Raw genomic sequence first — 140,525 nt, 5'->3', positions numbered from 1 at the left:
CACACTTGTTTAGAAGCATGGTGAAAGGTTGAGTGGAAAAGATGGATAACAAGTTTAAGAATACTACATAAAAGCTACCCATCAATTGTTCAATTCTTACTACCATGTGAGCATAAAAAATTGCCATTAGAGAATTCTTTTATATACACTCAGCTTACTACAGATAGATCAAAAGGCCAAAAAAATATACACAATAAAGCAGATTTGAACTGCCACAACACTGTTAAGTTTAGCATATCATTATAGGAAAAAAAATTATAATAATAAGTTCCAAACCCAAACACAAGCAGTTATTATACGAATATATATTTAATATTGTTACTTTGAGAATCAAACACTCACCTGCAGAAGCATCATCAAATACGAGATTAAGTGATTGGCAATCCAAGAAATACTGCTTGGCCAGTGACCTGAAATCAATGGTAGGTTCAACTGGTTTAAGTCTTGGAAAGCGCAATGGTGAAGAAATTGAGATGGAAGAAGGACCATTGAGCAAGGAATCAGGCTCGCATAAGTAACCTGGCTTCCCAATCAAATCAACAAGATATTCCCTGAAATATACAAGATATACCTCATGAGGTGTCTCTGCCAATAAGATGATACTGAACAGTGGTTTATATATGTGTGAAGGAGATGATAAAGACACACAACATATCTATACATATAAAGAATATTATCAATATTTTTATATAATAAGTATATGTACATACACACAAGATACAAATATTAAAATCAATGCAGGAATAGTGTCTGGACAATAGCACCTTTAAATAATTTCAAAACCCAGATCACAGATATCCTCAGCAGAAATTCAAACTTAATACTTCATGACTGAAAAAGCAAGTAATACTAAACTCAAAAAATGTTATAAAAAAGTATTCTTTAATAGAACTTATAAATTGATCAGATTTATCTTCCACCCGTATCATTTTTATTAGTGAAACACAAATGTTACACACAGGAACGACTTGCTTTGTACAAGGAAGAAATTCTTGATGACTTACTGTCCCCATGGAGTTGCATAACTTAGAATTTACACCCAGGGAACTCAGTTGAAAATTGCATTACTTCTTTAGCACAATGATAGATACCACGCTTACTGACAAAGCATACCTGTCAAGCCCAAACCGGACAAGACAAGAGGAAGCATCATCTCTTGTGCAGTATTTACAGCCCTTGGCTATTCGACATGGTAGATTGATTGTGTCAGCTAGCACCTACAGAAATCATATTTCATTCCTCAGTAATAATAAAAACACAAAAGATCCCAAAAGTCACTAGAGTTACACAGTTTCACCAGAAGGAAGAACAGAATATTTCAACTTGGGTTGAGTTTGTTTTGATATAAAATGATTTACGAGAGAAAATGTTTTTAGTCAAAAACATTTTCAGGAAATATTATTGATTTTCCATTGTTTGGTTGAGACCCAGAAAATAATATCGAAAACGTTTTTTTGTTGTTTTTCTACCCTGAAACGGTGTTTGGGGGGGGGGGGAGAGCAGTGCTACAACGCAGGGAGGACAGAGGCTATTGTAAGGGGCAATGGTCGTCATATGGGAGGAAGGTTGGGACGGGGTAGGGGGAATGATGACCAAAAGGAGGATGGGGGTAGTGCTAGGCGAGGAGCAATTGTGATCCTCTACAAGGGTGGGTGATGCTTTGGTTCGGGGAGAGGGTGGTAGGGAAGAGAGTGGGAAACAAGCTTCAGAAAATGATTATGCCTACCAATATTTTCCATCCACACCAAACACCAAAAAATGGGGAAAATGTTTTCTAGAAAAAGTTTTAACAACAAAACAATCGCAGCCTTAAATCAAAGATACATAGCTCCAACAATAAAAGCACTTAAAACTTTTTTAGTGAAGCAAATTGAATAAATCATTTAGATAGGAACCTTACTTTAAACAATATAGCACGATGTCTGCAGAGGCCAACAGATAGGCTACCTATTGGAATGACCACAGATCCTAAACAATCTTTTAGATCATCACTGCACTCTCTCCAGATGGGAACAAAGTCATCTTCTCCCGTGGAAGCTGAACCCCTTGTGATAGCAATAAAAATTTGGTTATAAAAGTATGTTAAGAACAGATTTCTTCTGGGAAATTGCAAATAGAAGGTATGGTGTAGACAACTCACCCCATTCGGTTGCAGACAAGCTTTGCAAGCTGATCAACAACCTCTTTTGTGGTTATGCAACTATTAGAAATGTTGAGGACCCTATTTTGGAATTCCTTTAAGCTTGGATCACTACGTCGGTCAATCAAAACCACTTCAATTGAAGATTCAGTGGTTGGATCAACAGACCTTAGCAATTCAATTGATGGAATACGACCATTTTCTTGAAGCTCAGTGCAAACAGACCATACATATGGATTCATCCCATGAATCAGATAAAACCCATCAGGAATTTTGTCAAAGTATGACAGGCAGCCATTCACCTGGACGCAGGTTAGAATAATAAAGAAGATATTCAAATGTCACATACATAGATGTCATATGTCCACAAAACATAACATGTAATTCACTAAAATAATATTGTCTCTATATTCTTACCTCCATTTGGTAGCAGATAAATCAAAGGAAAAGAAAATGAAACTAAACCAAATAGATTTATAAGGCTCATTTCACATATTCTGACAATACCTACACCATTATTAGTTTTTGCCAATGAGTTCTCGTTCAGATGGTACTTCCTCCCATTGTAAAACAAGATGGAAGGTGAGCGTCATGCATGTAAGACGACGTGGAAGGCGGGGCTGTGGATTCAGTACCTACTAGATGCATGTGTAACTTACCAATCAAAAAAAAATATTTATACCATTATATTAATACCAACTCCCCAACTACTGAAGGGGCATTTCTGAACCTGAGTCACACTTTAAACTTAAGTAACTCTTCCATTTCTCACTTGCTAACAATTGTCCAGCTATCAATGTGAGGTTTTATCTAAAGTATATAATCAGAGTAAGAAAATTTAACTCCTACATAAGTAGAAGGGTTCTAGTTCTAAACTGAGGAATTGAAAAGACACTCTAGCAACTAGGATAATTCACTTCGCTAAACCCTCCACCCCATCCCAGAATTTCTTTGTTTAATATAGTTATAAGCTCCTTTCTGTTATTTACGCTACAGAAAACCTACCAAGTCCTTAAGATAAACATATAACATCCATATTAATGTTTTCTGACTTCTCCAAACACAATGACCATCACATTCAGGCCTCAAAATTTATAAAACAAAGAAAAATAGCGTCATATGGTTGTTGATGTTGATTGCTACATATGAATTTACAATAGAATAACTCCTGTTCACTTACAAGTTAAGTGAAGAGCAGGTGTCATTTAAAACATGGCTCTTGTATTTCACTCCTACAACCACATTCCTATGATTTATGGTGCTCTATTTCAATTCCTTTTTGTATAAGTAATAATGAAATTTTGTCAGAAAAAATAAATGAGACCTTAAGTTTACAGGACATACACAAAACGCCCACCTAAAGGATACATTCAAAATTCAGCTGGTCTATAAGAAAACTGCAAGGAGCCAAAAGCAGTTGTCCACTCATACAATAATATCAAGACTAAGGATTTAAGCTGAAGCGTGGAAAGCTCAACACCATTAAAGGTCCTATCGTTCCTCTCCCTCTATTAAACTTGCTTTCTTTCTCGTAGGAAAGAAATTAGATCACCATTGCTTGGATTCAACTTTTATATTCAGTGCTATCCGAGCTCTCATTTCCAAACAAAATGTAAATTATCACAATCTTTACAACTGAAGTGTGGAAAGCTCAACACCATTAAAAGGTTCTAATGTTCCTTTCCCTCCATTAAGCTTGCTTTCTTTCCCAGAAGAAGCCCTAGATTGCCATTGCTAGGATTAAACTGAATACATCAGTGCTATCCAAGGTCTCATTGTCAATTAAAATGTAAATTATCACAATCTTTATAGCTTCATTAACCAATCATTCTTTTTTTTTATATAAGTAATAACCAGTCTTATTAAATTAAGATAAGATTTAATCAAATCATAACCTAATCATTGTGTGGCCTTTCTACTGTCACTACGACTACATTCCACTTATACTGTACAGTTTCCCTCTCACGAGCTGTCAAAAAAACACTTCTAATAATTCCTCCCATCTTGCTCTTGATTTCCATATTCCAACATTTTCCTTCCTATTCCAATTCTCTCACCAACAGACCTCGATAATGATTTCTCACAACATAACATCTTATATCCAACTAGGTCGAAATTAACAACACAAAGAACTAGTTTTGGTGAAAAAACCCTGGCCAGGATTTGGAGAAAGCATTTAAGATTTAGCTCATGATTACGGATATTCAACCATTGATGACAAACCATCAACAAAACCAATATGCCCACTCTCAAAATTAAGACATCAGACTAGCTATTCCACCAAAAATTGCATACTCCACAGCGTTTCCATAATCTTGCTAATAATTCAGTCCGGTAACTCTAGAAACCAAAACGAAAACAAACCAAAGCAGATTTTCTTTTACAGCTGAGAGAAACATAAATTATAGCTGAGGAAAACAGAATTCACAATAAACCGTACCCAGAAACGATGTGACAATGCCTCGGCCAAGCCTGACCGCGACCCCGATTCATCGGGGTTAGGATCCAAGAAATTCGGGTCATCAACACAGGCCGCCTCCGACGAAAGCCTCAGCGCCAGAGCCAGCTGCAACTGGTAGCTCTCCTCCGTCTGCTGCGCCCAGCTCTTCTCGGACGACGACCCTCCTGCGGTGGTTCCCACAGCCTTAGCCCTCAATTCACCGCCGCCGCCGACTCTGAACGACACATCATCGTGCATGTATCCCAGGCCGTCGATCTCGGTCGCCGCCGCCGTCAACGGCGTTGGCGCGTAGTAATCCCCGGAGAGCGAGCTTTCGCCGAAGCTGCTTCCGCTCGATTGCCTCTGCAGCCCGATCGACGACGAGTACGGGTTCCCGATCCGATTGCCCCTGTGATCACCGATCGCGTCCCAATCGAAACCTCTCTCCGCCTTCCCCTTATTATTGTTGCTCTTTCCCTCTCCCGACAACGACTCGTAGAACGACGTCGTCGGAGCTCCGGCGAACTGGTCGTCGGGTACTTGGCTCAGGAGTGAGTAGTTCGATCTTCTCGCCGGCATTTCCATCAAGATGTCGCGGATTCCGATGCTCACAATATCCTAGAAACCCTAGCATCCACCATTTTTGATGAGGAAGGAAAGGGGTTTGGGGTTTCTCTCTCTAGAATTTTGGTGTTTCTCTCTCTAAAATTCGATTGTCGGAGAGAGAAATGGAAGCGGTGTGCTTTTATTCAGTGGCGTAATGGTAATATACTAATATTCTTTTGCTTTTTTTTTACAAATAATACTAATTAAGTAATTATATTGACGCTTTTCGTTTTCGGTGCGTGCCGAAACCCCGGTATTTCGTTCACACACTGCTTTGGGCTTTTCTCGTTTGGGATTGCTTTCTGCATCTCAAATTTTCGGGACCATAATCACATCCGGTAAAACGTTTAGGTATTTTATTATGCATATTTTTTTATTTTTAATTAACCATTATTTATAAATTAAATAATTAAGATTTTTTTCATATTAATATTTATCATTTTATATATTCTTTCAATCTTTCGTATTTTAAAAATAATAAACATAAAACAAAATCTTAACTATTTAATTTAATTTTTTTTTTTAAAGATGATATAATACCATCAAAATTCAGCCCAAATTGTTAATTATGAGTGATATAATATTGGAACAGATTAACAAATACGTAGTCTTGAGCCAATTGAGCTACTCCTTGAAGACATTACTTCTTCTTTGTTTTCGTTTACTATAATCATTGTAATTTGTTCAAATTTATGGATGGATCAATACACCATAATAAAATGTGAAGAAGTTTTATCTTGTTTTTAATCAAGATACATATTTGGTACCTAATCTTTAATCAACATACATATTTAATCAACCATAATCTAATGGTATTTTTTTTTCGGCCACGATAAGGTGTGATAACTCATAAGCATAATTTATCATACAAATGGCCGCATTAATTTCTGTTCTCAGGAAATAGTTGAGTATTTATTTGACCTTCGGTGTACCATTGATTATACTATACTTAGAGCCTCACGCCTTTAGATTTTTTTAATTTTTTTTCATGGTGCAGATTATTTAAATGTATTTAAAGTTGATTCCATTAATTGTGTGACCAAAATAGCTTTGATTTAAAATATTCAATTTAGAGTTCTGCACTACAAAATTTATAACATATTTTTTACAAAATGAGGTGTCATATAGTATTTGTTAATGAAGAAATATTTGGCTGCTCTAAAAAAATTATAGTTTTTTAACTGTTCATATTTAATTTTACTTTTTTCACTTTTTTTTTTTAAAAAAAATTATAATTAAATTTGAAAAATTGAAAAGAAAAAAAAAACAAACAAACAAACTATAATATATAACAATATGTTATAGTTCTTTTACCACGGATCGAGCAGAGTATTCAAGTTTTTTTTTTTTTTTTTTGACACGTCTATACAAGATAAGGGAAATTAATGACAAAGATTCAAGCTAATAACATTCGCTTCATAAAGCGTAATCCCTAACCGATTAAGCTACCCTAAGAACATAACAGTTATACCGAAGAAAAGAGTGTTGTTAGGTTTCTTGATCTACAATTCACTTGTTGACATGTATTAAGAAATTATAAAATAGTTGTAGGTCTCACATTTTTAATAACAAACAAAAATAATAATTTTTTTAAAAAAAAACAAAGAAAGAAAAAAGAGAAAGAAACATGTAGTTATTATTATTATTATTTTTTTAAAAGAAGAAATCATCTCATATGGAGGGCAATCCTCCATCAAGAGCAACCAGCTCTAAAGTAATAACAGAAACAATACATGGAGGGCAATCCTCCATCAAGAGCAACCAGCTCTAAAGTAATAACAGAAACAATACATGGAGGGCAATCCTCCATCAAGAGCAACCAGATCTAAAGTAATAACAGAAACAGTACATGGAGGGCAATCCTCCATCCATACTTTCTCATGAGGCATCCAAAGTGCATTCTTTGCTAGAATATGGGCTGCCGAATTTATTTATCTTCTAACATGATTAACCATCCAGCTCCATCTCGTGAACAAAATGCCTCGAGCATCCTCAATCATTTGTCGGTAAAGGCTCCAATTTGGGCTCGTATTCTTGGACCACTAGAAAGGAATCCCCTTCCAGTATGACGTCCGGCAGTCCCAAATTCCGACTAAGTTCTGCTGCCACTACAGCTCCCATCGCCTCTGCATGTACCGGTTCCGGGAAGCCCGTCACTCTCCTCCCTTGAGCTGCAACCACAACACCACGATAATCTCTCACGATCACTCCGATGCCCATGAATTTATGCGTTGAATCTAAGCCACGTCCCAGTTCAGCTTATACCGCCCAAAAGGAGGAGGATGCCATTTTATTCGTAAATTTGCTTCTGTACGTACGTGTCTCCTCCGCGATCGACACGGTTCCCTCCCATTAGCCCCGAGAACTGCTGCAGCATCTCCCTTGCCTCTTTTACAAGCAGGTTTGGACACATGTAGTTATTTTAATGCGATGCATAACTCACAAGTTTTCCTTTTTGATTTATACATTGTTTTATTTTAGTGTTTCATATTAAGGCATTAGCTTATGGTTTTTGTATTAGCTTTGAGGTTGCCGATGCCGATGTGGCCGCGGAGGACGAGAATGGTCACGAAGCCGCAGAGGCTAGTCAGCTTCAGGTTGTTGAAGGTCCTCTTGATCTGCTTGCCACGCGACGCCGTCGTACGGCCCCTGGTTGTTGGCGTCGTCGTAATAGTGCTAGTAGGGAGGCCAGTGGCTGAGCCTCGTTTCAGGGCCGTGAATGCGTCGTGGCCCCATTTCTCTTTCTCTTGTCTAGATTGGGATTTAACTAATGGTTCGCTTGTTTAGATTGGGATTTAACTAATGATTTGATTGGAATGGGGAGAAGACGTGGGGGGATGTTTGAGTTTGTGCGAGAGGTATGGGTCCATCATCCCTGGGAGTAGGAGGAGGAGACACTGACAGGGGAGCACCGACGAGGTCCTGGTAAGAAAATCATTGTTTCCGTTTATTTTCTTATTAAGGAAAATACAGGCAGTAACGGTGGAGATTCTGACAAGTGGCGATTAAAAGGTGTAGACTTGATAAATTAAATATTGACAAATGGGTAGAGACGTATGCGTGTAAATTCCATGGGATTTTATAATTTATGTGGCAAGTGGCAATTGGCAAGTGGCAGCACATTTAAAGCCCCAATCCAATGGTGATTGGTACCATCAACTTTGTTTATTATTTATTTAGTCTTGCTTAATCAGAACAAGATCCTCTCCGGTCCATATTAAGATATCCAGTTTATGGTGAGGATTTCTCCTCATAAATCTTATGGCTAAAAATGGGACACATATCCCACTAAAAAAAATAATAATAAAATATTATTTTAAATTAAAAAAAATTAAAAAATGAATTAATAAAAAAAAGAAAAAAAAAGAAGGAGGTGGCTATGGTCGCCGGCCACCCCCAATGGCCGGCCAGGGGGTGGCCGAACCACCCCCATGGCCTATGGGGGTGGTTCGGCCACCCCCTTTTGCAAGATGGGGGTGGCTCGGCCACCCCCATGGGCCATGGGGGTGGTTCGGCCACCCCCTGGCCGGCCATTGGGGGTGGCTCAAGCCACCCCTACCCCAAAATGGGGGTGGCCAGCCACCCCCTTCTTTTTTCTTCTTTTTTTATTAATTTATTTTTAATTTAAAATAATTTTTTATTTTTTATTTTTTTTAGTGAGATATGTGTTTCATTTTTAGTCATAGAATTTATGAAGAGAAATCCTCACCATGAACTGGATATTCTCCGGTCCATAATGGACTGGAGAGGATCCTGTTCCTGCTTAATCATGACACCTTGGCTTTTGATTTTAATTAGGAGGTCTATATCGGTCATTTTTTGCTAATGCAATAATTAATACGAATATAATAACCAATTTCTTTGGGTTGGACTCTTGGAGAACGATTATGAACACAACCTCAGATACAGACGAAGGCCAAGAAGATGAAGTGAGTTGTATCATCTGCTAACGGTTACCAGATGGTCAGAAACTGTAGATACTAGAATGCTATTAGGGAAAGAAAGATAATATAACAATATTACAAAGTAAAACAAGATATTCTTCTGGCCAAAAGTTTTCCACGCGCGTCTTGTTGGACAAACGCTAGGAGGGGTTGTTAGCTAACTTGAAGCATCACCTAGGTCGACATATACGAGCTTCCCAAATTAAATTGATGAATTTCTATTAACAACCGGTTTAACCTATTAGAATTATAATTTTTTATATAAAATATAATTTTAGCACTAAAATTGTCTTCCATTCCATATTGAAATCGCAAGATATGACCATTTTTAAAAGGGGCCACTTTTCTCATGTTTGTTTGTATATATCTTTGTTTCAAGTTCTCAAGATAAATATATTAACAAACATTCATAAAATACAAACAATTTTCATTTTGATGTCACATTAAAATACCTTTTCAAACTAAAAATAACCCTCAAAACAAATCAACAGACCTGATTTTGCTGGAATCAGCATTGGCATGCCAAAATCACATTACATGACTCCCAGTTTGTGAAAAACTAGAACAATGGGTCACCCAAAGTTTCCATCCACTGGTCTACAAATTCCAAAGGGGCAGTTGTCTCATTCCTGATCCTCTTTGACACTTCGTCGCAACAGCCCCCTATGCTCAAACGGGTTGTCTGCAAAATTGAATGCCCTGGTTGGGAGGTAACCAAATTGAGGGCTCAAGTTGGGAGGTGATTCTGCAATTACTAACTTCTATCACCCACGTATACCTTCGGCTTTCTTTTATTTTTCTTCATTTGATTTCTTTCTTTTTTTTTAAAATAATAATAAATTTTAGGGTTAATTTGGACTATTTATGTCATAATTTCCTACGTGCAAGTCACCTGAGGTATTTTACATCCATTTTAATATCAAAAGAGGGTGTAATTTGTAATGAAAGGGTATTTTAAGGGAATTAAGTGCCACTTTTTAAAAGTTTGGTGACGTGCTTGTAAATCAATGTGAAATATTAATCTATTTGGAGGAAAGGGTTATAATAGGTTTTACGTACAGTAGTAGATGCAACAACTGTGCAAGATAACCAAAGACGACCCTATATATAATATATGAACTTAATTGAAGATGAAGTGCATGTAAACTGCTGCGCCCTTATCTGTTTTATTTTTATTGTAATATTATTTATGGGATCATGTGATGATGGTTTAAATTAGGGCATGTGACCTACAAATTTGACACTAATACGTAATTTTAAGGTTAGGGTTGAGGCTAAACGGGTTCGAATCATAAACAAATTGGATCGTGTCTAGCCTGTGGGGTTTGCGGGTTGACCCATATATATACTCTGTAAACCTAAGCAACTAAGCTCTATCACTAACACTAAAAACTATCACTTGCGCCGCTCACTCTCACCCTAAAAACTATCACGGATCCGGATTCCCTCCCTTTAGTACGAAATATGAGATTCTCATTTTCTTAATCTCAACCGTTAGATGAATCTAAGGGTCTAAGATATCAAAACCAAAACCAAAACCCAAAAAAAAAAAAAAAAAAAAAAAAACTACACTGAATTATATATAAAATTTGAATTAAAAAAAAATTTAATTAATTAATTTTTTTTTAAAAAAAAAACAGAGGGGCAAAGTCAGCTTCGCCCATCTGGGGGTGGCACATGGCCACACAGCCACTCCCAGCAAATATGGGGTGGCCGCGCGCCACCCCATCAATGGCTGGCCACCCCTAGGCCATGGGGTGACTGCGCAACCACTCCAAGCAAATATGGGAGTGGCTACGCGGCCACTTCGAGCAGATTTAGAGCAAATTTGGGATAGCCGCGTGCCACTCCCAAATGAGCGGAACAGCCCCTTTGTTTTTTTATTTTATTTTTTGTTATTTTATTTTGTTTTAAAAATAAATAATTTCTTAATTCAAATTTGATATATAATTCAGTGTGGTTGTGTTTATTTTTTGGTTTTGATATTGGGATTTCTTGGTCCGTTAGATTCATCTAACGGCTGCGATTAGGAAAATGAGAATATTTCTTACTAATGGAAGGGCATCCGGATCCCTCACTGCTCAGTTCAATCCCTCCGATCTGTCGCTCTCTCTCTCTCTTTCGGTCTCTCGACTCTCTCCCACTCTTGGTTCGAGTCGCTAACTTTACCTCCGTCTCTCTTGGTTCGCGGCACAGCGGCGCTACGGCTACCACTACCTCCAGCCTCCAGGTATCTTCTTTCCTTTGATTTGCTTGCTTTTTGTATGATCGCTATGTGATTTACCCGAATACTGGCTTTTTGTATGATCTCTATCTGAGGTCTTAATTTTGGGGGTGTTCTGTTCTGGGAAGTTTGTCTTTAATTGGAGAACATAAATTTTTTTTTTTTGACTATCTTAATCTTCAACTTGAAGTTTCGGTTTCTTGTCCTTTTTCACGTTTTTGCCCTCATCTGTCTTCTGCCAAATCTTCCATCGAGTTAGGAAATTTCGTCCTTGCAATTCTGTGTGTAAAGAATGTTATCGTTGTTGGGTGTTCTTTGTTTTGATAGAATTTTGCCTAGAATAACGTAATTTTAATCTGACATTTTTGCAAGATCTAGTTGACACTTTGGGTTTATTTGGATATTATGCTGATTAGGTGGTATTGGAAATTCAAGCAAGAGGGTGTTTTTGGCCTTTTGGAAATCAAAGTATTGTGACTAGAAGTGAATGCCTGTGTGACTTTGAATTTAAAGCTTTTGATTCAGCTTGCCATTTGATAGCCTTCTAATAGTGGGTCACATTTGTATGTATTGCAATTGTACAAATCAAAAAGCCATCTATATATGGACATAGTATTGATTGCTATGGTATCCTTGTGTGATCTATGTGAAATCTTACTTGACATATAATAAACAGTTAAAACATGTAAAAATCAAATCACATGGAATATGCTTTCATATTCTTTTCATGATGGTGTTAAATTATCTTCTCCTTCCGCATGGGTTTATCATTTCCAAGGCAAAACTTCAACGTGCCATGTTCATCTAATCATCTACAATGAAGTATCACAAAATATAACCATTTCAATGACAAGTGATATGAAAAAGATAAAAAGAAAATTTGAAAACACTCTCATCTTACTTTCACCTCTTATAGCCTAAACAAAAATAACTGTAAACACTCCCTTTAAAGTTATTGGTCATACTAACTGAACCTCTTGGGAATGATGCGACCACCTTTGAAGCCATTCGGAGTAGTCGCAACCACCTCGACAACCACAAAATTTCGGTGTTATGGTTGGGAATGACGTCGACCAATTGATGGGAGGCAAAGAGTGAAATAAGAGTAACATATGTTCATTAGTGATGTTATTCAATTTGTATTAGAAACACATATCCTTTATATATATATATATATATATATATATTTTTTTTTTTTGGCCCCCCAAATAAGCAAATACAAAAGGAAATTATTTTGCTTATCAAAGGGAAGTGAAAATCTAATACTTTGACAAAAAAGGGCAGGACATGTGTGTCGGTGGCCTGGAACTTTAGTTTTGTCGCGATCTCCTCCGTATGATTTGGCCACATGCTGAGACAACAAAGTGGTGGGGCTTGTTGTTTGTCTTGTGGAATCCATCAGTCAGTCACACGCCAAACATTCCCGTACCTCTTTTCACAAAGTGAAAAAGTAGAGCCTTCAAGCTTTCTAGTTTCTACCTTACCAAACACCCCCCAAGGAAAAAGAAAAAAGAAAAAAAAAAGTACTAGGGTTTTAGTAAATATGAAGTCATCGAGATCATGGAGCCCTTCATACAAACTAAATTGATTTTTTTTTTTATAGACTTGATTTGGGTCCGTATTAATTGAAGTTAAACCCGTTGAAATTGAAACATGCATCACTTATCTGAATTAACCTGTAGTGTGGTTGGTCGAAGCTCCAATAAATAAATACTCCCTTCTCAGGAACCGTAAGTGAAACTTTTGCATCATACAGCTCCGTCCCGAGCTTCCGTCGTTGGCCCTTGTCGTTGTTACCTCGGATCCAACTTTTAGTTCAAACAATCAATTTGTACTTTGTTTGAATGTTTGTTCGTTGATAAAAATTGAAACTTTTAAATTAAGATAATAAATTGTTTGGATTTTTATTGAGCTAATGGAAGATTATAGTGTGTTTATTTGATTGTAATGTTAAGTGAAATATTTTGTTTTATTAGGTACTCATAAAAGAAAAAAGATTTTGTTTATTTTGCTCTATATTTGATTTAGGGCATGTTCGAGATTGCGTTTGAGGGGCCTAAAAGTGCTTTTAACACTAAAAAAAGATTAGGTGCTCTGATACCAGTTGACGCCGAGCATAACTAAGATTGTTTTGATAGTGTATAATAGCAGCAGAAACTAAGAATTGAAGATAGAAAAAGGAATTCAGGAAGAGATAAAATAACAAATAGGAAAGAGAAAGTCCTTAAGTGCCCCAAATAAGCAAACAAAGAAATAACTCTGAAAGACTTAAATTTAATTGATAATATAAACTGAATTCTAAAAAATAACAATGACTAGATGCCTTTATATAGACTAGGCACCTCCTAAATTAACAAGGAAAAGGAAAAGTAAACCTAATTGGACAAGGAAAACAAATCCTAATAGGAAAAGAAAACTCCAATCCTTATTAAAAAAGGAAAATATAATCCTAATGGAAAAAGGAAAACCTAGTCCTTATTAAAGAGGAAAATTAAAACACACATGCATAATTAAAATAATAGTTTTGTCAATTTTCTCCTGCATCATAAACATTCCCTTCTTAAGAACCGTAAGTGAAACTTTCGCATCATACGGCTCCGTCCCGAGCTTCCGTCATTGGCCCTTGTCATTGTTACCTCGGATCCAACTTTTAGTACAAACATTCAATTTGTACTTTGTTTGAATGTTTGTTCGTTGATAAAAATTGAAACTTCTAAATTAAGATAATAAATTGTTTGGATTTTTAGTGGGCTAATGGAAGATTATAGTGTGTTTATTTGATTGTAACGTTGAGTGAAATATTTTGTTTTATTAGGTACTCATAAAAGATAAAAGATTTTGTTTGTTTTGCTTTATATTTGATTTAGGGTATGTTTGAGATTGCGTTTGAGGGGCCTAAAAGTGCTTTTAACACTCAAAAAGTCCGTTTAAAAAAAAATATATTCGTTTGGTAAAAAAATTAAAAGCTCTTTTAAGTGTCCAAAAAGTCTAAAAATGATATATACTCACTTTTGACAAAAGCTTAAAAATAAAGCTTTTGTCCAAAAGCTCTTTTTGACTTAAAAGCTCTATTTCTCAAACGCAATTCCAAACAGGTTCTTACTCTAAGGTTTCTATGTAATCGAAAATTTCGTTGCTTGGATTTATCTTTGTGTATCTGTATATAAATTTTTCACGATCGTGAATTGATTATTTTTTTGTTTGTTTCTCTAGAAATCTTATTTGTATTTGTGTATCTATTAATGTTTTGATAATTAGAATTAAAGCTTTCTTATTGCTATTTTTATTTCTTTTATACTTTTCATTTTAAACTACACCTAATAAATATCAACATTCTAATAAATATCGTTTTGCATCTATATTTCTAGGGTTTTGCTTCAAGTTTCTTCGCAATTTAGCTTCTTCTTTTTTTCCATTAAAAATCGATTACTCTAGGGTTGTATTATTTCGAATTTGGGTTTCAATTTTCGAACTTGTTACGACGATGGGGGTTGCGATTTTCTGTTAGCTTCTGAAATTGTATGTATGGTGGATCAGTAAAGTGTGAATATAGAATATGCAGTATATTTCTCCTCTACATGCGAAATTGGATTGAATAGCTTATTGTTAGAAAATCTATTTGTTGGTAGATGGAGAGAATTAGGACGTGTTTTGGAAAATTTATGTTGAGTAAACCATTTTTCTTGTTCATTTATATTTTTTTGGCAAGAAAACATATCTAAATCTTTAAGCCGTCCAAGCCAAGTATGGCTAAGCTGTACATCTCCACGGAGACTAGGAAACCAAATTTAAAGGACCAAAATAAAAATATCGTATATATAAATACATATATGTCCTTGTGTATCACACTTTTAATCGCATCTCTCCCTCGGTGACTTCTATCCCTCCGCCGAGGTAAAACACTCATCGTCGCCGATATATTTTTATCATTGTTGTTGGTTAATTCATTTGTTTTTGCGTTATAGATCGGTTACTTTTTTAGTATAGATTGGTTTTTGTATTCTGTTCTAGACGAGATTTGAGGTGCTTTGTCTTGTCTGGATCTAGGGTTTTACCTTGCATGAACTATTCGATAAAAGTTATAGTTTCGCATGTTATAATGCACAACTTGAGGTTTGATTTTTTGGAATTGTTTTCATTCCTCAAAAAACAACGATTTTGGTGCAAAGAATTTTCTTGTTAATGCTTTAATGTGATATTTTTTTTTGGAATCCTTCATTAAAAGGAAAAAAAAATTTGTTGTTGTCGTTGTTTTGTGACCCCACCCCCCACCCTCCCCCCCCCCCCACAAAAAAAAAAAAAGGCTGTACTTTTAACTGTCAATAGGATTTAGAACTCTTGGATGTTGTGCTCCTAGGTGGGAGACCTAAGATTTTTTTTTTTTTAAATGAAATTTAATTAAAGAGAAAAAGGAGGTAGCCTAGTATATTGGCATTATACAAGAGAAAAACACATAAGAAAAAAGGGAACAAGACGTCTGATTACTGAATTTTGACAATATAAAACATCCATGAAAGGTAAACAGCTAGGAGCCACCATCTGCTCATAAAGCAATCTTATAAACAGACTCTTCAACTTAGAAACTGAAATTTGATGCCGTTAAATGTCCAAGTGTTTCTTATTATGTTCTACTAGTGAATTGCCTGATAATTTTGGTATCATTCTTAAGGGATGAAATAGGTTTTTTGATGACTGCCCTTAAGTTCCCATGTTGAGACTGTTATTGTCTCTCAATAGAGAATAAAGAGGCTCATAGCCTAATAGATATAGAGGTTGGTTCTGTTTGCCAAAATAGCTTTAAACCACTTTGGCTACCTAATTTCTGCATACTAAAGGGGAACTATTTTTTCATTTGGTGAACTGCCCAAGGCGATTTTTATTTATGCCAAATTAAGTTGATGGATTATTTTCATTTTGCAGGACTTGGTTATTTTGAACCATCAATTATGTCTTCTTCATATCTCCCAGCAACAACTGATTCAATTGCTCAGGCTCTAGAAGCCAAAACCCCTGCTGAATCCATCTCTATTCTTTATCGTGTAATTGAAAGCCCGTCATCTTCTTCTGAAGCCCTTAGGATAAAGGAACAGGCCATCACAAATCTCTCGGATCTTCTAAGACAAGAGAATCGAGCTGAGGATCTCCGAAACCTTCTGACCCAATTGAGGCCCTTTTTCAACTTGATCCCCAAGGCAAAGACTGCAAAAATTGTTCGTGGGATAATTGATGCAGTAGCTAAAATACCAGGCACATCTGATCTCCAGATTTCCCTCTGCAAAGAAATGGTGCAGTGGACTCGTGCCGAAAAGCGAACTTTCCTACGGCAAAGGGTGGAGGCAAGGCTTGCAGCTCTTTTGATGGAAAGCAAAGAGTATTCAGAAGCTTTAACTCTCCTTTCGGGTTTGATAAAGGAAGTGAGAAGGCTAGATGACAAGCTTCTACTTGTGGACATAGACTTGTTGGAGAGTAAGCTCCATTTCTCTTTGAGGAATCTCCCTAAAGCTAAGGCTTCACTGACGGCTGCAAGAACTGCTGCCAATGCTATATATGTGCCCCCAGCTCAACAGGGTACTATAGATTTGCAGAGTGGAATCCTCCATGCAGAAGAAAAGGACTACAAAACTGCTTATAGCTATTTCTTCGAAGCTTTTGAAGCTTTCAATGCTCTTGAAGATCCTCGAGCAGTATTTAGCCTCAAGTATATGTTGTTATGCAAGATAATGGTAAACCAGGCTGATGATGTGGCGGGAATAATATCATCAAAAGCTGGATTGCAATATGTGGGACCCGAGCTGGATGCCATGAAAGCTGTGGCCGATGCCTATTCCAAGCGCTCTTTGAAGCTTTTTGAGACTGCCCTCAGGGATTTTAGGGCCCAGCTAGAGGAAGATCCTATTGTGCACAGGCACCTGTCTTCCCTGTATGACACTTTGTTGGAGCAGAATCTCTGCAGGTTGATTGAACCTTTCTCAAGGGTTGAGATTGCTCATATTGCTGAGCTGATTGAACTGCCTGTTGATCATGTGGAGAAGAAATTATCTCAGATGATTCTGGATAAGAAGTTTGCAGGAACTCTAGATCAGGGTGCTGGATGCCTCGTCATTTTTGATGATCCCAAGACAGATGCAATATTCCCGGCGACGTTGGAAACCATTTCTAATGTTGGCAAGGTCGTGGATAGCCTCTACGTGAGGTCTGCCAAGATAATGGCATGAGGTTCTAGAGTTAGGAGGCAGTTTTCCAACTGCCACTATGTTTTTCTTGGTTCCTCTACTTTGAAACAATTTCTGTACTATCTCATTTGATATGCATGGTAGATAGATTGCTTGGTTGCGTTTAGCCTGATTTCTTGTTGTGGGTTAATGTTGAATCCATGATGTTGTAGAACATTCTTCTTGGTTACAGAATTTGCAACATCCAACTGGGCTGATCAGTTCGTTGGATTTCATGATAGAGATCTATTTGTTCCTTCAGGAAATCTGTTTACGTTCCGTAGTCTGTTAGTGATTTTTGTTTTGGAGTAGAGTAATGCTGCAAGTCATTTTTTTTGTTCTTTCGAAATTAGTGCTAGACTTAATTTTCTGAGTTATACCTGGAGTATATATGATTCTAGATTTCTTGTGTCAGACTTGATGAATTTTTTGATGGAATATATGAATCAACTATGGAACAATTCTGCTCATGCCACACCTTTCGAGCTTGTCCCGTCTTAATGTTTTTTCGAATTTTTGAGCAAAAAACTCGAGAGGCTGTCGTCTCAGCTCTAGGCTTCTGCCTCAGTTAAGGGGGGGGGATTCTTTGCAGCGGCTGCCTTGGCTACAGAGGAAAGTCGATTGCTTGGTAATGGTAGGAAATCCTAAGATTAATGTCCCTATGCGGATAGTGTCTTGTCCTCGAGCATGTAACAGTACTTCCACTCTTTTTGGCAAGGATAAGGCTGTTTCTTCTGTGATAGAGGAGAAGCATATTATATTTAATATGTTCATATAATTGTTCTGCGCTACTTATATTTGTTCTAATCATAAGATTCAAAATTCCCACCAGAAGATCAACCAGCTCTTGCTCCACATTGCACAAATGAATGAAGTAGTATCAGCACGCCGCAGGGTTCCTGTGCTTGGAATTGGTTGATTGATCGTGCACAGTCAGCCAACCAGATGTTGATTTAGGATCTGTCTCTCTCCTGTCTTCTTGTGCATGAGAAAATGGAAAGAGATACATGCGTTTAGTTGCTTAGATGCTTCTATATCATATTGGTGACCGCACCAAATTCTTCATATTGTATTAGGCACGTTTTATTTATCTATCTAGATAGTTGTGTTATTGTGATCATACTAATGGCCTAAGCCAGCAATACCATGAATTTCTTCCCAGTTATCTTTGTCACTCTCTACTCCTACAGAGGGGTTTTTTTTTTTTTTTTTTTTTTTCCTGAAAATAGAGATAAGATAGAGCTCAAGTCTCATTAGAATGAATACAATTGTATTTCTTTTGTACTTTTAATTTTAAACTACACCTATGGGAACATAGATTTTAACATGTTTTATTTTGTATTCATAATTTTATTTTATTTTGAATGTTCATAAATATATGAGTTTTATTTGTATTGAAATATAATAGGTATCCCACCAACAATACGATAGATTATTACTAATTGTCTATTAATGATTTGATAATCAAAATCCAAGTTTTATTCTTACTATTTTTTTTTTTTTTTTATATATATATATATATATTATTTCTCTTTCTCTTTATACTTCTTTTCATTTTAAACTACTCCAAGGGGAACAAAGATTTTACCATCTTTAAGTTTATATAAATGAAACTAAATTCCATGGTCTTATGTTTTCATTTGTGTGTGATTGTGTCATTAAATACATGTTCAGTACACTTCGGAAAAAAAAAGTGCATGTTCAAGAATGTACTAGTGTCTAACATTTAGCATGTCTTTTCGTTAAAATAGTCATGATAGATTTTTTCACATGAAAAATAAGATGGAGATGCGTTTAAATTTTAAAATTAAATTATAATCAAGAATCCTGCACATATCGTGGGTTATGTGCTAGTTTCTAATAATGCATATAAAAATCACACTCTAAAAAATAGAGAAGTGCTAGGGAGTCAAACAAATGAACCCAAAAAAAATTTTAAACTGACATGGCAGACTATGAGTCGCAGACAAGAGAGAGAGAATTGCATTTTTTTTAATTTAAAAACCCTTGTCACGCCAGTTTATAAATTTTTATGGGTACATTTGGTTGACTCTCTAGCACTTTTCAAAAACATATGTGAATTTAATAGAATTGATGGACTCCTGTAGTACCTAAAAATCTCCTAAAAGCCCACGACATAAAAAATGGCTCAAACAGACCTACCTCCAGCTCATCAAAGGAGCCCAAGACTCAATGGACCTAGAGCCATTACCTCTCTAGGAGACTCCATAAGACTATAATGCTCTACATGTAAGGTATATAAGGCTAAAGTACCCAATCTTATTTGTTCTACACACTATCAATAATGCTTTATTGACTTTGGAGAAATCTCTCTCTCTCTCTCTCGCCCCATACTAATTTGGGCGTTGGAGTCCATACAGCCTTCCGAGGTCAACGGGCTTCTCACTTCTTCAACCTCTTTTGCAAGTGGATCTCCTATTTGAAAGGTAGTACACCAACCCAACCAAATGCCTTTGTTGTCTAGATAACTCATTATATATCAAATAATAGGTAGACAAATTCCATAAAACAGAGAATAGTACAAAAGAGAGCATATGACCCACTAAAAAATAAAATTATTTCACCGGAAATCATAAGCTCAAATCGGCTTAAAGCACAAAAGATTAAAAAAAAAACCAGATATTTGTAATGTCATACAAAATATTACGACTGAGAAAGCAAATATAAGTAGGTCGATGAGTGAGAAACAATAAAGAAACTCATTTCCCAGTATTTTGTTAAAGCGACTGCCCTCAAATGCAAACAATTACTGTAGCAAAATATTGGATTTACATAACTTCAACGCAATATGTTAAGTAACATTTTGGCCGATATTATCTAAATTTAGACAACCAGTAGGTTTTAGCTAACCAGGGTTAAAATAATCACATTTGGTCTGATCTGTGCTTTTCAATGGTCTTCCAAGGTCATGATCTCCCAACAGATTCATGGTATAAAATCATACGCTTTTGCTACTTGCAGCATTAAAAATAGTAAGTAGCGTCCTTTATCAAATGCCCTCCTCTCTGTGCCTCACTGGCTTGCCTCGGATGAAAGGATAGAAAGTTTCCACATGTGGGAACTGTTTTGCAGCTTAACTATTCATTAACTAAAGCATAGTGTTTGTTTTCAAATCCATTGAATTTGATTGGATTTGATGCAATTAAACTCATTATTAAGGAGGTCCATTCAATTAAAAAGAATTGCTAGCTTGGTTCATCACATGCACTCACAGTAGGAGTATTAAAGTTTCTTAGACACATTATGTGACGCTTTGCGACTCACAATTGGAGTTTTTAGAATCGTTTCATTTAATTTTTTATTTTTTTTTTATAACACCTAAGTCAAATATGGACTATACTTATGTACCGTAAAACAAGCATAACATAAATGTTATAGTTTTTTCAAAGGTCGAGAGAAAAAAAGAGAGAATAAAATTAAATATAAAAAACTACAACATAAACAAATCCACGAAATCGTCTTTTAGGAAATTAGGTTTTATCTTTTAGTCTTTTGAGAAGTTATTTTTAGTTTGCTTTATCCATAGATCTGTAAAAAATTATATAAATTTAAAAATAGATACAAAACTACTCAGAGCTCTGTGGGCCGCGGCCATAGGTCGGCAAAACCCACCCACCAAATCCATCCAAAGCCCAAAGGCCGCCACGTATCGGTTGTCATTTCGAAAATGAAGCTGCACATAAACGGAACGATAAAATTGGGAGGGAAAAGAAAGATGAAAGAGGCGCTAAGGCGGCAAAATCGGAAAATTCCAAAAAGCTTATCAATTTCAGTTCTCTCTAGACTCTCACACTCACAGCCCCTCTTTCTCTCTCTCTGTGTGAAGTTCTCTTCCATCGGATGTGGGTTTCATACGTGACTGAACAAACAGTTCTCTCTCCATCTCACGTTCTAGCGCGCAGCGAGTAAAGACTTGAAAGGTACCGCCTATTTATCTAAAATCACACCCTAATTATTATTGATTGAGCTATGAGTAACATCGAGAGAATTTTGAATTAAAAATGATAAGCTTAAGCCTATGCCTATGTATTTGAATTAGTTGTGTTGTATTAACTCCTCAGAAACATGCGTGTAAACGATCAATTAGATTCGATTCCTTCATTTCATGCATATTTCCGTTATATAGAATCTTGTAACCTGGTTCGTGGATTTGTTTGTTCCGATTATTTCTACTGGCCATTGATCTTGCTTGTTCGTGGTTGGTTGTGTCTACTTGAATCGTGGATTTATGTTAAGGCTGATTTATTGGTTGGTGGTTTTTTAGATCTGATTTTTTTGATTGATGTTAGTTTTGAATCTTATTAAGCAGCATTTCCCTTTTCCCGAGGGAAATTGAAGGTTCGGACACTTGTGTAGTATTATTGAGGAGATTCTTGTGAATAAGATGATGAATCGTGGTAGTGTTCAGTTTAGGTGTTTTGGTTGCAAGGATTTTCGTTTAGTATTGTTAAGGAGTTTCTTCCGGTTTTGTTCATGAGTCAAAATATAGCCTAAAGAGACGATAGTTTTCCGTTATCGGCATCGATAATTCTTTTGCATCTTTCATTGGCTAATTTGTGCGGTGAAGTTATGAACGAAGGGTTTGAAGCATGTCTTGGTTGAACTGTGTTTTTTCCGTCGGAGTAGAAATTTATTATCTTAGCACTGGGTTTACGTTATTCTGGAGTGGTGACTAAACTCTTGACAGCATACATTATTTGCTTGATAGTTAACTCAATCTTAGCCCTTACTGGTGTGACGTGCATCAATTTTACCGCGTTTGGTTTTTGCTTTCAGTGCTCCTTTCCGCTTGACCTAGTGTCTTAGAATAAATAATTTGGTAATGTCAAAACTGATGAGGCATTTGCATTGAAACTACTTGGAAAACATGTGAATTGAACGAATTGCTGGTTGCTGAAAGTTCAACGCCCAGATAGAGAAAATTATTAAAGTTCTTAGCTTGATTATTTAAACTCGAGCACATTTGGAAAATCAACAGTTCAAGGTTGAGCATAAATTTGGGTTTGAACAGAACTTTACTTGTTTATGACCTAAGTATTAGGTTTAAGATTATGATTAGAAGTTTGAGACAGACACACTTTCGCCTCACGTGAGACACCAATTTTAGAGCCATGTGTCAATCAAATCCAAAAAGCAATTGTCAAATCTCCCTGTTCCCTTGATTTGAGTTTGTTTTCTATTATTTGTGTGATATTTGCAAAATCAAATATACATCTTACAAAAATTTGCTACGGCATTTTCTTCTTAAAGACTTCAAAGTTCTCTAGTATTCTTTTCTCCGGTCAACAATTGGCATCTTCTGCTTCAAGAGTTCCAGTAAATTTGTTCCTTTCAACTTTTAAACTTCAAGCATACAAGCTTTCAATGGGTCCATTCAACTTTTTCTTATAAAAATTGAGGTATGTATTTAAATTTACATTGTTCTTTTAAATTAATTGTTTTAATATTTATATTGCTATTCTTGATAATTGTTTTTGTATTTAATTATTTATGAATATATATAATTTTTGTTGCATATTTTAATAGTATAAAATATATAATTGTAGCTATCTGAGATTATGGAGAAAAATAACGATTCTATTGAGCTCCAATTAAATTTTTATATTTTTTTTAATACTCTTAATTATTTTTTGTTCAACTTTATTTTTATATTCATCAAAAAAATTTTACCCCTGAATGGACATCTGCGCTCCGCCACTGCTTCGGAGAGCTGTCAACCACAACCAATTTTGATGGTAGTTTGGTCATCTTTATTTTACTTTTATAAGGAATAACCAATCTTATAAAAAATTTGGTCATCTTTATTCTATTAGACTGATCTTATCCATACAGTATAGCCATATTTGCAATATCGCTTTAAAATGACTAATTAATTTGAAACTTTCCTAGAATCACTTATAAAGCTTAGTTTCACCTAGTCAGTAAGCAATGTAGAACTTAACATCCATGAGTCTCTCTATAAACCATTAACTCTGTGGATTGCTCATCTTCCTAATATAGGACCAGTGTGTTACAAACTCCTCCATTTAAACCCTTGATGTCCTCGTTAAGGCCACATCATCATGAGGTGCTGACAGTATCACATGGCGTTATAACTCGACTTTGATATTATTTATAAAGACTCACGAAAAATGGCTAGTACTCCAAAATGACTAGTCAATTTAGAGTTTTCCTATAATCATTTATAAAACCTAAATTCACCTAATGAGAGTAAACAATGTGAAACTTAGCACCTATGAGTCTATAATCATTTATAAAACCTAAATTCACCTAATGAGTAAACAATATAAAACTTAGCACCTATGAGTTGCTTTATAAATCACTTTTTATGTGGGCTACTCATCTTTCTAATATGTTATCGGGTGTAATATGTTATCTGGTGTTACATATAGACACGTTCATTCCCTTGAATTGTTATATACACAAATGTATTTCTGTGTGTATATGTGGATGTTCGGATATGCTCTGGGCCTTGAAGTATTTTGAAATAGCTGCTCTACTCTTGTGCTTCTCTCCTGTGCCCTTCCACCCTCTTGCAATACGCTCAAATTACCTTGCTCGCATTCTTTGAGTGTTTTGCACAAGTACCTATCTAGTACAATTACATGTTTCTATCATGTTTGCTGATTCTAGAAGAGTGGCTCCATAATGAGCAAGACGTTAGGTAATTACATGCTTGTTAATCACAGATTGGTCCATGTCCACCCCCTCATGGGATCATACAATTTTGATGGATGTTCACTTTTTCTCCATGGACCAAGCAAGAGTTCTTGGATGCAGTGCCACGAAATGCTCGTCTGTGTTGCTGTTTAGACATGGTTGGACATTCTGGATTTGATGTCAGTCATGTTGAGCTTCTAACCATCTATTTATCATCTGCCTTTTCTTTTGTCCTGGTCAACTTGCTAGCTGGGAAGTGCAGTCTGGCCTTTAGAGGTCGGGGTGCCCGTGTTTTCTGGTCAAATCCCCTCACACAAACATATCCTGCAAATATTTTCGGCAACTTTTGAGCAAACGGTGTCATGAGCCTTGGTGGTAAGATAAATTATCATATCTTACCTAATGTGACCGAAGTTATCTCTTAAGAGATGTTAGCTTTAATAGGGCCTAAGTTTAGTGAGTTTTCATCAAATTTGCTTTTGTGATATGAAACATTATTTGCCAACATAGACTAAGATTGTAGTGTGTGTAGTGGTGCCTTTTACCGAGCTTGCACTTTGCTCATTAGAAGAGCATATTGCTACTCAGATGTCTAGCATTTTCTAAAGCAGGGAAGGTGAAAATGGCTATATTCCTACATGCGCTCTGTTTAATAGCATGACCGAAGAGATTTTTCTTTTGTCTGCAGCCGAAGTCTTGGGTGCTTAGGGCTTGTCTTTTACCTTTTATATTTATTGGGGTGGGGATGTCTAGTAAACCTATGCCTTAGATGCGTTTTCATGCAGGCTGTTTGATACATTGATATCATCTGCATATAAGTTTGCTGTCATTTTCATCATTGACTATTTGTACAATTTGGTGTGAGTGATAGCCAATGATTGCAGCTCAATTGGTGGTAGTCATATAGATAGGGGTTATGCAAATGTTCTTAATGTCCTTAGAAATGAAGTAGGCCTTAGCTGAATCTCAAAAGGTTCTGATATATTTACATGCAATTAGAGCAACAAATAGATATGATCAAATTATGGCAATTGAATGACATTAAAATCAGGTTGAATTAGCTTACTTACCCCTCCAAAAGCAGTGTTGAATACCTTCTGTCGACAAACCTAGTAGACGAGAAGAATATTTTGTGTGAAATTTGTTGACCAATATTACTTTTTGAAACTATTATAATCTTTACCTTTAAATATTGTTGGTATGGAAGTTCCAAAGTACACAGTTCGCCTTGGCAGGTTCCATATCCAATCTCTAGGAATATCAATCGGGTCAAGACTTGAATCGTGGTCAGCAAACACCTGCATAAAAAGAATACTCATAATAGTACCACCTGAAATGGATACATACGCCTTAACAATGCAGAAAGGAACTAAATGATCTGAGTATCGGGGGGGGTGTTTGACCTCGTTAACTTGAAAGTAGGTGCCATTGAGTGGAAAGCTCCCCTTCATTGCTGTTCGACATGGTATCTGTCCATGATTTGTTTTAAATATCAGTTGGCTTATGATTTTCTTTGTTTCTATATATATGGTAGTATTAGTTTGTTTTTGCTGCTATTATTATTTTTATTATTGTAATTAATTTATTAATGGATATACTTGGTTTTCATAATTGGTTTGATGGTAATGTCCTCACCAAAAGTGTCCCTCGGACCATCTGGGAACTCGTTTCCCTTATGCTGTTGCATGAGAAACAATCCTTCTCGTCACATAATTTGCCATTTTCTTGTGAGCTACACCTTTTTTCAGGTGGTTGGATGGAATTTGCTGTCTCACCTGAGGTAAACATTAATGCATTTAGTGGAAATGCTTATCACTGAAGCAAGCATGGTCTTATGTTATTGCCTATTGGCTATGTTTTCTAACTATATACAATAGATGTAGAACATGGGTCTAAAGAATGTGCAAAGAGTTTGTTATAGCAGGTCTAAATGTTGTGTGCTTACCTGGTGTCCATATTGCTAGGAGGTATGAGCAAGGATCATCAGGTTCTCGTTTATCTAACTGTAAATGAAGCTAAAGTCGTTAATCAGAGATTGAATTTAGATTTACAAGGGAAATAATATTCCTCAAGTGGATGCTGGAATAACTTACCCCTTTCAGAAGAGGGTGTGAATCTGGAAGTTCATAGCTGCACCAGGGTGAAAAACCAATCAGAATACATGGCGGCAAGTATTTGGCCCATACGATAGTCATTCTATATTGTTTAGAATGAAGATGGCAAAACTTGTATTGTACAGCATATTTTGGCACCGGTCCAGTTATGTTCGTGGATTATTAGTATAAATGTTGTTATAAACTTATAATCACTTTGGAAGGGTCAGAGATTATCTTTCCCCTCTCTTACTTGAGTCATTTGCAATCCATTCTGATATTTATTATTATTATTTTTTTAAAATCTTGCATGAATGAGTTTGAAAGATTCTTAATTAGTTGAAGATAGATGAGGGAGTGCCAACTTACACTTGGTGCTCTGTTCGTAGTCGACTCACATTCTTAAGCTTGGGCATCGGAATTGATGCTGCTTCTGGAGTTAGAGCAACTAAGGCTTTTGACATGTCAAATTCTTGAAGTTCCATGTTATTTTGCATATAAGTATGTAAATTCTGAGTGAATTCTTCAATGTTGAGTTTGATTACAGGAATTTCGTCAGGGTCCTCATAGAAAGTGTCCTCAATGTCATTTTCTACTTCTTTGCATTCTGGCTCTGGTGTTGCCGGCTCTTCAATAATAGGCTCACAGTTGGTGACTCCAGATTTTGCTTCTGATTGCTGCTTTCCTTCTGATTGTGACTGAAGGAAAGGCAGGGAAAGTCGATTGATGATCACATTGGGATTTTTGTCTGGTTTGTTATCAGTTGCAGTCACTATACTTTTCTCCTCTGGCCCTGGCAGGGCAAGCCTTGCACTGCATCCAACATGTTCAATGACTTAAAATTGATCAAAACTTGATGTGCGTGCATATAATGTGATGGGGATGTTTAGGTAGGTTTGCAGAATGGGATTTTTGGTGTTCCCTAGCACATACAATTTTCACAAGACCACATATGATGGGAGACATTATTTATTGTAATCCCTGATCCATGAATCTGTTCTTTTCCTAACCAACTTCCCTTTCTCTTTAGATATTGATGCTATCTACAATTGTTTGTAGCTATTGAATGATTTTTTGGTTATCTATTATTTATTGTTATCTCAAGAAATTTATTAGGCTTGATACGTGGAGGGGTTCTAGACAGTGGCAGATGCACAAAAGTGATCCATTCTTAAGTATTGCAGTATAGATGCAAAATATAATTTACTTGTAAAAAAAAATGCAAAATATTGGAACCAATTATATGCAAACCTTGCAAATGCACTTGCGAAGTGTCTACACTCTCCTCTCATTGGGCATGAATTGCAATTTGGTTTGCTTTTTGTACAGAAGACCTGCATAGGTTTCAAAGAATATTGTCCATTTCTTTCTTAGCTCTTGATAGGTCGTCAATGAGAACCAATTTACTTCACATATAAATATATACAACTGACCTTTCCAAATGTAATCATCTGGTAATGAAGTTCATACCTGTTAGCAGATATTGTAATGAATCAGTCAATCAGGGTAAATAAATGAAGTTGCTTTACCATCCATGCTAAACATATGAAAGACATGCATTTTTTGAAATGTCTAGAAGTAAAGTGGAAGAAATCTTTACAATGTTCTTTGGTCGAGCTTGCACAATCGAGGCCAGAGATATTTTTGAATGGATTCTAACACTGGGTACCTATATATGGACATAAAATTAGCATTTTCTAAGTGCATATGTAGAATTTCTAATATGTAGGGTGCACAATACTAACAGTTCTAGGAGATGCAACTGAAGTGACTCAGGCAGCGGCTGAAGGGGCACCCATCCCAGTCTTACAGCGATACGTCCCACATTTGTGTCCACCTGTAAGTCATAAAAAAATGTTTAAGAATTGTTCTGTCTATTATGTAGATCTTCTCTCCTTTTTTTTTTTCTCCTCTCCTTTGTTACTTGGAAATCTATACTGGGCAATTATGCTTTCATTTTGAACTTACTGGGAAAGCAAGTTGGTGAAGCGTCAAAAGCCGTACGCACTCCACACTTTTCAAACCCAGTCCCCTTACGCTTAGCAGATATTCTCTGCATATATGAATAAATCTTGAATCTATATCTCAATAATCTGTGTATATTTCATTTTTTGTATATAAAAGCTGGAGTAGTGAATTATTTATGACAGTAGTTAGTACACTGCACCAGCACGAGGATAACATACTAATAATAGTGTTTGGAAGCATACAAGTTTCTCCTCTAAGGAATTGAAATGGATTACTTTTGTGGGCTTACTTTGCTTGGTCAGGCGGAACATCTCTCAACCATTCAAGATCAATGCTCCCGTGATCTCTAACCAGTCGGTTAAGGAAATCCTGCACATATTTTCAGTGAAAAGTTTTTTTGATTTGAATATTTTTAGTGAGTACATTGACAATTGAGAACATTGTTTAATAAAAGTTATACCTTGATACGCTCTGCAAGCTTGTTGTTCATCCCCCGTTCTCTGATGCTGTCAGCAATCTCATTAACATCTGCAGATCTTACAGCTTCCCAGTCCAGTGAGTCCATAGTGTTTGCTGCTCTTTCTCTTTTCTTTCCATTGGTTTCCACCTGTTTTCTAAGATTATCCCAACTAATCTCGTCTTTTTTCTCTTTTCGAACTCTTTTACTCTTTGCTTTTACAGTTGCAGCATTCATCTCACTGATCTCCATGCTAAATAAATGACCATGAGCATTCAAATCCGACTCAGCTGTAGTCTGTGTAGTATCTAGGGTTTCTCCAGAAAGGTTTTGCAAGTTTTGCTGCATTTCAATGTTTTGCCCCTGAGCTACTGGTCCAACAGTTTCAGGGTCCCCAAGTGCCCGACTTTGAGGTGAATTAATCACATTTTCATCTCCTCGAATGTTGTTGCATGATTCACTTGAAAGTGATTTCTCAACATTTATTGTCAGCTTATTTTGAACAGCAGCTTGACTTGAAGATTCTATTGTTAGTTCACTTTGTTTGCTTATAGTATTTTCATCTTTGCTCTTGGAACTGTCAGGATATTGGATTTCCTCTCTGAACATCTCAGAGTGCTCAACTTCTAGTACTCTGGAGGTGGGGGCCAGATGCAAATGATAATCACTGGAAGGGCTCATGGATGCTGCTAAGGAGCTTTGTGGATCTTTTAAGCTGTCTGGATATTGTATTTGGTTGTCATGATTCATCCCTTTGGATCTAATACATGCACCCTTTGAGTTCTCATCAGATGGTGCCTTGCTACTTCCATGACTGTAGACTGCATTTAGCATTGTCGATCCAGCCATCTGTTGAAGCTCCACAATGGAAGCGAAGCCAATGGAACTGTCGGGCTTAGATCCATCTAATAGATATTCTGCTTCTAAATTCCTCTGTAGGCATGATCCTATTTTTTCAGCAGTTTGAATGAATGAAAAGTTTCGAGATAAAAAGGCAGAATTTTGAGATGAAACTGGATCTTTTGTTGCTATCCTATCTTCGTCTGTATAACATCCTGTTTCTGACCCTCTACTGCCTCCAGGGGATTCATTGCTGCTGACAACTTCTTTTTCTTCATTATGCTCAAGGTCCTGGAGCGTCACGGAACTCTGGTCACAATCTGGTTTCCATTGTATGCTATCTTCTGGATCAGGTATGCACACTTCCGGTTCATTGACAATGAAGCTCGTCCCATCTTCATAGCATTCTTTGTTGTTTCTGCTCGACTTGAGTGGGAAGCGAGCAGCAAGCGACATAAATGCAGAACTGCAAGAGATTGAAGAAATAGAATAAAGAGGTTTGTCATTTGGACTTTCTCTAGTTACCACCAACTTTATTAATATTGCCAATTATGGTACACCTGGAAAGATGGTCTGATACATTCTGAGTGAGAAAAACTCCAACCACCGAGTCCACGACTGATCCTTTCCATTGTGAGAAGCGTCTATCTCCTGTGGAAATAACAATTGCCGTAATGACATAAAGTTGAGACTATATTCAATGAGTAAAAAGAGGGGAAGGCTCTTGATTATGGGAAACTTAGGCACTTCCCACTTGCAATTATCATTGTTTAGTAGGTTACATTATTATTAATATTATTTTAATTATAACGATAAGTATATGAAGGGAGGGAAATTCCTTTTCCTTGAGGCTCTTATGCACTGCAGGCAAGATCTAGGTTTGTTAGGCAGATTGGTTTGAACTTTATCGCCTTTTTTTTCCCCTGTTGGAATTACTACATTATTTTCAATGAACATATTTTGAAGTTAATTTATCAAGAGACTAGAGATGTTCCTCAACTTCTTTTTCCATTAAACTTTTACCTGTTGGCTAATCTTTAACACTGGTTTTAGGAGGATTAAATGTATGGTTAAGTACGTGGTAATTCAAAGGTAAAAGGGTTTTCATTTAAGGGTACTCTTGCCATTCTTAGAACTAGACATTGGTCTGTTAGTTTTTGTAGTTGGCACTAAAAGAAATCTTTTTGAAGAATTGGCTGGTAAGGAAAAAAGGCTGGTTGTGGTGTTGCCAACTAGTGCATTAGGCGAGGATGGAGGAACACGTCACAATATGAAGATTTTGATATAGAACTAATATCGTGTGTAACATATACATTCTTAAATAGAAATTTATGAAATAACCCCCTTGAAAGAATTTGTGAATAACATTGAATACTAGTACCTTGTACAAGATGCATGCGTGCAATAAAAGAGTCTGCACGTCCACGGAACACTCTCCGTTCTTCTTCCCACCATTTTACCTTGTCTTCATCTGTTCCATCAATACCTTCACTATTTATATTCTCCAACAAAAGCTTCCACACTCTATTAGTCTCTTCATCAAGGTTAACTTTTGGCCGTGGACGCCGTTTCTTGGTGGGATCAAACAAACCTTTATAGGGTACAACTGCACCATCTTTTCTATAAATGACGAGTGCATTTTGCTCTTGTTTTTGCATACTGTAGGGGACAACTGCATTATGCTGTTCTCGTGCTAATTTTCTGCTTTCCCTGTTGAAGTCCAGATGCTTAAATTCCTCAACCAACGCATCCATAGAAGCACCTGCAGTGGTTTATGTAATTAGAAAGAACTGATTTTGTGGATTCTTCAAGAATGTACAAATTAGTGTGTAGCCCAACGTGAGATGAGTTTATAGTGGTACCTAATGGATTGGAAGAGGATAGGCGGTGTTTGTACAAGACAAGCTCCTGGTCCAGTTGCATTTCATTTGTCTTGGAAGATGCTGAGGTGACAAACGAGTTTCTCTTCTTGGTTCGCTTCTTTTTTGCCAGAGTTGCACTCGTCATTGCAGCCAGGTCACCTATGCATGTGTGAGGTTTGTGTGGATTCTCAACTGTTTGCCCATCATCAACCACTAGAGGTGGTTTGGTTGGGTGAGTTATGCACTCTAAAATTCTGGTCAGGGAAGTCAAGTCACGAACCCGAGTAGGGCCTCGGGATCTTTTTCTTGTTGACCTGTCTTTCTGAATTAAAGCCAGGATATGCTCAAAACTTTGGTGATTTTTCTGAAGACCTCTTTCTTCATCTTGAACTGCTAGGGAAATCATACCTGCATCAAACTGAGGAGGACCAGAAATCTGGTGGCGGGCTTTTGACGAACAAGGAATTGTTTCAGCATCATGTTGGAGAAATGTTGCTGTTCTCTCAACATTTTTTGTGGCAGTAATACAAGATGATGAGCTGGATGCGGTTGAGTTCTGCCCCTTTTCAGTTCTCTTTTTCTTGTTAATATTTGGAAAATGGATCCAATTCGTCGCCTGGTATGCTTCTAGAGTACTAAAGCAAGCTCCAACTAGATTTGGTATGCTGGCATCAGCTTGTTCAGCAGCATGAGAATATCGTCTCTTGGATTGCGTAGCTTTGTCTCCCTCAGTTAAAATTGCACCGGTGCTGCAGTTGGAATAATTTGGACTTAGTGATATTTGATTGTTGGTTTTTGCAATGTTGTCCTGTCCATTATGAGCAATCAGTTGACCTTCCCCTTCTTTAGTGCTATCCTTTTGAGAATCAGCATTCAATTCTGCCTGTGGGGGATTAGTCTTTGTAAGAAGTGGCTTGCTTGGGACTTGCCTTCCTGGCAATGATATGTATTCTTTCAAGGAACAAGCAATGTCATAGGCTATGCCAGCTTCAGTGTGTTCTACCAATACTTCGACCCCTTCAGCAAGCTGTACAGTTGATCTTGATTGAACTCCTTTTATGCAAAAGTCTTGGGCCTGTAATTCTGAATCTAAATTAAAAGAAGATTTGCATGTAGAGCTTTCATCTTGTGGTTGTTCTATGTCAAAATTTAAAGCCCTTCTGCATGACTTTCTGGCAGGCTCAAATGTTTTCAGATCAGTAGATTCTCCAGTTAATTCTGCTGGAGGAGTTGCTGCAGGTTTGTTGATTCCTTTCCTCCGTACATACTTCCTTTTAACTTTTTCTTTGGAACTAGTAGAGATTTCATCTTGCGGTTGTCCTAATTCAAATTTCGAAGCCCTTCTGCATGACTTTTTGGCAGGTTCAAGTGTTTCCGGATAAGTAGATTCTCCAGTTAATTCTGGTGGAGGAGTTGCAGTCAGATCAGTAGATTCTCCAGTTAATTCTGCTGGAGGAGTTGGAGAGGATATGTTGATTCTTTTCCTCTGCACATTCTTCCTCTCGACCGTCGGATTTTCTGTGGAACCAGTAGGCTTTGGGGTCACCTGTTTTGGAGTTCTTTTAGGTTTGCCTTCTGTAACCACCTTGGGCCGGTGCTTTTTGCGTTTTGGTTTTTGCTGCGGTGTTTCATTCAGGTCAGTACCATGGCTGCCTCCCTTGTCAGGGTTGTGATTCTCCTTGAATGGAGTGGAAACATCACCAAATGATGAATCTGTAACAGGCTTCGAGAGTTCTTTATTGCATTGGACCTCATTGGTATCAACTCTCACTGCAGTAATTTCGTTCCCTAGCTTCTCTCTTTCCTCATCTATCCTTTCGTTTGCATATAAATTTTGTACTTCAGAAACCGGTTTGTTTTGTACTCTCGTTTCCTTCTCTGGTGTTATGGGCACCAACTGGGAAATGGTCATGCTAGAATTCACATCAGGCACGGTCCCCGGTGGCAAATTTAGATCATAAGACTGCTGATGAGGGGTTCGGACATCTGTAGCACAGCATTGGTTTACTTCAGATAAGGTGACAAAACAGTAAAAGCAAATTGTAACTTGCATTGTTAAGGCCTACACTATAGTAAATGAAGCACTTGTTCCCCAAGAATGAAATTGTTTTTGACAAATATGTTCTCTTTCAATTTGTCTTCGAAGCAATCAAAACTTGGTCTTCCCTGAAGTCTGCAGGGAATTACACATTCGGGGCATGCACATAATGTGCAATGCCGGGAAGAATTATTGGTGTGTATTAATGTCTCATTTCACTTGCTGTTGTCAGTCGTCAGTCTCATATCCATATTATTCTGAATTAGGATTCTATTTGCATATTACAGTGTACATGGTGCCACGTCATTTAAAAATTTAAATGATGCGGCAATATATTGTACACGTGGCAACATATACTGCATTATATTTTTAAATGATGCGGCAATATGTTGTACATGTGGCAGCATATACTACATTAGATTTGCGAATTTAGCGAATTTAAACACGGACTCGCTATTTCATTGAGGTGGAGAGGAATCTGAACAATTCGGGCGTCTTAGTATTTTTTTTTTAGCTGCTGTGGTAACTATGATTTGATATTTCTTTCTGGTGTGGTGTGAATGGGTAGCAAAAGGTGCGAAAGAAACAGAGCTAATACTAAAGCAAATTTAATTACACTTACTGTGAGGTTGTTCCGGGATGGAGTTCCCATTTACGCCCACTTGTGAGTCGAGTGACAGATCACGATTCCAGAACGGGCTTGCAGAGCGGTAGTCTCCCCCGTTATTTTCCTTCTGACAAGTGTCAGGCATGAAAGAGCTGGTTGCCACACTGTCGTTGCCCTGCGCTGCCCCAATACCAGATGCCGCCGAGGCAGCGTCTGCGAGGGCCAAGAGTTCGCCGAAACGAAGGTTATTCCATCTGGCCATCGGCTCTTCGCATGCTTCCACATTGTCACCGTCCCTGTTTGCCTCGCTAGAATTGGGGGACTTGCAACATGCAACTATCTCAGTAGCTTGAGAGCCTTGTGGAAAACTAGAAGAATATGTCTCTGATCCCAACCATGTTGCTTGGTCAAGCTGGTTTCCTTGTCCGTCTGTGTAGATCGGTTGGGGTCTTGGCAGAATGGGCTTAATTGGGGTCGTTGGAATCCAAGAAGCCTGAACTTGTAACCCATCTTCGCCTGGTTTGCTGACATCCATTCCTTGGCTTCAAAAAAAGGTTGAAACTCTTAACTCCTGCTCCTGTAAAAAGAAATTTGAGATTAATTTCAGAAAATTGAGAGGCTCCAAAGGAAAAACAGCAGGCAGAGAAATAACAGATGCAAGCACTGTTCGAGCTGAAACAGAAAATTAAATGAAACCCACTTTCCAAAATCTCAAGAAATCACAACCAAGCACCTCCTAGATCTCTCATAAAGACCCCAGGCTGTGTCTCAGTGATTGGAAACTTGGGTTCACAGGCGAAAACCAAAACGAAAAACAGTAACAGATTCTAATCCTTTAAGATTTTCTCAGTAATCAATCTCCACAAAAATGCAAAGTCAATGATACAAAAAAACAACTGAGAAAAATAAGGCATCGGCGTTACCGAAGACCTGAGTCAATGCCGGAGATCTCTCTTGATCACTTGAGGCTTAGAGAGCAAATTCATTGAAACTGAGAAATGAGAGTAGACACAAAAGCCAGAGCTTTTTATATTTTTAGAGCTCTATGAACGGATAACTCCTTTTCCCAGAGTTGCAATTACTCCTCCTTTTGCCACGAGAGGGCAAGAACCGATGTCCATTGCGTATCATTTGGCGGGCACCTCTTCTGTTAGACATCGCAATGGAGTTCCTCTTTAATAGCAAGGTGAAGTTGATTTTAATGCAATCTTTTCTGTTATGGTTTTCAAGTTTTCTTATTGTTGTTATTATTGTAGACATGCATTATTTTAAAGAAGTCTAACAGTAGACTGCTTAAAAAATTATTTTTTAACTATCTCTTTTTGACACTCGTATTAAATTAAATATTAAAAAATAATATCTTTTTTATTTTAAATAAAATAGATAAAAATTATTTTATAACTAAAATCTTAATTTTACTTTAGTTAGTTTATGATATCACTCATTAAAATTTTTTAATAATTTATTTATTAAAAAAAATTTAGTACTATCTTGACTGTTAACTTTTAATCCCACCCTCTTTTCTTTGTATTTAACTTATTTTATTAATGAAATTTTATCTTATCTATAAAAAGAAAAACATCAGAGTTATGTATACGCAAGTGGTAGGGGAAAATGGTAATATTACTAGGCACGGCGTGTGAAGCGTCGAGGCAGGGCCCAACCACGTGAGTGAACTGAAGATCAAAGAGGTTGACGTGGCATCGCAACCATGACGCTTGGCACGTGGGGGCTCGTTGAAAGTCGAAAATGGGGCTCGTTTGGACGGTGTCTGTGCACCCGCTAGGATTGGCGACGTGATCGAGGGGGCTGGGTCTATTACTCTATTTTCTTTTTCACACCTAAGCACGTCAGTGACGCCGTCTGTGGTCCCCTTTTACTAAGGGCTGGGTCTATTATTTGTGTGGACTTCCGACTCTTTCCCCATCGCATTGAAGCACGTTAGTGACGCCGTTTGTGGTCCCCTTTTAATGAGGCACGCTTATCTAACCGGAGGTTGGTGGTGTTAATTGGATTTAGTGCGTATGGTTTCAGGAAGTTATGATTCTTATCAGATGGCTCTCAGACTTTTATGTGTGCTAATAGTGACGCTTTACCCCGCTAATTATTGGTGATCAGCCTATTGATGAGAGCGTATATTAAAATATGTCATATTTATTTATTTTCTTTTTGCTTCGTTCAAAATTCTGCATGGCGCATGCAACTTTCTTTTCTTATTGTCATACGTAAAACAACTTTTTAAAGCTTACTACAAAAAGTTCAAAACTTTAGCCATCTTTGTAAAAAGTCAGGCTGGCCTGCCGTGGCCTTCTATTCACACTTATTATTATTATTATTATTATTATTATTTACAGAGTTAAAAAAAATTTATAAGTTATTCAATTAATGTATTTAAGGGGAGGGAAAGCGATAGAAGTTTGAATTAGTAACTTTTGTTTCATAAATCATGATCTCCAGCAGATTAAACTACTAATTTGAGACAATTAATATATTTATTCATTGTATAAAGTAAAGAGTAATGCTATGACCTTTTTTTTTTCTTTTCGACATATTCGCATAAGGGGGGAGGAGGATTCGAATTAGTGACCTCTATTTTATTAGGTATGGTCCCAACCTATTGAACTACTTTTTGGGGACACTATGAACTAAATTTTTATCTTATAATTATTCCACAATATTAATGAACGAGTCTCAACTTTTAAAAGAAATATATTTAAAAATTAGTTGAAACTATTATTTTTATTTCACTTTACTAATATAACACTGTCAATTAGTTCTCCTTAAAAAAAATAAAATTCAATAACTAATTGACAATATTAAACCAACAAAGTATGATAAATAACATTAATCATATTTTATATATATAATCTAAAACATATTGTAAACTGAAAATGACCATGATTAAAGTTTGGTTTTAAAGCACAAGCGGTCATTAAACACTTGAAACTCATCTCCCGCATGATCGAAACTAAAGGCGGAAATTACGATGAGATGGTCAACTACAATCAAGCGGTGGTAAATAAGAGCTTATAAGCAGCAGCTACACATGAGGTAGCGGATCTGATTTCAAGAAGGTCGCGTAACCGTTCAATATTTGCTTGTCGATCCGTAACGCCTTGGTTTTCTCTTTTTCTCTTTATTCGTTGGGTGACATCACTGATCTGTCGGTCACAACTACCTCTCGTGACTCTCGAGCCCAAAGCGAATCTTTCCTCTCTTTTTTTTTTTTTTTTCTTTTTTTGTTTTTTTGGTAACAATCTTTCCTCCTCTTTTGGTTTTTCTTGACTGTTCTGTTTCGAGAGGGGATGGTACAGTATGCAACCAAGGAACGTGTTGTTCGTGACATGGGGTTCAAATTCCGACGCGTGTAAGGTGAGAAGACAGCTCGGTCCTTCTGTTGCGCTTGTTCCATTGGCTAGTTTGTTCACGAACTCTGACGTGCCAGTTTTGTCGCTTCAACTTTTCACTTTCTGTGTTTGAGTCTGCATGAAGCAGGGGCCACTTTTTTTTTTTTTTTAAAGCATTTCTCGTGTCTCCAACTACTTTAACAACCAACAACCTCGGACTGAGATTTCCTACAATTAAATTTTCTTTTTTCAGTTTTGTCTTATCTTTAAAAGTTATAATTTAAAAGTATTTTTGTCTTCTCACTTTTTAAGTAAATAAAAATATTTTTTTAATATAACTAACTGAATATTATCTAATTTATTTTTATTAGAAATGATCATATTTTATTAATTTCAAATAAGAACTTATGCGACTACTTATAAAAAATGTTAGTCACATATATACTTTTACATTAAAAAACTAATTAAATTATAATTAAAACTTCTTGAAATTATTTATAAAATTAAATCTCACGTGATAAAAACTTTATAACTTAATACTTATAAACTCTTTTATAATCTGTTCACTTTATTTATATATATTAATTTGGGACTAGAATGTTATGATACGGATTTCATAACCTCAAGTTAGGTAGGTGGAACTTTGATTCCAATTATACATAATAAATAAATAAGGTATTTTAAAATTTTGCAGTTCAATGGATGGCATGGCAGAATGTGCCATGTGTTGTGTGGCAAAAAATTACAAATTTGGCAATTATAAAAGTCTGCAGTTCCACGCTTGGATTTTGTGATACCATAAAGGGCAAAGCAACTGAAGTCTGAAGTTGCCATGCATTGGTTCCGAACAGAAAAAGGTCTCATAAAGTTTTTTTTATTTTTTTATTTTTTTAAAAAGTGATCACATGCATACAGGGTAAAACTGTATTTTTATGGGTGTTTTATATTTTAAATTATTTGTTAATATTTTTTACTTGATAACAAAAAATAAAAGATAGTAAGTGAAGTCCTTAAGAAAAACCATAAGGGGTGGTTTAGTAGCCTCATTACAATTCTTACGTAGTTAGGTAAATAATATAGTATGAATTCGATTCTCACAATAAGAATCCTTATATTTGAATAACGTAAACTATCTTAAATCTCATTGAGGTCATGCGCTAAATTTTTTTAATAGAAAAAAAAAAAAAAAAGTCATTACCAAACATATGACCTACTTCGTTGACATATTTCCTACTAGTAATAGACTTTTACTTTAGAGTTTTCTCTTTTTACTTTTTGGTAATAGAGTCAATCCAGTTTTTTACCGTTATAACTGCTATAATAATTGTTGTGACAAATTAATATTTGGGATTGCGAATAAGTAGAACATAATAGAATAAAGAGAGCCTCTACTATGCGGTTAGACCTTAAAAATGGTGTTTTGCAACATCCAATCTCCTTGTGACACATCATCCAATTAAGAAAAATGCAAAAAATGAAAATGAGAACACCCACATCAAATCAAAATGAGAAAGATAAAAATAAAATAAAAAAATCGTAGCCGGCAATGCCAGACCCTTGAGACCCAGGCCAGCGAGAACCACGACGAGGTTTGGTGAGACCCACGACGCCGTGGGTCTCGCCTCAAACCTTTCTTCATCGCCGGCCAAACCCAACCGGAAAACGCAAACCCAACCATCTCTGGCCAATTTTTCTGTAAAACCTAGCCTCAAAATCGGATTATAATGCCTCAAAACTTATTTTTGGATTCAATACTAAATCATATATAGAGGGGGAAGGTTAACCTTTTAAGCATTTTATCACCCTAAAGGCCGGAGAAGAAGACTCTCGGCACCGGAGACGGTGACTCTCGACACCGAAGAGGGTGACCCAGACAACCCCAGCGCTGTTTCAGAAGATCCAACGCCATTTCTTCTTCTCTGCCAGACCCACGGCCATTTCTTCTTTCTCTACCAGACCCACACCATTTATTCTCTCTTTTATTCTTTCTCCTTCTTTCTCTCTTTTCTTTCTTTCTCTTTTTTTCATTCGGTGTATTTGGTTGTTAGTTAAGTTTGTGCACTTAGCTTAGGTGGCAGTAGTTGATTGGGGGCTGCAAAAGTGAGGTTTTGCAACCTGACTGCATAGTAGGTTTTTCCTAGAATAAAATAAGCGAATAACATATAATAGTAAAATTATGTAGCTTATATTTATGAGCGAAGACCAAAAAAAAAAAAAAAAAAAAAAAAAAAAAAAAAACTATCAAAGATGAAATATAAATACTAGTGAAGAGAAAACTACTTAAACCTCAAAATCCCAGACATCCAAAGCCTCTCACTCAAACAAAAGGAAGCTACAAAAAGAAAACCTTTTCCAACCCTATAGTGGAATAACTTTATTACAAGGAAAAAAGGTTAAATTAGTCCCTATAGTTTAAGATTTTGAAAAATAGCTTATTGGGGTTTAAAAAAAATACCTAAATACTCTTTAGGGTGAGAACCAAAAAAAAAATCTTTTCCGTTAGAAAAGTTGACAAAAATTCATTAATGTCAACATCAACGCCAATCAAATTTTGACATATGTCACTTATATAAAAAAATAAAATAAAAAAATGAAGTGATAATAATAAAAAATAGATTTTTGCCCTTATAAAAGTTTGACAAGATTTTCTTCAAATGCTATACAGCCTATACTTAACCTTTTTTTGTTCGTTCTTCTTTGTTTATGAAATGAAATGGCTCATCTTGAGCCGCTGGTTACCATTTGTTACCCCAACCAATTCCTAAGAATTGAAGGGGATTTCAATTCCCACATCTACGAATTCAAATTCTTTATAATTATATATTTGAATTGCATGTAATATAAGTGAGATAATTGTGAGAAAGCTATTTATTTAGACAAGTGTTTGAATGGTTTAAAATTTATTTGAACACTTTAAAATTTATTTAGAGACGTGAATTCTATAAAATTTTCTTATAGTTATTTGTCAGGAGAATTGCTATTAATTATTGAAAATCATAATGTTATAGTTTTACTGTTACTGAAAATCCTGTTCCGACAGGTACCTGGTCACTTCTTTCTAGGAGATTGAAAAAGGTAAATATTAATTTCGAAAAGCCAGTCATCCCATTCTACGAAATACCAATGATATGATGTGACGTTATATTTCAACCATTTGTTTGTTACATTTTTTTTTTTATCTTTTATTTTTATTTATAAAATAAAAATAATAACAACAAATAAAATATAAAAATCATACAGTTTTTTAGCATGGACCATCACCTCCAAAAGGCTAAAAAATATATACCTCGTTTAGCAATTCATTTTTTTCTCTCAACTCTTACACCATTTCTCTAAAAAAATTTAATATAAAAAAAAAATTATATCACATTATTTATTTTGTCTTATTATTTAAATACAAAAATTGATACAAAATAAAAATTTTTAATTAAAAGAATTTAAAATTTTATATCACTTCAATCATTTTCGGCAACGCTAATGGGGCAATAATATTTTGTCAAACAGGATCATTGACAAAATCACCATGAAATGTATGTGCTTTAAACATGTCAATGATTTGACTGCTATATTATATAGAGGGACAAAACAGGGCCAAAAAGACCATCTTTGAAACTTGTGCTCATTTATATGTTATACAGGATTATTAATCATTTGAATGAATCAACTAAAGAGTTATGGATCGGTCTTCGAGCCCATCTTTCAGTTTTTTAATATGATAAACTTTTAAGATAAGTAGTAATTTAATATGGTATTATAGTTAATTTTGAGATTAAATTTTGACTCTATCAATTTACCTTATATTTAAATTAAATATTTTACATATTGAGTCTCATCTATTAAATGAAGTTTAAACTCACACGTAAGAAGAATGTTAAAGTATTGATTAAATGATTAAATTTACCTTTTTCTATCAGCTTAAATTTTTGGAATAAATGATGATTTAACATGCTATCAAAGTCAGAAGTCCTGAGTTCAAACTCTGACTCCGTCAATTCACTCCCATTTAAATTAAATATTCTACTTATTATAGTAAGAGAGTTTGAGCCAACACGAGCAGTGGGGTGTCAAATTAATGGTATTTAAATTAAATATTAAATATTCTACGTGTGGGGCCTCATCTATTAAAAGTGAGTTTGAGCCCACACGTGAGAAAAGTGTTAAGGTAAGGATTAAATAATTAAATTTACCTCTTCTTATTAGCTTAAGATTTTGGAATAAGTACTTTTAGTACCTAAAAAGTTATGCCAAACAAAAACTGTCATGTTTGGTAAAAAATTTCAAAATTATTTTTTTGACTTTTTAACTCTAAAAATGATCAAAACACATTTTTGACAAAAGATTAAAAATAAAACTTTTATAAAAAAAGTACTTTTTAACTTAAAAACTATATTTTTTAAATACAATCAAAAACATACATGCGCTTAATAAAGTTCTCTTATATATATATATATATATATATATAGCATTTAGATATTCATGTTCATTCCTCTATTATCCAATATCAATTATGAAAGTGGACCATCTAAAGTCAAGATGTTATTGTAGCCTCACCAAATTAGCTATTTTGGTGAGACAAATTGCCGAAAACGACAAAAAAAGTCTCCCAACTTCTTTTGGTGAGTGAATCCAAACAATAAAATATCAATACATTCTCTGCCCTCCCTTTTTTTTTCCTATATTTTTTTTCTTTGTTATTCTCCAGTCTTCTCTCTCTGTTTATAAAGGTTTTGGGTTTTCTTTGGTGTCTTTAGCTGATTCGGCTGAATGTTGGTATAGTCACTTGATATCATATTTTGGCAAATTCCCAATATCATATTTTGGCAAATCTTTGGCAAATGCCCAGTATCCTATTTTGCAGAAACAGTGTCTTTATGTTTCTATCTACCTTGTGTTGTTGAGGTGATTTTAAACGAGATAGAACATTGAAAATTGGGGGAATTTCAATACCTTGTCTTCATCCATTGTGATTCTTAGCAGGGAGATATGTTCTACACAAATATTTTACAGGGAAATTCTATCCTGGACAATACATTTTTGGGGGAATCTCAACTAGTATTAATTTTTTTTATCACTCTAAAAAATGTGTCGTTTAGAAAAAGACAAATATTCAAAAATATCATTGTTAGAAAAATATGTTTTCTTTTCTAATCTGATGTCCATGACGGTCTACACTTATTCCATAAGGCGCTCCCTCCGTAATTCAAACTCAAGATGTGGTGCTTGGTTGTGATGCCAAATAATACAAATTTATGGTATAACTCATTATTTAAAACTGACTTGCAATAGGATGGTGACCAGAAGTTTATATACACATTATTAAGATTATACTTAAGTCATGTAGAACTTTTATGATTGTAATATATCATTTCGTATCAGAGACAAGTTCCACGTTGAGTATGTGATCGAGCGTAGTTTGTCAAATATTGAATCGAATGTGTTACAGCTTTGCGGTCAAGTCACGAAAGGATTTTACAATCATAAGTGTCCTACACGAGTTAAGTACAATCTTAATCATATGAATATAAATTATTTGGCACCATTCCGTTGCAAGCCAATTTTCAAATGTGAATATTATTTGTTATCAGAGCCAAATTATGTTATGATCTTTAAGTGTTCCACGTAGATTAAATACAATCTTAACTATGTGTATATAAATTATTAAGGACTACGACTCATGAAACTATGTTATGTGGAACACTTAAGATTTTACATAGTTAAAAACTTATAACATTAATTTTAAAAGCCACATTAATTTTAGAGAGTACAAAAGAGGACTTATAAGATTACTCATAAAAGATAGTTATCGTGACATGACAAAACACTAATTTTCTGCGGTGCGCCTTTCTTTGTTTCGAGATGACTAATGGGCCGACCCACCTAACTTACATAGACTTGTGGTTTTGGGCTCAGTTGTTGACGGTTCTCTCTGAGGCGGGTGTATCAGGTTGAAAAAGTTTCCATTTGAGAGGAAAGGTGGTTGTATTACTAACAAGTGCCAACTTATCAGAAAAAATAAAATAAAATAATTTATTTGGTAGCTGTAGAAAGCATCATATTGCTTTTTTTTATTTGTTTTTTGGAAGAAGCATCTGAGATCAGTGATTGACACGAGGCTTAATGGGGATTACATGAATGTTTGGTGGGTTTGCTTCTATATATATATACATAATTCCACTTTTGAATTTGATATATATATATTCTGAGCTGATTAAATATTTTATTAAAAATTGAAGAAGAAAGCAAGAATATAACATGTCAAGGAAGGAATCATTTTTGCTTTTTACATCATGGGAATAATAAAAAGTTACCATTATGAAAAGTTTGACAATTAAGTGCACCTAGCGACCTGTGCTGCCGGGCATAATCACACTGCTCACCTTCCTCTCTCTCTTCAGTTTGATTACATGTAGAGAAAAGAGAAGAGAAATGATAGATATGGATAGTGGATATGATGCACTCCATACAATGAGATAATTGTTTTGTACTAAGATTTAAGAGAGAGAGAGAGAGAGATGCTTGAGGCTCTTCTTTCTAAAACTGAGTACACGAGACCACAATAAGACCTTTGACCATTTTCAGCAGAGTAAGTAAAATGATTATATTAACTAAATTTAGCTAAGATTTATCCTTTTTCATCTCTAAAACGAGTAGTTAGAGGCTAGTTAAATTATATTTGGTGTTATAGTGAATACCAATCTTATGCTATTTAATGTAACATACTAGATACTTTCTTTAATATTTTCTCCCTTCTCTCTTCCTCTAAGAGGTCACATTGGCAAGAATATAATAACAAATAATATTTTTTTTAAAACAGAAAAGATAATAAATAACTTGTTAGAGCTTGTATTAAAAAGGAGTAGATAAAATAGAAAATGGTGTTTTTTTATTATGTATTTTACATCTTATTGCTTCTAACTCTGTCCTACTTTCTTATTTGTTAGGATTGGAGATAGACTTTTGAGTGTCTCTAAGTATATCTTTTCCCAATATAGGGTCATACTTTTTTTTCCTAATTATTATTCTAGTTGTACTTACACCCTTAAACTTTAACTTAGTGTAACCTGTCTTTATATTTTATAAGCAAGATCGGAACTAGTATTTTTAGTTTGAGGAAAAAAATTAAAAAATAAATAAATTTGGAGGGGCATATTCTAATTTTAAAAAAAATTCTGAAGGCATTTTTTTAAAATGGAAACATAGAGTTTGGGGGGCACGGGGGCATGTAGTTTCGTCCCAGTTCATAAGCTATTATTTTGTTTCGAGTGAGTCCTTGGGTCGGTTTGGACCGTCAACTTTGGATGGAATCCTTCAACACGTGCACGTCATGTGACATCAAGCCATATGACATGACAAAAATGTCCCCAAGGCTAGGGTAAAAGGGTTAACATATAATTTTTTTTTTTCAAGTCCTTTTGAAACTATAAATCTCATTCTAGCTAACGAAGCTCCACGCACTATCAAGCCCACCACCAATTTTGGTTGATTAGTACCGACGGAGGCGCCATCTCGGATCTCTAACCTTTGAAGACTCCAACTCATTATTTTGATGTGTAATATTTTCGTCTTATATTGAGAAGATAAGAAGTAACTCAAATAGATTTTGTGACTTATAAAAATTCTAACGAGTGCTAAGTTTTACATTATCTAATTATTAAGTAAAACTAAATTTATAAAAATCGCCATATTGAGATGATAATTAGCATTTTTTTCCTACATCACGACCCACGGCTTTAGTCCTATCGATACCTCACCGTCTGCCATGCTTTTTTTGAAATGATGTAAAGGAGGGTGTACACTTTGACACTTTCTTTGGTTCATATAAGACAATTTGCCGACCAAGAAAAAAAAAAAACAGAAAACAGAAATTTCACAACAAAACAACCTACTTGGAACTCGAACCCACTAGCAATGTAACAAGAAGACACAAAAGCCCCTTCTTCACAAAAATTGTTGGTATAATAGTTGAACAGTCATATGGCACTCAGTTTCATGTAACGCTGAGAAAAAGCCCCTTCTTCACGAGATAGTCATAGCCGCTTCTACAGCATCTATTTGGCCGGAGGAATGTGTGCATGTTTGAATCTCTTGAAGTTCTTTCAAGTATCAAACACACATAATATAAAATCAATTATATTATGTGGGTTTTTTTTTTTTTTTTTGTTAGCAATTAATCAAAAGGAAAGAGTTATATATATATATATATATATATATATATATATATATATAGGAGATTCTTCACACTATTACTATTGATCCTAAACAGAGAAATGACGAGAAAGAAGTTGAGAATGCTTCCAAATACGAGAATAATTGATATACCAAAATTTAAACAAAAAATGTGCCTGATCTAAATCCTATGGGACCAAGATTTCATGCAATTGAGAATCTTACTATTAGTCTTGCTTTCTGATACGGATATATGAGAGAGAACTTTCCTATTCAATTAAGGAGCCCATCTGAGTCATCTGACCAATCATCCTGCACGGCCAAAGCTCCCTTATTTGGACAAAAAGTCTCTCTCACAACTCTCCTGCAATTTTACTTGTTCCTTCCTCTTCCTCTTAGAGATTATTATAGGAGGTGTCCCTCGAATTGAGCCCACAACTATCCCATCTTATCTTATCATATGTATTATTGGAGGGACCACTCAATTGTACATCCATCAAGGCCTGCAATTTTTTTTGTCCTCCTCTTCTAAATCCGGATTTCTGGCATTCAAGATTTTTTTATTTTTTTTTTTAGAAAAAGAAAATCAAATAGGAAAAAGGGAATAATTGATAAAAAAAAAAAAAACCGAAAAAGAGTGGGGTGGGCTCTCCTACAGGTTACAACAAACCTCAACACGAAAATTAATAGTGCAAGTAAACAGAACAACGTAGAAAATGAGCTAAATAAATAGTCTAGTCCTCTCAAAAGGGCCGCATAAAATGGTTTTGAAGTCAAAAGGAGTACATGAAAAATCACAAACCTCTCAAAAAGTTCATAAACTCTAATTACAGTGTAAGAACCTCAAGATGTTTAAATTGCTAGCAAATATCCAATTACCGATCACTTGTTCTAAGTAACCCCTCATCTATCCGGGACAAATAAGTCCTACAACCCTAATACCCTATCTCTATAAAAATGGTTCAATTGCTAACTATTCCAACACCTTAAGTGCAGAAATCTGCATTCTTTCTCTCTCCACTCGTTGATACAGTGCTTGCTTCTTTTACTGCACAATGCAGGACAAGAAGCCATAGATAAAAGTTTGAAGAGACAAAGATGACAAAAGCTGCCACTCTCACCACCTCCTTTACTCATTTTGTCTATGCATTTGACAAATGCGCAAAACAAAGCAAATGAAATTATGAAAAAAAGCTTCCTCAACTACCAAGCTAAAAAAACAAAAAAAGGCGCAAGTGCGGTCAAGCATGCATGAACGGACCCTTGGATGCATTGAATGCGAAGTCAAGCACGGACTCCTTTGCCGTCAATCAGTCATCAAGAGTAAGGTGAGTATCAGTCAAAACGGTCCAGTTTTAGCACTTATTGGTTATTAACCGATAATTTTCAGTTAAATGATTTCTTAACCGATAAGAATTTTAACCGAAATTATCGGTTATAACGGTACATGGTTAAACGGTTCGGTTAAACCGGTTAACCGATTATAAATCTCACATTCTTCAGTGTTCTTTACTTCTCTAACCCCCAAGCATCAAAAGGCAAAAACTCTTACTTGAATTGAATCTTTGATGCTAAAAGAGACGTATGTGAGAACAGATGGGGGTGGATGTTGCGAGAACTAGAAAGAGAAAAAAAAAAATAGGGAAGAAACCCATTCTCCTTCAATGGTGAGAAGGAAAAGAAAGAAAAACAATGAGAAAGAAAGAGTCTGCTGCGTGGGAGGAGGAGGAGGAAAAAAATAAAGAAAGAAAAGAAAAGAAATATGTGGTGTGGGAATTGGGAAGAGAAGGAAAATAAAGAAAAACAATGAGGAAGAAAGAAAAGAAAGAAAGAAAGAAATAAAAAAAGAAATATGTGGCTTGGGAATTGGGAAAAGAAATGGTGAGAAGGAAAAGAAAGAAAAACAGAAGAAGAAGAAAGAGTCTATAGGGACGACCATGAGAATTTGAGCCTTGTGCTCTAGTTCCCTACCAACTGAACTAGACTAGTTTTGTTACTAGCCTTCCCCCATACCGGTTCTTATCGGTTAAAACAGTTAACCGATAACAAATGATTAACCGGACCGAACCGAATCGATAAGAATTTCGGTACAAAATTTTTAACCGATAAGAATATCGGTTAAACGGTTATGGTTAATATCAGTTCAGTCGAAGCCGGTAGACAGCTGGTTAAACAGTAACGGTTAATCTGTCCACCCCTAATCAAGAGATAAAGCACAATGCAATGGGCCCTGATAGGATCTTATGGAGCCCAATCAGTTTCACTCAAATCAAGGTGATTACAAGTAGCTCTTTGGGCCAACTCTACTTGGACAAAGTCGCGTTCTCATTTTTTTGGGTCATAACAGTCATTACACATGCTAGAGAATGACGTTTTTGTCCCTAAATGTGGCAGAGTACCAAAGTATACTACTTTTTTCAGGGCAAAAACGTCATTAGAATTGTCAAGAAGAGTAATGATACGCTTTTACAATTTGCTGGCACACGTCAACATGTGATTCACCTCCAATGACACGCTAACACATACCTGTAAATAACTGTTGAAGCAACATTTTCCGTCTTAAATGATGGTTTTGGTCCCAAGGATTGCAAGAAGTTAGGCATAACAGTCATTACATATTTACATGTAGTTCAGAATGAGAAATTTACCCCCAAATGTAGACGGAAGTATGCTCATTTTTCAAGGGGCAAAAGCATCATTGCACAAAAAAGTAATGCTATATAAAACTCTAATATTTCACAAATATTTATATAAAACACTAATATTTCACAAATATTTTACTATGATGTAGCAGAGTTTAGTAAACATTGATATTTTTTTTAAGAAAGGTTGATCCAAGAACTACTGCACCCTACCAAGTCGGGGTATTTGTGAAATATTGTTGTAGTGTATATCATTTATCTGCTCATAATCTAGAATGACAGTCTTGCCCCCAAGAGATTGCAGGAAGTACTTTCAGGGCATAACAGTCATTATTCATATTGTAAAATGACGTTTTTGTCCCATACCCAATTTTGGGCCAAAACCATCCTTATGCATAGTGCAGAATGCCATTTTTGTGCCCAAAAAAATAGAGGGAAAATATACTCAATTTTTGGGGTTGGGCATAACAATCATTACATAATTGCAGAATGATGTTTCTCGCGCCCAAACGTCGACCATTAACCCAAGAAGAATTCAACCAAAGATAAGAGTACAAAAAAGAATGCCAGAGGTCTTAACTCAAGAAATAGCTCAATTACATTAGGAATTACACCTCGTGAAACAGAGATCACCAGTTTCAATCTTCGTCAAAGCCTAGTTTCTAATAGAAGTAAGGTAATATTCTCCATGGAACAAGTTTACAGTATTCTGCCCAGACTTCTTTGTATTTAAGGGCACAGCGAGCTTCATCCCTCCTTTCTCTCCAAATTAGCAGAATAAGAAGATAAATGGGGTAAAAGTATGGAATTGGGGAACTGCAAAATGAAAGAAATCTCAGAATGGAATTCTTTACTGAATAAACACCACAAAGGAATCAGGAAGTACCTTATCCCACAAGGTAAACTGAAGGATAGAGCCAGTAACAAGTCCCCAAGGTAATTACAGTGCCTTGCAACTCCCCTGTAAAAAAAATAATAATTGCAATGTTAAGGACTTTTAAGAGATGATGCATCATCGAAATGTCCATGACGCTATTTAACAAATGAAAAATGCTAGATTTACGACTCTTTTACAATTTATTGACTTATGTCATGGAGGGTGTTAAAAAAATAAAAAAAATTAGTTGTTGATGTGATTGCAATGCCGACACGTATCAGCAAGTTGTAAAAAACTTGTAGGTGTAACATTAGTCTTAAAACATTATACAATAGTGTAGTATTTGGTGTTATGTGATGCGCAGTAATTTTCTTTGTACCTCCCTCCACTCCTGTACTCTAAGGGGCGGAACAAAGGAGGACTGAGCTACAGAGATAATTCGCTACCTTCTAGCTAAAAGTGATACCACGCATAGGAGACAATGGTGATGCTACTTAACGATTCCTGAACTAGCTACAAATAGACTACAGTTTTTTACTTGATTTATGGTTATGGTTAATCAAAATAAACAAAACCCTTCACCCCATCTCCCAACCCTACTACATATCATAAACAAGGGGGAAATATTAGCTTGGAAGGTTGCAATTATTTGCTGTGAAATTGATGCACAGGTCAGGGTCGCAATCAGAAGCTATGAATCATTATATGGAGCAATAGGCACACAACATACAATCTGCAACAATCCAATAGCAGCTCAGGGTTGTAGCTGAGAAACGCTGCCTTACTGTATAGAGAAACATATCGCCTATAAAATCATCCACTTCAATATCATAATATGCATATAACAACGTTCAGTCATCAGGAGATATCCAGGCACATTCCTTCAGATGCTCCTCCTACCCAAACATTTTCGGGAACAGATGATTTCTAGTCACATTCACCTTAGGTTTTCAAAATCGGTTGACAGACTGGTTATGGATTGTGTTTATTGAGAGGTCAGTTATTACAACTTCATCATGCCGCATCTGTATCCATATTGTCCCCATTTCAAAATTCTGGTTAGACCCTTTTTTTTAGTAAGTGGTTAGACCTTATCAATCTAAAAATTACAAATGCATCAAATCATTCAAAGAACTTGTCATTTATTTTCAATAATTTTTATTTCTATTAATTGGAATGAATGATAATAAAAATGACGATGATAATCATGGTGGGAAGAAAAGTACATGATGATGACAAGAGATTTGATCAGACAGCAGTCTTACCAAAAACCGGAAGCAAGCAACTTCCCCCCAATGACCTTTGGAGGCATACCCCATATGAGCGCCTTGGGATTCTTTTTGAATATGTGTTTTTGCTTGTTAGCTCCTCTAAATACCAGATACCTGCACGATTATAAGGAGTGCAATTTTAGTAATTGTTCTTTAAAAAAATCAGGTTATAGTTCCCCAAGCCTCTAGCATAGATCAAAAGGAAGTTACCCCATCAAAAAAACAAAGCAATTGGCTATTACAGCAGCAGTCGTAAGCTCTGCCTTGTTACTCAAAAGCCACCAACCCTATAACAAAAGCAAAGATGGTTGGTACATACAAACTAGTAGTATTTAAATGATCTTCGTGATTACAGGTGCATCTAATGAAAATGTGAATGTGGGCAAACGTTGTTGTGTGCTTAAAACTTGAATAGAAATAAAAAAAAAGTTGGGAAAAGTTAACATATTCTCCTCAAATTACCACCTCAAACTGTGAATGGATGCTGGACCACTTATTGCTAGACAAATCATGCTTACAAGAGTTGTGATAAAAAAATGGAAATAAACCATTCTCATGCAGAATTTGGACCAAGTCTGTCTAATACTTGGTAGTTTTAACAATGGTCAGTCATGAGTTCAAAAGCAATCACTGGTTTAACCAAATGTAGCAAATGTCTGTGTATATATAAACACAACAAAAATCTTCCATATTAACTTAGCTTCAGTTCATGTTCACATGCCTGAATGCTAAAAGTGAAAGGAATCCACACTAGATCTCCAAAGACCAACATGAAGCCCAACCTTTCAGCAATTATGTCCCATCTATAAAAGACAATCACATGTGCAAAGGTTAAATATGTTAAGTAAATGATATATGAATACCAAATTAATATTTTTAAAATAATTCATTAAAAATACGACGGAAATGCAGGCAGATAACTGAATAATATCATTGAGAATAGAAATATTAGGTTTTAATAGAAATAAAAGAATAACGAAGGTGCATGAGAAAAAATGACAACCAATATCTTGTCAGAGATAATAAAAGCATGGAGAAGTTAACTATAGGGGTAAATATAGCCAGACCATGAAAATTCCATATCCTGATAAAATCTCAAATGAACCACAAAGGACGCATACAAGGTGGGCTGAAGTAAGCATTTATAGGTTCAATCTTGGCTTTAGACATTATGTTTGCACTCGAATTAGGTAATTTTCAAAGGTAAATCCTAGGTGGTTTAACTTATGAACAAAACATCAAATAGATTTTTCTGGACATGCCAGCAAGAGGAATGGAAGCACCCATACAAGGAGGCACTATAATAGGTTAGGGTATGATCACCACTGCAGTGTATGGGAACTTTTCCCACCTGAAGACCTCCCATTACCTCCTCATATTGGCACCATATTCAACTCATGCACATTTATTGACAAATTTTCAGCAGCTAAAAGTTAACCACTTGGAAAACTCTTAGTTATAATCTACATTGAGTTATCGAGAGGATCTGGTCCAGCAGATATTCTAGATCTCCCCATCACTACAACTAGGGTTTCGCCTTAATGATAATGTTATGTTATCTGCGAGAACAACAAGAGCATTTGGAACCACGGTCAAGGATGGCAATTCCTACTTTTGATTTATGATCAGATTTATTTGGGGCATATTACTGTCAGAAAAGGACGAGCAATTGAAGACAAATTATGCTGAACAGGAGATACTTCTAGATAAATATAAGGCCAAAATTTGACACAGGAGAAAACTACATTGTGGAATGAACTTGCTGCAGAGACATGGTACTAAACTTACGTGGAGGTCATGTATTCCTCATAAACAAAGTAGTCTAGGATATATAACTGCAACAAAGATGTAAACAGAATATTCAGCAATTACATATAATGTCCAAATAAAAGGAACTGAAAAAAATATTAACAAAGTATAACATAGCAGTGATAGCATCACAAGATTACCACACAGAAAAGCTGGTACAGGATCATCGATCGGCTCACAGTGGCATCTTGAATGCTTCTTGCTAGAACTGATAGGTTGATAAGTAGCCAGCCCATCATTCCAGCTCTGACAAAGAAAAATCTACAGGAGAATTCAACATGTTAAAAGAAATATGTAGACTATAACAATGCCAGATTATATTACTTCATCAAATCAATCAGTAACCTAAAATGTTAGGTTGACAAGCAATGATAATGCCAAATAAATTAAGTCATCCTACTCATGATGTTGACAAGGAGATTAAATTGAAATATTATCATGAACTGATCAGGAATTATGAAGTGACATGCTTGCAAGAAAAGAGAAGAGGCCCAATCCTTGAGTGCGCAGGAAAGACAGAGAACCATTGTATGTGGAGAATAGAAGTCACAACAAAAGTGAAAGTCGTAGGTATAAACTAAGATTCTTATTCACAAACATAGAAGAATATGTCCAGAAAAAATGAGAACCGGATCACATACTTGAGGTCGATGCCCAAAAACTGGGGATTCAGCTGAATTCCAAACCACCTATTAAATGACATAAAGGATAGCACTGTCAAGATAATTGCTCAAAATGTGTTCTCCAAGGGATGAAGCAAACAACCTTGAGAGTTGACCAATTGTCATTAAAGAACAACAGAAATATATAACCAAGTGTAAAGTTCTCAATCACTGATTTGGTTTTTGGGGGGTCATGTGTCTCAATCGTTGGGGGGGGGGGGGGGGGTATGTTGCAATTAAAACAAAACTCAATGGGCAGTTCCTCATCAAGCAATACCAAAGGGTTAGAACCGAGCCACTCGTGTTTTCATTATTTAAATATCTAAAAAATATACAAAATAACTAGTCTATGGAAAAATGGTAAACTGGCATTACCCATTGATCTCACACGTGTGGTATTTAACTTTCTCTCTTTTTTTGGGGTTAAGTAATTTAACTTTTAGTTGCTATTGCAAAAAAGGGACTCAACAGTTCTGAATTGGATCAAAGCCTTTCAGGAGGAGCATTATTCTGCATGGGCTGAAACGACCAGGTAGTCATTTTGATTGAATAACCATGTAGAGGATACTATAGCTTGGGATTAGGATAAGAGTGTGGGTTTTGTAGGTTTAGCACGCCTCCATGAAAATTAATACATTCAATTTTTAGTAACATATGGTCTTTGTTAACAGGGGAAAATGTACATACATTCTTTGATTGCAGGTAAGAGAAAGCTAAAATGATGGGCAGGAAATTTTTCATGTACATTAGTAGCCCAGATTCTATTTCCTACATAAGTAGAACTCGAGCCTATTTTAATATTCCACCTAAAATGGATATAATTTGGCACACGATAGAAGTGGTTGCACAAGTACCAGTCCTGTATTAGATTCCCTGTGAAATGAGGTTTCAGGGAAGAACCCTGATTGCTTGACTTGCAGCCAGCAGCATAGAGTACCAAGGTCACCTAACATTGAAAATATAAGAAAGGTTAGCAAATACATGAACTGATCAGAAAGAAAGAAAAATGTAGCTTATAGCCAAATAGTAAACTTGTATGAACTACAGCTGGCAGTCAGAAACTAGTCTTGAAAGGACATCACATATAAATAGGACTATGAAACATTCATCAGTTTAGAAACAAAATATGCAGCAAAATCCTGAATGCTGAAACATGAAGCAAGATTATCTACCATTCTTTTGCACTATATAGCTTCAAGTGCCAAAGGGATTTCCCGCATTCGAATAATTTGGTATCAAATCTGTCTTTGGGGTTAATAGTGTGTGTTGTTGTAATGGTCCCATATATCTAAAGATCTTCCACAAGAGACGAACCAACATAGTCAAAGATTTAAGAAGTAAAGTTCAACAACTTTAGAAAAGCTTATCAGATGGAGTCTCTGAGCTTCAATGAGGCAAGTTTCATTTTGGAGAATAATGTTAAGACATAAGAGTTGGCATGCACTTCAATTTAGATGCATGGTTTTGTGATAAGTTGAAAATGACAAAGTTATATCTCAATAACCACTGAGTAGAAAAAATCTCAATTGTAGCTTACAAGAAAACTGAACACAAAAGTTGCTGATAGCAGCTCAAGTCCTCTGTCTGATATTGCCTGCAAACATTATTAGAATGTTAACATCCACATTTGCAACATGTCGAAACTTCCATTACTTTAATCTCCATATTTGTATAACTGGCATCAGGGAAGATGAAAAAACAAAACAAAACCCTGCGAAAGCATTCAAAACTACACACTACAACGTATCAATAGTGGTTTCCTCACATCGAATTTATCTGAGTACATCCAGGCAACCAGCGTATCACTAGAAGATTATGGTGGGGGTTGGGGGGGAGAAGACTGCTTGACAACCTCATTGTTATTTGGAAGTAGGATGCGCCCAGGATACATTTCATTTTCCAGCATGGATTTTGGGCGTTTCTTCTTTCTTTTTTCCCCGCAATATTTTAATTTGATATAGAGTTCAGCAAAAGTTTCTCATATGACACTACATATTCAGAATTTCTGCCCATTCTGGGAAGCTAGGTAATTCAAATGCATGTTCCAGAGCCTATTCAAATACATACAGTCCTAAAAGAGATGTGAACAAATCGGAAGCTAGCCTTAAATGAAAAAGAAAATGGAAAACTGTTGACATAAAGTGAACACATACAGTGGGTGATATGTAATCCATCTTTGCACCAATCCCAAGAAGCCCAACCAGCACAAGAAGTGACAGCAAACCTTCATTAGGGAAAGAAAGCAAAAAAAAAAAAAAAAAAACATAAAGAACCATGTTGAGCCTCAAATTCTCAGACCTACAAAAAAGAAAAGAAAAGTGATACACTGAACTAAAGGCATATAAATATAAGCACAGACCGTTGCAGCGATAGTGAAGACGGCTACCGTCTTGTAAGATCACACCGGGAACAACTTTCCCAGGTAGTATAGATCCGACAATGGCCAAGTACGCGAAGAATGTGGCTAGGATAGCAACCTGATTGCCCAAATTATGAGAAAATCATTAGATAACTAATGGGTCGATTGGGGATTTTAGGAACTTGTGGTGATTGATACGAAGTAAAGGTACTCACCGAGTTCCATGACGGAATGAGGGCGTGGAGAAGAAAACCCAGATCCATGTTTCCTGTGTTTGATGAATTTCCTCTGAGGGAATAGCAGTGCTACACACTACTGGGTCTACTCACTGCTGTGTGCTATATGGGGCTGACTTTGAGCTGCTGCATATGACTCCGAACGGTACCCCTCGGGCGTTTCTAAACTTCAAATGGCTGTTGCGTTTGATAAGAACCGCTATGATCTGATGCGTAGTCACTAGTCATCCTTTTTTGGCACCTCGTCATTGGGTTGTTCATAAAACTTTCCTACACGTCCGGTGTAGATTTGACGACACATTTTATAATGGGATTATATTAAAAGACAAATGGCTATGTTTGCCATTGGATTTAAAAAAGAAAGAAAGAAAGTATATTTGTGAGAAAATAATAATAATAATGTTTTATATGAAAAAAAAAAAAAAAAAATTAAAAAAAAGGTTGTTGTGATTTTTTTATTTAAATAGCAATAAAAAATGATTGATGTGATGTAAAAAATAAGAATGTTAAGAGTTAATTTTGAGATAAATAATATAACTAGATAAAAATTGTTTTTGGGCCGTTGGCAAACAAGCCCAATATTTCTAATAAAACTTGCCTTTGTGGAAAATATAAGTGATTTTGAATCTCGCATATATAACTCATATCAGTTTAATATATTAAGTTAAAAAAAAAAAAAAAAACCTCTGAATTTAAAGGATATTTGTTCTTATGTAACCTGAAGATGCAGAGATAATATAACATACAAGATTTCTAAATCATAACAGGAAAAAGAGGGAAATGAATATTCAATTTAAAGTAATTAAATGAAATTTGTCAATCTGAATATTTTATCATAAATTATATAAACAAAATTCGTGTATGTAAAGACTTTTAACTTTCAAAATCTATCATATATCACAACCTCAAGAGTCAAAAGAGCAAAGTAAATTATACTAACCATCGACTCTTAGTAGCTGAGAGGATGCAGGTGGAGTACTGAATATGATGCAACGTTGGTAGATTGGCCACACTAGACAAGAAGCAAATTATGCTGCACATATAATTTAACTAAATAAGCAATAGCCAATTAGACAAAGTCATAGATGTAGTTTGAATTTAAGAGATTTCTAATTGTATTCTTGACATTGTATTGTTACAATAACAAGCATGATTATGAATGAAGTTTAAAATTTCTCTAAACAAAAATTATATTATTTTATTTTTTTTATTTTTTAAAAAAATTACTCATTTACACTCACATTCAGAGGTATATATAGCACACGACTCACCGGTGTATATGCCTAATTCTACAATGCCGGACAAGTAGCCTTAGATAAAAGTTTAAAGAGACAAGGATGACAAAAGCTGCCACCCTCACTACCTCATTTACTCATTTAGGGGAGTGTTAGGAAGCCAAATAAATGAAGTCAATTTTTTTTTAAAATTGACGTGGCAAACCGTGAATGGCAGATAAGAAAGAGAGAATTGCATTTTTTTAATTTAAAAACCTTTGCGACGTTAGTTTAAAATTTTTTCTAAGTTCATTTGTTTAGCCCCATAACATTTTCCTTTCCCTTTGTTTCTGTGCATTTGTCAAAACAAAGCAAATGAAATTATGAAAAAAGCTTCCTCAACTATCAAGCAAACCGTAAAGGGTGGTGGTTCAATGACCTAAGAAAATTTTCAAAATGGTTAGGCATATATTAAGGTGTAGGTTCGAATCTCCGCAATTAAGAATCTCCACACATACCTGATTAGTATTAGTTATTTTGGTTTCCATTGATGCCTTGGTGGGGTCAGGCTATGTATCAGGCTATGACTCAGTCGAACTTAAGGAAGCGCATGCGGTTCTCACTGTCTATGCCCTCCTGTGCGGCTCCCAGCGAATAAGTGCTACTATAGTTACGCTTAAATAAAATAACTACAATTAATCTCTCCGGCATACTTTTTTTTTAATTAAAAAAAAATAATAATAATAATACAAGTGCGGTCAAGCCGGTCATGAAGGAACGAAGGACGATGTATTGAATGGGTAGTCAATCACTGACTCCTTTGCCGTCAATCAGTCATCAAGAGATAAAGCACAATGCAATGGGCCATGATAGGATCCTATGGAGCCCAATCAGTTTCGCTGCAAATCGGGGTGATTGCTAGTAGCTCTTTGGGCCAACTCTACCTATACAAAGTCGCGTTCTCAAAAGAGCAAAGTAAATTATATTATAAATTATATTAACCATTTACTATATATATATATATATATTTTGAAGTAACCATTTACTCTTATCAATTGTGGAGACTGGAGAGGATACGCTTGGGGAATTGAATATGATGCAACGTTGGCAGATAAGCCACATTAGACGAGAAGTAAGTTATGTTGCACATAGTTTAATCAAACAAGTCATAGATATATTTTAGATTGAAGAGATTTTTAATTGTATTCTTGACATTGTGCAGTTAGAGTAACAAGCTATAGTTTTCATGACTATGAATGAAGTTTAAAATTTATCTAAAAAAATAATATATATTATATTATATACATTAATACATAAAATTTTTTACTCATTTACACTCACATTCGAAGATATATGATGTATAGCACACGACTCACGAGTCTATACGCCTAATTCTAGAAGGATGAAAATGTTTGTAATTAATAAATTTTACTATTTTAGAGCTAATTTGAAGGGAGATTTTTTTTTTAATCAAATCATCTCTTATTTCATTCAAACGAAATTCTAGAGCATAAAACTATAAACAAAAATAGCAAATTGTTCTAGGGGTAAATGTCAAAAACACTACTAGGGATTTCTTCCATCCATATTTGATCCGTGGGCTCCTTAGTAGCAACCTTTGCCGGTCCATGTGCTGCTGAGTTGGCCCTCCTAGCCTTTTGATGTGCCCAATCTCCCATCTCGGAAAACCATGTAATACCCCTTTGATATCATCCACAATTTGCCTGTAACGGCTCCATTGTGCCTTTAACCCATTAATGGTCTATACTACTATTTTGGAATCCTCCTTCGAAAATTGTATCTTGCACACCCAGGTCACGACAAAATTTCACTGCCCTTAAGGCCACCATTGCCTCTGCTATCATTGGTTTCGGACAAGCCTCAACTGTTTGACTAAGAGCAACATTGATCACCCCCAAGTGATCTCTAACTATCACTTCAACCCCATGCGTTTGTTCTTTAGATTGAGGGCCACATCCCAGTTAGATTTAAAACAACCATGTGGGGGGTTGATCCATTTGATCACAATCTTAGCAACGCCATTGTGTTCGCAATCCCCTTGCTTGTACCTGTGCTTGTTTAAATTGCAACAATACCCTCTCAGCATCACGCACAACTTGATCAGGGTGAGTGAATACACCCCCATGGAAGACTGAGTTTCAACGTGTCCATATACCCCAAGCATAGTCTCCAATCCATGAGTACCTCACATAGAATACGTAAAGAGTTTAAAATCTAATGTACGAAATAATTGTTGTGATATAACTATACTTTATTAAAATGATTACATTTATTATTTTTCTATCGATTTTAAGTGTTTAGAATAATAGTTGATTTAGCCTTGTATGATTTCTTGAATTCTGTTGGTGAAGATGAACTGGGATGCGGCGGTGAATGTGAAGGAAAAGAGAGTTGGGCTGGGTCTCATTGCAAGGGACTCGACGGGAAAATTTTTGGCTGCACGCAGTATAACCCATGAAGCTATAACAGATCCCATTACAGCAGAATCCATGGCTGCTTTGCATGCCGTCCTCTTTAGTAAAGAAATGAGTTTTGGTAACGTTCTCTTCGAAGGTGATGCCATGCAAGTTATCAAGACGATTGACTCAAAAGGGCCGTGTTTTAGTAGCTATGGACAGTTCATAGAAGGTATAAAATTAGAGCTACGTGGTGTAGAGAATGCTAGATTTTTACATGTTTTGAGGGACGCCAATAATGCTGCGCATGTGCTTGCAAAATTGGCTACCACCCATGTCATTTTCTCTACTTGGTTGGGGAATACCCCATCAAGTATTGGTGACATTGTAAGAAGGGAACAATCTCTTCTTCATGTGTGATCTTCTTTGGATCTTTTTGAATCAATGAATATCTATATATTCCTTCAAAAAAAAAAAAAAAGCCAACCAAGAAGGACCTTCACCAACGAAACAAACTATCAAAGATAGTTCATAGTTGCCTGGCGTAAGTAAGCGGCTGAGTGAGCTGGCCATAAGAAAATCGATTGTAGGGGGTCGTATTTGAGTGAGAACGTATTCGGATCAGAGACCGTTGGGTCATTGGGTCATTTGGGCCCTGGCTGTCTGAGACTCGTGAGCATTTGGCTGGACTTTTTCCGAAGGACTGGCCATTTTTGATCCAATGATATCCGGGCCGTCCGGATTGAAAAATGATTTTACAATTTATTTACGTGGCGGTCTCCAAGCCTGCTCGTCATACCGTAGTGCGCGTAACACAAAATCAGCGCTCTTGGCCACGCGTCCTCCTCATATATAAGCACCCTGCGCCAACATGGAAGCCCAAAACAATTCCATTGGCTTTCTCTACAGCGGCACAGCCTATTGGAAAACCACCATTCCTCTCTGCACTGCAGACTCTCGCTTTCAAGATTCAACTGTCGCAAATGGAGTTTTGGGGTACTCTCTCTCTCTCTCTCTTTTTCCGTCCGTTCATATCGCCTTGTTGTTAGGATTTTGTAATCTCATACGTCGGAATTTCCATCTTGTTTCATGTAATGCAATGTTGTGCCTTCTGATTTTCGGGACTTCTTTGGCCGTTTGATTTCCGAGAAACTACGGGAAAATGGTGCGGAAACACACGGTTTTGGTGCTAATGAGTTTATCACTAGTTTGATGCTTGAGAAAGAAAATCCGTTTACTGGACCGATCCATAGCCTGTTGCTAGCGTTTGGCTCGGACGATTTTTGTTTTTCTTTCGTTTTACTGGACTTCTCGGAAACCATACAGACAGTTAGGGTTTATATGGTCTGATTTTCCGTTTGTTTATGGCTTTGATTTCTTAGAAACTGTAGGTTCTGTATGTCCCTTGTTGACTATTTTGGTCCTGTAAAGTTAGTTTCCCTTGTTTGCTTGGCTAGAAAGTAAGTGAAAAATAAACTCTGAATGTGTATATGTAGAGTTTTGTTTCGTTTGGTTGTGTTAGATATTTGCGATAGGTGAGATAATAGTATCCTATACATGAATTATAGTGTTTTATACTCGTAGAGGAAAATGTGCTGTGGTTTATGATCTGCTTTTAATTTTATTAAACTCTGCGTAAAAGCAGGGTTTTTTTTTTTTTTTTTTTTTTTTTTTTTTTTTAAATTTTAAATAAACTTGTTTTCTGCATTTCAATTGCCTTTACATCTACTGCGTAGGCTTTGCGTTAGCGTTTATATTACTTTGATTGATTTTTTAATCTTTTCTTTGTAGTAGCTAATTATTTTCAAATAGATTAGGAATAGAATGATCGAAAGCAGTCCTTTATTTTTGTTTAATGTATACTTGGGAATTGTAATTTAAAGGTTTTGTGTTTGTTTGTCTATTGTGCTCTGGCGTGGATGATGTGTACATGCACCATACTGTTCTGATTTCATCCTACAAATTGATACAAGTGTGGCTTTGGCATTCTTTGTTCTGCATAAGCCATTATTTATAATTTTGCTATGTTATCCAATGTCCAGGTGTTGAGGTCAAAAGTGGAGAGCCCCTTGAGGTGGATCCTGGTGATGGTTCGGTATTGCGTCTTACACAGGTTACAATCGATAATCTTTAATATTTGATTGTTCAATTAAATTTTTGTGTGTATTAGCAGGTTTGTGATATAAGCATTTAAAGTATATCATTACACTGCAGGCCTGTCTTGGAGAGGTTAAGGACAAAGGAAATGAAAGCATCTGCCTGTTTGTAAAAGTTGATGAGCAGAAGCTTGTTCTTGGAACACTTTCTTATGAGAAATTCCCCCAGATATCTTTTGATCTGATGTTTGAAAAGAAATTTGAGTTATCCCATAACTGGAAAAGTGGAAGTGTCTACTGCGCTGGATTTAGAGCTTATTATGCACCTAAAGAATATCCTGTTACGTCCTCTTCTCTTTGAATGTTTCCTTCAATCTATTTATTCCCAAAATATCTAGCTGCTTTAATCACTTTGTTATCTTGTAATTATATGCATCTCCTTGACTGCTGTTGGTATTATCATCACAGATGAATCTTCTGGTGAGTCACTGCTCTAGTATTTCACTGTTATTTCATTTCATTCTCTATGCTTACACATGTTTGTTACTTTCAAAATCTGATGGTTACTTTGATACAGACTTTGATTCAGAGGAGGATTTGCCTGTCATCCCCCATCATAGTGGTAGGCAACACCCACTTCATTTTTCAAATTTTTAAGAGTCTTGTGCATCTGATTTGTTTTGTTCCTTCTGATGTAGAAAAATCTGAGTTACAAGCTGTACAAGCTTCAAAGCCTGGTGGTACTTCAGCTAAACAGGTGAAGATTGTGGAACCAAATAAAGCTGAAGATGCGGATGAAGATGTGGATAAGGATACAACTTCGGATGAGGATTCATCTAATGAAGATGATGTAAGTGAAGCTTAGGTATTCTGATCTATTTGATAGGAATATGTATTCCTCCTTGTTAAATCTCCTATCCCTTGCGTGTTGGCAACTGATGCAAATTAATAAACTTACTTTCTGGTAACTTTATTTGGTATCGTTGAAAGTAGTTCTGGGGTTATCAGCTGAAGATTGTTATGCTGCATTGACTTGGTAGACGTAGCATACTTACAACTTGACATATACATGAAATTTTCTTTATGGATAGTTCAGTCCTTTCTAAGTTTCTATAACTGTTAAAAAGTGGAGATCTTTTGGCTTGTATAATGGCATAGGTATTGCCACTACAATTTCGTGATAATTATTTTTTCCATTGTTGAGAAGAACTTACGGGAATCTCCTTTGGGAAGTAACCAGGATTTATATGGTATCAACGATTGATTTTTACTATTTTAACTATGTATTGGAGTAATGCTAAAAACCACATTTTTATCTGACAATTATCTAACAAAGATAACGTGGTAGTCCAGACTAACTTTTAGATCAGTCATTATTAAAACAATAAAAATAGTCCCAAGGTTGCTTGTGATTGCCACGTCGGTTTTGTGGGATAAAAATTTGGTATTTAACATTACTTTTAGGTAATATCGTCTAGATTCAACTCTACCAATCAATAGTTTTATTTAAGCACGGGTTAATATCGATTAGTTAGACATGATTTATTTCTTTTGAAACTCATTATTATTAAGTGTTTCTTCTTCTTCTTCTTCTTCTTCTTTTTTTTTTTTTTCCTTCTTCTAATGAAAATTTGTTGTTCCCCTGGTCAGTGTTGAATATGTTTTCATCTATGTAATCTCTTGATATACCTGGAAATTTTTGGGGTTAAATTATTTGTATTTTGCATGAAGTCCATGATCTGCAGAACAACAGAACAGACCACAAAACTATTAAATGTGTATGAAAGTTAACGAACTTCTGGTTGTACGTTCACTTAGCATCTGTTGTGCTTTATTACATGTCTGACCTTGCACACAAGTAATGTCTTTCTTCTTGATATCTGAAACTGTGTTGCTCATCTATTCTGTTCATTGACGGGAAAGTGATAAATGATATATTCATACTACATTGATGTTTCTTTCTTATACATATTTTTGCATGTAGTCATGAGTTTTCTTTTGGCATGTGCAAGATTATGCATGACGTTTCCCAAACATAACTAGTGATATAGGCTTAGGCTTCGTTTGTTTCGACGGAAAATATTTTCTATTTTCAACAAAATTGATTTCCTAAATTTTTTTTTTCTGTGTTTGGCTCGTACGGAAAATGAGTGATGGCAGAAAACGGTCAGCGTCTTATGGCAACTTCTGGCGTTGGTTCTAGCAAATTGAGAAGGAAAAACTCAAACTTGAAAAATGGTTTATGAAATTTAAAAATGAAAATCATTTTCTGAAACTAAAGCTTTTATAGTCAAACCAAAAACATTTTCAGTTTGACTATTATTTTTGGTCGCACCAAAAACTAGAAAATATGGACGCCGTAACAAACGGATCCTTAATTGTATATGCAGTTTATCTTTTACAACTTGTAGATCTCAATCGCATCAAAGTCATGATTAGTGAAGATTCCATGCCAGCTAAATGGTGTTACTAAATTTACTTGTTTAAATATTATATTACAAACTTTTCCTGGTGGTTGTTGAAAGTTATGGGAATACTGGTTGGTGGTTTTGTTGCTCAGCCTATGGTGAATGGTGTGCAGGAAACTGGTGAAAGTGATGACAGTAGTGAAGATGAGGGCAGCAGCGAAGACGAGGATGAAGAGATCCCATCAAAGGTAAAAACACGCCATTGAACTTTTCATTTTCTCTTGGTTCATTGTCACTGCTAAATATGTACATATGTTTTGTTAAATTGAAGGCTGAAGCAAGCAAGAAGAGACCTGTTGAAGCTCCCAAAAAAACACCTGTTCCCGATAAGAAAGCAAAATTTATTACTCCTGAGAAGACTGGTGAGTTTCTTTTTTTCATGAGCAATTAGTAATGAAGCAGCACATAGGATCTGTTTGTAGGTTCAATGGTTTTAATGAAAGTGTATTATTTATCATAATTTAGGTAAGATTCTAGATGTATATAATTTTCATATCTGCACAAGATTTAGTCTGGAATTATTGTCTGATGTTGCCGATGGTTGTGGTATATATTCTGCTTCATTGCTGCAGATGGCAACAAAGCTGTTGGCCATGTGGCAACTCCTCACCCTTCAAAGCAGGCTGGGACAAAACAGACTCCAAAACCAGGTGGAGCATTCCCTTGTAAATCATGTAACAGGTAATTTTCTGTCTTCTGACTTTTGACATTGCTCTTACTTGATAGGATAGCACCCATATAAATTGCTCTAGCAGGTCATTCAGCTCGGAAACCGGCTTGCAGTCGCATACAAAGGCAAAACACGGTGCTGGGAAATGAATGGCACCATAGTACTATTTGGTGAGCATGTTCCTTTTGGGATGAATTAGAAAGACCAAGTTAGGTTTAGTAAAATGTGAGTGGAAGGAGTAGTTTAGTATGTTGTTTTAATACTTTGGCCAACTTTGTTGGAGTTCATTGATAGTAACTTTGACCGTGTTCTGTTGCAATCTCATTCAGGATTGAGTGTCATAATTGTCTCAGTTTCTTGATGAATGGTTGTTCAACCCATTAGTTGTGCAGTAATCTTTTTGTATGTTAGTTTAATGAGAAATGTTATACAGCACACTACTATCCCACCTTGTTGATGTGGCACTGGTAAACTTGAATCAATCTTTGTTTGAAAAAAAATAATAATAATAATTCGAGAATGGTTGATTAGCAATGCCACATCAGCAATGTCAGATAAAAGTAGGACAAAAGTATGATGAATAACATTATCTAGTTTTATATACTGTCCAAAAGATGCTCTTCAGGTTTACGATCATGATTCCATGGTTGTTGAGTGTCAGGTTCCGGCTTTAGACACATGGGGCATCAACCATTGTCGGATGTTAATACTAGCAATGTTTGCTTCATGCTTGATAAGAACATAGACAGAAATGCTCTTTATATGTAGTACTTAGATTTTACAGTTCTCAGTTGATGGTTCTCCAATTAAAGTAGTCTCGCAGTATAGGATGTCTGATTGCTAGCTTTGAAGCTTATGAGATGAAATACTACTTATATATTGTATGTGTTAATAGCTTGATCGCGAGAACGAGCTCGGAATCCACTTACTAAGCCAACTAGCCAAGCTCATTAGACTGACTTCGGCGTGGGTTTCTTCAGCCATCCTTGATGAGGACGGCTGTGTCTGTGTCTTGTACAAGTTCCCCCCGAAGGTTGATTTTTCAAAGAGGAATGATAGGGACCCAACTTTTTTGCCCAACAAAAGTCCAATTTTTGTCTTATTTATTTTTAAAAAATAAAATAAAATAAAAAATGAAAAAAATGTTTAAAGCAACCCTATCTATTTTTTGTCTTTCTTTTATTTGGTATTTTTTAAAAAATGAAAAATGGTATTTTTTTCATAATAATGTCATTTTTTTAAAGAAAATGTCATTATTATGAAGAAAAATACTATTTTTCATTTTTAAAAAAATACTAAATAAAAGAAAGGCCAAAAATAGATAGGGTTGCTTCAGACATTTTTTCCATTTTTCATTTTGCTTTTTTTAGAAAAAAAATAAAAGTTAAAAGTTTGACTTTTGTTGGACAAAAAAGTTGGGCCTTTAGCATTTCTCTTTTTCAAAATAAATGAACACATAGGTGCTATAAATTCCATATTGGAAGACTTTCCATAACCTGAACTAATTTTGCAAGGAAGCCGTCCAGAAACTTGCTGAATAGGCTGCTGGAGAGTTGGCAGGTGGGCAATTTATGTTAGACGCCTTCGGCGTTCTGGCGGTGGTTTGGGTGTGTTGAATCGAGACCTGTGGCAATAATCCAGCCAAGAAAGACTACAGAAAAATGTTACTAAAAACCACGCTTTTATCTTTACCATTATCCCACTTGATAATGTGCCAATAAGCACATCTTTGGGTCTCTTTTTTTTTTTTTTTTTTTGGTAAGAACTAACTATATCTGACACATATAAGATGGTGATGATATAAAAGTAAATATTACTCATGTAATATCAACTTCAGTCTTTGAGTCTGTCACTTGTTAAAAACTACATTTTTATTCCACTATCCCACAACGCCAACATGACAATTTACTTGAGTATTGTGAAACAAATGTGGAGTGGAATAAAAACGTAGTTTCCAACAGTACTCTAGAAACAACATAACCATTGCTGGCTTTCTTCGGTTGCAACTCTGCTATCCAACCACCATCTCATTCTCTAAAGCCTTCCAAATACTGGACTTAGACAAAATTTAACAGAAAACTCAAATTGGCAAACTAATACTTATGGTTAACAACATAGTGTCAAGTAGAAGAGTTCAACAATATATTCGAACAACCAAACCATTATGCCAGATGGATATTCCAAACTTGAAATTAAAATCCCTGCTGCTTCTAAAGTCCTATATTAACTAAATCTGTTCTCCCTTGAGAAGCTCCAGGGGATTCGGCCAAGCTTTCACAACATACACATCAGATCCTACACACATGCTCCGCAGACAATGACAGCCAACCTGTATACAAATATCAAAGTAAGCTGCCTGAAAATCGAGGCGCGATCCTGGGAAGCAGGAACACCTGAACCTGCAAAACTTATAAAGTAGGTAAGATCACAACTTTCACAGCAAAATTGGGTGGACGAAGATTCAATACCTCAATCCCCGTTTGGTTTTTGGTTGGCATGTGGAACCTAGGTGGGTTAAAAAGCATCTCATCTCAACATTGATAACATACTTAATTTTGAGCCATAAAGTAGAAAAATCTGAACATCGTGTTATTTGAACTGCTGAAATTTTCTCTTTAAAGAGTTAAATATGTTCCAACAAAAGAAGAAAAAAAAAATTCCTTAAGCGGGTGGGTGAAAGAAAGTGCTTCAAAAGTGCCTTCCACTTTGCTCCAGAAACTATTTCGATTTATATAAGCTCTCCCTCATTTTGACAATAAAACACTTGCCAACAAAAGTTTTTCCTTTGCATAAATAAATACTGATATAGCAAATGATTTTTCAAGTGGGAAAAAATGATTTGAAACCTGAGGGGAAATCACTTTGCAATTACATAAATATGCATAAACTGCTATTTAACTTGAGAACAATGAAAAGAGAACATGACTAGAAAGAAAATGAATGCAATTACCTGATTAAGATTGGAAGTGAAATTTAAAGCGTATACATGCATTGCAGCACCAAATTGTAGTTCTATAGTTTTTTTTTGTTTTTTTGTCTTTTTTACCCATTCAGTTCTTTTTGCTTTTCATCCTAGAAGGGGGGAGAATAAATTTTAAAAATAGAATTTTAATTTCAATAACACATGACAGAGAACCTGTACTCCACCTGCACAGTGGAAATGGGTAGTAAGCTATATTTTCTAAATGGGCTGTCTTAGTGAGAAAAGCAATGCACTTTTCTATGTCCAAGAAAACAAAAATGCTTATCAATCTGAAAAAAGAGCACTGGAACAAACCAGAAAAGTCCGATTGCTCTAGTTACTGTATCGACCATGCTGTTGCTGCTGCTGCTGCTCAGGGTCCTCATACTCATCACTGTTCACTGCAAAGCCATTCCCATCATCATCAAAGTTTCCCTCATTATTCTTGAGACCAGAGTCCCCCTGTTCCTTTTCCCTATTCCATTGCTCAATCTTAGCCCTTCTTTCGGCACTACTTTCCCTGACCGGACTCCTATTCCTCCTTCCCCCAGGGCTTCTACTTCGCTCTGCTCTACGTCCAGGACTGCGGCTTCTAGGCCTCCTACCCCTATCATGGTAGCGGAAATCTCTGTCATCATCCCTTCTACCATAACCACGACCACCACCTCTACCAAAACCACGACCACCACCACCACCACCACGTGAATGATCCTCATAACCACGAAACCTAACAGGACTGCGACTCCTGCTTCGACTGCGGCTACGCCTTCGTCGGTTTCTCCCAAACAATTTCCTCCTCAACTCCCTAAAATTTAAAGAACAAATGCATAAGCCAGAAAATCAATAAGAGACATAGCCAAGATACTTAGAAGTTAAAAAATCATTACACCAAAAAGATAACTCACTTGCTTATCTTTTTCAGATGCATGAAGTTGCAGTAGCCACCTCGATTGCATACGTTTTCCTCATACTGTCTACATGTAGCTTCACGAAAATCTGTGACTGGAGAGAAGTCAACAATGATGGGACGCCCTGGTACATATTGACATATAAAATTGTCAAAATGATATCTTCATGCCAATAAGAGTAACAATATTATTTCTACTTACAGTACTACTAATGGACCAGAAACAGCAAAAGCAAGTAGGGGAGCTGGATGTAATTAATGATAACAGCAGTGCCAACAGGAGACAACTCAATTTACATGCCATTGCGGGATGTGATCTAGAATGTTTATTTCTGTTGGTGAGAAAGTGCACAAACAATTTGTCCCTATAGGATCTATTAAAATGTAAAGATGTGAGGCTGCAGCTTGTAATTGCATAAGTGAAAATCTTGAAAGATCCTATAGGGAATTGAGGAATTTCAGATACTAACAAATTTAAAAAAATTGGCCAAAAAAAAAAAATTGACACAACAAATCACTATGGAATACCACTTCCAAACCAACCATTATAGTCCATGAAAATTCGATCAATCATAAAAACCAATAGAAAACAAAACCTGGTGAGAAACCTTAAAGATTGAAGTATTGAACCAAGGAAAGTCTATAAATTTCAAGATCTTTCCGGAATCTACAAACTCACAGAATACAACTCAATCATGGAAGCAACTTAATAGTGCTTATAGCTGAGAAGTCCCAATGCCCTCGTCCCACAAGCCATTGATTATCGACCAAAAGCCACTGATTAATTGTTAGATCTCTTTCGCCGATTACGGCTTACTGGCACAATTAATGATCTTGAAGAAAATTGATGCATAAAAAACTTCCAAATCCAGTCAAAGTCGAAGACTTGAGCAATCCAATTTGTGCACAAATTAAGCTGATACATTCGCTACTTTATACAGAGCAATCTGATTCTATACACACAAATACCAAAAGGGGGGAAAAAAGAGCCTCACCTGAGTAAAACCTTCCGGTCAGATTCCGAAGCGCATTCGCAGCGTCTTCTTCCTCTCTGAACTGCACGTACACATTACCCACCTGCAAGTGCAGAGACACAAAAGATCCTTTTTCAAGAATTCAAAAAGAGAGAGAGAGAGAGAGAGAGAGAGAGAGAGAGAGAGAGAGAGAGAGAGAGAGAGAGAGAGACCATGTGGTCGGCGAGGTTGTCGCAGATGTTGAGGCTCTCGATGTGGCCGTACTTGGAGAGCTCGTCGAAGAGGTCCTGGTAGAAGTCTTCGAAGTGCTCCTGGATGTGGGTCGGGTCGAGGTTGGGGTTGGGCTGAGCCTGGGGAGTGAGCATGTCCGGCCGCTGGTACATGTTGGAGAGGCACAGCGTGGGGCTGATCGTCGGCTTCGTGTGCAGCCGCGAGCACCTGTCCCCGTGCCTGCACGCCCCGATCTTGAAGTAGAACGGGCAGTTCACCCTGTCCTTCTCCGTCCCAAATATCGACGCCAGGTGCTCCGCCATTTTTTCGCTTCTTGGACTTTCTTCTGATCAACAATGAACAGATCAACTCTGACTCTCATCCATCTAGGGTTTTTTATATCTCTGTAGCAGGCGTGTTCTCCCTGTTTATTTTGTTAAATATATCTTTAAGTATTATAGTTACAATACGTTAACAACTAGTGCAGGTTTGCCCGAGAGGTTAAGGGGGCAGACTTAAGATCTGCTGCACATAAGTGCGCGTGGGTTCGAACCCCACAGCCTGCAAGCGTTCGGTTTTCGTTTAATTATTTGTTCTTTTGAGTTTTGCCTTTTTTTTTCTTGTCTCAGGATTTAAGGCCTAAATTTTATATTATTGGATTTAATAGTGTACATAGTGATATTTCATTTAACAAATTTAAATAACGTGTCATGCACGAAATTAAAATTAAGGATTTTGAAGAAGTAGAAAGTTTTACAAAACCAATTGGTCCAATTCAACAAGGAAAAAGTGGTGCTCGGCCCCACTGAATTGACTTGAGAAATCAAGTAACACCACAACATGTTAAAATATACATCATTAAATCTATAAAAATATGATTTGAATCATAAAATGGATTTCTTGCGTTTTGTTAGAAGGGAGATGATCTAATCTTGCTTGATTGCACTTATTGTCATTGCACTGTGATAACTTGAGCTTTTCTTCTTTCTTTTGGGAGCAGTGGGTTTCTTTGCTTAAATTGTGCAACGTTATCCACTTACCAACCAACATAGAAAAAGTGACAATATTTGGATAAACTTTTAGGGTATGTTTAGCATGCGGAATGTCTATTCCATTAGAAAAATGAATAGCTTTAATTGGGAATAGAAGAAGTTGAATTAAAAAAATTTGATACAGTTTTCCTATAAATTGGTGTGGATAAAATATGTCGTTAGAGCATGTGATTCTTAAATGCATTTTTAATAAAGTATGTAATTATCATATGCATTTTTAATGTTGTAAGGAAAAATATCAGTTTAATAAATTGTGTTAAAAGAATTTCTTCCGACCCAATTTTAGAAGAAATTTTTGCCCTAAGGTTTTTAAAAGAAACAAATTTAGTAGAGAATTAGCATATTTAAAAGTTACTGATGGTTCTGTGGCTATCATGCTAGCGGGTTTGGGCCTGATTAGAGGAACCTTAGTAATCAAAAAACTAAAATGGAAGCCCTTAAAAGAAGCTTGAAAGGGATATTGCATTTCAAGACTTGGTTATCCATCTCATAACTTCATAAAGAAATAAAAAGTCATATGACAGTAAACCGAAGTGTCTAGTGAAAAGAAAACGCAAATAGCTTCGTTTGATATTATGTACTTAAAGAATCTTCAGTAAGGGATCGACAATATTCCGTAGAGTAAGTCTCGTTGATGATCCAAAACAAAACAAAGCCAAACAAAGAACCGTGCATTCTAATGATAGCAAGCCATGCGCTGCATTGTGTAATAAACTTACAATGCCTGGGTTTTAGAATATGTTTGACCCTTTGCTGAACAAAATGTTCTTTTAAACAAAATTGCAGAAAGAGTGAGTTTTTTAAAGAAAAAAAAAAAAATTGAAACCACGAAAAAAACTCTAGGATATGTTCTCAAAAACAAAATTTTACCAAACCCCTAAGGTTGATATGAAGAGATATAAATGGAGGGTTAGCAAAAGATTGTGCGTTATTGAGTAAAAGCCGGTCAAGTTGGTAAGGGCTAGACGCTGTTCTCAGACACGCTGAAGAGCTTGAGGGTCTTACTACAAGGGTTTGGCAATATTCCAACAGCTTCAATATGAAAGCTGAAGATCTATTAAGGCCAAAACGCAAAAGTTTAAGAACATGTTTAAAATTGTGCTTAAAAAATAGAATTTTTAAATTAAAAAACGCTTTTTATAACAAAAGCTTCATTTTTAAACTTTTACCAAAAATGCGTTTTGATCATTTTTGGACCATTAAAAATGCTTTCAATTCTTTTTACCAAATGGATACTTTTTTTTTTCAAAAGTGCTACACACTTTTAAGGCCCTCAAATGCATACCCATATAGGCCCTTATCGTAGCTGCCAAAGAAGTAGATTTGCTAGAATAGAATCAACATAAAAATGAAACAAGAAGCCGACATCAAAAGGCAAACTCAAAGCCAACTATAATTAAACATGCTTAAACTTCGAAAATTCCTCAGTACATCACTGTTTAGGCTCTCGGAAGAAAACAGCCGTGAAGATTATTGGGAAAAGGTCGTAAGTTTCATATGACTAAAATCCATTCCATACATAAACTTATTTGCTCAGAGCTCAAGTAAACAACAGTTTCTCATCCAACACTTCCAAGTTCTAATAGGGTTCAACGGGCGTCCGGAAATTTGCTCCAGCATAGACTGCCGCAGAGCCAAGCTCCTCTTCAATACGCAACAGCTACACGTACAAGAAAATAGAAATTTAAATACAATCCTTGGCCAAAACATTTTAAGTTCTACAAAAAATATGGAATATTATTGACATATGAGCAAAAGCCAATGGTTAATGCAAACACAGAATGCCAACCTGGTTATATTTTGCAAGCCGCTCTGATCGACATGGAGCTCCTGTCTTAATTTGACCCTGATCAAGAGGCAAAATATCATGAGAAAAAACGTCACATTGAATCAAAGAAGCAGGATATAAGCACTCAAGAGCTCGTAATTACCGTGGCCAAACCCACAGAGAGATCAGCAATGAAAGTGTCCTCAGTCTCTCCACTGAAACAAAATCGAGTAAACTATTAGTGATTGGAACTTTATTGGATTTGGAGAGTGCAATTAACGGAATTCAAGGTCAAGTTCAAACCTGCGGTGGCTAGCCATCACACCCCACCCAGCTCGCTTGGACATTCTTACAGCTTCAATACTTTCAGTTACAGATCCAATTTGATTGACCTGTTCCCAAACCATGTTAAAGAATTATGTCATAAAAACCCAAGTGGTGGTCCATTCAGGGGAAAAAAAACAAAAGAAGTAGAAAAAGGACAGATTCGAATGGTACCTTGAGAAGAAGGGCATTACATGCTTTCTCTTTGATTGCCTTCTCGACCCTCTGAATACATTAATGGGTTTTTTATTTTAAAGTTGCACCAGTTAGTAAAAGTACTCAAGTGGGCGCACTTTATCCACATTTTTAAACAAATTTAAAAGAAAAAGAAAAAAATGGTTTAAGAGTATCAGTAGATCATGCTAACCTTGGGATTGGTGACCAAGAGATCATCTCCCACAATTTGTACTTTATCCCCAATTTCAGCAGTTATCTTCGAGTAGTGTTCCCAGTCATCTTGGTCAAAGGGATCTTCAATTGATACAATAGGGTATTCAGCCACAAATGACTTGTACAAATCTTTCAGAGCATCACCTGGGATCTTTTGTGAACCATCATTCTTCTGCACAGACAATCAATAGAAATAAGCGAATTAATATATAAATCATTTATCAACAAAATTTGATTTAAGCTGAGAAAAGCCAGACCCAACCCCGTTCAACCAATTAGTAAATATGGGTTTAACCTATAGGAAAATCTATCACTAAGTCAAGTGTGCGCAGACAGGGTAATTGTGATATAATACGGAGTACATTATGAAAAGACCATGACATAGTAAACACTATAGTATGCAGGAATTTCTGGTTTAACAAACCTACAAACTATCAGATTCAGTTCTCAAAACTTGTTAGCTTAAATATGTTTTCTCATGTCATTGTTACAGTCGTACGTATTTTAAGTTTTAAAATGTCTCTTACAAAGCTTCATTTGCTTTATGAAATTTGACTGTCTTGAATAGACTTCTTGCTTTTATCATTTATGGCTGACTTTCATACTCCTTTTAGTGAGAACAAGAAATGGTCTAATGTACTAACTATAAATAGCCTATATGTTGCTACAATTTGCTTAAATATGAATGCTCCTTTTCTTTGAAGTGGACTCTTTAGCTTGTGATAATCTAACTAAGTTTAGTGGCTATATGCTCATTTCATGAGGCTACAACCGGAGTCGTCAGTCATAAAACCCTTTCAACTGTCAGACCATCATCAGGCAAGGAACCAACCTGCTGCAGGTCTGGCTCTGATTTGATACACTGACAAGCAGGTTTGGTCCAAATGTCAATCATTGCATTCAACTAGAGAGTAAAGACAAACTCACCTCTTCCTTGAAGTTCAGGTCATATCTTTTGTCTTCGCCATAAAATTCAGATGCAGCAACATCCATTCCAATGACAACCTAATATATCAATAGATGTCTCAGTCACTCTAATCTCTTGATATATTGAAAACTCAAAAGAACTATAAGCAAGAGAGAAAAACTAACCTTGCCAGTGTAACCGGCTTTAGCAATGGCAGTTTTGAGCAATTCAAGACCCTCCTTGTTTTCCTGTTCGCACAAAAAAAGGATGTGAAAAAGCTAGTACTATAAAAAAAAAGAACAAAAAGAAAAAAGTAGTAAGCAACCTAATTCAATGCCAAGATGTTCAATCAAACAATGGTTGACCTGAATATTAGGAGCAAAGCCACCTTCATCACCAACATTTGTTGCATCCTGACCATATTTCTTCTTAATCACGGCCTGGAAATATGAAAGCCACCATAGTCAGCAATTATTAGCCTACCAATGACTAGAAGTAAACTTTGTAACTATGCAATAGCACCAACAGGAGAGATGTTACGAATGTGCTAGCTAAAAACTTTCTAGGCAATGTAAAATAATCATTCAATGACAAACCATAGAAAGGACAGGACAGACAAGGTCCTCTAGCAGGACCAACTACTTTTGCCATGGATAATAAAAGAACTCTTGAGTAGCTTGGGCCAGGATGGATACCTAGAATTCCAAGGGTACGGTCCACTTCACTAGGAGTAACTACATTCAACCATTTAATATATGATGGTCAAAACAAGATAAATGGAGAAGTGTGTATGGATCAAATTACTTGTGATCATTTTTTTCATAAGTAATTGGCTCCATTAGAAGGGGGAGATTACTTGATATCATTCAGACAGAACACTTTTTGTGTCATAGGTGGTGGATCCCAAAAGTCCAAAGTTGAACAGAAAGAAACACATTGCCTGATTCTGACCTAAAAGTCCTCTAGCAGGACCAACTACTTTTGCCATGGATAATAAAAGAACTCTGAGTAGCTTGGGCCAGGATGGATACCTAGAATTCCCAGGGTACGGTCCACTTCACTAGGAGTAACTACATTCAACCATTTAATATATGATGGTCAAAACAAGATAAATGGAGAAGTGTGTATGGATCAAATTACTTGCGATCATTTTTTTCATTAGCAATTGGCTCCAATAGAAGGGGCAGATTACTTGACATCATTCAGACACAACACTTTTTGTGTCATAGGTGGTGGATCCCAAAAGTCCAAAGTTGAACAAAAAGAAACACATTGCCTGATTCTGACCTAAAAGTCCTCTAGCAGGACCAACTACTTTTGCCATGGATAATAAAAGAATTCTGAGTAGCATGGGCCAGGATGGATACCTAGAATTCCCAGGGTACGGTCCACTTCACTAGGAGTAACTACATTCAACCATTTAATATATGATGGTCAAAACAAGATAAATGGAGAAGTGTGTATGGATCAAATTACTTGTGATCATTTTTTTTCAAAAGTAATTGGCTCCAATAGAAGGGGGAGATTACTTGACATCATTCAGACAGAACACTTTTTGTGTCATAGGTGGTGGATCCCAAAAGTCCAAAGTTCAACAAAAAGAAACACATTTCCTGATTCTGACCTAAAATCTAGAAGCCCCATGTAATTAACCAAACACGCACCAATCCCAAGCCCCGTCCCAAAAAAAATGAAGAAGAGAGACCCAGAAAAACAGGTTATAATCAACCTTTAAATGGTGATATACTTCCACACCCATCTTCATGGCCTCCTTGAAAGAGGAAGCTCCTACAGGAAGGATCATGAACTCCTGCAGACACAAGTTAATCAGAAACTCATAACCAAGGAACATACTACAAAATAAATCTAAGTAAAATTCAAGAAGCATGCCTGCATTGCGAGCTTGTTTCCTGCATGTGATCCGCCATTAATGACATTGAAAGCAGGAACAGGCAACACCAATTTCGGGTTGCCAGCAAGGTTTGCAATATGCTGCATCCACATGACATAGTAATACATTGATCAGATCATCTTCAAGCTAAATCCAGAAATTTTGCATAGATTATTATCTGGTTTATTAGGGTCCATATCTGTCACTGAACATTACAGAAGTGCCTGATTTGGTATTTTTGGGGTGGAACACATCATTTCAATATACCTAGAACCCATGGTTTAAGAGGATAAATAACGCATTCAGCCATTGCCATAAAATCCAGCATGCTACACAAATAGGTCATGGAAGTTTGGGTAACAATACCGCAACAAAATTATGTTGGAAATATAAGCCAAGGTGGTACACCAAAAATAATTCTGTAACAGAGAATCCACAGGTACAAGCACAGTACACAGCTAAAAAACTAATATATGACATACCTTGTAAAGAGGTATTTTTTTTACACTAGCCCCAGCTTTGCAGACCGCAAGAGACACTGCCAGTATGGCATTTGCTCCGAGCTGAAAACACCACAAGGAGCATGAGAATCATATAGAATAATATGATTCACATGAACTATGAAGTCGTTACGAAAAGCAGTCAGGAATAATACCTTTTGCTTGCACCAACCCCACTCATTAACAGTTCCATCGAGTTCTTGAACAATGAAATTATCAATAGCAACCTGCTCAGTTGGGTCCTGTTCAACACAATAAACAACACAGCAGTTAATATCAAGGCAACCATATTGAAAAAAACAACAAAAGGAAAGCGATTCATGAGGAACTAGATTCAACCAACCTTGCCAATCAAGGCCGGGCCGATGATCTTGTTGACATTCTCAACGGCCTACACATCCAGAGAAACAGTATGTGATAACTATATATAGATAGACCAGCACAAAATAGCATCTGGGAAGCACGGTGAATCATAACTCACCTTCGATACACCTTTTCCAAGGTAGTCTGACCCTCCATCTCTTAGTTCAAGGGCCTCATAAACTCCTGAAAAGGGGGAAAAAAGAAAGATGCAATTAACAGTAAATCAATTATTTGTTTTCCCATAATTTTTTGATAGCCGACTTCCCTAACATCTCTCGATTTCTCAATTATTATAATTTTCGCCAAACGGAACTCAATCAACATGATTCGTATCATCCAAATAATATAACTAAAGACAAACACTAACACGAATACCAAGAATTGATTCAAAAGCCTTGCGTTGTAGACCAAAAAAAAAACATACCAGTGGATGCACCACTTGGAACAGCGGCTCTAGAAACAATACCATCATCCGTTGTCACCTCCGCCTAAAACAGAACACAATTGAAAACTCATTCAAAGCCCTTGTATACCTCAAAAATCACGAATTGCTTGTTATCACCAGCGTCAAATACATCAATCATAGGAAATGAAAAACCGAATATCACATAAACGATTACAAAACAAAGATTAGGAGATCTCTGAGTATTATTATCACCAAACAAAACGTTTCGTTTCCATAAAAGTTCACAGAGATTTCGTCCAGAAATGATTGAATCGAATTAATAAATGATTACGACACACAGATTATTTAATTACTAACAAAAACAATCTTTGAGATCTCTGAGTCTTATTATCAACAAAACGAAACGTTTCTGATCCATTCACAGAGATTTCGAAACGAAACCTAGAAATGATCGAAACTGAATTAGGTCAATATAAGAGAGACGATCTGTTCAGAATCGAACCTCGACCGTCGGATTGCCACGGCTGTCGAAGATCTGGCGTGCCTTGACGTGCGTGATCTTGGCCATAGCTGAGATTAGATCCCTGTGACTGTGAGAGAGAGTGTGCACGCTGAGAGAGACGAGTGAGTTGCGATTAGTTGCGGGGTTAGGTGAATAGCCGGTGCGCCACGTATTTGTAGAAGAGTCAGATTAACTGGAGCCGTACGATTAAGTATTAGGTTTGCCAAACCCACTTGATTCCTGAGCAAGAAATTTTATAAAGCTCGTAGGCAAAATTATTTTTTTTAAGGAAAAAAAAATCAAATCTAGTCTTTTAAGTTTTTATGCGATTTTAGTTTCTAATTTTAACAATTTAATTTTTCGGTTATTTTATTTTTTATTTTAAATAGCTTTTTTGTTGACTTATCGCCCAATTAATTAAGAAAATGTCACTTAAAACAATCAATTAATATCACTTAACTCTTGTCCGACTAATTGGAATCTTACTCTCATTTTCTCTTCTTTTATGCAAATATGTCATAAAAAAAACAAAATATATATCACATGACAAAATTACTTTAAATTAGAAATATAATATAAATAAATAAGTTTTTAACTTTTAAAAATGTTTTTCTTTTAACATATTTATAATTTAAGGTAATTGTAATTTGTGTAAAGTTGATAGTCATGTGGTATAAACCGATTGATATGACAAGGCATATTATTAATTAATTAATTAGAATGTAAATTAACGAAATAATTTATTTAAAATAAAAAATAAATAAATAAATTTAACGATCTACTTGTTAAAATTTTGAACTTAACAATTAAATTGTAATCACAAAAAAAAAAAAAAAAAAAAAAAATCTATAAATTAAATTTGATTTTTTTTCCTTCTATACATTTCAAGCGAAAAAGAAAAAGAAAAAAAAGTTAAACAGGTTGACTTGCGTTTAAAGTGCTTGAGCAAAAAAAATGTAAATATAAAGGAATGAAATGATTAAAAAAGAAGAATCTCAAGGTTCGCACCAAAAAGTAATATCTAGCAAGTTCATGAGATTTCACTTTTTATTATATCCTATCCAAAGATTTAAAAGTTATCAAATAAAACTTTGCGATTTTTTTCATGATTTTAAAATTTGCGATTTTTAAATCATAATTTTAAACACTTTACATATTAAGTTTTTGTTTAAAAATGCATATCATCTTAACAAAATTGCAATTTCAAATACACCCTAAAAAATAAACCGTAAAAATGAACATCGTTTTGGAGATAATGTTAATGGTTTGCTTTATTTTATTATTTTATTTTTTTAATTGAAATGGGGAAAAGATTACAAGGGGGATCTTTATCACTCTTGATCCGAATGGACGAGAGAATGAATGATCCTATGGGAATGCTTTCAAACACTAAGTGGAAAACAGCTCATTTAGCCAAATAATGTGCTCTAAAGTTAGTACTCCTATAAACTTTCTCAGCCTTCCAACTAAAAAAAGAATGCAAATACAAGGAAATATCCAAAACAACATTAGAAAAATTCCAACCCTCAAAATAGCTAGGATTGTTGGATAGCAAAGACTACATTGAGGACATCCCTTTCAAGGATGAGAGAGTAAGCACCACATGAAGCTGCAGTATGAACCGCCAAAAGGGCCGCATGAGCTTCACCGATGGTGACATCCTTAGTAAGAATTTTCTTAGTTGCAGCTCCAATTATGTTACCATTTGAATCATTTACCACTATGGCAACCACTGCAAAATCTGAAGACAAAGCCACATCAAAATTTGCCTTGGTGGTACCTGGCAGAGGAGGAGACCAAATGAAGGACAAAGTTGAATCAATCCAAGCTTTACAATGATCCGTTGTTGTAGAAGCAATCAGAATGAGAGACTGCATAGGGGAAGGATTAAGAGCTTGATGGACAAACCGGTTCCTGGAAAACCATATATGGTCCATGGTGATAGCAGCATGAAGTTGGAACTTGCAGACTTCCTGAATGGGAATTGCAAGCTTCTTATGAGGCCTCAAAATAGCCATAGTCCAATCTGCAAAAGGCTGCTCACCTAGTTCACAAAATAGCCAGTCGTGGGTCTCCTTGTGATTTTTATTTATTTTTATATAATATTTTTTAATATATATATATATATATATATATATATATATATATAATTTGAAATTAAGGGTAAATTTAAAATTTTATAAAAAAATTAGGGGTATAAACGTTATTGTATAACTTTTAACGTTTAAAATTTGACGTATGGGTTCAAATTGATTGCAATTTAAAAGTTTAGGGGTCCAAATTGAGAGATTTCAAAGTTCGAGAATATGTCAAATCGCGTAGTAGTTTAAGAGTTTAAAGTCAAATTTTTCCTAATTTTAATTTAATTTAATTGATTTTTTTTTTTAAAAAAAAAAATAGCATTACTCTAAAATACAAGGTGAATACAAGGTGGCCTGTTACCAAACGGGGGGGGGTTGTTGAACTTTTGCTGGAACGAGTTTTACCTGACTTTCCTTGCGGAGGGAGATGGATGGAAGGTATAACCGACTTTCATTGTGTGAGGGAAAAGGATTGGCAATTGCCCGAGTCCTAGCAGCTGAGGGCTTCTGCCCCAAAGTTTTGTTACAAATTAAACAAAAAGAAAAGAAAAAAAGAAAAGAAAAACGTCTGGTCACTGGTGGTGGAATAAGGAGGGAGGAAGAAGAGTCAATATGTCTTACATGGATCCCATTACATAATGGATGATAATTAATTATCTTAATCCCTTTAAAATATCCCCAAGTCTTCTTCAATTAAAATTGAACCAAAAATCTCTATTATAATTTCGAAATGTTTTAACAATTGAATCAACTAATAATGAGTTTGTTTATAATATTAATAGACTAAAAAAAGATGTAAGTTTGAGGGGTTTTTTTGTTGTTTTTATTTCAAGCTTTATAGTATTTAAACTTTAAACTATATATATATATATATATATATATATATATATATATAGACTTTCATGTGCTCTCTCGCTCTCACTCTTGCATAATATTTTCCTTTTGGCATAAGCTTGATTCTTATATATGAAAATATATAGTTAAATTTGTAAATTATTTCAGGTCATTTTTTTCAACTTTTTTTTTTTTTTTTTTAATTGATGAAGGAAGATGATGCATGTTCAGCGCCTCTTGAAGCATGTTGACAGTTGACTCTCACGACTGACACATTTTGCAGTCTCAATTGTTTATCTTAATTACGTCAGATTTGGGGGTATATACTATATGCTAATATGCCCGAGTCATTTTGGACCGCAGAGCTTCTCATTACTTCACAAAAATATAATAAATAATTAATGAACATATGTCATTAAGTGTAGATTTCTAAATTTATATTGGCACCGATCTTTTAATAAAACACTAATTTTAAATGAATAATACAAATTTCATTTAAAATGAAAAAAAATATGCAGTTTTGATGAGAGTGTTTTATTTTTTACAAAGTTTTTCTTCAAATCGACATTGATTGTTAGAGCATGTGTAGGACGGAACCACGTGTATTTTTAATAAAATATATATAATTTTTACACATATTTTAAAAAATATGTATAAAATTATATACTCTTAATACAAATGTCATTTTATTATAACATTACATTTGCATTATGCTTTTCATTTGATAAATAAACAAATAGATAGCGGTGTGCGTGACGTTTGGATCCTGCGCATGGGGTTGCAGCAGTTTGAACATAAACATCAAAATAATATTGTACACTAAGAAGTCAATTGCATAATTCACCTAAAATAATCTATATTTAAGTAGCCATGGTGTTGCTTGCACTTTATAATAATTAATCACAAAAAAAATATTATAAAATAATAGCTTTTTTTGTGCGGACTTCTGAGACAAAAACTAGCACCAATTGTACGGGATTCCTATCCCTAAGATTCAAAATACAAGGGATTTCATTTACTACACATTATGCCAAATCAAATTAATGTATATTATTGAACTTTAAAAAAATATTTAGGGTAATATAGTTTTTACTACAACTCCTTATAGATTGACATGACAATTTACATGCATGGCACCACTAGTAAAAAAATATTTAGGGTAATACCTTTTAATCCTTATAAAAAAATTTAATAGTGAAGTATCGTGATAAGTACTTATCACGATACTCACGATTAAATTTAATAGTAAAAATTATAATACTTCTGACAAAACTATTCTACTTTATTCATTCATAAGATATTGATTTGCAAATAAGAATGTAGTCGCACCTAATTAATAACAAACTAATAGTCATGTACTTTGCAGCTAAATTATTAGAAAAGCTTAAATTGATCCACATGGAAGCAAGAGATTATTGTTTTAATCTGTCTAAAACATTACCAGAAGAAAGATGATAATTGGATTATTTTTATTTTTATGAATAGTAAGTATTGTAGAGTCATCTTCCAATATCTATTAATTAGGACTATAGGCAAATTAAATTGTTCATAAATAGTGAGTGATAAAAATGTAGCCAGAGCCGTGGTCCACGGCCTTAAAATGCGTTGATTGGTAACATAAATGATTTTTTATAAGAAATATATATACATTTTTATCCTAAAATTAATTATTAAAAGGCTAAACTCCGATATACAAGACATTATTTGTACAAGACATGTAAGTTGTAACACAGATATAAAAATGAGAGTTTAACCCTAATCAAGATATGTTGAAATAAATACTACTAATGCAGTTAACTATGACAAGATATGTGTATAAATTTCTCTAACCATCCTTGAGGAGATTACTTTATGTCCCGGATATGAGCTTGAGAACATGGTGGGTGCATTGAAGGGTCAAGGTTGTAGGATCTTGCTTCTTGTGGTTGCTCACAAGTGAAAGAAAAAGAAGGTTGTAGGGTAGTTATAGGTACCCTAAACCTCCTAACAATGCACAAGAGTTGAGATAATTATTAACTTTTGATCAATTTTATTCATCAAACCCAATATGATTATATATATAGGCTTACAAAGCAATTTGATAAGAAAGGAGCTACACTCATAGAGATGTAACCCGCTAGGGCCACTACTGACACTTAACCATTATTAAGGAAAATAAGAAGATACTGATGAGGGTAATCCTCTTATTCTGATAACAACTCTGCTTGGAAGTTCCTTGTTGCACGATGCTTGTGGTTTATGAGTTGAACGTTTTTTTTTTGCTTCATATACCCAATCACTTACTGCCTCTTTCCCTCCCTTCTATGCGTGCACGTCGCTTGTTGTCCATGATCAGTTCAAAGATATGTAGTTTTCGCAAACAATCTTTTTGGGGAGACCCAAATCTCGGATGAACAGCCAATTTACATTGAGTACATTCTAGGGCCACTCCGTCGAATGGGAGGCTACAAACATCACATGGAGAGGAGTACTCTGACTTTGGAACAAAAGTGAATGGGTGTTTATGATGTTTATCTTTATAAGTTTTTCCAAACTTAATGTATGCATACTTCCCAATAGCACATTCAGAATGGGCAGGAAAGTCACATTTTGCACAGAAATAGAACAAATGGTTTGGATTTCTTGTTTTTTCACAAATTAGACAAAAATATTCTCCGAATTTGTCTTCAGCAGTGTAGGTGAGTTTGAGGGAATGATCATCATATTTATGGCTGACTACGGGTGGAAGAGTTGCACATGTAAAACCCAAAGCAAAATTGCAAATAGAGCATACTAAAACGCCACGTTCATTACAAAATTTGCATTTTTGTTTGGAAGTTGTAGCGAAGAAAAGGGGGTGTTGGTGACACTCATGCTGAAGGGATTTCTGAATTGCAAAACATTGAATGTCGAAGATTGTCGCACCACTTCCAAATTTGTAGGCGAATCCATGACGATATTGTTTACAAGAAACACAATTAAACACACCACCAGAGAAAGGTGCCTGTGACAAGAGGGTGAAAGATGTTGATGGGAAAGACAAATGTCTACCATTTGTGGGTAGTTTAGAACATACATTATGAAGAAAAAAGTCGCATTGGGCACAATTGTAGAATGGAGGCGAGATGAATTGCATACACCCATCACAAAGTTTATTATCCACGAGTTCCTCATAGTTGAGAATTAAGTCATGTTCATGACTAAAATGTTGGATCTCTCGAGGCCGGCCTTTTTCGTTCTGTACTCGATTGACATCCTTGATTAAGCCAGTTACATGGCCAATATATCCAATGGGCGTCGACTCTCTGTCCTCCCCAAAGTCACGCCATCTTGTGCATCTCAAGTGGGCAACATAACTACATTTATGACAATAGTAAGTAGTACGCTTTGTATTTACCTCTTTAGAGCAGAGTTTACATAATATGTTGGCATGCTCCTTAACTTGACGATGAACAGAATAGGTGAGTGTGAGGTGGTGATCATGATCCACAATTTTGATGGTGCGTGGAAGCGAAGCACATTTGGTGTGTACCAAGAGTTGACATATGCTACAAAGGCATCCGATGTCACTGCCTTTCTCGCCACAGGCTTCGCAAATGAACATAATTTGTTTCAAGAAGGGAATGTATGCGTGCTGGTGACAATCATCCTTATTTACTTGCCAGCGAGAAGCACATTTAGTGTCAAGGCTGAAATCACATTGCTTGCGATCGCACCAATAAATGAAGCACCCTCTGCAACATTTACCGCAAGCATCACAATAACGAAGACGCCCAGCTGGTGGTCGGATAAAAAGGGTGTGGTTGGGGTGCAAGGGATGTTGTATCTGATCGCGTAGGTCGAAGCATGATTTATGGATGAGAAAGTCGCACTCAGAGCATTTGTACCCGGGACCTGATGGTGTTTCTTCGCATACCCGACAAACAACTTTCTTCTCTCCTTCAACTTTCAGATCTTCTATAAAGATCAATGGATGTTCATGTAATTTGTGGATGGAACAATTGCTCCCCATGATCTCCTTAGTGATGTTTCTCAGATGGATCATCATGCTCTCCATGGGTGTAAATTATTTCCTTTCTCTCTCGGTGTATAATTGTTTTTTTTTTTTTTTTGCTCTATGAGAGGCTGTTTTTGTTTGTTTCTCTGTTTTCATACTTGTTCTCTATTTGTACCTCGCAATCATTTGTCACTTTGTGGATTCTTTTCTTCTTCCTCATTCCTCTCTCTTTCTTTATTCTTCCATCGGAAATCATGCATTGTGATGCTCGCTTTTTTTTTTTTTTTCTTGTCTTTTTTATCATTTGGTCCCTTTGTTCAAGGCTTCAATCACCAAGTCACTATTAAAGTATTGATTAAGTGATTAAATTTATCTATTCCTTTTAACTTAAGTTTTTAGGATAATTGGTGATTTAACATGGTATCGGAGTCTTTTAACTTAAGTTTTTTGGATAATTGGTTATTTAACATGGTATCAGAGCCAAAGGTCTTGGGATCGAATATTGACACTGTCAAATTACCCCAATTTAAATTAAATATTCCATATGTTAGGCTTCACCTATTAAAAGGGAGTTTGAGCCCACATGTGGGGGGGAGTATTAAAGTATTGATTAAGTGATTAAATTTATTGAGAGCCCCTACATGGTAATTGCAACCTCCAATTACCATGTGACACATTATCAATTTAAGAAAAATGCAAAAAATAAGAGTGCGAACAACTATACCAAATCAAAATGAGAAAAAGAAAAAAGAAAAAACCCTAGCCGGCGAGACCTAGGCCAAACCCACGCTGTGGGTCTGGCGACACCCACGACCCAGCCTTGGGTCACCCTCTCCGGCTACTTTTCTTCCAAATTCAGCCTCAAAATCCGTTTCTAATTCCTCAAAACTCGTTTCTAATGTCTCAAAACTCATTTCTAATATCTCAAAACTCGTTTTTGAGTTCTAAACTAAATCGTAGAGAGGAAGGTTAACCCTTTAGGGATTCTATCACCCTAAAGGGATCCGCCAAAGAGAACTGTCGCCTGCCGTGGATGTTGCTACTGCGACTACAATGGATGTGGTGAGTGAATGGTGGGAGAGAAAGAGAAGAAGAGGAAATAAATTTTTCGGTGAAGATAAACCAAAGAAGAAGAAAAAGTGGGAGAGAAAGAAAAAATCCAATCTTTTTGTTTTCCTATTCTATTAGGTGTAACTAGCTGATGTGTACACCTTCTATTGGATGTTGCAAAGCATCACTTTTGCAGATGGACCTGATAGAAGGTTTATCCAAATTTACCTTATCCTTTTAGCATAAGTTTTTGGGACAATTGGTGATTTAACAGTCACAACCCTTTGTGGATTCTTTTCTTTCTTTTTCCCTCACCCTCTCACTCACTTTTCCTCTGGTTGTTTATTCTTTTCCTCTCTTCAAAGCTTCAACCACCAAGCCTTGCACCCTTCGTGGAATTTTTTTTTTTTCTTTCCTTTTCCCTTTCTATCTCTGTGTTCATTTATTCTTTTCTTCTCTTCAATCTTCAAGCACCAAACCAGAAGCCATTGTATATTCTTTTCTTCTCTCTCTTCCTCTGTTTATTTGTTATTTTCCTCTCTTTGAGGCTTCAAGCACCAAGCCTTGCACCCATTATGGATTCTTTTATTCTCTCTATTCCCCTTTATACATTTATTCTTATCCTCTTTTTAAGGCTTCAAGCATCAAGCAACGAACACCGGTGTACAACGCAATCAGTCATTGGATCGCTTGGAAAAAAGGAAGCAAATAAGGATCTATGCTTTGATTGCTTTCCAATTAGAACTATTCATCAACTTTTGTGTCTAATTTTTAACCAAAACTCTACTTTTACATGTCAACCAATAACAAGAAATCGCATGTAATTATTATTACACTAAAGCTTTTATGTTATTTTATTTTATTTATAAAAAAATTAATTTATGTTTAAAAATAATTTTTTAAAAAAAAATAAAAAATCGCACAAGTGGTGGATGCAGAGGGATCCATCCCTACAAATGACTGAATCTTATATCTTTATTTTGTGAAAATTATTTTGGGCTTGAGTAATACTATATACAACATTTTATTTTTTATTTCATTTTTATTTTAACTTGTTGATGTGGCATTACCAAACTTTTTTTTTTGCACGGATAATAAAAGTGGAGTATATAGCATTTCTTTTTGAGTATTAAACAATTCCCTAAAATATGTGTGAGTGGAGATAACGGTGGGTTTTTTTTTTTTTGTGAGTACATAAGAATGAAACAACAAATTACAAAAACGGGTTAGGCAACCTAAACAAAAAGCCCCTAAACCACCATATCGAATTGGATAAAGAGAAAAAAAGAGGCAACACATCAAATGAATGACGTTGGCCTATGATTTATTGGCTTGAAGACCAAGAAAACTGACCACCAATTAAGGCGGTAATATGTGGTGTGTTAGAAAAGGCACAACAAAAAGGTTTAGGAATGAGCACGAAACTGGAAAGGACTCTTAAATACAAATAAAATAAAAGCAGAGAGGGGAGGAAGAACAAGAAGACTAAAAACCCATTACAAACGACAATCAAGCAACATAAAGTTGAAAAAAATAATACAAAACAACAATGTTGTTGGTTGATAAGACAGAGGAAGGCCACATGGTGGCTGTTGGTGATCGGCGCATGAAGACCATGCGCCGGCAATGGATGCCAGGAAGCATCAGCTGGATCTAGGAGGCCGGCAAAGATGGTGGGAGGTGATGGAGCGGAGGAGATCTGTCTTCACACGTTGGCGCCTGTTGGTAGGGTTGTTAACTAGCTATACAATTCCCGGCATATATTGGATTTAGGTGCTATTTGTTGTTATAATGCTTTGGGTCCTAAGCCCTATTCATGATTGGAGTCGAAAGTCCACTTTATGATTTATGATTCCTTGGAAGTCTTGTTGGAGTTATTAATTAGTTTTCCATGATCTAGCAGACATGACATGAGTTGGATGGTTTTTAATGGAACTCTTTACCTTTATTCGGTTCATGTTATATTTCCAGTATGAAGTGAATGTGATAAAATGAGTGTAAAGTATAGAGTGTAAAGTGTTGATATGATCCGCGTGAAAGATGTTATCTGACTTAAGCTGGCTAAAATATTACCACAACCAATAAAAAAAAAAAAGGATTATCAGATTTTCATATATGAATCATGTTTATTGAATGAAAATATCTCTTGAATGCTTTCAAACTGTTTTATTAAAATTGTTTTATAGAATTATATAAGAGTGAATATAAGAAAGAAAAGAGAATGCTTGAATTACTCATTTCTATGCAAATTAGTTATTTCTAAATATATCTTGATATATTTACCTCTTTCAAGTTTTCAACCCAATCTATTAAGCTGACATATACTTTTAAAGATGTATTTTTAATAAAATATATAATTTCCACATGCATTTTTAAAATTACATATAAGAATCACGTGCTAGTTAGTTTAATAGACCAAATAAGAGAGAAAATTTATCTAATTCAATTTAGAAGAAAACTTTGTCTCCAACAAAATTACAATTCTTATTGGTGGGAAGCATGCTAACATAATTCTTCTGTTCGGACGGGCTAATATATATTCTGTAGTTTTTTCAACGGTACAAATTTAATTTAATTTTCTCTTTCTTTTTCAAGAAAAAGATCAAAATTAAATATAAGCAATTAAAAAAATCACAACACACATGGTGTAGTGTTTTTTACGGCACCTAGGCTAAATCCTTTCCATTCTTACCTTCAGAGAGGTTGAGAGAAGAGCTTAAAATAATTAGTGTTAGTGTTAGTGGTAATAATGATAACAACTCTGTTGAAATGTTGCTTAAAAAAACTCTTGGAAATGAATTTAGACCTAATGGCGCCACCGTTAGGAAAGTTAGTTGCCTACCCTTGAAATTTTGTTGGATCAACATCAGTTAATTATATATATACCATTAACTTAAGCTTTTAAGTTAAAAATAATATCCTAATATATCTATATATATATTAATTCACTCATATCTGACTTTCTATTAGTGTTTTATATTTGGGAGGACACAAACATGTACATTACCCTACTCAATTACTGAGACTCTGAGAGCAGAGAGCATGGGAATTAGGGAATCCCGGCCCTCATGAATCATATTCCTTGGAATCTTGGCATATAAATTGCTCGTGTGTGAAAAATCTTGCTCTCTCTGGGCCATGGAGATTAGGTGGCGCATTTCAAGGCGCCATGGGCTCTAAGGCCATGGACCACAAACTACCTATGTTTTTATCACTCGCGACAATTTTACTCTTCAAACTCAGGAGCTTTATTATATAATCGATGAAAATTCTTCTTTTTTTTTTTTTTTTTTTAATGGGTTTCACCTCACTCTAATTTTATTTTTTTATAAGTAAACTTTGATTATGTTATTACCATTGCCCGCCGCTTAGAGAATTCACAATGAGCTCTTTATATTTAACATTTTTCTAAAAATCTAACAAAATTTATGAAAATGCTTATTTAACAAGCTCTCTGTTTTACTTTATATTTAACGCTTGTCATAGATGCTTCATACATTTTAAGAGCAAAAAATGTAAAGTTATATAATTTTTTAAGCTTATTTTTTTACCCTCTTATCTCTTGATTGGTTTAAAACTAATAAAATAATAATATCTAATTAAAGTAGAGAAATGTATTAAAAAAAAAGTGATTTGATAAAATAATTTTTTTTTTTCTCAAATTTAGATTTTATTCAAAGAGTCCCTTGCGAATGTTCTTATGACCCAAAAGGCCCAAACAAAAGAGTACCTAAAAAATCACTCCAAAATATCGGGTGACATCTCAGCCCCTCATTGTTCCGTCCGCCCAAATCCCCAACCCAAACCAAAATCACCTAAACAAACACACACACTTCCTCTCATTCTCAGTCAAACACATACACACACGGCAATGGCAGCCTCGCTCTCCGTCTCCAGACTTCTCTCCGCCTCCACCACTCTCTCTCTCTCCGCCAGAACCTCAACCTCTCTCTTCCCAACCGCCAAAACTCTCTTCTGTAAACCCTTCTTCACGTCTCTCCCCCTCAAACTTCACAACAACCACCCAAAACCCCTCAAACTCTCCACCACCGCCACACCCAAATCCACAATCTCCGCCTCCATCGCCGTCGGCGACAAGCTCCCAGACGCCACGCTCTCCTACTTCGACCCCGCCGGCGAGCTCCAGACCACCACCATCTCCGACCTCACCAAGAACAAGAAGGCTATCCTCTTCGCCGTCCCCGGCGCCTTCACCCCCACCTGCTCCCAGAAGCACCTCCCGGGCTTCGTCGACAAGTCCAAGGATCTCAAGGCCAAAGGGGTCGACACCATCGCTTGCATTTCGGTCAACGACGCCTTCGTCATGAAAGCCTGGAAGGAGAACCTCAACATCAACGACGAGGTGCTCTTGTTGTCCGATGGGAACGGCGACTTCACCAGGGCCATCGGGTGCGAGCTCGATTTGAGCGACAAGCCCGTGGGGTTGGGCGTGAGATCCCGAAGGTACGCGCTCTTGGCCGAAGATGGTGTCGTCAAGGTCTTGAATTTGGAGGAGGGCGGTGCGTTTACGTTCAGTGGGGCTGAGGATATCCTCAAAGCTCTTTGAATTTGGTGAGCTTGTAACCCTTTCTCTTTCTCTCTGTTTTTGTGGTGGTTTTTTTGGATTACTTGTTCTTCGTTGGTTCAGTGGATGATCTATGGGACCTGAGTATATGATTTAATAAATGTTGGAAGTTTTGCAAAATGTTGGGGTTTCGTAATGATTCTTACGTCATATTGATTTGATTAACCAGTAGGATTAGTGCGAGGATAAATTTTTTTCCAGATTGGTTGGAGGAAATTAAAAATACCATGAATCTAAAACATGTCATTTTGCCTATTCATTTGATGAAATGGTCATAAATTCATACTGAAGCTGGATGAACTGTATTTTAACTAAGATCCATAATTGAAGTTGTCGATTTTTTATATGATCTGCCAACCCTATACAAAATCAATACTAAATCAGCGGTGTGTTAGAGTTCGCCCGTATAAGTTAGCGTTAACTTATGAGTATACTTATTAAGTTTTATACTCATGTTTCGACATCATCCGAACTAGCAAACTCGACACTTAATTAGCAAATTAAAGTTAAGGAGTTTAATTCATTTAATTAAATGGTCAAGATTATGATTAACTTATATAATTTATATTCATGCCTTAACACAATTCAAACCGACATGGTAAATATGAATTGCAACCACCTGATGCTCAACGTGAGTGGCCTATTGTGCCCTGTTTCAAACAAAAGTATAGCACAACGCTAACCAATTCTTGGAACGCTGTTCAACCATGCAAGCTACACAAATCAAGTGCCCAATAGTGTAATGCAACACGAAAGCAATTCTTGGAACACAGTTCGACCATGCGAGCTACAACAATTTACTGCCCATGGCAGCCAAGGATAACCGATTAGTGCTAGTCAACATAGAATATTAATTAAATTAATTAATTAGTTTAAACTTTTAAAATAAACGGTGAATTATCATGGTATTTGAGCATCTGCAAATTGCTTGTAGTATCAAGGTGAATAAGAGATACGAAACAATAGTTTATGAGACTACATATTTGTTATGGCGGCCAATTGTACAGTACAACAGTTTTTGTAATCTAAAACGTAATCATAAAACTTATGAAAATGCTTGAAATTTCTATACAAGTAGAATACCTGAGGCCAAGCCCTGGTTGGATATCAAATGTTTCAAGCTAGAAGCTTATTCACAACGAATAACTCCAAACAAATCCTCACAACAGTGTGCACGCCATTGCTCGGCTCAGCCAGCCCAAATATTTGCTTCTTTAGCATCTGACCGACCATCATTTCTGAGGTCAGCCACACTCTTCTACGTGTGTTTCAATATCAACGCAGAAGTATAAGGCAGAAGAAGTGTATAAATCAAAGCTATAATACAACATCCGTGTCTCTCTTTGTCGATAAATCGTTGCGCTGAGAGCTTAACCACTCCAAACATCTCCCTTCACATTTTGGCAACAGCAGAGACATCCTCATTGGTGCCCGAATCATCTGTTAGTTTAACCTTCATTTCCAAGCAGACAATCTGGGCCTCTTGAAACCTCCCCTCCTGTTGAAGGCCGGCGATCAGCTCATTGCATGTAGAGGCAGTTAGTAGGAAGCCGTTGTTGGCCATTTCCCTAAACCAAACATATGCCCCACTGAAATCCTTTTGTTCGCAAAATCCCTTAACAAGTATGTTATAAGTATCAGCTTTAGGGGCCAATCCTTTGGCCTTCATATCAGTAACAAGATCCTTTACCCCTGACAACTTTCCTTCTCTGAAATGCCCCAGAATCAAGCTATTATAGGTCATCTTGTCGGCAGGAATGCCCTGGTCTATCATATCACGCTGCAAGGCAAACGCCCTCTGAAGGTAGCCATGTTTTGCATAACAGTGAATAAGTGCATTAAATACCAATCTGTCGCAGGCCAAACCCATCTGTGACATTTCATTTACCAAATTCTCTACCAGCACAATATCTTCCTCACAGCCTGCAGTAATTAGAGGATGATATGTATTTAAAGTAGGTTTAATCCCCAACTTCTTCATATGTTCATACAAGCTGAGACATTTCTGGATGTTTTTCGTATTAGCATACCCTGAGATTAGGGAGTTGTATGTGATCACATCAGGACTATAACCACTACTCGTGATCTCGGAAACCAAATTTTCAGCTTCTATCACCCTTCCCTTTTTGCACAGCCCGTCAATAAGAGCATTGTAGGTTACAAGTGTTGCCCTTATACCATTGTTTGCCATCTCATCGAAAAACATAAAGGCACCTTTCAGTTTCCCCGCTGTACAATTAACATCAATGAGCATATTATATATTTGTGCATTTGGCAATACCCCCCTTCCTACCATATCCCTGAGGATAATTTCAGCTTCAAGAAACTTACCATCCTTGCATAAACAATGTATGAGAGAACCATAGCTTACAACGTTTGGCTTTATCCCTTTATTTTCCATTTCTTCGAGAATCTGGAAACACCTATCAAACAAGCACTTCCGTCCATAGCCATCAATAAGGGTGTTAAATGTCTCAACATTCGGGAAAATTCCCTTCTCTGCCATCTTCTTTACCCACTCCTCCGCCTTATCCATCTCTCTCATCGCACAAAACTTGCTAATCAAAGTATTGAAAGTGATGCAGTTGAGCCGCAACCCATGACTTTCCATTTGTTCAAGAATTGAAATGGCTCTGTTCAAATCGCCCCTCCGACAGTATCCATTCATAATTGTGTTATACATTACCTCATCCGGAACAAGCCCTCTCTCCATTAGTTTCTTCAGAATCTCCTCTGCCTTTTCCATCTTCCCTTCTTTGCACAACCCATTCAACAAAATGCTACATGTATACTTATTAAACCTTACTCCTTTCCCAACTGCGTCTTCAAACAAAGCCAATGAAGCCTCACCATTACCACTTCTCGAATGCCCATCAAAAACTATATTGTAAGTAAACCCATCAGGCACAAATCCATAGGCATTCATTTCCTCTAATATCCTCTTTGCATCATCCATTCTCCGTGCCCGACAAAGCCCACTAAGCAAAGAATTGAATGTAACAAGACTCGGCTCCACATTCTCCACCTTCATCCTGTCTCTCAAACCAAAAGCACCCTCCAATTCGCCTACTTTACAATACCCATCAATCAGTGTATTATACGTAACCAAACTCGGCACCAACTTCGTCTTCAGCATTTCATCAAATACCTTCTCTGCGTCCCTCATTCTCTTCTCTTTACACAACCCATCCAGCACCACATTGTAAACAAACACACCAGGACTCACGCTGCTCTTCTTCATGCTATCCAGCAACTCAAATGCCCTGTTCAGATCCCCCAACTTCACCGCCGCAAGAACCGCCTTCCCAAAGGCAAACCTACCAAGTCGAATACCCGACCCCACAGCATCCGAAACCAATTCCAACGCTATCTGATACTGTTTCGAGGCCACCAATGATTCAAGCAACACATTGAAAGAAGCCAAAGAAGGAAACCTACCGTCTCTCTTCATCAATCTGTAAACCTCCGTGGCTTCGGTTGTCATTCTGGACTCCGAGCAAACCGCCAAGAGCATGTCCGAGAAAGTTCGCTTCACGGAGGGCGCAGAGACGGCGAAGAGAGTGAAAAGCTCGGAGGGCGAAGAGAAAGGAGCTTTGGCGAGAACAAGGGACTTGATGAGCCTCTGGGCAGTATCCGTACGGCTCTGTAGGAGAAGGACTCGGAGCTTCTGGACTTGCTCATGGCGTTGCTGGTCTTCAACGTTGGTAGAAGGATTCTGAATCTCTGTTGAGGTGGTTTCGGTTGGCTTTTCAGGTTCAGAGGCTGAGCAGAGGGAGTGGGAGAAAGGGAATGAGATGGGGTTTTGGACTTCGTTTCGGGTAGCGAGGAGGAACCTGGGAAGACGATGGAGGTGCCTTGCCATTTGAGGCTTTCGAAGTTTCTGTTCCGTTTGATCATAAACCCTTTCAAAGCTAAGGGCTTAAGGCGAGTGGCTTTAATAGGTTTAATGGGCTTTTCATGTTAAGGTAGAGCAGACCATGAAAAGCCCAATTTAGACATCAGTAGATTTTTTATTTTTTATTTAAAAAATTAAAAAAAAAAAATTGCGAAAAATAATGCAAAATCAGTCACATTCTGATTACACGTTTACACGGCGGCCTAAAGCTTAAAAAGTGGCTTAAAATTCCTTGTGTTAAGGCAAAATGACAAATCACTCCCTATTCCGAACTTCTATTTGAAAATTTGAAAAAATCCATGAGAGAGACACATTAGCACCCATATATAATATAAGTGTCCCTTATAATAAAAAGTAAAAAATTATAAAATATAAATATAAAAAATAATTATAATCCTCCAAGGCTCCAACCCAATCTATTGATTCAAATGCATGTGATTCTTATATATGTTTGTAAAATGCATATAAAATTCTCATGTTTTATTAAAATTTCCATTCAATTTGAAGAGAAACTGTACCCTAATAATAGTGTCATTGTAAGTTATTAATAGGTTTCCTTAAAGTCCTTTGTAGCACAGTTTTTCTTTAAGAGGATGTGACTATCTCTGCGATTGCATTATTTATGTAGCGATTGTACCTTCTTCTTCCTGGAATTATGTCAAGCCAATACTGATATTGCTTCGTGAAATTTCTAATATAAACTTGCTTGATTCCACACGCAAAATTGGGACTAGTTAATGGGATCAATGGTGAAAGCCCAAAGGCCATGTTGATATAAAATTGATGCAGATTGCGAGAAGCTGTTGTAACTTCTCGGCTTTGCCTTTCTGATTTCAATTTATTTTATATCTGAGAGACTAATTTGCTGCGGTGTTTTATGGAAAAGTGAACTTGGACATGAACTTCTAAAAAAGAAAAAAAAAAAAGATATTGAATATGAGTCGTATCGAAGCATGTGTATAATATTATATAGATCAACCATAACGCAACACATTTAGTTAAATGGGTTAAACCCTTTAAACCTAACCCAGTTGTGCTAACGTGAGAGAACGAGAGATATAAAGGGGCATGAAACTGAGCAGTAAAATTAACCCTATTTTTCCCAACTGTTTATTCCCTCTTCAGAGAAATCCAACAAAAGTAAGCCAAAAACAAAAAGTTACAAAAGTTCAAGATTACAGACAATCCATTCCAAGATGTCTACACTATCTATTGGGTATCCCACAAGCTGCCATCTGCTGCTCCTTTTCTCTGTATAATATTGCACATTCTCATAACAGCAATTTGTTCTGTAGTTTCCTTAACTGGCTTTACTATACACAAGATAACTAACCCTTTTTGAGTCACCAACTCAAAAATATTATGCGCAACCTAAAAGAATTGACCATATATTTTGTTCTTTTTACAAGCTATAATTGCAGGAAATTGTCGCCATGGATGGCAATCTTATGTTGCTGAAGCAGAAATCACGCAGAGAAACAACATAGCAGAAAGAACTTTCACTGTCATTTCTGTAGTCCCCCCCTCTAAGAGCTGGGGACAAAGGTGCCAACGTACCCAAACCCCATGATGAAGAAGGCCGTTGCTTGCATATAAAGGAAAATGTAGTAGTGGTTTTTCCCAAAGAAAACATCGTAGCAGCCAATAAAGAATAAGTAAGCTCCAACTCCAAGCTCTAACAAATGGAGTCTGTCAAAGTTTAAGCACAAAATGATAACCATGGATCAGATATCAAATTGCGATATTACCAAACACGTAACTACTTTTTTTCAAAATCGTACGGACCCTAAAATAGAAGGCATGTCCAAATTGCAGGAGAAGTGTATGGAAGAATGCATACCTTTCTCCGATCCTGAACCGAGGTCTTCTTGGTGCTTTTGTCGATGCTTTAGCTTTGAGAGCATCTCCTAGTTTCTCTGTGACAATCCATTCATTTGATCGGCTAGCCTCTAGTAGACCGATGATGGTAGCCTTTGTTCGGTGCAGGGACATGACATTCTCAAAGAGAATCCAGAAAACCAACAGGTGGAGTGACCTGAAAGATAAAAGAGAGAACATGAACAAAACCCCATGATTTTCAGAGAGGCCTAGAACATATGGGAAACAATGTCTCGGAAGAAAGACTTAAAACAATAAGCTTTTTACTATGAATCTTCATCAAGATTATGGGGAACTTGCTTTCTTAGGAATCATTTGCACAATCATTTGCACATATGTTTGGAAAAAACTAGAAAAGAATGCAGACCTCGGAGTTCCAACAGCATTGAGAAGGGTGATGATGGAAGGAATATAAACTGCCCCCCACTTCGGAACCGCAACTTCCGGCACCACCACAGTTGCCGGTAATACAATGCAGTAAAAGACAAATGTGTTGATGTGGGCTATGATCTTCCGAACGAAGAAGAAGCTGTAAATCACATGTACCTTCTTCCATAAAGTTACTTTCTGCATTAAACATGTGACAGTAAAGGGGTAAGCTAACAAATTATTTCCATTTTACTTCCTGAAATTGTCATCTTTAATGGGACACATATAGAAGCAAATTAACCTTGTTCCTTATAATCTCCAAAACCATTTTCCGGAAAAGATTAGCCGGACCACAAGACCATCTATGTTGTTGATAGCGGTAGGCTTTGAAAGTACTAGGCAATTCATTTTTCACCTATACCAAAATCAATCTGATAAGAACACGTATGAAACAGGATCCATACAATAACATTAATCATGGGTGTTTTCAAATCAAGTGACGGGATCGATTTATAAAAAACAGACAATTTTTATTTAAAGACCGAATTACAATTTTATTATCATGCATAAGACGCTCGAATCATTGAGAAGTACCTTGACACTTCCAAGGTACAAAAATTTCCACCCTTTGAGACTAGCTCTCACTGCCAGATCCATATCTTCCACCGTCGTCCGGTCCTTCCATCCTCCTGCCTCATTGAGTGCAGCAATTCTCCATACACCTGCTGTCCCTGGATTATTTCATTGAGAAAAGGTTGTTTTAATTTCATTCCGCTTAAATTCATAATAATAAATACATCATTATCATATTCTTTTGATTCTTTTCATTTCAAAGCAAACTAATTAAGTGTTAACCTACAAAATTTAACAAATAAATTTAATTATTTAATAACTAATTATTTTTTAGTAACCTAAAAACGCGAACTTATTACCATTAAATCCAAAGAAGGCATAGGTGGAGGACCCCACTTCCTGCTCTACAGTGAAATGGTAATCCAATGACATCTCTTGCATTCTTGTCATCAAGCACTCATCGGAGTTCACTGCAAAACAGCCCGGAAAAGCACTGCCATGTCACCAACGTAGTTGGCATGGGATTTATTACAATGCAATAATGATAAATCAGATCACATAAATTCAGCTGTCGGTGAGTAGAGATAGTGACTAGGGAAATAGGTCCACCATTAAAGTCTGCACATGCAGCTGCTGCTGGGGTAGAGGAGAAGAAGATCAAGCTAATAAGACGCTTATGCCCCCTTAACAAAATTTGTGAACTCGAACATGCCCTTGTGCAGTTTGAGAAAATTAATGGAAAAATTCACTTCCTCTCAATAATCTAAGAGTGGTCCAAGATTCATGTTTCATCAGATTTTTCGGCCCCAAAAACATGCTTTAATTCTCATATCCAAACAAATTTAATTGACCAGTTCATGAGTTGAGGTAGAGGACAAGTCTATTCTCAAATAATTGTACCCTTCCAAATATGAAAACAAAAATAAAAAAGGCCCCTCCAACTCTACTTTCACTATTTCCAGAAATATTGGGCAAATAGGAGGGAATATGGAACCTGACAACCAAAGTAGAAAAACTCGCAAGCAATAATATATTTCACAGGCTTGTTTGCCTTAACTTCGGGTCCCACCTTAGAAAAACCATAAGAAATCTACACGTGTTCCAACCAAAAACATCCATATGAAGATGAGAGATGGGACCCAACCCCTTTCCTACCAATCTCCCAAATCTTAAACAAAACAGACCCACCGACAGTTTTCAAAGCCATCCCTGTTTTTTAGATCCTAAAACATCATTAATTAACACAAAATAGTAAACCAATGGTTGCTGATTGTCGAACCCAAATTAACAAAATCAAAAGTTTTTGGTGATTAAGCGGGATTACCGAATTTCCAGCGGCTCTGAACCAGAGCGAGTTGAGGGTTTTGGACGAGGAAAGGGATGGTGCGCCAGAGGAAATCTGGCTCGGGTTGGAAATCGGCGTCAAAGATGGCAACGTAATCGCACTGTTTCACGTAGCTGTGCTTCATGCCTTCCTTGAGAGCCCCTGCTTTGTATCCCTTGCGGTTGTCTCTTATCTCGTACTTTATGTTTATGCCTTTGCTTGCCCATCTCTGGCATTCTAGCTCCACCAAGTCCTACATTTTTTGTACAAATTTTTGAAGGGCCCAGATGGAAATCAAGTAATTAAGGGTTTGTTTGTTGGATGAGAAAAGTTTGGTAATTTTCATGGAAAATATAATACCTTGATTGTGGGGTCTGTGGAATCATCGAGGACTTGAATGATGATTCGATCAGAAGGCCAGGAAAGCCCACATGCAGCTCCAATTGATAGCTGGTAGACCTGCATTGAAACGTAGCAAAGAATTAAAAGAAAAGCACAACAAATTAAGAGCTAAATCTTTACATAAATCTTGAACGAAACAGAGTAGTATTAGGGAGAGAAAGAAAAGAACCTCTCTTTCGTTGTACATTGGGATTTGCACCAGAACCATGGGATAAGCTGAGTTTCCCAGCTCAACGTCGTCTTTCATTGGCTCCCAATTATAACGCTTATGGGGCTTTCGACCGAACAGCTTCACCAGAACAATGACAACGCCCATATAAACCCTCTCGATGAATAGCAGCAAGGACATGATCAAACACAGAACGACTGAGAGTCTTAACAGAGGAACAATCAATGGCGCTTTGATCTGAGCCCAAATAATTCCAAGTTGCATGGAAATGTCATCTCTGGCCCCTTGAAAGGAGTCGGGAAGAATAGTCGTCGACGTGAACCGATCCATTGAAGGCCTTTTCCTCTGTTATTCGTTGTTGAAAAACAGAGCAAAGGCAGGGGATGAGTCTATAAGATAATGGGAAGCTAGGAACTAAGAGTGTTAGAGTTCAGCAAAAAAAAAAAAAAACCCACTAGATCTGCATCGATTTAAAGAAGCTCCTTTTCGAAAAGAGCACGAATATTTGCCTTTGTTATTTGCTTCTTGGTCAAGCAAAACAATGGAAACAGAGCTGGGATGTCAGTCACTGACTCAAACCCCCCACTATATTACAGACACCCACAAGAGAACAAACAAGAACAAACTCGGTTTACAGAAAAAGAAATGTCTTCTTTCCCGTTGGAGAAAAAGAAACCCCGAAATTCAAAACCTTTTTCTGCTCTGTGTGATCAAATGAAAACAGAAGCAGCACAACGAACTTACAAATGTGGTAACGGAGAAGGAAAATAAATGCAGAGCAAGAGAAAGAAAGAGAGAGAGAGAAATAGCGTTTTATGTGTATGTATTGTAAGCTCTCTATGTGTGTTATGGTTCGTCTCTCATCTATCTTTCTTTCTTCTTTTATAGTACGAGCAAGCTTTAGCTGTTCTAAAGCCTCAAAAGAAACTGTTCCAACTACAACTGTGCGGCGTATATAAAAGTATCAACAACTAATCACGAGTCAGAAAAAGAAAAAGAAAAACTAACCACGAGTCTTAAGTAAATCAACAGCCGGCGGCGAGACCCACCGTCTGAGTCAGATTTTTCTCGGCGATGTGGGGCCGGACCTTCTTTCTTTCTATTGGGGGAAAATGTGGGTCTCACTTTCATTTTCAATTTCGGTAGCCAATATGGACTAATGATGAAGCTCGAAATTGCATGTATTAACATCGATTTTGTTAGATAGTATATATATTTTTTCTTTCAGATGTCTCGTATTTTTTGAAAAAGCAATTCGAAACAATATTACTTCACACTCATTTATAATGATAAATTATAAAAATAATTCTTAATAAAAAAAGTAATTATTATAAATCATTTTTAATGGTTGATTTAATGTTGACTCGAAAAGGGTACCGTTTTCCACAAAACGGTACCGTTTTTCACAATTAAAAATTAAGTTTAAAAAATTAATAATAAAACATCTATTCAAATTTAAAATTATTAAAAAGCTAAAAATATTTTTTTAAAAAAAAATGGGGTGGCGGTTGGCCAAGGGGGTGACCAGCCACCCCATTTTCGGACCACCCCCATGGCCTTTAGGGGTGGTTCGGCTACCTCCAAAAGGCAAAAAAGAAAAAAAGAAAAGAGGATCGTGAAGAGTACCTTCAACCTCGTCGTCATTCTCGAGAGTGTCCCAGCCCTGGCCTTCCTTGAGAAGCTTCTTCTTCAAGCCCTGCTTGTCGATCTCCTTCTCCTCGCCGACCTTGAGAATGGGCCCTCGTTTTGTTGACTTGAAAAACAGTCAATACAAAGAAGGTATTTTTTTGTAGGAAATCAAAAATATTAATTATCAAATATTGTATAGAGTAATGTTACGTACTTATTTTTTATCTTACTCTCATACTATAGGTCTGATAGACGATGAATTAACTTTTATTAAAAAAGAAAAAAAAAAATCCAATGGATACTACAACATCAACGTAATAGCATGAAGTACAATGATTAATGAATATTTAGAATTACCCTATGAATAATGTTGCATGCTCATCTTTTATCTCACATCCATACAACTAGGCTATTGTTACAATATTCATCCACCCTTAAAATAATTTTTATTAAAATATGTAAAAATTAAAAACTAATAGGTATTGCCACATCAGCTCATTAATGTAAAAGTGAGATAAGAGATGGGTATTTAGATTTTTTTTTTTTTTTTTTTTTAACATGTTCACACAAAGGGTAAAAAAAAAAAAAAAATAGAATTTCAACTAGTGATATTCGCTTTATGGTACAAACATTTTGTTTAATAGACTCCTTTATAACTTCCATATAATTGGATCATGTGGTAGCCCTTTGATTAGGAACTGTTTTGTTTTGTTTTTTTTTTTTTTTTTTACAATTGTTATCCAATGATTGATTTTTTTTTCTTTCTTTTTTTGGTCACGCCACCTAGTATAAGCTCACTAAATGGCTTTACTCTTTTATTTATGCCATTTTTTAAAAACAAAAATTCTTCAAATCATCATATAAGACATGATTTTTCTTAGATTATAAAACAAAAAAGGTAAAATAAAAGCAAAACTAAAAGGCTGAACGAAAAGGAGAGAAAAGGACGAGACGACGACGCCACGCCAAATTTTGCGTATGTACTTTAATACCCCTGGTGTTGTCTCTGTCAACATGACAGCTCAGATGCTTCTCTCGTGGAGTATGTCTTATATGTCTTTCCCTTAAATTACAGCATAGTCCTTAATTTTGTTTATTTATCGGTGTGGGACGAACAAATGTTGGAGGATTCCTGGGGAGGAACTGGGTGAATCAGTCGGAGGATTTATATGACAAGTGCTTCTTTGACTGTTTGGCTTCATCATCAATGATAGTTAGTAATATCACCGGTTTGAGATTGTATTTGAGGAACTTACAAGTATTTTTAATACTCAAAAAGTTTGTTTGAAGAAAAAATACTCGTTTGGTAAAAAAATTAAATACGCTTTTTAATTTAAAAGCTCTATTTTTCAAACGAAATTTCAAGCAGGCTCATAAACAATTGCCACCAAGTAGGTTACAAATGAACCCAATCCGTTAGACAAATTTATTCGTTTAAATTTAATTCCAACTTGATTTGTGATTGTTTAAATCCACTTAGTTACTACCTACACTAAGTAAGCATAGTATATAATATATGAATGCTCTAAGGTATTAATAGTTGACATATAACAACAACTATATTAAATAGTTATTATATAAGTATACATCTATTTATATAATCAAAATAATGACCCATCACACATAGTCAACTATAATTATATACTACCACCAAGGTGGTAGTTGAGTTGGTAAAGCAGCAAGGGAAAAGTTCTCTCTTCCTTTCATCTTAGTGGTCGCGTGTTCAAATCCACTTGCGCTAACTAGTAGATGCGTGAATCAGATGCTACTATGAAGGAGTTTTATTGGCTTACATCTTGGTGAGGTTGTGGTGACGGGCTCGCTTTTTCAAGCAGTAGCTATGACTCAAACCGAACATTCCACAGCAGGTGGAAACCCCGATAGTAACGCCCAAGGAGAAAAATTATAACGATCGCCCCTTCCCACCTTTTTAATTTAATTAGAATTAGATACTATAGTTTCTACTCTAATGATATAAAAGAACATAATATTGCATGTTAATTATTTGTTACATATAGACTACAGCGCGGATGGAACCATGTGCATGTATGCCTGAGCGCGATGTAACCCTGCGCATGTATGTGCACATATTGTATAATATGCCTTATATAGTTACATATTATAAATTTATGCCATATATATATATATATATATATATATATATATATACCAGTCATAATTACTCACATAGTCAACTATGTTTTTATGAGTACAAGCATGTGCTTATATGCCTAACAGCGATGTAACCCTGCGCATATATGTGTATAATATGCCTTATATAGTTACATATTATAAATTTATGCTATATATGAATGTATATACCGGGAGTAATTACTCACATAGTCAAATATGTTTTTATAAGTAAAAAACTTTACAAACGACCGGATCCATGCTGCTAGCATTTTGTCATTTGGAATATATACTACATATAAGAATTAATTGTAAATTGAAAATTCAATGCCGACACGACGACACCGCTGTGATATGCAACAGCATTTCTAAGCATTGGTGGTTTGTCCACACCGCTGTCACACAATGCTTGTGTTTATTTTTCTTGTTCCTTAAAAAGTGTGGTCTACACCAGTACTATGAAATGTGCACTTGTGGTGCTCAATTCTAGTAGGATTTCCTAATAATATTTTAGGGAATTAAATGAAGGGACGCGGGGATCACGCGCGAGTTCAAGGTTGTGATAGATACTTTTCTTTTTTTTTCGACAACTAAATCAATGATCCTTTGTTTTATAGGATGAGGATTTCTTGCATTTAGGTGCAATGGAAATTTTTAATTTTTTATAGAGCAGAGACTATAGACTAATGCTATAAGTCTTCTTAAAGTCTTCATAGAGTCATCCAAAATGTGATGTAACTTTTAAAATCACTAATAAATTAAAGTTCAATACATCACATTTTAAATTTAATGGTGTTGACACAGTTTTCGGTCACCCCGAAAAACTTGGATTGTTTTAAGGTGATATGGAACACTAGGTTCTATTTGCCATTAAGGAAATATCTCTTTAAGTGGAATGGTAGAAGAAGTGAAGAAGATGATCAGAACCGGAGGTTAGTTTTTCAAAGAATTCCTCCCTTTTATTAAAGATGCACATTTTACATATATACATGCGTTCGTTTGGCCATTGCACGTTTCACATACGTGTACACAGTATAGTGTCGTACAAGGGATGGTCGAAATCTTTTGTTAGGTGGTATTGAGACATGTGCCTGTCAAGTTGGACACCCTCCTCATACGTCCTTGTGCTAATGTGGGGATGATCTGGCTATGCTATGAGCCCCGCAAGACATGTTTGCTAGGCGAGGAGGGCTTAGAACGACCTGCTCTGGGAGAGCCCTCACCTTGCTTATGGCGAGCCATTTTTCTCTCCAACAAACGGTAATTTTAAAAGCTACATCACAATTGAAAAGACCCTAGAATAACTCTAAGATAACTTATAACATTACTCATGACTATAAGACTACTTTCCTCGGGCAGGCGAGAAATTGTCCGGGCAACTAATTGCTGATGGGCATCTTGGTTTAACGGTAAAACACAAAGTTCATAAAACGTACGGCATGTCTTCAAATCAATCCTATCATTTGCAATAGAAACAAAGAAAAAACTACCTAAATGAATTATTAATGCTCTACCTCAAGCTTTTTTTTTGAAGTGTCGATTATGAATAAAGCCATGAACTGGAGCCTACCATTGTCTGTATATTAATGTTATTACTTAATAAGTTGGGTAGGATAATAATACTTTTTTCAGAAATTCATATAAATTCCTTTAATATAAATTTAAAAGCTTGGTCCGCAAGTTACTTGGAATATTTTAGGACGAAAGTGAATCTGGGAAAAACCATGCATCTCATGAAAAGCATGCTTTATTGCCACCCAAAGACTGGTCAATTTTTTATTTATTTATTTAGATTTTATTAAAATCCAAAATCACTTGCTATAAATAATCTATCAGCGTATAGTGAGCAAATTAATTAGGTTTGTATTAAATAAACAAGGGGTCCACTCCACTTGTATAAGAAAAAAATTGAAGAAAAAAAACGCCGGGGAAAGTTCCACATTAATAATATTTATTTAAGTACTTCCTAAGTTTATTTTTCAATATTTAATCCAATAACAAAACTCGGGATTTGGTTTGGGTCTAATTGAAAGCGGATAGTTGGGATTAAAACATGTGTCTCATGTGTTCTGTCATTGTAGACCTGCGTGTCCTAAAATCTTAATGGATTTAGTTTTAGTTGAAACTGAATTAGACAACTAAAACTGAACTGAGACCAAACCTCGAGTTAATATGCAAAGTCAATATTGCCTAATTAATCACACCGAAGCATAATTTACATAGTATTATCGTTTATCGGGAAACTGAATATTCATAATATAATATTTTTAGTGCAAAAGTTCAAAGATTAGTGTGAAACGACAGAGCCAATAGAGCGCAAAAGGGTCAAACGTTCCCTCCGACCGCCCAAAAATCATTGCAACCTAAATATAGTTCTCTTCATTGTCTTTCAAACTTGATGGGCGGAGCACTCCAACGCTGCCGCGCTGATGATTGCAGGCCCACTCCGACAAAGATTTGAGTATATCTGGGACATCCGGTGATATATTCCTCACAGCATGCCTCACGTGTGAATATACATTCCTCAGCACGTGCCACCGGCAAGTCTTGCCACCACTCATGTGCGTTGTGGAGTGTGGACCTTATTTTGTAGCACAATAATATATTATAGGTTGAGAGAATCCCCACCATAAGAAAATAAAGCTACGATATGATAAAATCATTCTATGTAGAGACAGATTTAATTATTAAAGAGATGGTCACGACTAGCAAGATTTAAAGAAATTCTATCAATAAATTATACAGGAGTTTGGGTTATCTAGTTAAATCTAGGCTAATTTCAATTGTATTAAGCTTTAATTAGTACGTGAACATAAAGAATGCAGGCATGGCTAACAAGTCCTATTGGCTATTGCAGAAATTTGTTTTTGACAGTCATTTTTTTCTTTCAAAAATCGCCATTTTCAATTGTCCTTTTATCGGATTGTGTGCCAAAAAACTGTTGGGTTGCTGTATTTTAATTTTTTTCTTTTACACCATAATGTTTGTAATAGGTAATACCAAGTGTCTGACAATTCGTATTTGTGTGTTGGTTCATGATCAGTTATAATGTTTGTAATAGGTAATACCAAATGTCTGATAATTCGTATTCGTGTTTGATTCTGATTGGTTAAGAAGTTAAGATATAGTTATAAAATTATATAAATTAATTATAACTTAAATCTATTTAATTAAATATGAGTTAAACTCCCTACTTTAATATACTAATTTTGTTTTAAATTCGTGTTGGGTTTACGATTTGTGTCTAAAATTATCAAACTTAAATATTGTGTGAGAGGTTTGGACCGTATCAAAGTATAAATATAAGGCTATACTCCAACATGAAATTCTAATATATTACAGTTGTGTTAAACGAATCTAACTAACTTAAAAATAGGGCTTATGTTGGGTACTACTACGCTCCCCCCCCCCCCCCCCCCCCTTCTTTTGCTTTATCTTTTCTTTTATAAATACAATATCACCTAATATATATATATATATATATATATATATATACACACGCACAAGCCTCTTTACTTTTTTTCAATAGAAAACAACAACTTCTTCATGTTTATACTTTAAATCATGGACGACTTTTGTAGCTGTCGTTTGGAGCTGTCACCTTTGATTCTTGTCGCCCGCTAGTGATAAAATACTAGCGTTTTTGTCGGCAGGGCCTTTCTTTCTATATTTTCCGAGAAACAGCCATGGATTCCAAACGATATACATAAACACTCCTACGCAACTTTACTTGAAATTTATTTGTGTTTTATATAAAACAGAAAACAAAAAGGAGAGAAAAAGGAGAGACTTATCACTCATGCCAGTCTGTCCTGGTGACAACCACCAGAAAAAAGGAAAAACCAATAATAATTATAAAAATAATATAAAACAAAACCAAAATGAGTTGTACATGCAATAAGCAACTAACTGATATTAAACGATGTATTCACACACACATATATAAATGCGTGAGTGTAAATAGATTAAGTTCTTACATTATATAAGTATGGGTTTTTTTTTTTTTTTTTTTTTTTGTTTGAACATTTGGAAACAAAGAAAGTGGATGAAAAAAAGAACGTGAGATTGCTTCCATAACAATAATGAGAAGCGTTCTATAAATACAAGTATGAGTAATAAATATAACATAATTAGATATAAATTTAAGCTTTTGAAGCGAGTTGAATTGAGTAGTGTTCCAACATGTTATATTAAAGTCTCATTGAAAGACAATTCAAAGTGTCAATTGCCCTAAAAATGACGTCGTAACAATATGCCAAATGATTTTGCAAATTGATCATTCTTATGGATAGCTGTACTAGAAGTTTTGAGTGATAGAAAAGCAAGTTGTCCTTCCAAGGTTCATGGCTTCTGTCATATACAACCAAACAAAATGTCTTGACTTGTGTCAGAACATTTGGTACTCTCATTTTTTTGGGAAGCTAAAGTAGCCCGGATTGGTGGTAATTAGAATTGAGTTTGACTCCTTGAATGAAAATGACTTATAATTTATTGATTAAACACTGACTTAAGTCTCGTTGATGTCTTGATAGAGTTAAATCAAACTATAACTCAACTTAGTTTGAAGAAATGTCTACAATCTTCTATGTTTACGGGTCATTTAGGCCCTTCCTGTTAAGGTCCTACCATATAAATGTTGTGCATGCAAAATCCAATCAGCTAGCCCTTACAAAATTGTTTGTACATTGAGCTTCATTAGCACCTCTCCACGGCTAATATTTTACAAGAAGATACGAAAATGTGGGAGAAATAAAAAATTATATTAGATATATAATTTTTTTTTATTTGATTAATTCTATTTTTAAAGTGTAAGCATGAGGGTGGGTGAACCTAAATTCTGCAGAGTTCTAATTTAAGTCATCTATATATATATATATCAAAAAAAAAAAAAAAAAAGGAATAAAAGACATAACAAACATTAATTGTCACTGGTCTTTCTTAATCACCACCTAATACTCTAATGTTGGTCAAGAGAAAATAGATCTCACGATCATTTGGCATTGCTAATATTCATTATAATTAACTTCAATTTCAAATGCCAAATCATCTCCTCTCACCCATCGCTATGAAATCATATTGGTCACCACATAATAATATTCAAGGCTCCATTTTATATAATATATAGGGTTTTCATATTATTTTTTTCTCTAAAGATAATCAAACATTGGCTTTCCTTTTTTGGATGAAATAGCACTCATCATACGACCATTGACTCTAAGGTTCCTTTTCTATGTTTTTAATTCCTCACCTTTATCTCCCCCTTTTACTTTAATATTGTGTTGTTTAAGTTAATAAAAAGTGATGAGTTAATTTAAACATTTAATTAATTTTTAATCATTCAATAATTTGCCGTGCAAGTATAATAACACGTATATTTGAGGGCAGATGTGATTGGTGAAACAATGTCATATATATCTACCATCGATCTCTCCTAAAATCTTGGTGAAATATTTGGAGTTTGATCCCTCGAAGTACTTGTCAAGTGGAATGTTTGTGTTTGTGACGACTTTCAACTAGACACCATACCTTAGTAATTACATCCATCCCACGCCTAGTTTAAACTTATTTCCTAAGATTGTCCATGAAAGTGAAAGAGAGAGAGAGTTGGCCGTATGATATGTTGGCCTGATGTAATAAAAGGAAATAACATTTGAAGATAATAAAACATTAACAATGCCTATTTTCTTTCTCTTGGCAGAAATTTTCTAAACTCCCTTTCCTTTCCTTTTTCTTTTTCTTTTTCTTTTTTATTTTTGTTTGTGGTCACTGTTAATCTCTAAATTGAGAGGAATGATTTTCAGGAAGACTTCCTGCAAGTGGGTCTCTCATCCCCAAAACTTGCCTTCGGGTGGGTTCTAATTTATCCTGCACTTAATTATTAGTGCATATGCATCAATTTTTCAACCATTTATTCCATCGTCCATGAAAAAAAATAAAAATAAAATACCACCTCCCCATAATCACTATAGTTGACCATAATATAATTCCAATTCAAGGAAGTTTAATAAAAAGTTCTTAGTAGTTGGTTGTGGTCCAAGTTTCCATTTTTTTTTACATTTATTTCTACATATTTCCCACCAAACCCTAGAATAACCTAAGGTCACTCAGCTAACCACTAACACCAACAAACATATATATAATCCAATGAAACATATTTTTGAGTATTACAGCTTTCACAACAACTCTACATAAACTTACTTGATAATTCACATTTTAAAAAATGAGTATCGTGTGGAATCTAACACGATGGTTCATATTTTAGTAATTAATTACATAATACATATATATTACGTGAATTATCATATTAATTTGTCATAGAGACTAACACATAACACTTTATTTTTTAACAATTAACGTGATAAATATTATATGAACTGGCACGTCATTAAGGGTATACTACCCTAAGAGGACTTTTGAGTCAATCACCCAAAAACCATACTTTGAAATGATATATTTGGCATGTCAATTTAGCATGGCATTTACCAAAGGTTTCTTACTATTCATCTAAAAAAATTAATTCCAAATATTTTTACTTTTTACATTATATTAATCACTTTTTAGTACTATTTAAATAAAAATAAATTTTATTTTTCACTTTTTCATACTAGATATTTTTATTTTTTTCTCACATTAATCCAATTCCTGTTTACTAAACAGTAACCGTCGGTTGACAGGCAGACCCATGAGACAGTTGTTTCACACTAAACAGTACACGCCTTTTGAGTTATACAAAAGGTCTGCGCTTTGGATCCTTTTTATTTTTTAACTTGACACCTTTTTACATTCTTTTAGAGTTCCGTATGCCTAATCATTCCTATTATCATTGTTAACCAAGTATGACTCAGACTAATCATTTCTAACTTTTTCTGTTATTTGTTTTTTATTTTAATTAAATATTTTATTTGTTAAACTTCAATTAATAAGAAAGAACTTGAATCTATACATTAGAAAATATGACTTAAAATGAAGAGAAATCATTTCTTAGCTCATATTAAATTTTACAACATCTATCAATGTATGTAGTGCCATGTTATCTAAAAATTTAAAAAAGCATGACAACATAGGCAATTTATACACAGTTAATTAAATGATGTTAAATTTAATATGGACCATGAAATAGTCCATGTCTATTTCAAGTGGAATAGAGACGATTTTGTTTCACACGTGAATGTGAGTATTAAAATATTAATTAAATGATTAAATTTACATATTTCTATTAACTTATACTTTGAAAAATTGATGATTTAATATAAGTTCTGTCCTCATACTTTCCATCTTTTATTTTTTGTTCTAATCATTATCCATATAGTAATGCTACATGTCACTTGATTCACTCCATGTCTTATTCGTATTTTTTTTAAAACCGATGTGATTTTAAAAATCATTATTAAATTTGTAGTAAATCACTGTTAAATTTTAACATAATAATAATAATTTTATAAGTCACATCAATTTTAAAAGAACAAAAAAAATAAAAGTGACATTTAGAATTACTCTTATCCATATGGAGGCATTACCTTTTTGGGGATATCATGTATTTCAAGTTGGTATAAATTGTTTTGCAGCAAGGTTGTCTGGTAGATAATCCATCATTTTCAACTGGTCATTCAGTTAATTAAGTTTCAGTATCTTACAAATATGGACACTCAGCTTCCCCACCCCCCAAAAATTATACCCTACATATGAATAATTTCATATAAAAAAAAAAATCTAATAAAATTTTATCGCCTTAAAACATACATATATGGATGGCGACAATTTTTCATTTTAGAAATTTTCCAAGAGTCGAGAGTTTTTCATTGCTTGATTCGGTTGATTGTGACTTGTGAGAGCACTATTTGTTATATTGAGGATTTAGGATCATAAGAATCAAGTGAGTTGGAATATATATAGTATATTAAGAGTGATGATTAATTACATCCATCTTACATGGAACATTTAGGATCATAACATATTACCACGCTTCCGAATTCAACGTCATAACAACCTGCTCTATCTCATAGGGCGTCTATTTTGTGACACGAACTTGTGACATGGTGTTTTAACTCTAAAATCAAATGATAAAACGTTAGGTAAAACATGCCCAAAAATGAGGGTGTAATTGGAATTCAGTGTTGTTGACAGTTAGTATGTTTATTATTGTTTCTCTCGTGGGACTTGCTGTTTCATTATTTTGCCTGTAGAACAACCCATGGAATAAGTAAGAACACCTAAATTAAAGTGGTTGGGACCTCAAGAAATGTTCAACTTTCTTTGGCCGGTAAAAGGACTACATATGGGAATTATCAGCATAACCAGAAAACACCCATGATGTAGCCTGTAGCACCAGCAACCCAATCATTTTCTCTTTTCAATTCCTAGGCTGTGGATCTGGATCCCCTCCTTTTGCTCAAAAATATGAGTTTCTTATATTTTTGATCTTAGCTGTCAGTTGTATTCAAGTGTCCATGATATGCCACGTATCCACTTGTATCAAAAAAAAAAAAAACACACAAATACTTTTAATTATATCAAATATGAATTAAATAATTATTTTTTTTTTAAAAAAAAAAACAATTTTAGTGGAGAAACCATCCCAAAGGAGGTGGTGGGGCGGCCGCATGGCCACCCCACCAGCTCCCTTGGAGTGGTTTCTCTACCAAAATTGTATTTTTTTTTTAAATAATTGTTTAATTCATATTTGGTATAATTAACTGTATTTGTGTTTGTTTTTTGGTTTTGATATAAATGGACACATGGCATAGCGTAGACCTTAGATACAGCAACTGACGGCTAGGATAAAAAATATGAAAAACTTATATTTTGGAGTAATGGGAGGGGATCGAGATCGGCTATGCTGTCATCCCTTCATCCGGTAAACACAAGAACCTTTCTTGATCTTCATTGAATCATGAGCTCAAATGATGGGGCAACTGCGGTGAAAGATCCACAACATCTTCATCACGTGCTAGCTAGGTTGGTCAGTCAATGGCAGCCAATATACTTCTTTATGTTTTACTCAATTTAAGTCTTCGGAAGAATATATATGTCGCCCCTTGTTTTGGCCAAGAAAAAACAACCCAAAAGAAGTTGAGTCACTTTCCACCTAACAAAACTGATATATTCAAAATTATCCTGGTTCCATATTTGCCATAGTTGAGGTGATCTCTCACTTGTGAAAACTAAAATTTCAACAATATGGTGTACTGATACTATTCTTGTTAACTGTCGCAATTTAGGGAAGAGAGAGAGGCAGTATGTTGTTGTCATTTAACTATTATAGTCCGCCCTCCATGACCATAACACATTCCTTGGACCAGGTTGGAACCAGCAAAAGCCTATAAATGTCTTGTAATTTTACCAAATCTTTACGGGAAAAATGCAGTTTACTCTCTTGAAATTTCAGACGTTTTTTAATTTTAATCTCAAAGTTAAAAAATTGGCAATCTACCTCCCTGAAGTTTCAAAAATTGACAATTTAAACCTTCAAATACTAATTTCCATTAAATTTGACGAATTTTTTTTAAAAAAAGCCTGAAGGTAATGACGTAATTTCATAAATTTTTGTCTATTTAAACGGAAAAATTAAACAGAGAGTTTAAATTGCTAATTTTTGAAACTTCATAAGGATAAATTGTCAATTTTTTAACTTTGGGATTAAAATTAAATAAACTACATTTTCTCCAATCTTTATTCTTCCACACCCCCCCCCCCCCCCCCCCCCCCCTTTCGTCCGTGAGCAGCTTGCTTATTAGGACCGGAAGCCCAAAAAGGCTTTGTCAGACACAAGCCTAGCCCAACTACTAAAGAAAGTATCCCCAGCTCAAACATCAAATTGGGCCGAGTTCTTCTTGGTTCGCTTAAAAGCCTTATACTACTCACTAAAATAGAGTGGTTCTTCTCTAATCTGTTTAATTAAACTCATTTAATTAAGTATAAGAAATGTTAAATTTTCAATTTTTTGAGTAACGTGGGAAATTCAGCTCATGAGATAATAGTACCATTACACCAGCAAAAATCTCTCCCACTAAGAAAGAAACGATGGAGAAAAAATTGAAGATAATGAAAAGCTCGGATAACAGATAAAACAAATTGATAAGTAACGTTAACACAAAGTTAATATTATATAAGTTTAACATTAGTTACATTTCGTTCCATTAGGATCCATTTCCCATGTTGATTATTCAAACCCACAACACATCAAACATCAGAAGTAACCCAAGAAGAAGAAAGAAAAAAGTTTCCAAACCTTCAAACAGTCAACTGGGGATCAACCTCAACCCTAGCAACTCCAGCTCTAGCCTCAGCAACCTTGGGCACCTCCACCACCCCGACAACCAAGTCTGCCACGTCACTGTCCTCTCCCCTCAGAACCTTCTCTTCCTTCTCCTCGTCCACATAGTTCGGGTCCTTCTCGTCAATCGCCGGCGGCACAGCCAAGAGCTCGCTCTCCGCCAGGTCGTCGGGACCCTCCCACGTGTACTTTCCGCCGTGGCCGGACTTCGGCGGTGGCTTTCCGATACCCCCCAGGCCATCGACTGGGTGGCGATCCATACGAAGCACCCCCTTGTCCATGAGCTTCCTCTCTATGTACTTGACGGTGTCTATGTTGAGGGTCTTCACCTCCTCCTTCTCCACCTTCTTTCGGCCTTCCTCGTCGCGGCTCACCGCTCGGAACGCCACCGTTTCCTTCTTGTCGTCAGTGCGATTCATCTCTTTGAGCACAAAAAAATGCTTTGCTTACAAATTAACACGCTGTTAAGTGACTGATGGGGACGGGGTTGATTGTTTTATATGACGGAGTAGAACAGAACTGGATACTAGAATGTGCTGGAAAAGAAGAGATGGGGCTGGAAGCCTAGAAGGTTCTGCCACTTGCTGGTGTACCCAGGTGTCGCGCCACGTCTATTGTGATTTTTCTAGCAAGTGTGAGAACTGAGAGGGGACTATGATGCTCTATGAGTGCTTGGGGCTTATACAAAATGATTAGCAGTAATAAATTAATAAAGTGAGATAAAAGTACAGTGTATTATATTTTTTATTCAGATTACTTTTTTTAAGTTCTAAAATCAACTTAAGATGAAATATGATTATCTTAATTTCAAGTAAAATGTACAGATTAAATTTTACAATAACATGATATCACATTATTTAAAAATTTTAAACAACATGACAAACCATATACACTATCAATTTAATCTAAACTATGAAATCATTTTTCTCTATTTTACTTGAAATAAAGAGGTTGAACCCAATTGGTTTTACCCTTCTTCAATTTTAAATTTATAGAAGTTGGTCAAGTCATTAATAGAATAGAAAGAGTTTTACTTTCATACTGTTTTACTATTAAATTACACTACAAAAATTCAATTTTTTGGTAACGGATTGTTAGTGACGTGTCAAGGATGTTGACACGTTACTAACGTGTCATTGGTAACGTGTCTTTATAATTTTATTTTTTGAAATGAGAATCCAAGCTTCTATTAATAAAAACGTTGCTCAATAAGAATAATCTTCTTGATACATGAAGGGCATTCTAGATATCAAGATTGCTCCTCATTACAACTCAAAGCAAACCTTGCAAGATAGTGAGCAGTCTCGTTGCCAGTTCTTCTAACATGTTTTGCTTCCCAATGGCATGCCGTGTTGAGCATAAGCTTTGCCCCTTCCACTATGTGCCTTTTTAATTAATGTCATAGACAAGTGCCTTACGATAAGTATATGTTTTATTTTTTAATAGTATGTGTTTTCAGATTTTCAAAGAATATGTAGAATAATTTTCTCTGACCCAATTTAGAAAAAAACTCAGTCCAAAACGCTACAGTTGATCATTCAATATGCATTTTGTGAATTTCAAAAGCAAAATAGTATCATAAATTTTGAAGCGGAGTTATTCCTGGCACACAACTTCCATTAATTAATTGTGTTGAGGATATGTATCGTTTCGTTTAATCATGTTTTTCTTTGTTTGAACCAAATTTTGATCTCGATGCTCGGCCCAGAAACCATTTAATTACCACATTAATTAACCAATACGCCATGGAACTACCTCCAAGAGGTAGAATCACCAAACCAAGTGTAAAAGCCTAAGGCAATAGGCTCATCACTTTCTATAAACCTGAACCTTGGAAAACCATCCGTTGTACGTAGTTAATGAGAGAAGCCCAAAAGTTGGCAACCTTCTGCTATATAAATAACCCATCTGCAAAACCCCCTATTTCTTATTCAAATCAACCCTTTTCTTTTCTCGTTATAGCAAAAGATGGGACGATTTGATAATATTTGTTTTTCATCAAGCGAAGATGAATGGTATCTCTCTAGCGATGATGAAGAATACGCTGGAGATGATTGTGGCCTTTCACTAGAGAAGTTGAACATTGGTCCTAGAAAGAAACTTCTTGTTCTTGGCCTTGGAGGCTTGCTATGCCACAGGGTACACCGTCGTGTCTGGTCAATGACAAGATATGGCAAATCTGATGTCTCCTATGGAAACTTTTTTGGTAGCTAGAAATTCCCGTCTTTAAGTTATCGTGTGATTATTCCTCGTTGTTCACTGTACGTTCCAGCGCTAATCATTAATCGAAACTTCTTCCTCCTTCAGTTTACAAGAGGCCCTATTGTGAAGAATTCATGGAATTTTGCCTTGAAAATTTTGAAGTGGGAATATGGTCTTCTGCAAGGGAGTGAGTAGAAATTAATAAGCCATGCACAGAATTTGCATTTCTTTTTTTCCATTCAAGTTTCTTATGTTTAGCATTTTTGCTGATTTACTTATTTTAAGTAATCTCTGTATTGGTAAGTAGATGGAATCTTGACAGTGCCTTGGACTCTATAATGAAAGGTTTGAAAAGCAAGCTTGTTTTTGCTTGGGTAAGTAATCTTTAATTTGTACTTCTCTCACTCTATCGATCTTTCTCTTTGTTCTTAACATCATATTTTGTTAAATTGGATTTTGTAGGACCAAGATGAATGCACGGATTCTGGGTTTAAGACATTGGAGAACAAGAGAAAGCCCGTCTTTTTGAAAGAGTTAAAGAAGCTGGAGAAGCTCAGAATTCAATATTCTGCAACAAACACGTTGCTCATTGATGGCAATCCATACAAGGCCTTGCTAAACCCTGTAATTTATAACCTTTATCTTCATAAGGTCTTAGTGTTTAATACAACTTAATTGTTTATACAGTGTATTTGATGCAATTTTTTTTTTAATTCCTGCAGCCTCATACAGCAATATTTCCCAACGAGTACGAGACTGACCAAGTTGGTGATGATTCTTTAGGTGAGAGAACAAATAAATAATTTTGATTTATTTATATCTTTGGATTTCAGTTGAATTTCTTAATTTATGTTGCATATAATAATGTGCATTAGGTCCTAGAGGTGATCTTCGTCTGTACTTGGAAGGACTGTCGGATGCAGATGATGTTCCTTCTTATGTGAAAGATCATCCTTTTGGGTAGCCTGCAATAACCCCTACTCACTCTGATTGGGATTTCTATTCCGAAATTATTCGCCATTTACTGGAGGATTGAGCTACCTTAAAGGTCATAAGCAATTATGTTTCAGAGGCTTTTCCCATCGTGCTGCCTTAGGAAAGAAGTCCTATCTCTCTTTTTTATGTTGAAATAAGCTAGTGCTGCTCTATTAAAATCCCTATGTATTAATCTATGCTTAGCATTTTGTTTCACATGTGGAATTTAATTAATGTTAAGCACCTTTTGGATGGCTAAGTGCTGATGATTCCCATATGTATGTCCATCTTCTCCTTCCTCAGCGCAAATAAATTATTATTGAAAATCAATTTGATTTTGAATTAATTAATATTGAATTTTATATTCATTAGTAATATTCGATTTTTTAAATAAATATTAAAATACTAATTAAGTAATTATCCTTTTTATTTTTTATTGGCTTAAAATTTTCAATTACTGGTGATCTTAAGGTCTTATGCGATGACATTTGTAAAGCAATGAAACTCGAACGATCTAATGACACAGCAAAATCAAAAACAAGACTGCGAAGGTAACAAATGTTCGATACACGACAAAATAAAAACAAGAACAAATCAATGTAGAAAGATATAATGAATGCATGTATGTCTCATGGTTTAAATTAAATTTTATAATATCTAACTGTGTACATGTAAGTAACATGGTTTAACATTATTTAAAAAATTTAAATGATGTGGCAATCCATATACATTGTTAAATACTGTACAAGTTAATCTAGATTATAAAATAATTCATCTCTACTTTACTGGAAATAGAGGCATCGATTATGTTCCACCAAAGACGTTGATTACCTTCTTCAGTTTTAAATTTTTGGAAGTTGGTCAAGTCATTATGAATGGTATAGAAAGAATTTTACTTTCAAACTGAGTTGAAATAATTTTTTTAACCAAATCTGTAAAATTATCATGTCTTTTTAATGTAATGGACACATGCTCTTTTGTTTTTTTTTTAATAATTTGCATTTTCATAAATTCAAAGAACATATAACAATTTTATAAAATAATATGAATAATTTTCTCCGAATAAGTTTTTTTTAAAAAAAATCAGTTCAGAAAGAGTACAATTGATCTGAACCAACAGTTAATCATTCAACATTACGTTAAAGCCTAACCTTTTTCTAGTATGATAGTATCATAAATGAAAAATGCATGGTATTCTTCTAATGTTCTCTTAGTGTTCTCTCAACTGTAATGTGACTTTTAAAATCACCAATAGATTAAAAGTCAATAATAATAATCTCAAATTCAACGGTAATCTTAAAAGTCATATTACAGTTGGGAGAACACTAAAAGAACACCTAGCATTTCCAATCATAAATTTACATGTTCACACAAGCAAAGTTATTCTAGGTATACAACTTCGATTGTGTAGATCGAGGATATGCATCGTTTCAAACATGTTTTTCTTTGTTTGAACCAAATTTTGATAATCTCAATGCTCCCCGCGAAGCCACTTAATTACCACATTTGCCAATGCGCGATGGAACTACTTTGAAAAAGTAGAATCACCAAACAACGTGTAAAAGCCAATGGCCTCATCGCTTTGCTTGGAAAACCTTGAGTAGTAGTTAATCTGTTAATGACAGAAGCCCGAAAGTTGGCAACCTTCTGCTATTTATATAACTCATTGATCTGCAAACCTTTTCTTTTCTGGTATTAGCAAATTAAGATGGCAGAAGAGGTTTCTTGAAAGACAAAAGTATATGTAATGACTCTAGCAATGATGAACAAGACGACGCAGAAGATGATTGTGGCCTATCGCTAGAGACGTTGAACATTGGCCCTAGGAAGAAACTTCCTGTTCTTGGCCTTGGAGGTTTGCTATATATGCCACAGGGTACACCGTCGTGGTTGGTCAAGAACAAGATTTAGCAAAGCTGATGCGGCCTATGGAAGCTTTTTTGGTAGAAATTTCTTGTCTTTATGTTATGATGTAATTATTCTTCAATTTTCTTTAATCATAAGTCATAATTTCTTCCTCCTTCAGTTCACTAGAGGCCCTATTGTGAAGATTTCATGAAATTTCTTGAAGTTTCTTTTGTTTAGAAGTTTTGCTGATGTTCTAATTTTAAGTAATCTGTATTGGCAAGTAGATGGTATTTGGACAGCGCCTTGAACTGCATAATGAAAGGATTGAGAAGCAAGCTTCTGTTTGCTTGGGTAAGCAAGGTTGGTAGTTCTCTCTCTCTCTCCCTCTCTCTCTCACTTTGTGTGTAAAATCTTTATATTTTGTTAAATTGGATTTTGTAGGATCAAGAGGAATGTACTGATTCTGGGTTTAAGGCCTAAGAGAACAAGCGCAAGCCCATCTTTTTGAAAGAGTTGAAGAAACTTGCAGATAATCGCAGAATCCAATATTCTGCATCAAACACTTTGCTGATTGATGACAATCCATACAAGGCCTTACTAAACCCTGTAACATAACCACTATCTACGAATGGTTTTAGAGTATAATACCAAGTTAATTGTGTATCTTATTTAATTGTTTTTTTCTTGCAGCCTCATACATCAATATTTCCCATTGAGTACAAGTTCACAAGACTGACCAAGTAGGTGATGATGCTTTGGGTGAGAACAATAAAACGACCAAGCCTTATTGAGTTCTTTTGAATAAGCCTTACTAATTCTAATTACTTAAAGAAGCCAATAATCGCAAACCCGAAAAAACAGATCAAACAAAAAAATTGACAATAAGACACAGCAAAAACAAAAAACAACATTGCGAAGGTACCAAATATCGGTAATAAAGACTCAGAATAGCAAAATCAAAATCAAGAATAAATCAAAGTAGAAAGATATACTGAATGTATGTCTCATGGCCAGTTCTACGTGGTAAAGGCAGCGACGCTACTCCACAAGACAATGGAATATGAGACACCCGTCAACGGAGGAGCTCTCCCAACAGAATTGGGAGGACCATCAGCGTCAACAGTAATTGCTTTGTGACATTAACTTAGGAATTTGCAAACACCGTATAGTATGCTCCTAATTAAGTAAGGGATTGGATCATAATCCCCTGTCACGTATTCTCAGCGGATCCGAAACGAAATGCAACAAGAAAACAAAATCGAAATATAAAATCTATAACCAATTTCAAAAGAATCAAAACACAGTTCAAAGAGAACTTAAAAATAGAAGAGAGGCCAGGGTAACCAAGAAGGGAAAACAGAGGAAATCCTAGAAGACGGCGAAGATGACAGAGAAACCCTAAGCCCTTATTGTGTTTGTTTGGTGCTTACGAGGGTTATTTATAGGTGGTTCAATGGGTTTGATCCATGTCGTTGGACGTAATCGGACGGCTGAGAATGACAAAAAGTTTTAGAAGGGCTGCTTGTGTGGTCGCCGCCATGGAAAATTAGGGTTTTATTTTTATGGTTACACGTCGTCGACTCGGCTATTGGGTGCCGGCCCATAGCCCATGAATCGTCCAACTTGAATGAGGCCCAAATGCTTGCAGCCATATATGGGCCTCAACAGGACCAAATCATTATAATCATAGCCGATTCAAAGGTCATCCTATTCACTGGAGTCTCCACGGCCTGCTTGTTTCGTGTGAAAGTCAATATAGTAGCATTTGATTTTCATTTTTATTTATCAAATCGCTAAGAACACAAAAGGCAACCTAGAAATTAACTGCAAATTGTTACTTGATATAAAGTTTCTCTCCACTTTGAAGACAATTTTTAATTAAACTGTCGCTTTGAAGTAGTCCTCAAAATCGCAAGATGTAATAGTTTATATGCGGTCACATCATTTAAAAGTTTTAAATAATTATATATACTATTAGATGTCACAAAACAAAATCTTATAGATAAAAGGAAATAGAGATGATTTTGATCCCGAAACCATTCATTAACCAATGAGTAGTGCACTACAAGTGCATTAGATTTTGGGCCTTAGGGCCAATAATAAGCCTACAGAGCTATTAATTAAATAGCATGAGATATAATGTAAGTGGGCTCTATTGAAATAATCTGGGCTACAAAATCTTACTCAAAGTCTTGAATTAGAGTAGGAGCTCAAGTCCAACTCCAACTCAGTCGACTCTCAAATCAACTCAAATAAGGAGAACTAGTCAAGTCTACCTTAATTCTTCAGCCTATAAATAGACCCTACACAAGATACAAAAGTATCTTGAAATATCTTATAATCTCTCACCCTCAAGAGTACGAAGATATGGAACTAATTTCTCAAGTTTTGTGCATAATATTACTTTTCTCCATAGAACTGACTTATGCATTGGAGTGACACTCTTGTTCTTTTGTAACAATTTTGGAGTGTATGACAACATATTGCAGATATAGAAGGCCCCGAAAAGTGCGTAGTCCACACCATATCAAAAACTGTTCTAACACTATATAATACACTCCATCCTACACTCGTTATACCAGATTGACGTGATAGTGGCAGCAGTAGCGGAGCCGCGTTGTGCTTTAGGGGTGCTGTGATTTAAGAAAAAAAAAAATTTTTTTTGCTTTTCTCCAAACTTGTTCCACACTGACACGGCACTCTAAAAAAAAAAAAATTCTCCTACTTTTACCCAAGTTACCAGTACCTTAAAAAAGAAATATATATTCCTTCTCCTACCTGCTCCATAGCCTCCATCCACCATTCCATAATTTCCATAGCCTCCATCTCTTATTCTCTCCCTCTCTGAGCACTCTCCATAACTTTTGTTCCTTTTGGGTCCGGCGGGGTTCTTAGAAAAATCAAAATCAAGGTGAGTCACAGTCCTAATTTCCTAAACTCTTGTAATCCTCTGTTTTTCCTCTGTTTACTTGATATTTCCTGTTGATTTTCGTTAATAAATTTGTGCAGTAGTCTGTCTGTCTGTATGTATCATTATATTTCCTGTTTATGCTAAAAGTCTCAAAATGTTACAGTTCTGCTTCGTATTCACTTCAATTGAGAAGTTGTACTGAAATTAATTTGAAGACAGAGAAGAAGAAGGAAGAGTTTACACAGCCACAGATATGGATTTTTGATTTCCATCTGGGCTAGTTACTGTTGTTAGCACTGGCTGTTAGTTAAAATTCATATTGATATTGATTGAATAGATTGACTTATTTTTTAAAAATTATTGTCATCAATGGATTGATCTGAAAATATTTTTTCTTTTCTTAATTAGCTTGGTCTGTCGCAAATATGTACCATGCAAGATAATATTTTTCTTTTCTTATTCCAATCAAACATTTTCCATTCTGTTCATACAAGCGAAGATGGCAGAAAAGATCACGAACATGAAAAACAAATTTGCATGTTCTAACCACAGCGATGATAAACAAGACGCAGGAGATGATCTTGATTGTAGCCTGTCACTAGAGAAGCTTACCCTTCTTCCTAGAAAGAAACTTCTTGTTCTTGACGTTGGAGGCTTGCTGTGCCACAGGGTACACCGTCTTGACGAGTCCAGCATCCCAACATTTCGCAATGCTGATGCATCCCCTGGAAGCATTTTAAGTATATAACCTTGTCTTTATTATTTTAAGGTATTATTTTGCCTTCATGTTCTGTTGCAGCTAATCATTTATCAAAATCTCTGTTTTGTTCAGTTTACAAGAGGCCTCATTATGAAGAGTTCATTGAATTTTGCTTTGAAAATTTTGAAGTGGGAATATGGTCTTCTGCAACGAGGTGAGTAAAACTAACTCACTAAGCCACAGAATGCATTGAAGTTTCTTATGTTTTGCATTTTTGCTTATGTACTAATTTTAAGTCGTCTGCATTGGTCATAGATGGTATCTGAACAGCACCTTGGACTCTATAATGAAAGGTTTGAAAAGCAAGCTTTTATTTATTTGGGTATGTATAAATAATAATGTTCTTTCTTGTTTTCTCTCTTAATCTAAATATCTTGCTAATTAATTATTTTGGACTTTGTAGGACCAATCTCAATGCACTGATTCTGGGTTCAAGACCTTGGAGAAGAAGGACAAGCCAATTTTTTTGAAAGAGTTGAACAAAATTTGGAATTTCTATGAACACTATTCAGAATCAAACACATTGCTGATAGATGATACTCCATACAAGACCTTGCTGAACCCTGTAATATAATCAATCTCTTCCAAAGCTTTTTAGTGTTTACTGTAATTTGAGTTTCTTATATTAAAGTTTCTTGTTTTGAATTTTTCTGCAGCCTCATACTGCAATATTTCCGAATAAATACATAGCTGACCAAGTTGGTGATACTGCATTAGGTAATTAAGAACATAAAACCAGTACTATTCCTTAATGATATCTTATAATTAATGCTTAAGTTGGATTTTTGAAAGTAAACTTCCTTGTAATCTCCTGTGCTAGGTCCCAGTGGTGATCTTCGTGTGTACTTGGAAGGACTGGCCCATGCAGATGATATTCCTTCTTATGTGAAAGAACATCCGTTTGGGAAGTCTGCAATAACCTCTGCTCATTCTGATTGGGAGTACTATTCCAGGATTATCAGCCATTTTCACAAGGAATGAACAAACTACTGAAACGGATCACAAGGAAATACATTTCTGAGATCTTTTCTATCTTATGTTATCTGTACTAAGTTTAAATTAAAAATATCATAGCTTGCTCTAGTGTGATTGCTTTTGTTTCATCAAGCACTTAATGTCTATGCATGTTTTCTATGATTGGCATTTTGTTTAACTTGTCGAATTTTTTTTTAAAAAATTAACTAATATGAAATTAAAACTTCCATTAATTATATTGAGGATATGTATCGTTTCGTTTAAACATGTTTATCTCTGTCTGAACCAAATTTTGATAATCTCAATGCTCCCCCCAGAAACCACTTAATTACGGGGAAACCATCCGTTGTAGTTAATTACAGAAGCCCAAAAGTTGGCAACCTTCTACTATATAAATAACCCATCTGCAAAACCCCCTATTTCTTATTCAAATCAACCCTTTTTCTATTAGTCTCGTATTAGCAAAGATGGCAATCGGTTAGTACGACTCTAGCGATGAGCCAGATGGTGATTGTGGTTGGGGTGACTATTTTGATGAAGAAACTACCGCAGCAGATGATTTTGGTGGTCTGTTGTATGACTATGGCTTTGAAGAAACTGACGTAGTAGATGATTTTGGTTGTCTATGGGATGATTTTGACCTATGGTGGTGTGACTATTGTGATAATTTAAATATCGCAATGGATGATTTGTACCTTGATGCTTTAGATTATTAGGAAGAAGAATGAAATTTTTCTTTAAAGAATTTGAAGTGGGAATATCAAATATGGTCTGTTTAATGAAAGGATTGTAAAGAATTTAAGCATGTGTTTTAACGGAACAATTCAATTGATATGGCTAGTTTGGTTTCTTCTCGGTTTTTTTTTTTTTTTTGTCAATAATTTAATTATCTACGCAATGTGTATTATTTTGGACTTAAATTATTGACAAAAAAAATTAAATTAAGTCCAAAATAATTAATTGCGTAGATAATTAAAAGACTTCCAGCTCTCTTCCCAATCCTGATGGGTCCTATGGAAGCCTTTTAGGTACAAATTCCTGTCTAGTTGTCTTTCGTTTCTTCATCTTTTATAGACATTCCAATCTTGTGGGCAATGCAAGAATAAATACTAAATAGGCTTTTAGCATTCACATTATAGACTTCCAGCTAGGGCTGTTAAGTGAGCGAAGCGTCTCGCGAGCAAGTTCGGGCTCGGCTCGTGCTCGACTCGAATATTAAATGAAGCACTTCATGAACACAAATCGTAGCTCGAATATTAAATGAAGCAAGCTCGGCTCGACTCGGCTAAGCTCGTGAACAGCTCTTATAAGCTCGAGTGTGTATATATATATATATAAACTAAGTAATACATAATTAATTATAAATCTCATAATTATTAAAACCTTAAAATTGCATTTATATTTAAGCGTTAGAGAATGGAAAATTCTAGATCCTTCGTGATCAAAGAGAGAGAGAGCAATCATTAAAAAGACCTCGATTCAATTAGAGCATATCCAAACAAAAGGAAGAAGAATCAAACAGAAACTATTGAGGGAGATTGCGAAAGGCATAAACTATTGAAGAATCAAACAGACCCAAACACTATCACTACCTGTCTGGTGAGTGAGAGTGAGAGAGTGAAAAATGAGAGTTTAAGTGGAAGATCCGTTGTGACTGGTGAGGCGGATTGAGAGAGAAACGTTAAAAAAATATTTTTTTGTAGGGGGTGTTGTCCCAATGCAGTTTGAATGCAACATGTTAACTTGTCCCACATTGTTAAGAAAACATCAATCTTCAAGTTTGCTTATCTATAAAAGGATGCATATCTTCTATCTTTGAAACCAAATGCCTTGCTGTATTGACTCAGGCTCCATACTCGACTAGTCAGGCTAAGCAAATACTCATATGCAAACTAACTTCTTAAGCCGTTTAAGAGTACTTGAAGTTAAAAAAAAAATTAAAAACAAAAACATTAAATATAAGAGCCAGCTCGCGAGCTGGCTCGGCTCGACTTATTATTAGCTCGAGCTCGATTTTTTTGGCTTGCCCTTAAGCTCGACTCGAACTCGAGCTCGAGTAAAATTTAAACGAGCCAAGCCTGAACAAGGGAAGCTCGCTCAAGCTCGGCTCGTTTACACCCCTACTTCCAGCTCTCTTCCCAATCCTGATGGGTCCTATGGAAGCCTTTTAGGTACAAATTCCTGTCTAGTTGTCTTTCGTTTCTTCATCTTTTATAGACATTCCAATCTTGTGGGCAATGCAAGAATAAATACTAAATAGGCTTTTAGCATTCACATTATAGACTTCCAGCTCTCTTCCCAATCCTGATGGGTCCTATGGAAGCCTTTTAGGTACAAATTCCTGTCTAGTTGTCTTTCGTTTCTTCATCTTTTATAGACATTCCAATCTTGTGGGCAATGCAAGAATAAATACTAAATAGGCTTTTAGCATTCACATTATTGTGGTCTGAAAAATTCTAATCAGATAAATATCAAAACAAACATTCACCAAAATATGAACAATCACACACAAAGATTTTGGTGACGAAGAGGAAACCTTTTAGAAAACGTTCTAAAAGTAAAACCTCTCCGGGGCAGCCAAACCCAGGAAATCACTATCAAAAGATTATCTAGAGATTACAGACACTAGGAACACTTACAACCCTTTGCAAGACCTTGGCTCTGTAAGATCGACAAGCCTACAACCCGTCTCCTTGCTCACAATCTTCTTCAACGTGATTCTCCTTTATCGGACCCTTCCGATAGACTTCAATTAAGCACACAATCAAAACTAACAAAAATCCTCTAAGAGGAATCAATTTGGCTCACAACAAAATAATCACTCAAGCACAGCCTCACACGAACTCTCTGGGGGTGAAAATTCGTGTCTCTCTCTTCTATAATGATGTATATATATCCCCGACAAAACCCTAGACCTAACCCACTTAAAAACACGTTTTTGGGCCTAAAACTTACGGGGGGTCCGGACCTGTTAATGGGCGGTCCGGACACGGCTTTGCGGAGCAAGATTCTAGTTTCTGGAAATGAGGTCCGGACCCGGGGAATTGCGGTCCGGACCCAGCCTGTCCAGTCTTCATCAACAGCCCCGATCGATGGGCGTTTGTGGTCCGATTGAGCTGAAATTTTGCAGGGACGTTCATAACACATAAATCTAAATTATGAACGGTGGAGATTGGATTCTGAGCATTCTATATCAGTGTTTGAGCCATGAACAGTAACATCTGCATTTTAGAACTGAATTAAGCCAACACAAGAACTAACAAGTCAACGATAAACTAACTATAAAAACTGAACTGCCAATCAAGTGACATTCCTTTACCACTAATTTTGAGTTCTCTTTAACCCATGGCCAACTTTTGGGGAGTATATATTGTGATGGAAGTTCACTTTCCTTTTAGCTGCTGTGATTTCCAACCTTGACAAGCGATTCATGGTATGTGGCCTGTCAAAATTCTCCCCTTTTCCTGTGTTTTACTGATATCTTAATTACAGATCTTGATAGATCGCACTATATTTTAATACAGAGCCTATTTAAGCTTTTGTGTTTTACAGTTACATGTATAAACCAATCAATCAATCAATCACAAGGAGAGTCCCATGGGGTATTTGTCTCCCCAATATGTCTAAAATTGTCATTATCTTTGAGATTATTGTGCAGCTAGCTTAATGAGCTTACAAATTTGGACAGTTAAACAGTGTAAAATTTATTTGAACATGTTTTATATGAGATTTTTCACATTATTTGTCCAAATTACTGACAATTCATATGAATAATTATTGTGATCTTTATACTATAAACTTGTAAGGAAGATTCCAATACTCAACTAGAAGTAACATACTTTGTAAATTCTAATGCTTTCCAATTCTATGCGGTTTTCAATTATAGCAAACTGATATCTGGGTATCAAAAAATATCTTAATTAGTCTGACTTGAAGTTAGTTTAGTTAGTTTAGTTAGTCATACATTCTTGTTATCAATGTAACCGAGTATATAAGTTGAATTCATTCATTGTAATCATTAAGATTGAATATACAGAGAATACATCTTTACAGTTCTCTCTCTCAACTTGTTCAATCTTCTCCAATCTTCTTCTGTCCTCCATTCTACTTCTTCTCTTCTTTTCTCTCCTCTGTTCTTCATTACTCTGTTTCACGGCTGATTCAACAGAGCAAGCTCTGCTTGACAACATAAACTATTAGATGGCGGGAAGGATTACCAACTTGAAAAACAAAGGAGTATGTAATGAGCAGAGTGATGCTGAAGAAGACACAGGAAACAATTGGTTCCTCGCACTACAGAAGTTGAACAACGTTGGTCCTAGAAAGAAGCTTCTTGTTCTGGGCCTAGGAGGCCTGCTTTGTCACAGGGTTTGCAAACGTGACGTGTCCGACATTCCAAGATCTCGCTACCCTGATGCATTCTATGGAAGCATTTTAGGTCAGATTAACTAATCCTTGTCTTTACTTTTAAGCCGTTATGTTGAACTGTTGCAGCTAATGATCACTTTCTCTCCCAGTTTACAAGAGGCCTTACTGTGAAGAATTCATGAAATTTTGCCTTGAAAAATTTGAAGTGGGAATATGGTCTTCTGCAAAGGAGTGAGTATAATCAACCCACAATTAAACTCTACTTCAATCTATTAAACTAACATGTGTCTAAAATATCACATGCTTTTTTTTTTCCTTACGTGCATTTTTAATAGAGTATGTGAGAAGTACATGTATTTCAGTATAACAGACTGATTTGGAAGAATTTTACGAGAAAACTTTGTCCAATTTTTTTTTCCTCTCTGTCCAAGTTTCTTATATTTTGCATTTTTGATAATGTACTTAGTGTTTCTAACTCATCTGTATGGTACGTAGATGGTATCTGGACAGCGCCTTGGACTGTATAATGAAAGGATTGAAAAGCAAGCTTTTATTTGCATGGGTATGTATAAAGAATTTGAGCATGTGTTTTAATGAATTAAATAGCTAAGTATCAAATAAATAAATAAATAGCTAAGTATCTTCCCCTCTCTCTCTCTCTCTCTCTCTTTCTATCTATCTCTCTCTCTTTGTTTGTAAAATTTTTATATTTTGTTAAATTGGATTTTCTAGGACCAAGTTGAATGCACAGATTCTGGGTTTAAGTCCTTGGAGAACAAGAAGAAGCCCATCTTTTTCAAAGAGTTTAACAAGCTACAGAAGTTCAGTATTCAATATTCTGCATCAAACACGCTGCTGATAGATGACAATCCATATAAGGCCTTGCTAAACCCTGTAAATATAATCACCGTCTTCTAATGGTTTTCGAGTTTACTATAACTTAGTTTCTTATTTAATTTAAATTTTTTTTTTTTTTTCCTGCAGCCTCATACAGCAATATTTCCCAACGAGTACAAGACTGACCAAGTTGGTGATACGGCTTTAGGTGAGATACATCAAACTACTTAACCGTTTTTGACACGATTCACGAATCCGACATGAACTCAATATAAAATTAGCAAGTTAGGGTTAGAGGGTCTAACCTGTTTAATTAAATGAATTTCATGTTTCGAAAAAAACAAAACCTGACAATGTCGGGCTGACATAAACCTAACACAAAGTTAGCTAGTTATGATTGAGGAATTTAACATATTTAATTAGATGGATTGAATTGAGATTCACCTATATAATTTTATATCCATGTTGACACCCAAAAAAGGACCATGCTTTATTGATATCTTAGGAATTTCAATTGAATTTTTGAATTAAAATTTCGTTATAATGTTGTCCATTAGGTCCTGGAGGTGCCCTGCGGCTGTACTTGGAAGGCCTGGCGGATGCAGATGATGTTCCTTCTTATGTGAAATAACATCCATTTGGGCAGCCTGCAATAACCCCATTACATTCTGATTGGGAGTTCTATTCGGGGGTTATTCGCCATTTTCACAAGGAATGAGCTACAGGAAAGATCGTGATCAAATCAATTTCAGAGACTTTTCACCGTGTGCTATCTGGACTTCATAGTAAATTCTGTTTGTATGTTGAAAGTAGGAGAGCAGTCTCTGCTACTCTATATTTACCATATCATGGCTCGTTTTAGTGACGGGTTAATGTGTTTTTGGAAAAAAAATGTTCTACTATGATATAAATGTGAAAATTGTGTGTTTATAAAAGTATTTTTTATTTTAGGTTGTTTGATAATGTTTCTATTGAGAACATAACAAAAATTTGTTTCAATCTTCAGCAATATCAAGCCCAAATTCACTTTGCCACAATTTTACTTGCATGCAAACTTATCACGAACAGAAGAGAAGTATTAGAAAGCTAAAGAGTAGAGTCAAAAAAATTTTCAAACTGACGTGACAAGAATTTTAAAATGAAATACAAAATAAAAAATAAATTCTAAACAACCGATCTAAGGTGTTTAAAATTTTTGCCACATCAATTTGGAAAAAATTTTGGCTCCTACTCTTTAGCTCTCCAGCACTTCTCCAAACAGAATAGTTACTTGAGCAAATTATAACATATATATCCAAAAGAACAAGTAAATGATCTTACAAAATTCTAATATTTTCCTAATCAAATGCTTCCATAGCATTTCAAGGTAAATTTCTGCGGCTTCAATGGTCACTGATTCTTAATCTTTCTTCGATATGCATTTTGCGAATTTCAAAAACATTTTCGAATTACATTTTATATTTTGCTCAATTATTATTTTTGAAGCCAAGTAATTCCTGGTGGCTGGTGAGTATGCAACTTCCATTAATTGTGTTGAGGATATGTATCGTTTAAACATGTTTATCTTTGTTTGAACCAAATTTTGATCATCTCAATGCTCCCCCCAGAAACCACTTAATTACCACAATAACCAATACGCCATGGAACTACTTCCAAGAGGTAGAATCACCAAACCAAGTGTAAATAATGACAGAAACCCAAATAGCTCTTGGAAGTTGGAACTACTTCCACATTCTCTATCCGTTGTAGTTAATGACAGAAACCCAAAAGTTGGCAACTTTCAGCTATATAAGCTGAAAAATTCTAAACAGATAAATATCACAATTTTATGCGGAATTAACAGATATATATCAAAACAAACATTCACCAAAATATGAACAATCACACACAAAGATTTTGGTGACGAAGAGGAAACCTTTTAGAAAACGTTCTAAAAGTAAAACCTCTCGGGAGCAGCCAAACCCAGGAAATCACTATCAAAAGATTATCCAGAGATTACAGACACTAGGAACACTTACAACCCTTTGCAAGACCTTGACTCTGTAAGATCGACAAGCCTCCAACTTGTCTCCTCGCTCACAATCTTCTTCAACGTGATTCTCCTTTATCGGACCCTTCCGATAGACTTCAATTAAGCACACAATCAATACTAACAAAAATCCTCTAAGAGGAATCAATTTGGCTCACAACAAAATAATCACTCAAGCACAGCCTCACACGAACTCTCTGGGGGTGAAAATTCGTGCTTCTCTCTTCTATAATGATGTATATATACCCCCGACAAAACCCTAGACCTAACCCCCTTAAAATCATGTTTTTGGGCCTAAAACTTACGGGGTGTCCGGACATGTTAATGGGCGGTCCGGACACGGCTTCGCGGAGCAAGATTTTAGTTTCTGGAAATGAGGTCCGGACCCGGGGAATTGCGGTCCGGACCCGGCCTGTCCAGTCTTGATCAACAACTCCGATCGATGGGCGTTTGTGGTCCGATTGAGCTGAAATTTTGCAGGGACGTTCATAACATATGAATCTACATTATGAACGGTGGAGATTGGATTCTGAGCATTCTATATCAGTGTTTGAGCTGTGAACAGTAGCATCTGCATTTTGGAACTGAATTAAGCCAACACAAGAACTAACATAAGCCATCTACAAAACGGCTACTTGTTATTCCATTAATTGAAACCTTTTCTATTCCCTTATTAGCAAAGGTGGCAGGAAATTAATGCGTGGTCTGACGAAGATGACGGAGATGAATGGTATGACTCTAGCAACACTGAAGAAGAGGCAGGAGATCGAGATGATTGTGGCTTGCATTATGACTATAGCGACCATGAACAAGACGCAGGATATGATTATGACGACTGGTATGATGACTATGGCGACGATGAACAAGACGCACGAGATTTCTGTCGTGTATGGCATGACAGAGGAGATAATAGCAGCGATGTACATATAGTGACTGAGAATAGGATCTTCTGCAGGCCTAGGGGAGTGAGTAGAAATTTGCCACAGTATCCGCCTTCTTTCTCCAACGCAAGTTTATGGACTTTTTTTTAAGTCAATAATTAATTTATGTATTGGTAAGTAGATGGAATCTGAAAAGGGCCTTGGACTGTTTAATCATGACTGAAGAATTTATGCGTGTGTTTTTACAGGTAGTTGATGAGGGTATTATTTTTGACAGATAGTGGCTGCTGTAGTACTGGACTATAATAATTTCTAGCCATAATAATTTCTAGCTCCGTCTCAGATCTTAGGTTTAGTTGAATTTTTAAAATAAAATTTCCTTCTAATCTCCACCACTAGTCCTACAGGTTACCTGTGAAATAACGCCCGTTTGGGCAGTATGCAATAAGTACCTTACAACTATTCCAGAATTATCAGCCATTTTCTGAAGAATTGAACTACTGAAACGCTTGTTGCGTATGGTACGACGATAACGATCATGAAACTATCGCAGGAGATGATTGTGAACAGATGTTGATATAAAAATAAAAACTGATTGTTTTTATTAGTATTTATATTTTGGGTTGTTGATGCTTTTATTATTAGAACAGAAAATAAAAATTTAAACAAACATACCCATGTTTGGCACATTTCTATGCTGAGTACTGTTTCATTTCGCAGACCATTTCAATTGCATACAAACACATCACGAACAGAATAGTGTCATGAGCAAATGATAACATATTTAAAGGTACAAGTAAATGATTTGTATTTTCCTGATCAAATGCTTCAATAGCATTTCAAGATAAATTTCTGCAGCTGCATCGGTTACTGATTCTTAATCTTTAGAATGAAATTGTTGAAAATGTTAAATTAATTTGTTACAACAGTAATTACTCAAGTCTTATCACTTCAGCCTCCAAGTCTCTTAGATACATCTGAAATGAAAACAATCCACTAATTTGCAAAAATTAGATTTGGAAGATAACAAATAACATCAGTAGTAAGCCTACCTAAGATTCTATTCAACACATGCGGAGACATTGATGTCAGGAGATGGTCTCTGCTCTGAGTTTGGCTCTGAGCCATTCCAACCAGCACCGTTCGGGGCGGCAATTGTGTTCAGTTTATCGTGTGTGCCGTTATCTGGTTCTGCATGGTTTTCACCTTGTAATGGTGTAGGAGTGGAAATGATCTGACCATCAGGTTTTGATTGTGAGATAGGTCTTGCAGCTGTTACCATTTCAAGAGCGCCTGAGATTGGGGGTATCATGGTATGTTCTCGATGGTGCTTCCTTTTATGTGCCTTGTAACCATTTGGCATGAAGCTTCCAACAACAATCTGGTAAATCAAGCACAACAAATATAGTTGTCGGTATATGTGGCTTCAATAGTTTATTATCTTTATAAAAAAAGATAAATTGTATCAAAGCTGTGTAAACTGCATATTTCTTTTTGGACTTAGAGTGAGAAGTACATCATTGTCGATGCCATTGCATCTCTTTTTCTTCTTTTCCAGGCCAGCTCTTGCCATTAATTTGTTCATACACCCTAGGAGACTGTTTCGACCACATAACATAGCACAGATTGAGTGCAGTGATATATGCTTCATATTGGGCAGAACAAGGATCTAGATACTTAGAATGTTCTTGTAAATAGTTTTTTATTAGTCTATTCTCATAAATAGTTTCTGAAAATCCTGCTCTCTAATTGCAACCATATTTGGAGGCAACACTTCATAAAATATGATAACCTCAAAGCTACTAAACAGATGTTGATTCAATATTAAGTTATATATATATATATCAAATGATGAAATCGTAATAAGAAATATTTTAGTAATTAAAATGAAATTTAAAGAAATGCCTTACTTGGATAGGGCCAGCAGCCATTAGTAAACCAGCAATGCCACCACCTATTACACGACCATCAGGCCCAGCCAATGAAACACTTAATCCCCCAGTCCTACTTCTGACACCACCATTATCAGTGACTGAAAATGACCCAGATAAAGACAATATCTCAAATCGGCCCTGCAAGAAGCTTTTTGGATTAAATATTTGAAGGATGTTGGAAAATCAAGTCCATCAATAAGCAGTATAAAATCATCAACAGACAAACAATTGCATGGAGCAGAAACCACAAATTTTGTTTTCAGACACAACAAAATAGGCCTATATCAAGGTTTCCACATGATATTCTACTAGAGATATTGGTGCCATCATGCTTTTCTGCAGGCTCCATAAAATCGAACTCTAGAAGAAAAACATGCAACAAACCCCGGTATTTTGCACTGCAACAACAATATAAGCAAGCTCCTTTCAAACTGATAAAAAGATGAGAAAAAACAACACCCACCACAATCTTGGCAGTTTTTCAAATATATACTCCGTGTACTTGAGTTGCACCCCTATGTGCTTTTAATAAGACAGATTTACTTATATACAAAATAAAAAAGATATCAAACTGAAAATTCTTCCAGTCAAAGTTTACTGTTTATCCACCATAAAATAGACTATATTCAGCTTGTAAGATGAAGCAACAAGCTAAAACATGAGTTATGTATAAAAATTATTATCAGTGCAATCATATTAGATGACTAGGGCTGTAATATATATACACACACACACACACACAGAAAAATTGTTTTCTAAAAATATTTTTTAACAAAATATTGTTCTGATTTATTTCCTAAAACAATACCATGTAATGTCACATCAGTAGAACAATTGCTATTTATTTTTTCTTTTAAAATAATTATATTGTAAAAAGAAATTACAAGAGGAGATTTTTATTTATTTTTAAGAAGTAATAACCAGTCTTATTAAATACAAGAGGTGAGATATCTAAGATAATTTTTCAAGTGTTACGCTTAAAAAAAAATATCCATTATATTTTTTTCAAGATTTTTATTTAAATCAATAATTACTTGTTTTTTTGTTAAATAGTTTGAGAACATAAGAAATGTCAGTGTGTTTTAGTCCTCAAAAAGTTCCTAGTGAGAGAATGATGCTTGTTTAAAAAGATATATAAGACATAGAATTTAAGACTTGTAATTATAGTCATACTCATAATCATTAAAAAATATCTTTATTAACTAAGCATATCACTAAAAGAATATGATATAATCAATCACAAGACATCAATTTAATTTTTGTAGCTCTCTTCCACTTATAATAATAACAATCCCTACAATTTTTTATTTGATAGGCCCAAGAAATAATGAATGATGTTATCGTTGTTTCAGATCTGTTTCTTAATTGAAAGATGAAATTATGTTGTTAACTTTTAGCCCTACTTCTAACTTCTTTTTTTTTCTTTCAACTGGAGCTCAAATTTGCTCAAGCTTGAGCTCGACTCATTTGGTTTAATGGAGTCGAGCTCGAGCCAAGTTCAAACTAGGCTGAATTTAGCCAAAGCCGAGCTCAAAGAGTCTTCTAAAGCTCGACTAATACTTTTGTCAAGTGAAACCCAACTAGGCAACATTCTGTTTGATTACAGCGCTACAAACGATCAGCTTTCTTCTTAATAATATGGCTGTTTGGAAAGGGATTTAGACATTATAACTTATAAATATGGGTCTCAAAATTGTACATTAAGTCAATTAAGTTCAAAAGGTTTGGAAACTAAATACACACAGATCTGGAAGTGTTTTGACTGAGATAATACGTGCGTTGAGTGTGTTTAATTACTTGCAAGTTAGGGGAAAAATAGCTTCTCTAGCTCTGAACTAACGGGTTATTTCTGATAATGCATTCTTAAGAAATAATTTTCTCAAGCACTAAGAAAGTAGATGATAGAGTAGTGGGAAAAAGTGCATAGTTTTGACCCAGCTATTCCTCCTCACAGGAAAGAGCAAAAAACCTCACTGGCCCAACCACTCTTCAAGAGAGCAAATACGTTCATAGATAAATTATGCCATTCCCTATTCTGAAATACTCAGCCTGCACTTGCTCAAACATACAATATGGAATAGGTGGTCATGAATGCATACAAAGAAGAAACTCTAGAACCAACATCGCTCTTGATATGGCTGTGCACAAACAAATACTCAGACCATATATCCAAATCTGGTTTATATTATAACAGATAATCACACGTTCCAATTTACGAGCCGGAATTCAACAAAAGTGCAAGAGAAAATGACATAAAAAAGCACAAATCAGGGAACATGCCTCATATGTCAAGATTCCACCAGAAGAACCTGGTTGGCGAATTGTAACATTTGAAACAGCTCCATTGGCAGAGAGAACACATATTCCTCGAGGACCCTTATGAGCAAAGGAAAGAATTTTTCCTGCAACATCCTGCAAGCCACAAAGCAGAGACTCTATTAGGTAAACAAAAGACAATCAGGATTGGCACAAAGATCCTCAAGTAGTATTTTATTATCACCATTTTATCTAATACATTACCTCCCCAGTATTGACAGTAACCACATGCGGTGTGAAGTCCCCTCCTGCTGTGTTCGCAAACAATTCACCTTCACAGATCAGAAGCCCACATGTAAGATAAATTAAGCTAAAACAACGAAACGGTGTATCATGTATGCCTATATTGAAAAATCAAGCATCATCTAATCTATTAGACAAAGGACACAGAAATCATGTTTACAATATTGTCAGGCCATAAGATTCAACAATTTATCATGTTTCCTTCGTTCATAATGTTACAAACATATGTTAGACAACAAAATGTTTCATACAAACCAGAACCCTAATTTTCATGTCCAGAAATAAAGCCTCATTTATTTTCCCTCAAACAAACCAAAACCAGCCTCGCTCAGTAGGTAAGTTGCTAGCATAGTTTTATGTCAAATTAAAATTAAGATCCCAAACAGACCACTAATTAAACCAATTTACCTTAATGAACCTTAGTTAACCCGTACCGGTTTGTGAGAAATTTCTTTATGTTTCATTGTACAAAATTTCCATAAACCCAAAATAGAAAAAATAAAACAACATTTAAAGAGAAAAAGGATAAATCTTTTTTGGGTGCGTATGTCGATCTTTGTTGAACAACAAAAGGAAGGTGCGAAGTAAATGATATCAACCACAAAATCTTAATAAATCTCTCTTTATTTTCCTACATTTTCTCAGCAACCAAACAGTACACATCACTGACCCTACCACCACAAACCCAGCTGTACTTTCCTCAAACTCACCTAAAGAAGCAAGAAGCTGCCAGTTTCCCGTGCCAGCAGGCCTGCCGCGTCCCCTTTTGGAAGAGTACTCAGAAGGATGAGGCGAAGAAGGCGATAAAGCAAATCCTGGAGGCGGTGGCACCGTATACGACAGCCTCAGGTTTCCATCTGCGTCGTACTTCCTTGGCCTCCCTCTCTTCTTCTTCCCAAACAACTCACCACTCCCTGGTGTCGTACTTGTTGCCGTATTCATCGTTGTTGTTGTGGTTGTCGCTGTCGTTGTTGTTACACCAAGGCTTGTGTCCACGGCCATGTTCACCACCACCTGGGGTGGCGCCACGTGGCTCAACGGGGCCGGGGGTGAGTCCGTGTCCGAGTTTCCGGTCGACCCAGAAAACGTGTTCTCCTTCTCTTCCATTAAACTACGTTTGTTTGAACAGGAGAAATAGGTGCTGTTTTCTCTTGTTTTGTTTTTGGTTTCTAGAAGAGGAAGTTAAGGAAAGACGAAGAGAAGTTTTGAACAAAGTGGGTGTTCTGCAAATGGCGCCACAAATGGGTGCATGGAAGGGCTTGCTGTAGCTTTTTTAACTTTGGTGGGAGATTTCATAAAAACTTCCCTCCATTCATGGTTGGAAGAGAAGAAAATGACTGAGAAAAACTGGTGCCATTTTCTTGTCTGGACTTCACAGTAGCCTATAAGCACAATTACCATAATGCCTATCTTTTTCGAGATACCCAAATTACCCCTCTAATTGGAAAAAATAAAAAATAAAAAATGACAGTTTTTTATTTGCTGTCAAATATTAATAACTTTTTTATTATTGTGAAAGTATAACATTTAAGAATATATATTAAAAAAAAAACATTTAAGAACATGAGACACTGATAATAATGATTGGATATTATACTTTCACACTAATAATGAAAAGAATAATCATTAGATTACAATAACACATTTTGATTATAACCCATTTAAAAAAAAAAATCATTTTATAAGTAATAAAGCCCACCCAATTAGAATACTTTAAAGTAATGTTTGCTTATATGGCAATGATAAAGAAAAGATATCTACATATTTAGTTAAAGAGATTCTAATTTCTGAATATTTTAATTATCAATTTTAAAGATAAATAATGATATGTTCAATTTTTCATTTGACCTAATGAGTTAAATAGATTGATTTTACTTTTTATAAAATTGAAATAAGAACAAATATTGAACTATCAAAAATTAATTAAAAAAATTTCTCTTCGTTTTTTTTTTTTTTCCTTTTCCCTTTTGATTAGGATATCAATTAAAATAAATTCTGCATATTACACAAGAAAAGGGAAAATAATTTCACAAATGGATTGAAGGGAATGAGTTAATATATTCTAAAGAAATAAAAATGATTCTCTCTCAGGATCTTAAAAAAGAAAGAAGAAAAAAAAAAGATTGATGGTAAGTGACAACAAAAAAAATTATTCTAAAACTTTTGATCCAAGGAAAGAAAGAGATTTGGCTTTGGTGCTCGATCTAAATTTAATTTTATTCCCACTATCTTTCAAATAATGATATAAGAAGAATTAGAGTTATTATTGAGTCCTCCAAAATGTGATATAACTTTTAAAATTATCAGTAAATCAAAATTCATTAGTAAATTTAAAAGTCACGTATGCCGATTGTTGTAGTGATTTTTTTTTAGCACCTAAGTGAAATCCGAAGAAAAAAATATTTAACAAACAAGTTATGAAATTATTAAAATGAAGGACAGAAATTTCTATCAAGTTAGGTTAGAATAATTATTAAAATTATATAAGTTCTTAGAATTGGCAATTTGAGTTGTTTATATGTGAAGCCCGCCTCATATTAAATCTTATTTTATATTGGTCATTTTGGAAAATAATAATAATAAAAGAGTAATGTTATTTTTCATACTTATTTAACATTAAATGAGATGTCATATTTTAAGTAGTTTTTTAGTCATATACCAAAATAAACAAAAATAAAACCATTTAAAACATTATAATTCAATGGACGTAAAATTGATATAGTTAATCCGTTATGACACTATTATTATTATTATTTTTTTTTTTTAATGTAGCGTTGTCAACCCGTCCTTAAAGCAAGCAACCATTTTCTGTACAAATTGGCCTACATATAGCCCAGACCGATTCTACATGTCAAGGAAACATTCTCATTTCCTTCCTCTCCTCCATTCTTATTGTTCCCGCTAGTGGTGTCATTGTCATTTGTCAACCTCTTTAATCTTGTTCACCTATTTTAGGTTTTGTTTTTGTTGTTGCTTTTTTTTTTTAAGAGAAAAAAAAAAGGGAGCCATGACTCAAGAGGACCTCTATGGAATTGCAGTTGCAATTGGAAGGGTAATTGTGTAATAGCAGATAGAGGTCCTATCTTGGGCATTGTGTATAAAAAAAAAGAAGAGAGTAATTATAAGGTGGCTTTATGGAAGTCTCCAAAACAGGATTAAATATGCAGTCAAACTGAACTGGTGCTGTGCTGTAAAAGCTATAAACCCGCCATAAAATAATGCTTTTTTATTATATTAAGCTACACAAAATAAAGTTCACATCTCTTACGTTTCCGGACCTATTTCAAATCCGAACTCTAATTTGCTTTCTTTCACAATAACAATAATAATTTATAAAAGAAAAAGAAATATATATTATTTTTTTTGCAAAGTAGATAAATGAAGCAAGGCACCTATAGGTAAAAAGGGCATCTAGCTCTTTCTTTTATTTATTTATTTATTATTTTTTTCTCTAGTGTCACATCTCATTTAATGTGACCAATTCTTATATGACAAGAAAACGGGAGTTGAAAAAAGATGAATGAAAAAGACAAAAACAGGTGTGTCGGATTTAAATTTTCGTATAGGAATGATACAACCTTAACTTAGACCTAATTTTGACCAATTTTTTTTATTTTTTAATTTTTTAAAAAAAATTAAAAATTAAAAAAGTTTTTATACCTAAAAAAATGGTCATTATTATGAAGAAAAATATAATTTTATTTTTTTAAAAAATACCAAATAAAAGAATGACCAAAATAAAAATTATTGATACTGAAACTTTTTAATTTTTAATTTTGTTATTTTTTAAATTAAAAAATAAGAAAAATGTTTCTGAAGCAAAATATAGTTTTTATTTTAAAAAAAAAATACCAAAATAAAAATTATTGCTTTATAAATTTTTTTTATTTCTAATTTCGTTATTTTTTAAATTAAAAAATAAAGTAAAAGTTGGCCCAAAATTGAACAAAATAGATGTGTTTTTAACATTTTCCATTTTCATAAGCATATGGACATTTCTTTTTTCCTTTTTTAATATCAAGAAAACATGACCAAACGAAAAAAGATTTTATGATTGAGAGGATCAAGGATGAGATTTAGTGAGTCAATCATTGGTAAACATAAGCACTTGTATTTATAAAAAATCTTGTAAGTAAATGAATTTTTTTTATTATTATCAATATTGAGATTTGAGGACAAGATTCAATCATTCATGGATATGGATAAATTTAATTGCTTACAATAAAAACAATATATAAAAATATCATAAATTACCGCTATGGTTTTTACTACAAGTTTTTCTAGTAGGCTACGGTATTTGGGTGTTTGTGCTTAATGCCATTATCTTTTTTTTTATTTATTATTATTATTTTTTTATATATGTTCATGCAAAGAAAGGGAAAGGAAATTCGAAATAATGACCACATTTTCATAAGCCGTGGTTCACAACCGATTAAGTTACCCCTTGAAGACGCTTAATGCCATTATCAAATAGTAACGTTGGTTTAAGAAATTATCACATATGATACTTAACTTGTCTAATTAATAGAGCTAATCCCTCTGTTTATGTTCTGTCTAAAAATTTAAGGGCTCGTTACATCAAGATTTTTCATTATCTACCATGTGCCCTCAACACCATATCATTATGTAATAAATAAATAACATGAGAGATCACCTCAACTTGCCAATGACACTGGAGATCCCAACCCTAGTGGGTGGCAAAGATCTCGCCGAAGGGTGGGATCTTTCCCGCCGGTGGCAAGCAAGGGTGGTCTCCCTTTCTTTCTTTTTTTAAAATAATAATAATAATAATGACGTGGCCAGAAGATGAATGAGAAACTTGTTGGATCCTAAGAGGTTTTGACATAGTATTTCATTAATTTTTGGACGAAACATAGATGAAAAAAAAGAAGGACTAATTCTATTAATTAGACAACCCCGTACATCATGTGTGATAATTTTTTAAACCGATGGACCAAAATAACATTTAAATCCTAAATTTTCATACAAACTGATGGGACACTCTATAATTAGTAAAATAATAAAGTATAGAATGTAATTTGTCAATTTAATTAGTTAGTGGTTGAGGAATCAATCACATAAACTGTAATAAAAGTTGCAGTTTATCCATATTTATTTTTTATCTTATACTTTTAAAAGTATTTTTTCATTACTAAATACAGTCGGAATATCCACACACAGACAAAAAAAAATGGTTTGCTTTTAAGAAATGAAGAGAAAATTAAATAAAGGGCAAAGAAAACAAAGGCAGTCAGAAAAATCCAATTCTAACTCTGCAGAAAGCAAAGTTGTCGGTAAGACCGTTGACGACCGAGCTAAACACGCAATCTTTTATAACGTAAACAAAAGAGTTACTATTCCCTGCGCCTTCCCTACTGCTCCAATCTATGAGTCAATCATTTCCACTCGTCCGATTGGAGCATTAGCGCTCATTTGGCGGTAGAGATCTAAGGAACGTGTGTTTGCTTCCAGAGTCTTGTATATGGAACTTGAACATGACAAAATGTAATTGCAATTTTTTATTCGTGGTTGGTTTCACGAGTAGCGATCGCCTGTTGGTTCATATTACATCGACT

General features: G+C 35.5%; 17 protein-coding genes, 1 long non-coding RNA gene, 1 other non-coding gene and 1 pseudogene across 26 annotated transcripts in view; 10 read left to right on the top strand and 10 right to left on the bottom strand.

Annotated features, from left to right (window-relative positions):
• CTR1 (Protein kinase superfamily protein) overlaps nt 1-5,328 on the bottom strand; it is an 11,581-nt gene extending 6,253 nt beyond the window's left edge. Inside the window, exons 1-5 of one of the 2 annotated variants that reach the window (XM_059606454.2) lie at nt 4,581-5,328; nt 2,141-2,442; nt 1,901-2,045; nt 1,114-1,217; nt 343-551 (exon numbers count right to left, since the gene is read on the bottom strand). In XM_059606454.2, coding sequence (XP_059462437.1) covers nt 343-551; nt 1,114-1,217; nt 1,901-2,045; nt 2,141-2,442; nt 4,581-5,165 — 1,345 coding nt within the window. In that variant the 5' untranslated portion in view covers nt 5,166-5,328. The remainder of the gene's footprint in view (nt 1-342; nt 552-1,113; nt 1,218-1,900; nt 2,046-2,140; nt 2,443-4,580) is intronic. The other variant, XM_059606453.2, reaches the window with a different exon arrangement.
• Nucleotides 5,329-11,192: 5,864 nt separating this feature from the next.
• LOC132192173 (26S proteasome non-ATPase regulatory subunit 11 homolog) lies at nt 11,193-17,802 on the top strand. The gene is made up of 2 exons (XM_059607425.2): nt 11,193-11,360; nt 16,275-17,802. Exon 2 carries the CDS (start codon nt 16,301-16,303, stop codon nt 17,567-17,569), a length of 1,269 nt encoding a protein of 422 aa, XP_059463408.1. The 5' UTR covers nt 11,193-11,360; nt 16,275-16,300; the 3' UTR covers nt 17,570-17,802.
• A 3,526-nt stretch (nt 17,803-21,328) lies between these two features.
• Nucleotides 21,329-28,697, top strand: LOC132162175 (uncharacterized). Its single transcript, XR_009438212.2, has 3 exons — nt 21,329-21,507; nt 28,088-28,179; nt 28,611-28,697. It is a non-coding gene; the product is annotated as an uncharacterized LOC132162175 (long non-coding RNA).
• DML1 (demeter-like 1) lies at nt 24,338-35,265 on the bottom strand. Of its 3 annotated transcripts, none has more exons than XM_059572437.2 (20): nt 35,036-35,265; nt 34,128-34,689; nt 31,468-33,453; nt 30,987-31,367; nt 30,166-30,256; nt 28,769-30,071; nt 28,598-28,677; nt 28,309-28,393; nt 28,086-28,177; nt 27,941-28,009; nt 27,774-27,810; nt 27,592-27,674; nt 26,710-27,153; nt 26,341-26,377; nt 26,193-26,250; nt 25,883-26,022; nt 25,651-25,716; nt 25,431-25,545; nt 25,318-25,356; nt 24,338-24,571 (listed from the first exon to the last, which is right to left on the bottom strand). In XM_059572437.2, the coding sequence occupies exons 2-20, from the start codon at nt 34,645-34,647 to the stop codon at nt 24,453-24,455; spliced, it is 5,745 nt and encodes a 1,914-aa protein (XP_059428420.2). In that variant the 5' UTR covers nt 34,648-34,689; nt 35,036-35,265; the 3' UTR covers nt 24,338-24,452. The 3 variants fall into 3 exon arrangements, with proteins under 3 accessions (XP_059428420.2, XP_059428421.2, XP_059428422.2); XM_059572438.2 differs by having other exon boundaries at nt 35,043-35,265; XM_059572439.2 differs by having other exon boundaries at nt 34,128-34,683; nt 35,043-35,265.
• Nucleotides 35,266-48,709: 13,444 nt separating this feature from the next.
• On the bottom strand, nt 48,710-55,723 carry FK (Ergosterol biosynthesis ERG4/ERG24 family). Of its 2 annotated transcripts, XM_059572175.2 has the most exons (13): nt 55,461-55,722; nt 55,246-55,363; nt 55,040-55,110; nt 54,424-54,480; nt 53,741-53,832; nt 52,866-52,913; nt 52,365-52,485; nt 52,204-52,250; nt 51,137-51,218; nt 50,626-50,702; nt 50,410-50,529; nt 49,154-49,228; nt 48,710-49,083 (listed from the first exon to the last, which is right to left on the bottom strand). In XM_059572175.2, exons 1-13 carry the CDS (start codon nt 55,506-55,508, stop codon nt 48,930-48,932), a joined length of 1,110 nt encoding a protein of 369 aa, XP_059428158.2. In that variant the 5' UTR covers nt 55,509-55,722; the 3' UTR covers nt 48,710-48,929. The 2 variants fall into 2 exon arrangements, with proteins under 2 accessions (XP_059428158.2, XP_059428159.2); XM_059572176.2 differs by lacking the exon at nt 54,424-54,480 and having other exon boundaries at nt 55,461-55,723.
• Nucleotides 55,724-59,067: 3,344 nt separating this feature from the next.
• Nucleotides 59,068-59,532, top strand: LOC148583221 (uncharacterized). Its single transcript, XM_088511023.1, has one exon. It carries the CDS (start codon nt 59,068-59,070, stop codon nt 59,530-59,532), a length of 465 nt encoding a protein of 154 aa, XP_088367149.1.
• Nucleotides 59,533-60,010: 478 nt separating this feature from the next.
• HD2C (histone deacetylase 2C) lies at nt 60,011-64,747 on the top strand. The gene is made up of 9 exons (XM_088511010.1): nt 60,011-60,108; nt 61,155-61,225; nt 61,327-61,556; nt 61,790-61,830; nt 61,907-62,058; nt 63,790-63,864; nt 63,948-64,038; nt 64,249-64,357; nt 64,432-64,747. Exons 1-9 carry the CDS (start codon nt 60,096-60,098, stop codon nt 64,493-64,495), a joined length of 846 nt encoding a protein of 281 aa, XP_088367136.1. The 5' UTR covers nt 60,011-60,095; the 3' UTR covers nt 64,496-64,747.
• Nucleotides 64,748-66,410: 1,663 nt separating this feature from the next.
• On the bottom strand, nt 66,411-69,784 carry LOC132191943 (splicing factor U2af small subunit B). Of its 3 annotated transcripts, none has more exons than XM_059607082.2 (5): nt 69,402-69,784; nt 69,211-69,292; nt 68,214-68,340; nt 67,624-68,113; nt 66,411-67,493 (listed from the first exon to the last, which is right to left on the bottom strand). In XM_059607082.2, the coding sequence occupies exons 1-4, from the start codon at nt 69,720-69,722 to the stop codon at nt 67,642-67,644; spliced, it is 1,002 nt and encodes a 333-aa protein (XP_059463065.1). In that variant the 5' UTR covers nt 69,723-69,784; the 3' UTR covers nt 66,411-67,493; nt 67,624-67,641. The 3 variants fall into 3 exon arrangements, with proteins under 3 accessions (XP_059463065.1, XP_059463066.1, XP_059463063.1); XM_059607083.2 differs by having other exon boundaries at nt 66,411-66,745; XM_059607080.2 differs by having other exon boundaries at nt 66,411-66,675; nt 69,402-69,783.
• Nucleotides 69,785-69,882: 98 nt separating this feature from the next.
• On the top strand, nt 69,883-69,965 carry TRNAL-UAA (transfer RNA leucine (anticodon UAA)). Its single transcript has one exon. It is a non-coding gene; the product is annotated as a tRNA-Leu (tRNA).
• Nucleotides 69,966-71,818: 1,853 nt separating this feature from the next.
• On the bottom strand, nt 71,819-77,670 carry LOS2 (Enolase). Its single transcript, XM_059606560.2, has 17 exons — nt 77,503-77,670; nt 77,019-77,082; nt 76,713-76,777; nt 76,575-76,622; nt 76,387-76,473; nt 76,214-76,294; nt 75,731-75,832; nt 75,570-75,650; nt 74,206-74,280; nt 74,026-74,088; nt 73,861-73,938; nt 72,911-73,105; nt 72,718-72,768; nt 72,523-72,611; nt 72,383-72,434; nt 72,241-72,297; nt 71,819-72,111 (listed from the first exon to the last, which is right to left on the bottom strand). The coding sequence occupies exons 1-17, from the start codon at nt 77,566-77,568 to the stop codon at nt 72,031-72,033; spliced, it is 1,335 nt and encodes a 444-aa protein (XP_059462543.1). The 5' UTR covers nt 77,569-77,670; the 3' UTR covers nt 71,819-72,030.
• A 5,022-nt stretch (nt 77,671-82,692) lies between these two features.
• On the bottom strand, nt 82,693-84,453 carry LOC132191646 (uncharacterized). The gene has a single exon (XM_059606735.2). It carries the CDS (start codon nt 84,451-84,453, stop codon nt 82,693-82,695), a length of 1,761 nt encoding a protein of 586 aa, XP_059462718.2.
• A 4,749-nt stretch (nt 84,454-89,202) lies between these two features.
• LOC132192209 (Thioredoxin superfamily protein) lies at nt 89,203-90,148 on the top strand. The gene has a single exon (XM_059607481.2). The coding sequence runs from the start codon at nt 89,315-89,317 to the stop codon at nt 90,008-90,010; it is 696 nt and encodes a 231-aa protein (XP_059463464.1). The 5' UTR covers nt 89,203-89,314; the 3' UTR covers nt 90,011-90,148.
• An 846-nt stretch (nt 90,149-90,994) lies between these two features.
• On the bottom strand, nt 90,995-93,912 carry LOC132192067 (pentatricopeptide (PPR) repeat-containing protein). Its single transcript, XM_059607263.2, has one exon. The coding sequence runs from the start codon at nt 93,888-93,890 to the stop codon at nt 91,422-91,424; it is 2,469 nt and encodes an 822-aa protein (XP_059463246.2). The 5' UTR covers nt 93,891-93,912; the 3' UTR covers nt 90,995-91,421.
• Nucleotides 93,913-95,362: 1,450 nt separating this feature from the next.
• Nucleotides 95,363-99,506, bottom strand: ATCSLA09 (Nucleotide-diphospho-sugar transferases superfamily protein). The gene is made up of 9 exons (XM_059607113.2): nt 98,639-99,506; nt 98,428-98,526; nt 98,068-98,320; nt 97,103-97,213; nt 96,765-96,901; nt 96,472-96,585; nt 96,169-96,368; nt 95,764-95,958; nt 95,363-95,612 (listed from the first exon to the last, which is right to left on the bottom strand). Exons 1-9 carry the CDS (start codon nt 98,966-98,968, stop codon nt 95,450-95,452), a joined length of 1,602 nt encoding a protein of 533 aa, XP_059463096.2. The 5' UTR covers nt 98,969-99,506; the 3' UTR covers nt 95,363-95,449.
• A 12,962-nt stretch (nt 99,507-112,468) lies between these two features.
• LOC132161744 (plant/protein) lies at nt 112,469-113,253 on the bottom strand. Its single transcript, XM_059571925.2, has one exon. It carries the CDS (start codon nt 113,087-113,089, stop codon nt 112,628-112,630), a length of 462 nt encoding a protein of 153 aa, XP_059427908.2. The 5' UTR covers nt 113,090-113,253; the 3' UTR covers nt 112,469-112,627.
• A 1,734-nt stretch (nt 113,254-114,987) lies between these two features.
• Nucleotides 114,988-115,883, top strand: LOC132191325 (uncharacterized). Its single transcript, XM_059606277.2, has 5 exons — nt 114,988-115,059; nt 115,180-115,246; nt 115,335-115,496; nt 115,595-115,655; nt 115,748-115,883. Exons 1-5 carry the CDS (start codon nt 115,007-115,009, stop codon nt 115,834-115,836), a joined length of 432 nt encoding a protein of 143 aa, XP_059462260.2. The 5' UTR covers nt 114,988-115,006; the 3' UTR covers nt 115,837-115,883.
• A 462-nt stretch (nt 115,884-116,345) lies between these two features.
• LOC132191645 (uncharacterized) lies at nt 116,346-118,439 on the top strand (annotated as a pseudogene).
• A 2,042-nt stretch (nt 118,440-120,481) lies between these two features.
• LOC132191644 (uncharacterized) lies at nt 120,482-122,473 on the top strand. Of its 2 annotated transcripts, none has more exons than XM_088511297.1 (7): nt 120,482-120,606; nt 121,106-121,346; nt 121,439-121,520; nt 121,622-121,688; nt 121,770-121,931; nt 122,023-122,083; nt 122,187-122,473. In XM_088511297.1, exons 2-7 carry the CDS (start codon nt 121,106-121,108, stop codon nt 122,345-122,347), a joined length of 774 nt encoding a protein of 257 aa, XP_088367423.1. In that variant the 5' UTR covers nt 120,482-120,606; the 3' UTR covers nt 122,348-122,473. The 2 variants fall into 2 exon arrangements, with proteins under 2 accessions (XP_088367423.1, XP_088367424.1); XM_088511298.1 differs by having other exon boundaries at nt 121,101-121,346.
• A 3,205-nt stretch (nt 122,474-125,678) lies between these two features.
• Nucleotides 125,679-128,491, top strand: LOC148583220 (uncharacterized). Its single transcript, XM_088511295.1, has 7 exons — nt 125,679-125,774; nt 126,542-126,779; nt 126,859-126,940; nt 127,205-127,271; nt 127,442-127,603; nt 127,694-127,754; nt 128,104-128,491. Exons 1-7 carry the CDS (start codon nt 125,772-125,774, stop codon nt 128,175-128,177), a joined length of 687 nt encoding a protein of 228 aa, XP_088367421.1. The 5' UTR covers nt 125,679-125,771; the 3' UTR covers nt 128,178-128,491.
• A 2,729-nt stretch (nt 128,492-131,220) lies between these two features.
• Nucleotides 131,221-136,291, bottom strand: LOC132161869 (AT-hook motif nuclear-localized protein 7). The gene is made up of 5 exons (XM_059572078.2): nt 135,660-136,291; nt 134,911-134,978; nt 134,671-134,802; nt 132,367-132,528; nt 131,221-131,837 (listed from the first exon to the last, which is right to left on the bottom strand). The coding sequence occupies exons 1-5, from the start codon at nt 136,054-136,056 to the stop codon at nt 131,517-131,519; spliced, it is 1,080 nt and encodes a 359-aa protein (XP_059428061.1). The 5' UTR covers nt 136,057-136,291; the 3' UTR covers nt 131,221-131,516.
• Nucleotides 136,292-140,525: the final 4,234 nt, after the last annotated feature.

This window comes from Corylus avellana, chromosome 10 (genome assembly GCF_965113065.1).
Source record: "Corylus avellana chromosome 10, dhCorAvel1.hap1.2, whole genome shotgun sequence".
In the NCBI taxonomy this organism is placed as follows: Eukaryota; Viridiplantae; Streptophyta; class Magnoliopsida; order Fagales; family Betulaceae; genus Corylus; species Corylus avellana.
The sequence above is the reverse complement of the archived record's forward strand: the minus strand, read 5'-3'. Positions and strand labels throughout refer to the sequence as shown.

Excerpts from the sequence above, each read along its gene's own strand:
- LOC132192173 (XM_059607425.2), top strand. The coding sequence starts at position 16,301 with ATGTCTTCTTCATATCTCCCAGCAACAACTGATTCAATTGCTCAGGCT.
- DML1 (XM_059572437.2), bottom strand. The coding sequence starts at position 34,647 with ATGGATGTCAGCAAACCAGGCGAAGATGGGTTACAAGTTCAGGCTTCT. Across the intron at positions 28,394-28,597 it reads GTTCCGCCTGACCAAGCAAA|AGAATATCTGCTAAGCGTAA; the intron begins GTAAGCCCACAA and ends TCATATATGCAG. Across the intron at positions 25,357-25,430 it reads CATACCAACAATATTTAAAG|GTTTGTCGACAGAAGGTATT; the intron begins GTAAAGATTATA and ends CTCGTCTACTAG.
- FK (XM_059572175.2), bottom strand. The coding sequence starts at position 55,508 with ATGGATCTGGGTTTTCTTCTCCACGCCCTCATTCCGTCATGGAACTCG. Across the intron at positions 53,833-54,423 it reads CTTTTGTGTTCAGTTTTCTT|GTGACCTTGGTACTCTATGC; the intron begins GTAAGCTACAAT and ends TTTCAATGTTAG. Across the intron at positions 50,703-51,136 it reads CTTTCACTTTTAGCATTCAG|GGTTGGTGGCTTTTGAGTAA; the intron begins GCATGTGAACAT and ends CTTTTGTTATAG.
- LOC148583221 (XM_088511023.1), top strand. The coding sequence starts at position 59,068 with ATGAACTGGGATGCGGCGGTGAATGTGAAGGAAAAGAGAGTTGGGCTG.
- HD2C (XM_088511010.1), top strand. Across the intron at positions 61,226-61,326 it reads CGGTATTGCGTCTTACACAG|GCCTGTCTTGGAGAGGTTAA; the intron begins GTTACAATCGAT and ends ATTACACTGCAG. Across the intron at positions 61,557-61,789 it reads AAAGAATATCCTGTTACGTC|TGATTCAGAGGAGGATTTGC; the intron begins CTCTTCTCTTTG and ends TGATACAGACTT.
- LOC132191943 (XM_059607082.2), bottom strand. The coding sequence starts at position 69,722 with ATGGCGGAGCACCTGGCGTCGATATTTGGGACGGAGAAGGACAGGGTG. Across the intron at positions 69,293-69,401 it reads ACAACCTCGCCGACCACATG|GTGGGTAATGTGTACGTGCA; the intron begins GTCTCTCTCTCT and ends CTGCACTTGCAG. Across the intron at positions 68,114-68,213 it reads CATCTGAAAAAGATAAGCAA|GGAGTTGAGGAGGAAATTGT; the intron begins GTGAGTTATCTT and ends TTTAAATTTTAG.
- LOS2 (XM_059606560.2), bottom strand. The coding sequence starts at position 77,568 with ATGGCCAAGATCACGCACGTCAAGGCACGCCAGATCTTCGACAGCCGT. Across the intron at positions 75,651-75,730 it reads GAAACAAGCTCGCAATGCAG|GAGTTCATGATCCTTCCTGT; the intron begins GCATGCTTCTTG and ends TTGTGTCTGCAG. Across the intron at positions 72,435-72,522 it reads GTGATGGCTAGCCACCGCAG|TGGAGAGACTGAGGACACTT; the intron begins GTTTGAACTTGA and ends ATTTTGTTTCAG.
- LOC132191646 (XM_059606735.2), bottom strand. The coding sequence starts at position 84,453 with ATGGAGAGCATGATGATCCATCTGAGAAACATCACTAAGGAGATCATG.
- LOC132192209 (XM_059607481.2), top strand. The coding sequence starts at position 89,315 with ATGGCAGCCTCGCTCTCCGTCTCCAGACTTCTCTCCGCCTCCACCACT.
- LOC132192067 (XM_059607263.2), bottom strand. The coding sequence starts at position 93,890 with ATGGCAAGGCACCTCCATCGTCTTCCCAGGTTCCTCCTCGCTACCCGA.
- ATCSLA09 (XM_059607113.2), bottom strand. The coding sequence starts at position 98,968 with ATGGATCGGTTCACGTCGACGACTATTCTTCCCGACTCCTTTCAAGGG. Across the intron at positions 96,902-97,102 it reads TGCCTTCTTTGGATTTAATG|GGACAGCAGGTGTATGGAGA; the intron begins GTAATAAGTTCG and ends GAAATAATCCAG. Across the intron at positions 95,959-96,168 it reads AATGCTGTTGGAACTCCGAG|GTCACTCCACCTGTTGGTTT; the intron begins GTCTGCATTCTT and ends TTTATCTTTCAG.
- LOC132161744 (XM_059571925.2), bottom strand. The coding sequence starts at position 113,089 with ATGAATCGCACTGACGACAAGAAGGAAACGGTGGCGTTCCGAGCGGTG.
- LOC132191325 (XM_059606277.2), top strand. The coding sequence starts at position 115,007 with ATGGAATTTTGCCTTGAAAATTTTGAAGTGGGAATATGGTCTTCTGCA. Across the intron at positions 115,060-115,179 it reads ATATGGTCTTCTGCAAGGGA|ATGGAATCTTGACAGTGCCT; the intron begins GTGAGTAGAAAT and ends ATTGGTAAGTAG. Across the intron at positions 115,497-115,594 it reads ACAAGGCCTTGCTAAACCCT|CCTCATACAGCAATATTTCC; the intron begins GTAATTTATAAC and ends TAATTCCTGCAG.
- LOC132191644 (XM_088511297.1), top strand. The coding sequence starts at position 121,106 with ATGGCAGAAAAGATCACGAACATGAAAAACAAATTTGCATGTTCTAAC. Across the intron at positions 121,521-121,621 it reads ATATGGTCTTCTGCAACGAG|ATGGTATCTGAACAGCACCT; the intron begins GTGAGTAAAACT and ends CATTGGTCATAG. Across the intron at positions 122,084-122,186 it reads AGTTGGTGATACTGCATTAG|GTCCCAGTGGTGATCTTCGT; the intron begins GTAATTAAGAAC and ends CTCCTGTGCTAG.
- LOC148583220 (XM_088511295.1), top strand. Across the intron at positions 126,780-126,858 it reads ATTCTATGGAAGCATTTTAG|TTTACAAGAGGCCTTACTGT; the intron begins GTCAGATTAACT and ends TTTCTCTCCCAG. Across the intron at positions 127,272-127,441 it reads GCAAGCTTTTATTTGCATGG|GACCAAGTTGAATGCACAGA; the intron begins GTATGTATAAAG and ends TGGATTTTCTAG.
- LOC132161869 (XM_059572078.2), bottom strand. The coding sequence starts at position 136,056 with ATGGAAGAGAAGGAGAACACGTTTTCTGGGTCGACCGGAAACTCGGAC. Across the intron at positions 132,529-134,670 it reads GTGGAATCTTGACATATGAG|GGCCGATTTGAGATATTGTC; the intron begins GCATGTTCCCTG and ends AGCTTCTTGCAG. Across the intron at positions 131,838-132,366 it reads TGGCTGCTGGCCCTATCCAA|ATTGTTGTTGGAAGCTTCAT; the intron begins GTAAGGCATTTC and ends TTGATTTACCAG.